We start from the raw sequence: 144,179 nt of genomic DNA, 5'->3' as shown, positions 1-144,179 counted from the left end.
GTCGTTTTTGTTGAATAAAACTCTTCTATGTTCACTAGCTCAGAGTCTCTCCGATGACCTTGTTCAAACTGCAGTACTATCTGCACGAATATCTGTTATTTACTTATCCATTGATTTATCTGTTTATTGTTTGTTTGTTCATTCATTTATTTATTTGGAACAGTAGTAATGCTTTATGTTTTGCCTTATACTGCTGTCAGAAAACAATACATTTCAAACGTATGCCAGTGATAATATTCTTGACTTATTCTGAAGTGGTTTGACTGGAGTGTTGCATGCAGTTCTGGCTGCCCAATTACGGGAGGGTGTGGAGGCTCTTGAGAGTGGGCAGGAGAAGTTCACCAGGATGCTGCCTGGATTAGAGAGCATTAGCTACAAGGAGGGGTTGGACAAGGCTGGGGTTGTCTTCTCTGGAGCATCGGAGCTGAGGGGAGACCTGATAGATGTTTAAAAGGTTATGGGAGGTTTAGGTGGTGTAGACAGTCTTTTCCTGCTGGGCCTGCGCACCTCCCATTGTCCTCCCAGCTAACAGGAGTCACCTGCCACTTGTTTCCAACACATCACCTGCAACCTATTTGAACCCAGCCCTCATCCACAGCCCTTGTTCACCCATTGAACCAGTTACTCCGAGCCTTTAGTTACCTTGTTTCCTTGCCATGCTGAGCGTCTCTTCTCTGTCGTTCGCTCACTGCTAAATATTCTCTGCTGCTCTGCATTTCGGCCAAGCCGCCCCTACATGTACTGACAGGACAGTTGAACCAATGATTGATCCAGCAGAGTTTGCTCACTTAAAGGAATTCGTCTGCCGACATGAGCACGCGATCCAGAAGCAGCAGGAAACCATTGACCATCTCTCAACCAATCCCCCAACTTGTCATGGTGACCCTGAGCGAGTTAACTTCCTCCCTTGCAGCCCCAGGTTCCAGCGCCCAAAAGCTTCCACGGATCCCCAGCTCGATACCACAACTTCCTGCCCCGGTGCATCTTGCATTTAGAGCCGCGGGCAGCTCTGTCATCTCCAGACCGAGCCAAGATGGCCTTCGTCACCTCTCTCTCCAACCTGGGCCGCCACCAACCAGGGTATAAAACCTCCACCCGCAATAAACGTGAGGAACTCACCGCTGAGATGCGCCAGGTTTTTGTCTGTCTGGGAAGTGGAAGGGAGCCAGTGGATCAGATACTTCACCTCTGTTAATGGTGGCGCTCGGTACTGGATTACGCGTGGAATTCAGGACCCTCACGGTGGAGTGTGGAAGCACTGCGAACCCATTACCATCACAAGCTCTCAGAGACTTGAAAGACCATCTGTCTACCCGGGAGACCCCAGCAAGAACCACTTCAGGCTGCAGGACCTTAATCATCAATATCTTCAGAACAAATGAAGCGAGGGAGAGTTCCCTTAACAGCCCCCCACCCCCCCGCCAAGAGTGCAGACGTCGATAGAGAAACAACTTGTGTGCTTCCTGTGGAGCAGCCAACCACCAAATGCCCTCTGCGTCCGGGAAAGCAGAACCAGCAGGTCGGGACAAGGGGCTGAGGGTAAACTCCCCTGGCCCTTTGTCCCGTCTCAATCTCTCTGCCTTCTTCCACACCCCGCTGGCTCTACACGCAAAGGCTGAGGCTCTCTCCATGCCGTCCCATCACACACTGCCAGGGACAGGGTCAGAGACAGGGTGAGGCTTCCTCCACACCGTCCCGTCACACACCCCCAGGGACAGGGTCAGACACAGGGTGAGGCTCCCCCCACACTGTCCCGTCACACACTCCCATGGACAGGGTCAGACGCAGGGTGAGGCTCCCTCTACACCGTCCCGTCAGACACTCCCAGGGACAGGGTCAGACACAGGGTAAGGCTCCCTCCACACCGTCCCGTCGCACACCCCCAGGGACAGGGTCAGACACAAGGTGAGGCTCCCTCCACACCGTCCCGTCAGACACTCCCAGGGACAGGGTCAGACACAGGGTAAGGCTCCCTCCACACTGTCCCATCACACACTCCCAGGGACAGGAGCATGAAATTCAATGTGTTAGATATTAGCTGAACATGAGTGATGAAAGTTCCTTTTCTGTCTGTAAGTTTGTGGCCTGTGCTTTATCACAGATACTGTCACTGAGGCCCAGGCAGTGTATGATTTCCTTTAGATGTGAACACTGGTGGCTATAATCAGTAAACCTGCAGGTGCGACTGAGAGCAAAGCTGTGGTTTGCAAGGAGGGCTGTCTATGTCCACAGCTTTGTTCTCAGTCATATGGAGGCTGGGTGGGGAGATGGCAGATGGAATTTAAACCTGACAAGTGTGATGGGATATCGAATAAAGGTGTGGTCCCAGGGAGTGTTAATGGACAGAGGAACCACAGATACATAGATCCAAGTCCAAAAATTCCTGAAAAGCACAGGTAGATAGGGAGCTGGACACAGTGGCCAGTGGGTTAGCCTCCACCTCTGCCACCGTGCGTGTATTTATTGAGAAAGGGAGGGAGGGAGGGAGAGAGAGAGGAAGAGGGGGAGAGGGGGTATTTCCACATTCTCTCTATGACCTCGATTTCCCCAGGAACTAGGCCATTCCACCCATCCAGTCTGTGCTGACCACTGCCCACTCATTTACTCTGATCCGATTTCATTCCGTCCCGCATTCCCATAAACCCCGCTCCCCACCCGCAGGTTCCACCTCTGAGCCACACACAGAATCGACAGCAACCTACCGGGACGTGGTAGGGGAATGTGAGACCCCGGTGGGGGGTGGTTACGGGGAGAGCGGGCAGTCTCGGCTCACACAGACACAAGCGGAGGCCCCGGGCTATCTCCCTCGCTGAAAGGTCCGACTCTGCTCTCCAGCGTCCGGAATCGTCCCGGAGTGAAGACTCCCCCTCCCCCTCCCAGTCTGGTCTCCCTGCCCCACTCGTGTCTCCTCTCCATGGGACAGTTCCCAGCCTTTCCTCCCCTCCTGACACGGGGACAGGACGGGGCTGCGCCCTGCAGCCGGATGCCTGTAAATATTTGTGACACCAGGTGCGTCTCTGTGGCAACAATGGACGGGTGCCAGGCAGCCTTGTTTTCCTGCCACAGGCAGAGATGGATCAGCAGGCCCTGTGCCTGAGGACACACACACACACATAAACAGAGAGAGAGAGAGACATAGACATAGATGCACATATAAACATACAGAGAGACACACACACATACCCACAGACATGTGCATGTGCTCACACACACACACATACACATATAAACACACAGACGTACACATATAAACATAGAGAGAGAGAGACACACACACCCAGGGATAGATCCGCTGTGAACACTCTGACACTGTTTCTGTGCATGATATCCAGCTTTCGAAGTGTATCAGCCATGACTCAGCAACCCTGTCTGAGCCTCCCTCTCTCTCTCTCTCTCTCTCTCTGGCTTTCACGCTCTCTCTTTCTCTCTACATGCCTCTCTCCTGACACACTTCCCCTCCCCCCTTCTCTCTCCCAACACCCCTCCTGCAACACCAACTCTCCCTCTCTCTATGGTCCTGTGTTCAAACCCTAACCCATAACAACAGGAATTCTGCAGATGCTGGAAATTCAAGCAACACACATCAAAGTTGCTGGTGAACGCAGCAGGCCAGGCAGCATCTGTAGGAAGCGGTGCAGTCGATGTTTCAGGCCGAGACCCTTCGCCAGGACTAACTGAAAGATCCCTTACTCACTCTTCCTTCAGTTAGTCCTGACGAAGGGTCTCGGCCTGAAACGTCGACTGCACCTCTTCCTACAGATGCTGCCTGGCCTGCTGCGTTCACCAGCAACGTTGAAGTGTGTTCCCTAACCTATAACACTGATCCCTCCCCTCAATGTGTGTGAGAAACATCCCACCCGTGCTCCCTCAGCAGAGAGGAACACCCGGTTTCTTAAATGTACAGAAGGGGGGTTATTCAGCTTGTCAGTTTTCTCTGCACTTATTAACCCCACATTCTCACTGTCTCTGTCCCCCCACCAGGTTCCATTCCCTCACACAATTAAGCCACCATCCTGAGTGTCTCTGGTATGTGGGAGAGATCCAGTGTCCTCAGGGCTCATAGTCAGACACACACACACACACACACACACACACACACACGCACACACACACACACACACACACACACACACACACACAATGGCAGAGGTGGGAATCGAACCCAGGTGTCTGAAGATGAGATGCAGAGGGCTTTAACTGCTGGGCCACGCATGCACACGTCTACATATTCCATATCCACTGGCCTTATCCTTAGAGAGAGGAGGAATTACGCAGCAAAGCGACAACCCTTTGTCCCATCTCATTCATGATGACTCACGTGCCTGTTTGGGCTCATCCCATTTGGATCATACCCTTCACACTCGGGTTTGGAGTGAAATGAGCAGTTCTGGAGGTGCATGGAGGCACGGGGCGGTTCACCAGGGTGCTGCCTGGATTAGAGAGTATGAGCTATGGGGGAGCAGTTCAACAATCTAGGCTTGTTTTCCCTGCACCGTCCGAGGCTGAAGGGAACTGACAGAGATTTATGAATTTCAGACAGGCGCACATTGGGTGCTTATTCAGTTCTTCCCCAGGGTGGGAATGTCATGTACTAGAGGGCGCATGGATTTAAGGTGGGAAGGGGAAAGTCTAGCGAGGCAGGTTTTTTTACACAGTGAGTGGTGGATACCTGGACCAAACAGGCTGACAGAAGAGATGGTTCAAAGTTCAAAGTAAATTTATTATCAAAGTAGGTATGTGTTATCATGTTCTACCTTGAGATTCAGTTTCTTAGAGTCATAGAGCCCAGAAACAGGCCACTCGGCCCATCTAGCCTGTACAGACCCCTTACTCCGCCTAGTCCTGTCGACCTGCGCCCGCACCCAGACCATAGCTTTCTTAACGATATACCTATCCAAGTTTCTCCTAACTGTTGAAATCAAACCTGAATTCACCACTTCCGCTGGCAGCTCGTTCCACACTCTCACCACCGTCTGAGTGAAGAAGTTGTTCCTCGTGTTTCACCTTTCACCCTTGACCCATGACCTGTAGTTGTAGTCCCAGTGGAAGAAGCCTGCTTGTATTTACCCACTCCATACCCCCTCATAATTTTGTGTACCTCTATCAAATCTCTTCTTCTCCTACGCTCCAGGGAATAAAGTCCTAACCTATTCAACCTTTCCTTATAACTCAGGTCCTCAAGACCTGGCAACATCATTGTAAGTTTTATCAGCACTCTTTCAATCTTATTGATATCTTTCCTGTAGCTAGGTGTCCAAATTAGACCTCACCAATTAGCTTTTATACAATTCCAACATAACATCCCAACTCCTGCACTTAATATGAAGGCAAATGTGCCAAAACCTCTGTTTACGATCCAATCTACCTGTGACGCAACTTTCAAGGAATTTTGGATCGGTATTCCCTGATCCCTCTGTTCTACCACACTCCTCAAGCCCTGTGTAAGACCTACTCTAGTTTGTCCTTCCAAAGTGCAACACCTCACACTTGTCTGCATTCAATTTCATCTGCCATTTTCAGCCCATTTTTCCAGTTGGTCCAGATCTTGCTGCAAACTTTGATAGTCTTTCTCGTTGTCCACTATGTCCCTAATCTTGGCCTTACCTGCAAACTTGCTGATCCAGTTTACCATATTATCTTTCAGATCATTGATACAGATGACAAAACAACAACTGACGTAGAACTGGTACCTGCGGCACACGTAGACATAGGCCTCCATTCAGAGAGGCAACCATCGACAACCAATCTCTGCCTTCTTCCGTCAAGATAATGTCGAATTCAATTTGCTATCTCATCCAAAACGCCAAGCAACTGAATCTTCTTGACCATCTGGGACCTAGTCAAAGGCCTTCCTAAAGTTCATGTAGACAACGTCTACTGCCTTACCTTCATCAACTCTCCTGGTAACTTCCCTGAAAAGACTGGTTAGACACAGCCTACCACACACAAAGTCATGTTGACTATCCCTAATCAGTCCTTGTCTATCCAAATCCAGTCCTTTAGCATACCTTCCAATAAATTACCCACAATTGATGTCAGGCTCACTGGCCTATAAACTTTGGCATTTTCTTAGAACCTTTCTTAAACAACAGAATAACATTAGCTATCCTCCAGCACTAACTGCCTGGCTAAGGTTGTTTTAATTACTTCTGCTAGGGCCCCTGCAATTTCTGCACTAGCCTCCCACGAAGTCCAAGGGAACCTCTTGTCAGGATCTGGATACTTATCCCACCTTAGTTTGCCTGAAGACAGCAAACACCTCCTCCTCTGTAATCTGTATGACCTCTCTGCCATTTTGCTTCACTTCTGTAGACTCCATGTCCATCTTCCTAGTAAAACAGATGCAAAAAATCCATGGATAGATGATTACTCTTTCAGCTCCATCCACTTTGATCTTCCAGAGGACCAATATTTTCCTCTTAACGTATCTGCAGATGCCCTTGGAGTTCTCCTTCACCTTGTCTGCTAGAGCAGCCTCATGTCTTCTTTCATCCATCCTCATTTCCTTTTAGATTAGATTATAGGACACTTTTATTGTCATTTAGTGATGCATGCATTAAGAAATGATACAATATTCCTCCAGTGTGATATCACAGAAACACAGGACGGACCAAGACTGAAAAACTAACAAAAACCACATAATTATAACATATAGTTACAACAGTTACAACCATAACTTGATGAAGAACAGACCATGGCACGGTAAAAAAGTTCAAAGTCTCTCGAAAGTCCCACATCTCACACAGACGGGAGAAGGAAGAAAAGTCTCCCTGCCATGCCCGACCACAGTCCGACTCTGAGTCGTCCGAAAACTTCGAGCTCTGATCAGCTCTCCGACACCGAGTACCGAGCACCATCTCTATCCGAGCGCTTCGACCTCAGCCTCGGTCGCCAGCAGCAGGCAAAGCCGGGGATTTTGGGGCCTTCCCTCTGGAGATTCTCAATCGCCCAGTAACAGTGGCAGTGAACTGGGCATTTCAGAAATTTCTCCAGATGTTCCTCTGCTTCTCATGTCTGTCTTCATCAAATCAGAGTTGTGCACGGCATCCTACTTACAAATAAGATATCATTTCACCAGAGAGGCTACATGCACTGCATTGCGCCGACATCTTCTCCTCCGTCCTCTTTTAAGTGTTCTCTTGCATTTCTTATACTCCATAAGTATTTCATTTGTTCTTGCCTACCTAAATCTGCTATGCACCTTCATCTTCAGAACCAGGGTTGCACAGATCTGTCATCCTTGCCTTTTGTTCTGACAGGAATGTACAAACTCTGTACTCTCAAAATTGCACTTTTGAAATTCCACTTACCAAGCACACCTTTGCCAGAAAACAACTTGTGCCAATGGACACCTGCCAGCTTCTCCCTGATACCATCAAAATGGGCCTTCCTCCAAATTAAAATCACATCCCAAGGGCCTGACCTATCCTTTTCCACAAGTACAAACAAGAGAAAATCTGCAGACGCTGGAAATCCAAGCAACACACACAAAACGCTGGAGGAATCAGCAGGCCAGGCAGCTGCTATGGGAAATAGTCTCCAGTCATGCTGAAGGGTCTCGGCCCGAAAGATAGACTGTACATTTTCCATAGATGCTGCCTGGCCTGCTAAGTTCCTCCAGCATTTTGTGTGCGTTGCTCTTCCATAATTACCTTGAAACTAATGACATTATGATCATGAGATGCAAGGTGTTTCTCTACATCAACCTCTGTCAGCTGTTCTGTCTCATTCCCTAATAGCAGATCTGGTATCGCAACTTTTCTAATTGGGACTTCTATATATTGATAAGGAAACTTACCTAGACACGTCTTTCCCATCCAGCCCGTTTACAGTATGGGAGCCCCAGTCAATATGTGGAAAGTTAAAATCACCTACCATTACAACCTTATGTTTCTTGCAACAGACTGTGATCTCTCGACAAGTTTGCTCCTCTAAATCCCACTGACTATTGGGTGGTCTATAATACAATCCCATTAATGTGGTCATCCCTTTCTAATTCCTCATTTCCACCTGTATACCCCCAGTAGAGCATTTACGGGGAATAATACAAATGAAGTCTACAAAAAAAGTACATAAACAAACTGACAAACAACCAACGTGCACAAGACAAACTGCACAAAAAAATACTGAGAACAGGAGTTGAAGTGAGGCTGTAGGTCATAGAGTGAGTGCAGAGTTGTGGTGCATGAGGTGAAGTTATCCACACCAGTTCCGATCAGCTTCCTGACTGCTGAAAGGTAATTAATGTTCCTGAGACTGGTGGAGTGGATCCTAAGGCTCCTGTACCTCCTGCCCTGTGGTAGTAGTGAGAAGAAAGTATGGGCTGGTTGGGTGGTGGGGGTGGGCTTCGATGATGGATCCTGCTTTCTTGTCTCGGTGCTCAATGTGAAGGTGCCCTGTGCTGTGGAAGGCTTTCCCGTGATGGACTGGGCTGCACCTACCACTTTCCGTGGTTTTTTCCATTCCTGGACATAAGCGTCACCGAACAAGTCATGATGCAACCAGTTAAAGTACTCTACCCAGTTTTCAATCTCCCTCCTACGTGCCGATTTGTCACCACCCTCGACTCAGTCAACAGCAGTGTGTGATCAGCAGACTTCATATGGCCTTGGCGCTGTGCTTAGCCTCACAGTTGTGGGCATAAAGTGACCAGAGCAGAGGGCTAAGCACACAGCCTTGTGGTGCACCCGTACTGAGGCAGATTGTGGAGGAGATAGAGATATAGAAACGTAGAAAATCTACAGCACAATACAGGCCTTTCAGCCCACAAAGCTGTGCCGAACATATCCTTACTTTAGAACTACCTTGGGTTGCCCATAGCCCTCTATTTTTCTAAGCTCCGTGTAGCCATCCAGGAGTCTCTTAAAAGACCCTGTCATTTCCACCTCCACCACCGCAGCCGGCAACCTGTCCCTCACACTCACCACTCTCTGAGTAAAAAACTTGCCCCTGACATCTCCTCTGTACCTACTTCCAATCACATTAAAACTATGCCCTCTCGTGCTAGCCATTTCAGCCCTGGGAAAAAGCCTCTGACTATCCACACAATCGATGCTTCTCATTATCTTGTTCACCTCTGTCAGGTCACCTCTCATCCTCTGTCGCTCCAAGGAGAAAAGGCTGAGTTCACTCAACCTATTCTCATAAGGCATCCTCCCCAATCCAGGTAAATCCTCTTCTGCACCTTTTCTATAGTTTCCACATCCTTCCTGTAGTGAGGCGACCAGAACTGAGCACAGTACTCCAAGTACCAGGGCCCTACATAGCTGTAACATTACCTCTCGGCTCCTAAACTCAATCCCATGGTTGATGAAGGCCAGTGCACCGTACGCCTCCTTAACCGCAGAGTCAACCTGCGCAGCCGCTTCGAGATGTTGCTGCCGGTCTGAACTGAGTGGGGCCTGCAGGTGAGGAAGTCAGGGATCCATTTGCACAGGAAGGTACTGAGACCCAGGAGCTCAGCGGCGAGTTTCCAGTGGGCAATGGGTGTTGAACTCCGAGTCAGTGAAGAACACCCTCATGTCCTGATGTTCTGGAGCTGAGTGAAGAGCCAATGGAATGGCACCTGCTGCCAGCCGATTGCGACTGTTGGCAAATTTGAGCAGATTCCTCAGGCAGGAGTTGGTATGCTTCCTGACCAGCCTCTCCAAGCTCTTCACTGCAGCTGGGCAATAGTCACTGAGGCAGGTTACCGTGCCCTTCTCAGGCTCTGGTATGATTGAAGCAGGTGGGTACCGCAGACTGCTGAAGTGAGAGGTTAAAGATGTCAGTAACACTACAGTTGATTGATTAGCACAGGTAAGAGAGAATCTGCAGATGCTGGAAATCCAAACAACACCAACAAAATTGTGGAGGAACCCAGTATGCCAGGAAACATCCATGGAAAAGAGTACAGTCGACATTTTGGATGAGGAAGGGTCTAGGCGGTCCTACACAGGCGGTCCATGGTTGTTCTGTTGACATTAGTGTTTTACACACACAAACACACACACACACACACACACTCACACACACACACTCACACACACACAGACACACACACACAGACACAGACACACACACAGACACACACACACTCACACACACACACTCACACACACACAGACACAGACACACACACAGACACACACACAGACACACACACACTCACACACATACACACACACACAGAGTCCATGGTTGTTCTGTTGTTGACATTAGTGTTTTACACACACACACACACACACACACACACACAGGCGGTCGGTCCATGGTTCGCTGTGGGTAACGCTGGTGGTTGGCAGATTCCCGAGCGCTGTTTTCTATTTTAATCCACACCACCATCTGGTGGACAGTTCCCGCATTAACTCCCCACCGCCTTCGAATTACCGTCAGTCAGCAACAATTTCCTCTTTCTCGCCAATTGGACCGGAACGTTGATCTTATCACAGCGGATTAACTCTCTCAGTGCCTCTCCCCAGCCACAGCCGGACACTGGGCAGCCTGTCCCTGTGTGAGAGGGGTTAACCCTCTCCCTGCCGCTGTTCCCCTTTACAGCCGGACTCTGAGCACTGACTCTGCTCGATATTCACATTTCCTAAGACTGAGCTGCCGCAGACACAGGGCAGAGGGGGTTTACTGAGTTATTCCCTGACAGCGAGGTGTCGTCTTACTGGAAAGAGTTGGCAGATTGGGCTCGTAATCAGTGGGGTTTAGGGGAAGAATCGGTGCTGTCATTGAAAAGGTATGAGATCCCGGGGTGGAGGAGAGAGGACATGCTGACACAGGGTGTTGAAAGTTTCCCGACTGGTTGCATCTTGGTGTAATATGGCAATTTGAATGCGCAGGAATGTAAAAAGCTTCAGAGAGTCGTGGTCATAGCCCAATACCTCCAGGCACAGTCCTCCGCACCATCGGTAGTACCTACAGGAGGCGCCGCCTCAACAAGCCAACACCCATCACCAAAGGTCCCCACCATCATCAGGCAGCAGGTACTGAAGTCAGCAGTCCCAGGCCACCAGGCTCGGGGACAGCAGCTTCCCTTCAACCGGCACGGTCCCAGTCACTCCCACAACAGGCTGAGCGCACCTCGCCTTCTTCTAAGAATTTGCAAAATCGTGTGTAAATTACGGTTAATATGTTTTTCCCGTGAGTGCCGTGTTTCTGTTGCCATCCGCCTGTGATGCTGCTGCAAGTATGTTTTACATTGAGCTGATGACAATAAACTCCCCTCCCCTGGCGGGGGGGGGGGCGGGTAAAGAGTTCTAAACCAGGGGAGGGCATGGTTATGGGATTGTCCCACACAGGGGCCCTTCGGCCCACAGTCCATGCTGATCCTCTTTCCCCTCATTTAGACCATGTCACCCCTATTGAAGTCCCTGCCTTAGTTATATCGGATGCTATCTCCTCCTCTGACAGCACGTCCCAGATATTAAAACACTTATAGCCCTCAGATCCCCCTTCAAACTCCTTCCATGACCCTTAAACTTACCCCTCTTGCTTTTGATACACCTCCCTCGGGGATGGAGACTCTATCTCTCTCTGCCTCTTAGACACTTCTGTCGGGACAACGCTCAGCTTTTGTCACACTGGGGAGAACAGTCCCACCCTCTCTAGTCCTCCCCGTAAATAAAGGTCTCCAATCCAAGGAAATTCCTTCATGGTTATGATTTCAGAAAAAAAAGATAATATAGCCCAAGTGCAAACACGAGGAAATCTGAAGATGCTGAAATTTCAAGCAACACACATCAAAGTTGCTGCTGAACGCAGCAGGCCAGCAGCATCTCTAGGAAGAGGTCCAGTCGCTCGGGGATCGTGTAACTATTTAGCATGTGGGAGTCTCGTTGTCGGAATTAACCAGACAAATCGCTCCACCAACTAAGACTCCCACATGCTAAATAGTTACACGACCCCCGAGCGACTGTACCTCTTTCTAGAGTTGCTGCCTGGCCTGCTGCGTTCACCAGCAACTTTGATGTAAATAGCCTAAGTGACTGCAGCGGCGTGACTGCAGATTGTCCTGGTCAAGCTTGTTCTTACACGGAGCGAACACAGGGGGCAGCACCGAGCGAACACAGGGGAGCAGCACCGAGCGAACACAGGGGGCAGGGGCAGCACCGAGCGAACACCAGAGAGCAGCACCGAGCGAACGCCGGGGAGCAGCACCGAGCGAACGCCGGGGAGCAGCACCGAGTGAACACAGGGGGAGGGGCAGCACCGAGCGAACGCCGGGGAGCAGCACCGAGTGAACACAGGGGGAGGGGCAGCACCGAGCGAACACAGGGGGAGGGGCAGCACCGAGCGAACACAGGAGAGTGGCACCGAGTGAACACAGGGGAGCGGCACCAAGCGAACACCAGAGGGCAGCACCGAGCGAACACCAGAGGGCAGCACCGACAGGCGAGGCCAGCCTCCAACCCAGTATGATTCTAAAACACCCAGCAAAGGCCTCTGCTCTCTACCCTGGGCAGTAGCAGAAGGCTGCTGCGTCCAAGGTCCATCTCCCACCCCGCATCCTCACCACATTCTACAGAGGTTGTATTGAGAGCATCCTGAGCAGCTGCATCACTGCCTGGTTTGGAAATTGCACCATCTCAGATTGCAAGACCCTGCAGCGGATAGTGAGGTCAGCTGAGAAGATCATCGGGGTCTCTCTTCCCACCATTACAGACATTTACACCACACGCTGCATCCGTAAAGCAAACAGCATTATGAAGGACCCCACGTACCCCTCATATAAACTCTTCTCCCTCCTGCCATCTGGAAAAAGGTACCGAAGCATTCGGGCTGTCACGACCAGACTGTGCAACAGTTTCTTCCCCCCAAGCCGTCAGACTCCTCAATACCCAGAGTCTAGACTAACATCTACATCATTTATTATTACATTGTAATTCAGACATCCCACCTCTCCCGGAAGTTCCGGGAATCTCCCGCATATTAACAGTGGCTCCCTGATGCCCACAAATTATATACAATATCACAGAAATCAATTGTTTTGAGAGTGAGCGCGCGAGTGAGAATGAGAGAGTTCCAAAAAAAGTCAGAGTGTTTCAAAAAAAGAAAATATAAAACGTACTTCACCCCAGGCTACACTAAAGTGTACCCCTGCCTAATAGGGGTCAAAATAATGACAGTGTTGCTCGCTGCACTATTTGCAACAGTGACTTTTCTATTGCCCATGGTGGGTTAAGACTGTAAAAGACATGTTGAGGTGAGTTTAACAGATGTCATTCGTTCATTGGCATAACTAACGCTATTTAAACTAGCTGGCTAGCTGCTAAGGAGCTACTCTATTGCAGACATCCCACCTCTCCCGGAAGTTCCGGGAGTCTCCCGCAAATTGATGGTGCTACCTCCCTGAAATGAGTTTCTGCCAGGTGGGATGTCTGTTGTAATTTGTCCTCTACTGTGCCTATTGTCTTGTTTATTAATTATTGTACTGCCCTACACTGTTTTGTGTAGCTTCCTGTGTAGGTCTGTAGTCTAGTGCAGTTTTTATGTTGGTTTTACATAGTCTAGGGTAGCCTTGTGCTGTCTCACATAGTCTAGTGTAGTTTTGTGTTGTTTCATGTAGCACCATGGTCCTGGAGGAACGTTGTTTCATTTTTACTGTGTACTGTACCAGCAGCTTATGGTCGAAATGACAATAAACTTGACCGGAAGGTGAGCCCACGGCCGAGGCCTAGGCCTCACACAGCCCAGGCAATGCGGATCCCCCACTGTGAACCTCACCAGTGAACCAGACATGCAGTATTCTACATTACCAATGTCCATCTGGCTCTTGTAATCCCAGTAAAATCATCCAAGACAATCACTCACTCCATTTGTTGGATCACAACACTTCAATGGTACACAATACAATCAGCTCCATCGCTATCAAGCAACTCGTGATAACCAGACATTGGGACTGTGATCCGTGTCACTGGACAGGCACTGAAACTAGCAAAAATAGACTTTATTCATGACTAAAATACTAAATGAAGAAACAGCACAAAAACGCAAAGGAATATAAAGCTGTTGACTGTCTGACCCTCTGTTCCCCTAATGAGGACTGGATCAGGGACTTCACCTCTTTCCTCCTGTTGTCAATCTGCTGTTTGATTGTTGACAAGATCTTAGATCACGCTGAGAAGGTGCACCAGAATCAGAGAGATCGGTGGCTGAGTGATGCCACCACACCAGACTCACACTCAACACCAGCAAGGCCAAGGAACTGACCGAGGACTCTGGAAGGGGAAGTCAGCAGAACACACGGCAAGCCTCCTCGTGGTGGCCAACTTCGTGTTTCCGCGGATCAGCATCTCGTTAGATCCGTGCTGGGCCCAGCTTATGATGGGAACACGAAGGCTGCTTCATTGAGAGTTTGAGGAGACTTGGTACGTCACCAAAGACTTTTACCGTGGAGGGCATCGTCTGGTTTGGAGGCTCCAAGGCACAGGACCAAAAGAGGCTGCCTCTGTAGCCAAAAAATAAAAGTGGAAAGCTTCTCCCCCTTCTCTTGACGCGTGTTCTGAAACCCCACCATGAGCTCCATTGGGCTTCCAGTCGGGCCAAAAGCATTGCCCAGTGCTTGCAGATAATCGACAGCTATGGCTATGGGACACTTTCACCTGACAGCTCTCACAACTTCGGCAGCCCGCCCATTCAAACTTTCTACCAATCTCTGTTGCTCTACGTCATCAGAGCACTGCCACTCATCCGGCAACTGAGAGGGCCTCTCCGCCCAAGTCTCATTTTCCTCCTCCCCTTTAGGGGTGGGAGTTATTCCAGAGAATAGGCGGAGCCTGCCCCATTGGTTCATTGTTCAAGATAATCACACAGCATCCAACGGAATCAATCCTGAACGTAGCCCCCACAATTGTAACTCATTAAGAGTAATTGTTAAGACCGCGTGGTATTACAGGAATGTTACTAGCGTAGTTAGAGCATTGGCTGTTTGGTAGGAGGCAGTGAGTGGGAATAAAAGGATCCTTTTCTGGTTGTCTGCCAGTGACGGGTGACATTCTGCGGGGGTTGGCATCCATTTAAAACGGAGATGTGGAGAAATTTCTTTGGCCAGAGGGGTAGTGTGGCGGCCAGGTCATTGGGTGTATTTAAGGCAGATATTGATAGGTCCTCGATTGGCCACAGCGTCGGAGGTTACAGGGAGAAGGCCAAGGAGTGGGGCTGAGGAGGGGTAACAAACGGATCAGCCACGATTGAATGGTGGAGCAGATTCGATGGACTGAATGGCCTAATTCTGCTCCTACGTCTTATTGCCTTGTGGTCTTAAATGTAGCTTCTTGTCAGAATTACATATTCTGGCAACTAGAGCTGAATCCTGATTTTGTTGATGAAAATATACCCTTGGAGACTGTTGTGTAAATTTTTGACGTCTGTTATTCCTCTTCCTCCTTCTGTCCTAGGTAGCATTAATCTAAGTGTGTTCGAGTGGGCATAGTGTGTTCTAAAACTTGTCATTTCAGTTATTTTTCTTCATAATATTTCCCAATCGGTTTCGGATTAAAGTACGATGCCAAAAGAATAGGTTAATATGGGCTATAATGAAAGTGTTTGTTGCCTTTGTTTGGAAGATTTTGTTAAGCCTTGAAGTAACTTCTGTCGAAAGTTTTCCTGTTATCACCTAATGATCCATTTCCTTCACTTGATGATAGCCCAGATACTTGCGTGTTTAATATTCATCCATCGGCTGTGCTGCATCTTGCTACTCTGCTTTCTGTTCTCCCAGCTCTATCACACCTCTCCTCATGTTGAACGTCATTACTGTCATTTTCTTTTCCTTTCGGACACTGGTCACCTCAGACTGGAGAACATCTGCAGATGATGGAAATCCAAAGCAACACACACAGAATGCTGGAGGAACCCAGCAGGCCAGGCAGCTCCGTTGGAAAAGAGGAGGCAGCTGGTGCTTCAGGCCGAGACTCTTCTTCAGACGCTGGTTGTTCGCCCTGTCGGTGTGGTGCTTTATTGATTCCATTATGGTTATTCAATTTATTGAGTATGACTGTAAGAAAATGAATCTCAGGGTTAGAGTCCAGGAAAGTACAGCACAGAAACAGGCCCTTTGGCCCATCTAGTCCATGCTGAAACCACTTAAGCTGCTGACTCCCATAGTCCTCCATACCTCTACCATCCATGTACCTCTCCAAACTTCGCTTCAGTGTTAAAATCGAGCTCGCGTGCACCACTTGTGCTGGCAGCTCGATCCACATTCTCACCACCCTCTGAGTGAAGGAGTTTCCACTCAGGTTCACCCTAAACTTTTCACCTTTCACCCTCAACCCATGACCCTCTGGTTGTAGTCTCACCCAACCTCAGTGATAAAAGCCTGCTTGCATTTACCCTATCTATACCCTTCATAATATAGTATACCTCTATCAAATCTCCCCTCAATCTTCTACTTTCCAAGGAATAAAGTCCAAACCTATTCAATCTTTCCCTATAACTCAGGTCATCCAGACCCGGCAACATCCTCGTAAATTTTCTGTGTACTCTTTCAACCTTGTTTACATCTTTTCTGTAGGTAGGTGACCAAAACTGTACACAATGCTCCAAATTAGGCCTTACCAATGACTTACACGACTTCCACATAACATCCCAACTCCAGTACACAGTACTTTGATTTATGAAAGCCAATGTGCCAAAAGCTTCCTTTACAACCCATTCTACCAGACACCACTTCCAACAAGTCATGGACCTGTATTCCCAGATCTCTTTGTTCTACCACAGTCCCGAGTGCCCTTCTGGTTCACTGTGTAAGGCCTACCCTAGTTGGTCCTATCGAAGTGCAACACCCTGCAGTTTTCTGCATTAAATCCCATCTGCCATTTTTCAGTCCATTTTTCCAGCTGATGCAGATTACTGATTGTGGACGATCAGCCATGATCACAGTGAATGGCGGTGGTGGCTCGAAGGGCCAAATGGCCTACTCCTGCACCTATTGTCTATTGTCTATTATCTCTCTGCAAGCTATGATAGCCTTCCTCGCTGTCCACTACACCCCCAATCTTGGTGTCATCCACAAATTTACTGATCCAGTTAACTACATTATCATCCAGAACACTGATAGAGATGACAAACAACAATGGGCCCAGCACTGGTCCCTGCAGCGCACCACTGGTCACAGGCCTCCAGTCAGAGGGGCAAACCTCTACTACCACTCTCTGGCTTCTCCCATAAAGCCAATGTCTAATCCAATTTACAACCTATGCTGAATGCCGAGCGACTAAACCCTCTTGACCAACCTCACATACGGTACCTTGTCAAATGCCTTGCTAAAGTCCATGTACACAACATCCACTGCTTTGCCTTCATCCGCTTTCCTGGTAACTTGCTCAGAAAGCTCTATAAGGTTGGTTAGACATCAGCTACCATGCACAACGCCACACCAATGATTCTTAATCAATCCATGTCTACCCAGGTACCTACTGTCTAAATCCAGACCCTTAGAATACCTTCCAATGACTTTTCCACAACTGGTGTCAGACTCACTGGATTGTAATTTTCTGGTTAATCCTTAGTGCAGCTCTTAGGGTCTGGGTGAACATCTTAACAGGCCCTGAGGATTTATCCACCCTGATTTGCCTCAGAACAGCAAACACTTTCTCCTCTGTAATCTGTACAGGGTCTATAAAGTTGATGGCACTTCTCCTCACTTCTGTAGAGTCTGTGCCTGTCTCCTGAGTAAATACAGATACAAAAAAATTAGTTAAGATCTCCCCCATCTCTTTTGTCTCCACGCATGGATCATCATTCAGATCTTCCTGGTTTCCTTCTTGCATTTCTTAAACTCCATAAGCCCCTCATTTGTTCCTACCTGCCTATACCTGCTATACACCTCCTTTTTTCTTAACCAGGGCCTCAATATCTAACATACAAACTTTGTCCTCTCAAAATTTCACTTCTTGAGGGCCTCCCACTTGCCCAGTACTCCTTTGCCAGAAAACAGCCCATCTTAATGCACACTTCCCAGATCAATTCTGGTAACATTAAAATTGGCCCTTTGCCAATTTAGAATTTCAACCATTGAAGCAGACCTATCTTTTTGCATTTTCACTTTGAAACGAATGGCATTGTGGTCACTGGACGCAAAGTGTTCCCCTACACAAACTTCTGTCACCTGCCCTGTCTCATTCCCTAATAAAAGTATCACACACTCTCTCATTGGGACTTCTACATACTGTGAAGGAAACTTTCCTGAACACTATCCCATCTAGTCCTTTTACAGTGTGGGAGTCCCAGTCAGTATTCAGGGAGTTAAAATCACTGACTACAATAACCTTATGTTTCCAGCTACAGTCTGCGATCTCTCTGCAAATTTGTTCCTCTAAGATCCCTCGGACTGTTGGGTGGTCTATAGTATAGCCCCATTAACACGGTGATACTTTTCTTATTTCTCAGTTCCACCCGTATAAACTCATTAGACAAGTTCTCCCGTCTATCCTGACAGAGCACTGCTGTGACATTTTCCCAGACTAGTAACGCCACCCACTCCCCCTTTAACCCCTCCCACTCTGTCACCTCTGAAACAATGGAATTCCGGAATACTGAGCTGCCAGTCCTGCCCCTCCTGTAACCAAGTCTCACCAATGGCTACAATATCACAATTCCACGTGTGGGTCGATACCCTGAGCTCAGCTGCCTTTCCCTACGATACTTCTGGCATGAAATATCCACATCTCAGGACACTAGTCGCACTATAATCCACCATTTGGTTCCTGACTTTGTCTTTGGACTTGCCAACATCTGTCTGCACTAACTGTTCTGGCACTCTGGTTCCTGTGTGCCCCTGCCTTTCAGCAAACCTGAGTGAAATACCTTTCTCAGGCTTCTCATCTCTCCAGTCTGCCGCTGCTCAAAGCTCCAAAGCTGCCGAGAGTCCCTGCTGTCTGCTCAATTGGCAAACCTGAGTGAATTGGTTGTAAACACGGGGAAATCTGCAGATGCTGGAATTTCAAGCAGCACACACAAAATGCTGGTGAACGCAGCAGGCCAGACAGCATCTATAGGAAGAGGTACAGTTGATGTTTCGGGCCGAGACCCTTCGTCAGCACTAACGGAAAAAAGAGCTAGTAAGAGATTAGAAAGTGGGAGGGGGAGGGGGAGGTCCAAAATGATAGGAGAAGACAGGAGGGGGAGGGATGGAGCCAAGAGCTGGACAGGTGATTGGCAAAGGGGATACAAGACTGGAGAAGAGGGAGGATCTTGGGACGGGAGGCCTAGGGAGAAAGAAAGGGGGAGGGGAGCCCAGAGGATGGAGAGCGGGCAAGGAGTTATTATGAGAGGGACAGAGAGAAGAAGAAAAATAAATAAATGAAATGAAATAAGTAAATAAGGGATGCAGTAATAAGGGGAGGAGGGGCATTAACGGAAGTTAGAGAAGTCAATGTTCATGCCATCAGGTTGGAGGCTACTTTGATGTGTGTTGCTTGAATTTCCAGCATCTGCAGAATTCCTGTTGTTTGCGTTTTTAAATTTCACATTATCTAAGTTTGTGATAATAAACTGGATTCTAAATGTGGGCGGTCATGCGCCGGTTGGGCCGAAGGGCCGACTTCGCTGCTCTGACGCCCCCGACAGCAGCCTCCTACGCACCTGGCCCGGACACACCCCCCGCTGGAAGCAGGAAGTGTCGCGGATTTTTCTGTCCCGGAACTGAGAGACGCTCCCTGCCGTGACAGCGGGAGTGCGAGTCCACCCAGCGAGAAGGGGCGGACATTTCCACCGTGAACTGTGCGGACAAACTGCAGAGCCGAGAACAGGAATCGCACAGCAAAGCAGAAGTAAGCATCTGTTAACACACCGATCTCTCTCGCTGTCTGGGACTTGCCAGATCAGTCTCAGATTCCCGGAACAGCGTCATTGCCAGAGTCAGGGGAGATTCCCAAGGTTACGGGGAGAGGGAAACAGTGGGAGGGGAGGAGGGGGAGGGGAGAGGGGGAAAGTGGGATGGGGAGAGGTAGCAGGGGGAGGGAGATGGAGAAAGGGGAGGGAGGACGAACGGGAGGAAGAGAGGGATTGGGATGGAGAGAGAAGGACAGACGGGAGAGAGAGGCAGAGTGAAGAAGGGGGATGGAGTGAGGGGGAGACAGGGAAAGGGGGGAGAGAGAGGAAAGAAACGTAGAAAATCTACAGCACAATACAGGCCCTTTGGCCCCCAAAGTTGTGCAGAACATGTCCCTACCTTAGAAATTACTCGGCTTACCTATAGCCCTCTATTTTTCTAAGCTCCATGTCCCTGTCCAAAAGTCTCTAAAAAGACCCTATCGTATCTGCCTCCACTACCATTGCCGGCAGCCCATTACAGGCACTCACCACTCTCTGAGTAAAAAACTTACCCCTGACATCTCCTCTGTACCTACTCCCCAGCACCTTAAAACTATGCCATCTCGTGGCAACCATTTCAGCTCTGGGAAAAAGCCTCTGACTATCCACATGATCAATGCCTCTCATCATCTTATACACCTCTATCAGGTCACCTCTCATCCTCCGTCGCTCCAAGGAGAAAAGGCTGAGTTCACTCAACCTATTCTCATGGCATGCTCCCCAATCCAGGCAACATCCTTGTAAATCTCCTCTGCACCCTTTCCATGGCTTCCACATCCTTCCTGTAGTAAGGCGATCAGAACTGAGCACAGTACTCCAAGTGGGGTCTGACAGGGTCCTATGTAACTGCAACATTACCTCTCGGCTCCTAAATTCAATTCCATGATTGATGAAGGCCAATGCACCGTACGCCTTCTTAACCACAGTTGTACAGTTGTTCTACGTGTATCTCCCTCAGTAAACAGTGTAATCATCTGATCTGTACCGAAAGTTTTCAGGACAAACTTTTCACAGAGTCTTGGTGCATGTGACAATAATAAGCTGGACGTCACCACTTTCAGGGAGCTGAGGACTCAGATCCTGGGTCCCTCTGTCCAGTACTCCTGTGGTGGAGCCACGAAGACAGGCCGCTCGGCCCAACTGCTCCATGCTGAGAGTCGAATCCTCCCTGCTACTCCCTGTCGCCTGTGTTTGGCCCATAACCCTCCTAGTCCTTCCCGGACGAAATTTCTCTTAACATTTACCACCTCAAACGCCGCCTCCAGTACAAATCCCCGGGAATGAACCTCCCCCCGGAATGTGATCACCTCTCTGCATCCTACCTGAATTGGACTTCCTCCGTGTACCCCACTGGTATCTGCCTGCGAGCCTGTACTGCTGTGGAGAGGTGTGCAGTGCTGAATCTGTGGAATGTGTTGCCACAAAGGGCAGTGGAGGCTGTCACCGGGTTTATGAAAGGCAGAGAGTGATAGGCCCTTGATTAGTTAAGGTCATGAAAGGTCATGGGGAGAGTGGGTATGAGAGTCAAAACAAACCTCTCATGTTCAAATGATGGGGTAGACTAGACTCGATGGGCAGAATGGCCCAAATCTGCTCCTATGCAGAACAGTTGCAGAGAAAGTGCAGTGCGCATCAACACTAAGGTGCAAGATCATAATGAGGTAGCACGTGAGGCCAAGAGTCAAAAGTCTATCTTATCGCGCTAGTGGGGTTGAAGCTGTGTTTGAACCTGGTGGTACGTACCCGGCTTTTTATCTTCAGCCAGGTGGAAAGAATCTCTGGGCTGAGTCCAGTTTGACACCATCTGGGAAGCCTCCAACCTGATGGCATGAATTTCACATTTTCACACCTACGGTGATGAAATGCTTTGAGAGGTTGGTCATGGCTAGAATGACCTACTACCTCAGCAAGGACCTGGACCCACTGCAATTTGCCGATCGCCATAGAAGGTCTACGGCAGACACAATCTCAATGATCACCTGACAATGCAAACACCTTGACTATAGATCTGCGTTTTACACTATCATTCCCACAGTCCTGATCGATAAGCTACAGAACCTGGGCCTCTGTGCCTTCCTCTGCAATTGGATCCTTGACTTCCAAACTGGAAGACTACAATATCTCCTTCTCGCTGACAATCAACACTGGTGCCCCTCAGGAGTGTGTGCTTAGCCCACTGCCCTACTCCCTCTGTACCCATGACTGTGTGGCTGGGCATAGCTCAAGTGCCACCTCTACGTTTGCTGATGATACCACATTGTTGGTAGAATCTCAGGTGGGGACAGGAGGGCGTAGAGGAGTGAGATATGCCAACTAGTGGAGTGGTGTCGCAGCAACAACCTGGCATTCAATGTCAGTAAGATGAAAGAGCTGATTGTGGATTTCAGGAAAGGTAAGATGAGGGAACACGAACCAATCCTCAGAGGGGGGGTCAGAAGTGGAGAGAGTGAGCAGTTTCAAATTCCTGGTGTCAAGCTCTCTGAGGATCTAACCTGGTCCCAACATACTGACGCAGCTATAAAGAAGGCAAATCAGTGGATATATTCCATTAGGAGTTTGAAGAGATTTGGTTTGTCGCCTGAAACACCCGAAAACTTCTATAGGTGTCCGATGGAGAGCATTCTGACAGGCTGCATCACTGTCTGGTATGGGGGGGGGGGGGGGGGATGGCTGGCTACTGTACAGAACCGAGAGAAGCTGCAGGAAGTTGTAAAATTAGTCAGCTCCATCTGGGGTTCAAGCCTCCATATCAAAGATACCTGCAAGGAGCAGTGTCTCAGAATGGCAGCATCTATTATTAAGGACCCCCATCACCCAGGACATGCCCTCTTCTCACTGTTACCATCAGGTAGGAGGTACAGGAGTCTGAAGGCACAAACTCAGCGATTCAGGAACAGCTTCCTCCCCTCTGCCATCCGATTCCTAAATGGACATTGACCTCCTGAACACTACTTCATATATGTGTATATATATAATTTCTGTTTTGCACTATTTTAAGTCTATTTAATAATTTAATATACATATATACTTAGTATAATTGATTTATTTATTTTTTCTATATTATTGAACTGCTGCTGCTAAGTTACAAATTTCACGACATATGCCGGTGATAATAAACCTGATTCTGATTCATGAAAACTTGTGTGGATGTCCGTGTGCCTACACAAACTTACTGTACATACCCAAATCAAAAGTTGTGGATGAACCAGAAGGTCCATCTGCTGAGGGCTGGATCTGTGACATTCAAGTCTGGTGACCCGGGTCTGTACAAGGAAACCAGGAATGACTTTTGTGGGATATTTGACTTGTATAAGCTATAAATAACAATAGTATATGTAGAAAAGATTTCCACCCATAGTAGTAGATACAGAAAAGATTTCCACCTACATATATTGTGGTCCCTCTTGCCCTGATGCTCCCCATAAATGGAGATTCCTCACATTCTCCACGCATCAGCAGGGGTGGTGCATGGCTTGAGATTCGTGCTGGGGCAGGCTCAGATCGAAATGGCATTGTCTGCTGGGGGGGGCTGTGGCCGGTGGGTTGGGATTGATGTGGGGGGGGGGTCAGTGAAATCATGGGCCACACACAACACTCATACCTTTCTTTGCATTTCAGCCACACAATGGTAAGACACTGCGGACTCGTAACAGCCAAGGACACCCCAGGTGAGCAGCCAGCCATGTTTAACACAGTTCCCTTTGACTAGGAGGGCATTTGGCCATTGAGTCCATGTTGGTTCACACAATCCCATTCCCTGACTGGAATCAGGAATGGGAATGGGAGAGGTCCATTTGGATTGTGTACAGTGGAGTGAATGGGAATGGTTGGGGTCTATTGGGATTGTGTACAGTGGAGTGAATGGGAATGGTTGGGGTCTATTGGGATTGTGTATGGTGAGAGTAAATGGGAAGGGATGGGGTCCATTGGGATTGTGTTTAGGGGGAGTGAATGGGAAGGGGTACGGTACATTGGGATTGTGTTTAGTGGGAGTGAATGGGAAGGGGTGGGTCTGTTGGGAGTGAATGGGAAGGGATGATCCATTGGGATTGTATATAGGCATCCGTTAGTCTCATGAGACCATGGATTTGCGTCTTGGAAGGTTTCCAGGGTGCAGGCCTGGGCAAGGTTGTATGGAAGACCAGCAGTTGCCCATGCTGCAAGTCTCCCCTCTCCACGCCACCGATGTTGTCCAAGGGAAGGGCACTAGGACCCATACAGCTTGGCACCGGTGTCGTTGCAGAACAATGTGTGGTTACGTGCCTTGCTCAAGGACACAACACGCTGCCTCGGCCAAGGCTCGAACTAGCGACCTTCAGATCACTAGACCAACGCCTTAACCACTTGGCCATGTGCCAACAACAGGGATAGTGTATGGTGGGAGTGAATGGGAAGGGATGGGGTCCATTGGGATTGTGTATGGTGGGAGTGAACGGGAAGGGATGGGGTCCATTGGGATTGTGTATGGTGGGAGTGAATGGGAAGGGGTGATCCATTGGGATTGTGTATGGTGGGAGTGAATGGGAAGGGATGATCCATTGGGATTGTGTATGGTGGGAGTGAATGGGAAGGGATGGGGTCCATTGGGATAGTGTATACTGGGAGTGAACGGGAAGGGGTGATACATTGGGATTGTGTATACTGGGAGTGAATGGGAAGGGATGATCCATTGGGATTGTGTATAGTGGGAGTGAATGGGAAGAGGTGATCCATTAGGATTGTGTATAGTGGGAGTGAATGGGAAGGGATGGGGTCCAATAGGATTGTGTATAGTGGGAGTGAATGGGAAGGGATGGGGTCCATTGGGATTGTGTATAGTGGGAGTGAATGGGAAGGGATGGGGTCCATTGGGATTGTGTATAGTGGGAGTGAATGGGAAGAGGTGATCCATTAGGATTGTGTATAGTGGGAGTGAATGGGAAGGGATGGGGTCCAATAGGATTGTGTATAGTGGGAGTGAACGGGAAGGGATGGGGTCCAATAGGATTGTGTATAGTGGGAGTGAATGGGAAGGGATGGGATCCAATAGGATTGTGTATAGTGGGAGTGAATGGGAAGGGGTGTGTCCATTGGGATTGCCAATGGCAGTTTCTACACCCTAGACCTCACCTTGTTATTCCCCCTCCCCGCGACCCAGTTCCTCTGACGAAGATCTCGGTGCGAGTGGAGGTGAAGGGGTTTGTGGCCGATGTGTCTGCAGACCTGGAGTACAGGAATGAGGAGGCTTCTCCGCTGGAGGCCCTGTTCACATTCCCCGTGGACAGCGATTCTGCCGTCTACAACTTCCAAGCCACAGTGGACGGGAAGACCATCGTGGCCGAGATAAAGGAGCGGGAACAGGTGGGAGTTGGGTGCGTGGGTGGGCAAGGGTACTGAGAGCTGTGGGCGGAGATCACATGGGAGGTCAGAGGTTGAGGGTCATGGGGAGGTTGGTGTTGTATCCCTGTACACTGAAGTTGATCCTGTGGATCCAGATTTGGTGGTGGAGGTTTCCAGATATCCGTGGGCACCCCGAATGGAAGATCCAGGGTCCTGCATCCAGGAAAGGTCCTGGAGTGGGAATCCCCTCCCGCATCCCAGGACAAGAGAGGGGAGATTTTGGGTTTGAGGTGTGTAGGAGTCAGACTTCCCCGGGGTGGGGATTGCGATTCCAGAGCGGTGATCTCTGGATTGTGCGGTGGGAGCTGATCTTTCAGTGTGGCTAAGAGGGGTGGGGTTCGGAAGTGGAGTGTGTATTTCGATGTGGGGTGGTGACGAGCTGGGGAATCTGTCCCATGTTAAAGTCTTTGAGCCAGAGCTGGGACCTTCGATCTTGTAGTAGTGATTCGGGACTTCAGATGAGATCCTGGGATCTCAGATAAATGTTACCGGACACAGGGATCTTCGGATCTGGGACCAGACTCCACGCTGGGGTGGGAGGAAGGAGGCAGATCTGGTAACCAACCTTCTCCTCTGCTCTCTGCCCCAAACCGCCCGCGCCCGTCTCCTCCAGGCTCAGGACGACTACGATGATGCCATCTCCTCTGGCCAGGAGGCCTTCCTGCTCGAGGAGGACAGCAGTAGCAGTGACATCTTCACCTGCAGGGTGGGCAACCTGCCCCCAGGCTGTGCGGCCACCGTCTCCTTCAGCCTGGCCCAGGAACTGCCCCTCGAGGCTGATGGTGCCGTCCGCTTCACCCTGCCCGCTGTCCTAAACCCCCGGTACTGCCCCGCAGGTAAGTTCCTGGTCCCAGAGAGAGGGTCACCCACCCATGCTGCCCTGCAGCAGGACAGGGTCATACGCAGGGTGAATCTCCCTCCACACCATCCTGACACACAGTCCCAGAGACAGGGTCAGACACAGGGTGAGGCTCCCTCCACACCGTCCCATCACACACTCCCAGGGACAAGGTCAGACACAGGGTGAGGCTCCCTCCACACCGTCCTATCACACACACTCCCAGGGACAGGGTCAGACACAGGGTGAGGCTCCCTCCACACTGTCTCATCACACACCCCCAGGGACAGGGTCAGACACAGGGTGAGGCTCCCTCCACACCGTCCCGTCACACGCTCCCAGGGACAGGGTCAGACACAGGGTGAGGCTCCCTCCACACCGTCCTATCACATACTCCCAGGGACAGGGTCAGACACAGGGCGAGGCTCCCTCCACACTGTCTCATCACACACCCCCAGGGACAGGGTCAGACACAGGGTGAGGCTCCCTCCACACCGTCCCGTCACACGCTCCCAGGGACAGGGTCAGACACAGGGTGAGGCTCCCTCCACACCGTCCTGTCACACACTCCCAGGGACAGAGTCAGAATCCCCCATGCCGTGCACATGAATCTAACCAAACCACCTCTAATTCCCCCAGGCACCCAGGGTCCCCATATACCTCAGGCCAGTGCCCCTGTGGACAAGCCACTCTACACTTTGGAGCTGGAGGCTCATTTCCACAGCCCACACGGGATCTCCCGGATCCGATCCAATTGCCAAATGACACCCGTGGAATTCCTCAATCCTGAAAAGACGTCAGCCAAGGTAAGGAAGGCTGTTTCACACCAATATTCATCAGTGGGATGGTGGTCTTGTGGAGGGCAAGTGTCCCTCAGTCCCTCTCCGGGGGGGGGGATATCTGTACACTGACCCGTGTCCCTCAGCCCCTCTCCCCCAGGGGGATATCTCTGCACTGACCGGTGTCCCTCAGTCCCTCTCCCTCAGGGGGATATCTGTACACTGACCCGTGTCCCTCAGTCCCTCTCCCCCAGGGGGATATCTCTACACTGACCGGTGTCCCTCAGTCCCTCTCCCTCAGGGGGATATCTGTACATTGACCGGTGTCCCTCAGTCCCTCTCCCTCAGGGGGAATATCTGTACACTGACCGGTGTCCCTCAGACCCTCTCCCCCAGGGGGATATCTCTACACTGACCGGTGTCCCTCAGTCCCTCTCCCCCAGGGGGATATCTCTACACTGACCGGAGTCTCTCAGTCCCTCTCCCTCAGGGGGAATATCTGTACACTGACCGGTGTCCCTCAGTCCCTCTCCCCGGGGGGATATCTGTACACTGACCGGTGTCGCTCAGTCCCTCTCCCCGGGGGGATATCTGTACACTGACCGGTGTCCCTCAGTCCCTCTCCCTCGGGGGGATATCTGTACACTGACCGGTGTCCCTCAGTCCCTCTCCCTCAAGGGGATATCTGTATACTGACCAGTGTCCCTCAGTCCCTCTCCCTCAGGGGGAATATCTGTACACTGACCGGTGTCCCTCAGTCCCTCTCCCCCAGGGGGATATCTGTACACTGACCGGAGTCTCTCAGTCCTTCTCCCTCAGGGGGAATATCTGTACACTGACCGGTGTCCCTCAGTCCCTCTCCCTCAGGGGGATATCTGTACACTGACCGGTGTCCCTCAGACCCTCTCCCTCGGGGGGATATCTGTACACTGACCGGTCTCCCTCAGTCCCCCTCCCTCAGGGGGATATCTGTACACTGACCGGTGTCTCTCAGTCCCTCTCCCTCAGGGGGAATATCTGGTGTCCCTCTTTCCTCCTCTTGTGTCCTGCGTTGTGACTGTGTGCTGTGACCCTCATTTCCAGCTCTCCCTGGTGAAGGGTCAGGGCTTCGACAGAGACCTCGAGCTCTTGATGTTCTCCGAGAAGATCGATGAACCCAGCGCCATCCTCGAGGCAGGACTGGGTTCTGCTGCTCCAGGTGGGGGCTCGTCTGAGAGGGTGAATGTGTCCCATTCTTGTGGGGAGGGGATGTTGGATGAGGGTTGTATGGGGGTGGGAGGGGAGTGGGAACGTGTGGGATGGGGTTGGAAGGCCGGGAGGGAAGTGAGAGGAGGGCAGGAGTGTTGTGGGATGGACTTTAGTATAGGGGAGGGGGTTTGGGAAGTTGGTCAAATGGGGGAGTAGGGGCAGTGGGATAGGTTGAGGTGGAGGGTGATGTTTTGTGAGTTTGGTCAGGTGGTGATGGGATGGTGCTCTGGAGTGAGGAGGGATTGGGATGGGGTGTGAGATGCAGGGTGCGGATGGGATGGTGCTCTGATGGGGTGAGGAGGGATTGGGATGGGGTGTGAGATGCAGGGTAGTGATGGGATGGTGCTCTGATGGGATTAGGAGGGATTGGGATGCGGTGTGAGATGCTGGGTGCGGATGGGATGGTGCTCTGATGGGGTGAGGAGGGATTGGGATGGTGTGTGAGATGCAGGGTGGTGATGGGATGGTGCTCTGATGGGATTAGGAGGGATTGGGATGGGCTGTGAGATGCAGGGTGCGGATGGGATGGTGCTCTGATGGGGTGAGGAGGCATTGGGATGGTGTGTGAGATGCTGGGTGGTGATGGGATGGTGCTCTGATGGGATTAGGAGGGATTGGGATGGGCTGTGAGATGCAGGGTGCGGATGGGATGGTGCTCTGATGGGGTGAGGAGGCATTGGGATGGTGTGTGAGATGCTGGGTGGTGATGGGATGGTGCTCTGATGGGATTAGGAGGGATTGGGATGGGGTGTGAGATGTAAGGTGGGTGATGGGATGGTGCTCTGAATGGGTGAGGAGGGATTGGGATGGGGTGTGAGATGCAGGCTGGGGATGGGATGGTGCTCTGATGGGATTAGGTGGGATGGGGATGGGGTGTGAGATGCTGGGTGCGGATGGGATGGTGCTCTGATGGGGTGAGGAGGGATTGGGATGGTGTGTGAGATGCTGGGTGGTGATGGGATGGTGCTCTGATGGGATTAGGAGGGATTGGGATGGGGTGTGAGATGCAGTGTGGGGATGGGATGGTGCTCTGATGGTGTGAGGAGTGATTGGGATGGGGTGTGAGATGCAGGGTGGGGATGGGATAGTGCTCAGATGGGATTAGGAGGGATTGGGAAGGTGTGTGAGATGCAGGGTGGGGATGGGATGGTGCTCTGATGGGGCGAGGAGGGATTGGGATGGGGTGTGATATGCAGGGTGGGGATGGGATGGTGCTCTGATGGGGCGAGGAGGGATTGGGATGGGGTGTGATATGCAGGTTGGGGATGGGATGGTGCTCTGATGGGGTGAGGACGGATTGGGATGGGGTGTGAGATGCAATGTGGGGATGGGGTGGTGCTCTGAAGGGGTGAGGAGGGATTGGGATGGGGTGTGAGATGCAATGTGGGGATGGGATGGTGCTCTGATGGGGTGAGGAGGGATTGGGATGGGGTGTGAGATGCAGGGTGGGGATGGGCTGGTGCTCTGAATTGGTGAGGAGGGATTGGGATGGGGTGTGAGATGTAAATTCGGTGATGGGATGGTGCTCTGAATGGGTGAGAAGGGATTGGGATGGGGTGTGAGATGCAGGGTGGGGATGGGATGGTGCTCTGATGGGATTAGGTGGGATGGGGATGGGGTGTGAGATGCTGGGTGGTGATGGGATGGTGCTCTGATGGGATTAGGAGGGATTGGGATAGGGCGTGAGATGCAGTGTGGGGATGGGATGGTGCTCTGAATGGGTGAGAAGGGATTGGGATGGGGTGTGAGATGCAGGCTGGGGATGGGATGGTGCTCTGATGGTGTGAGGAGTGATTGGGATGGGGTGTGAGATGCAGGGTGGGGATGGGATAGTGCTCAGATGGGATTAGGAGGGATTGGGAAGGTGTGTGAGATGCAGGGTGGGGATGGGATGGTGCTCTGATGGGGCGAGGAGGGATTGGGATGGGGCGTGAGATGCAAGGTGGGGATGGGGTGGTGCTCTGAAGGGGTGAGGAGGGATTGGGATGGGGTGTGAGATGCAATGTGGGGATGGGATGGTGCTCTGATGGGGTGAGGAGGAATTGGGATGGGGTGTGAGATGCAGGGTGGGGATGGGCTGGTGCTCTGAAATGGTGAGGAGGGATTGGGATGGGGTGTGAGATGTAAGGTGGGTGATGGGATGGTGCTCTGAATGGGTGAGAAGGGATTGGGATGGGGTGTGAGATGCAGGGTGGGGATGGGATGGTGCTGTGATGGGGTGAGGAGGGATTGGGATGGGGTGTGAGATGCAGGCTGGGGATGGGATGGTACTCTGATGGGATTAGGTGGGATGGGGATGGGGTGTGAGATGCTGGGTGGTGATGGGATGGTGCTCTGATGGGATTAGGAGGGATTGGGATGGGGCGTGAGATGTAGTGTGGGGATGGGATGGTGCTCTGAATGGGTGAGAAGGGATTGGGATGGGGTGTGAGATGCAGGCTGGGGATGGGATGGTGCTCTGATGGTGTGAGGAGTGATTGGGATGGGGTGTGAGATGCAGGGTGGGGATGGGATAGTGTTCAGATGGGATTAGGAGGGATTGGGAATGTGTGTGAGATGCAGGGTGGGGATGGGCTGGTGCTCTGAATTGGTGAGGAGGGATTGGGATGGGGTGTGAGATGTAAGGTGGGTGATAGGATGGTCCTCTGATAGGATTAGGAGGGATTGGGATGGGGTGTGAGATGCAGGGTGGGTGATGGGATGGTGCTCTGAATGGGTGAGAAGGGATTGGGATGGGGTGTGAGATGCAGGGTGGGGATGGGATGGTGCTGTGATGGGGTGAGGAGGGATTGGGATGGGGTGTGAGATGCAGGCTGGGGATGGGTTGGTGCTCTGATGGGATTAGGTGGGATTGGGATGGAGTGTGAGATGCAGGGTGGGGATGGGATGGTGCTGTGATGGGGTGAGGAGGGATTGGGATGGAGCGTGAGATGCAGAGTGGGGATGGGATGGTGCTCTGATGGGGTGAGGACGGATTGGGATGGGGTGTGAGATGCAGGGTGGGGATGGGAGGTGGGCCGGATGGCTCAACCCGGAAACGGGGGTGACGGGGGTGTCCTGAGCTCCTGGATGTCCAGCATGGAATGGGTCATTTGCGAAGTGTTCCCACCCCCTGACAGGCTTCTCTTTCCCTGACACAGGGACCCTGATGGCCGATCCGACTGTCATGGTGAATCTCTTCCCCCGATTTCCTGAAGATTCCCAGGGCGTGCCGGCAGGCGAGTTCATTTTCCTCATGGATCAGTCAGGCAGTATGGGAATGCTGATGTCCCACGGAAACGCCAGGCCCCGGATCCAGTGTGCCAAGGTAAATCCGGCCCGGGATGCTGAGGGAGCCGGAATCAGTATCGTGGGCCGATGGGAATCAGTAACGCGGGTCTGTTTTGATTTTCCAGCCGGGATGTGGAGTTGTGGGAATACCCAGGAGAGTCTTCAGGTCTCACAAGTTCTGTTCCCCTCCACAGGACACACTGCTCCTGCTCCTCAAGAGCCTTCCCATGGGATGCTTCTTCAACATTTACGGATTTGGGAGCCACTTCACCTCGTTCTTCCCGTAAGTGGGAATTCTGATCTGATGTCCAGGAACCTGAGGGCTAGAATTCCTGGGTAGATCTTGTCCCAGTCTTTTCACAGCTGTTTCAACGATCCATCCCAGCAGCCTGAACCACCTCACCTGCTCTGCGCTCTCGAATCACGCTGCCCTGTACTCCACCGACACCACCCACACTACCCTTCCACCCTTGTCCCCCCCACCATCCTCTCTGTCCTATCCCCCCTTCCCCCTTTCCCTCGCTGTCCCCTACATCTCCCTCCTCCACCTCTCCCTTTACCCCACGAACCCCGTCCCACCGCGCTCCCCTCCCCCATGCTGTCTGCCCCCTCCACCCGCTCTGTCCCCTCCCCTACATCAACCCCTCAGTGATATGAATTTTGTCACTATCCTGTCGGCCTGTGTCCTGACCTCTGGAATTTCACTCCTTCTGTCTCCCTTCTTCCTCCATACTCTATAAAATCAACTTCCTCCTCCCTTAAGGACATTAGACAGAGGAATAGGATACGCGGCCCCTCTCTCTCCTGCTCCCCGATTTGTTCTGTCAGCCCCACTTCTCCGCGCGAACCCCATCTCCTCTGCTCCCTCCCTATGTCTGCCTTGGACGTAGTTGTCATGTTGTCATCGGATTACCTCCCCCTCAACCTGTACAGGAAGAGTGTTGAGTACAATCAGACCTCCATGCAAGAAGCACTGTCTAAGCTGAAGGAGGTGAATGCGGATATGGGTGGGACAGAGATCTTGCAGCCCCTGTCAGCCATCTACACAACACCCTGCGTGCCGGGACACCCGCGACAGGTAAAGTGCATCGTCACCCCTCCCTGTGGGTCTGCCAAGAGAGGGAGAGACAGAAAGTGTGGAAGAGGGAGGGAGGGAGGGACTGAGATGGGTGGAGTGAAGGACTGAGAGTGTGAGACACGAGAGAATGTGAGAAGTGGCAGATGGGAGAGGAAGTGAGAGAGTGAGGGAAGGAAGATGGCTGAGAGGGAGGGAGAGAACAAGAGAGGGGATGAGAGAGAGGAACGGTGAAGAGAGAATGTGAGTGGAGAACGAGAGAGAGAGAAAGGGGGAAGAGAAAGAGTAGCGCAATTAGACAAACAGGTATAAGAGGGGCACAGAAATACAGAATCTGAGGGATGAGAAAGAGAGAGTGTGAGAAGAATGGAATGGAGAGGGGACAGATGAGAGAATTTAAACAAAGGGGGGTAATCAGAGACGGGGAGGAAAAAGAGTGAATGGGGAAGGAGAGAAGGTGGAGTAAGAGTAAGAGAGACAGAAAGGAAGGAATGTGACGGGGGTGTGTGGAGGAAATAATAAGAGGCGGGGGAATGACAGAAAGAGAGAGCGAGAAGCGGTGAGTGAGGGTAACACTGTAGGATTGGTGTGCTGACACTGGAGGGACTCAGAGGAGATTCACCAGGACCGTACCAGGGACAGAGCATCTCGGTGATGAGGAGAAAGTTTGGTCTGTCTCCCCAGAGTGAAGGAGGGTACAAGGGGACATGACTGAGGTTTATAAAATTATGAGGTGTATTTCCCCCACATCAGACGTAGGTAAAACTGGAGGCTGTTGATGTTGGGCAAGGGGTGGGGAAGAGATGTAGAAGGAATCTAAAGAGGACATTCTTCACAGAGAGGAGCAAGGCCCTGGGACAAAGGAGAGACTGCAGTTACTGATGGCATTTACAAAGTGTCCAGACGAGCACTTGTGTTGTCTAGGTACAGAAGGTGACAGGGTGGTTACTGGAAGATGTAAACCATATGGATGGGTGCTGTATGGTCAGTATGGATACGATGGGCGGAATGGCCTGGGTTTGTCCAGGATAACTCTAACTCTCTGCCTCTCTCCTAGATCTTTGTGTTCACAGACGGTGAGGTGTTCAACACCAAGCAGGTGCTGGCTGAGGTTCAGAAGAACAGCCCCAGCCACAGGTGAGGGGTGTAGGTGTAAGGTGGGGTTGCTGTCCCTGACACAACCCAGACAGACTCCCTCTACACCTCCTCCAAACCTCCCCTCCAACTTGTCACCACCTGCCCCTCCAATGAACCTGCCTGCCCCTCAAACTTGTTCCCATCTACCCCCAACTCGTCCCGACCTCACCCTCTTCCTCTCCCTCATCCCAACCTCACCCTCTCTCTCGTCCCCATCTCACCCTCTCCCACCCCTTGTCCCCAACTCACCCTCTCCATCATCCCCACCTCACCCTCCCACTCCCCCTCATCCCCACCACATCCTCTTCCTCCCGCTCATCCCCTCTTCCCCCTCTCTCTCCCCATCCCCTCCTCACCCTCTCCCTCCCCCTTGTCCCCACCTCACCCTCTCCATCCCAGTCCTCCACACCTCACCCACTCCCTCCCCCTCATCCCCAATTCACCCACTTCCTCCCCCTTGTCCCCACCTCAACTTCTCACTCCCCCCTCCCTACCCCTCATCCCCACCTCACCCTCTCCCTACCGCTCGTCCCCACCTCACCCTCTCCTTCACTCTCATCCCCACCTCACCTACCCACTCACCCTGGCCCCCTCCCCCATCCCCATGTCACCCTCTCCCACCCCTCCTCCCCACACACCCTCCCACTCTCCCTCGTCCCCACCTCCTCCCCACACATTCAGCTATCTCATCCCCCAATCGTCTCCTTGCCCCTCATTCTATGTCAGTCCTCCACCGCTCCTCTTCTCCCCACCCCTTTCTCCTCCGAAGATCCATCTCTTCCACCTTAACTTTTTCTACTGTTCTCACCAACTGCCTCCTCCCATCTCTTCCCAATTATCCCGCCCTATAATATTGGCTTATTCCTCTTCCACCCCCAATCTTCTGCAGGTTCCTTCCACTCTTTTCTCTTCCATCGTTTCTTTCTCTCCTTTCATTCCCCTGCTCCTCAATCCCATTCCCATTTGGAGCGAAATATCACCAGAGGTTTCTTCAGCCCCACTGTGAAGACAGCAACGTTGGGCAGGAGCAATGGCAGCATCATATCCCAGCATGCAACGCGGCAGAGAAACCCATCTATTACTGAAAGTAAACCATGGTGGTTCACCGCTCCCCATCCCGTTCTCCAGGTGCTTTTCCTTCGGGATTGGTGAGGGGGCCTCCACAGCGCTGATCAAAGGCATCGCCAAGGCGGCCAACGGGAGTTACGAATTCATCACCGGGGAAGACAGGATGGAGCCCAAGGTACTGAGACAGGGGCAGCGCTGGAATCCCTGACGTGCTGGGGAGGGATGTGCAGCGACTCTAGTGAGGGGGTGGGGAGGATGGGCATTTGGGTGTGGGGGAACCTTGTGGGGTTCACCTCCAGACAGATACACAGTCGCGAGCCAGTGTCTCTTAGTGGCCGATCTCAGAGTCCTGGGTTCAGTCCCAGCTGCCCCACTGAGTGAGTGTGTGTGAGAGAGAGACTGACCGAGAGTATTTGTCAGGGGTGATAGTGTGTGAGTGACAGAAAGTGTGTCAGGGAGAGATTGTGTGTGTGAGAAAGATAGGGACAGTGAAAATGTGTCTGTCTGAGAGAAAGAGTGTATGTCAGGGAGAGATTGTGCATGTAAGTGTGAAATAGAGAGTGTTAGGAGTGTCAGAGAGGATTGTGTGTGTGTGTGTGTGTGTGTGTGTGAGTGAGAGAGAGAGAGAGAGAGAGAGAGAAAGAGACTGTATCAGGGAGAGATTGTGTGTGTGTGTGTGAGAGAGAGAGAGAGAGAGAGAGAGAGAGAGACTGTATCAGGGAGAGATTGTGTGTGTGAGAGAGAGAGAGCGTGTCAGAGAACAAGAGACTGTGTGTGTGTCAGAGAGAGAGTGACTGTGTGTGTCAGAGAGACTGTGTGTGCCAGAGAGTGAGTGACTGTGTGTGTGCCAGAGAGACTGTGTGTGTCAGAGAGTGAGTGACTGTGTGTGTGTCAGAGAGACTGTGTGCGTCAGAGAGAGACTGTGTGTGTGTCAGAGAGAGAGTGACTGTGTGTGTCAGAGAGACTGTGTGTGCCAGAGAGTGAGTGACTGTGTGTGTGCCAGAGAGACTGTGTGTGTCAGAGAGTGAGTGACTGTGTGTGTGTCAGAGAGACTGTGTGTGTCAGAGAGAGACTGTGTGTGTGTCAGAGAGAGACTGTGTGTCAGAGAGAGAGTGACTGTGTGTGTCGGAGAGCGAGTGACTGTGTGTGTCAGAGAGAGAGTGACTGTGTGTGTGTCAGAGACTGACTGTGTGTCAGAGAGAGAGTGACTGTGTGTGTCAGAGAGAGAGTGACTGTGTGTGTGTCAGAGACTGACTGTGTGTCAGAGAGAGAGTGACTGTGTGTGTTGGAGAGCGAGTGACTATGTGTGTGTCAGGGAGCGAGTGACTGTGTGTGTGTGTGTGTCAGAGAGACTGTGTGTCAGGGAGCGAGTGACTATGTGTGTGTCAGGGAGCGAGTGATTGTGTGTGTGTGTGTGTGTCAGAGAGTGACTGTATATGTCAGAGAGTGACTGTGTGTGTCAGGGAGCGAGTGACTGTGTGTGTCAGAGAGAGAGTGACTGTGTGTGTGTCAAAGAGTGAGTGACTGTGTGTGTCAGGGAGCGAGTGACTGTGTGTGTCAGAGAGAGAGTGACTGTGTGTGTGTCAAAGAGTGAGTGACTGTGTGTGTCAGGGAGCGAGTGACTGTGTGTGTGTGTGTGTGTGTGTGTGTGTCAGAGAGTGACTGTGTGTCAGAGAGTGAGTGTGTGTGTCAGAGAGTGACTGTGTGTGTCAGGGAGTGAGTCTCTGTGTGTGTGTCGGAGAGCGGGTGACTGTGTGTGTGAGGTCTGCACGCTCCAGCTGTCACCCCATGGGATCCCCCCCCCCACTGAGGCTCTGGTTCCCTCCCATGTCCAAGAGATATCTGGGTCTCTCTCCAGGAGACGTGCATGTCACTGGGTTAGTGGGCTGTTGTGAATTGACCCTCCGGTGAGGGGTGGAATCTGAAAGTGCTATTGATGGGAATGTGTTGGTGGCTGGTGGGCGGTGGGGGAAGGATTTTTCAGTCAATCAGTGGTGTAAATGGAGGTCAGTACAGATTCAATGGGCTGATGGCCGATCTCTCTCGGGGGAGAGGGTGGGAGACATCTTGGCGATGGGGTGATCCTGGAGCCAGGCAGGGTCAGGTCTGAAGGAGGAGTCCCTGTGAGGGTGGGAGAGAGGTGTCCAAATCTAGTGGAGGAGGAATGAGGAAACCCGGACAGGGCAGGACTCTGGGACGAGTATTAGGAGTCAAGCCCCATGAACTGGACCCTGGCCGTGGGTGCAGTCTGAGAGAGAATGACGGGACGATGAGGGGAATCTTTGTCTGGGGCCTGAGGGGGGCCACTGAGATTGGATGGAGCCTTTGGAAAGGGCTGCATTGACCTCTCTGTCCCGACAGGTTCTCCGGACCCTGAAGTACGCCCTGCAACCCAGCGGGACCGGGCTGAGCCTCAGCTGGGACCTGCCCCCAGGGGTGGAGGCCGTACTGCTGTCACCCCTCCCCAGCACGCTCTTCAACCAGAAGAAAACCATCATCTACGCCCAGCTGAAGGGGCAGGTGAGGGAACCAGGGCTACTGGGGTGGGCACCAAGGCAAAAACAGGATCTCTTCCCCTCTGGAATATTTTGTTGCAAAGGGAGTTTCTCCATCTGCAGTCCCTGCTGAAAGGAAGCATCTCCCAGTCAGGGACCCCTGATAAAGAGGGTGTCTCTCTCAACGTGGAGACCTGTTGAAGAAGGGGTTTCTCTGTCCCATACCCAGTTGAAGGGGAAGCCTCTCTGTCAGGATCCGCTGTTAAAAGGGGAGTCTCCCTCTCCTTTAAGAAGCCCTGTTAAAGGGGGAACTCTCTCCTTCAGGGTCCCCTATTGTCGGAAATATCACTCTCCATCAGAGATCCCTGTTAAAGAGTGAGATCCCTCTCCATTGGATCCCCTGATTTTCCAATCGGGGACCCCTCTCTGTTTGGGACCCCTGTTACAGGGGTGGGAGGTTCAGCTGGCCAATGAACTTCACGCCGTTGGCTACTGACCCTGATATCCCTGACTGTTTTTCCTCTTTCACAGGTGGACCCCACACTGGGGTGTGGAGTGATGCTGAAATATTCACTGGGGGAGCAGCAGATACATGTTGTGAGCAGGTTCAGTTTGAAACCAGTCGAGTGCGGGAGGTAACTGTCCCCTAAACCCACCAACACGGCACCCTCCCCAGCAGTATGAAGAGCCTGGCTCCATCATACCCGTCCCTGTCCCCAATGAACGATCACCACAGCACCCCCCCCCTTAACTCCCTCTCCCTCCCACCTCCTGAATTGTCAAGCGATCCGTCCCCCATCTCCAGGGTCCAGTGAGAACCGAAGATTCCTGATGGATCCATCCCCGGTGACAGGAATCCCCCGACACAACATTCCCAAACAGCACAATTCCCTCTCACACACACACAGACAGACGCACGCACAGACAGACAGACAGACAGACACGCACGCACACACATACATACTGAAACACACACACACACACACACACACACACACACACACGTATACACACAGACACACACACAGACACATACACACACGCACACAGACACACACATAGACACATACACACTGAAACACACATACACGCGCGCACACACACGCACACACTGAAACACACATGGACACAGACACACACACACACACACACACACACACACACATACACACACAGACACATACACACTGAAACACACACACATACACACACACTGAAACACACACACACACACACACACACACACCCCAACCCCCCCTCACACACATTCCCCCACAAACACACAGACCCACACGCAAACCCAGACACACAGACCCAGATCCACTCACACAGAGACACACACACAGACTGGTGGATCTCAGCAGGCCAGGCAGCTCTGCATTGCATGTGTTCACCTGTGGACTGATTGTTCTTGCCAATAACACCCAGGCACCATCAATCTTCACCATTCCCCCATCTTTCCCCCTCTCTCCCTCTCCCTCCCACCTCCCCTTCTCCTCCTCTGCCCTCCCTTCCCTGATACTACCCTCCATGACACTGCCCCGACCTTCCCCGAAATCGCCCATTCTGAAACGCCCCCCACTCCGACATTTTCCCTCGGCATTTCCCCTCGACACTTTTCCCCACTGGCACTTCCCCCCTGACACCCCCCCCAACATGATCTCTGTGATGTATGCTGCCCCTCCCATCTCTGTCTCACCGCTTCCTCTGCCCCTCCCTGACACTCACCTTCCCTCTTGTCCTGCCCTCTCTCACACCCCGTTCCCCTGACCCTCCGCTCCAACTCTGTCCCACACACAACTCTGCCCCGTCCCACACTGCCCCACTCCCACCTTCCTCTCAACTTTCATCCCCTTTCCTCCTCCCCATTCACCCTGACCCCTACTGCCCTCCCTCTCTGCAGCTCCTCTGTCCACCGTCTGGCAGCCAAGGCTCTGCTGGGATCTCTGGAACTCGGGCCGGACCGCGACACGGAGCAGGTGAAGAGGCGTCTGGTTGAGATCAGTACCCAGGCCAACGTGGTCTGTTCGCGGACGGCCTTCATCGCCATCAACAAGGAGCTCGGCCAGGCCGTGCGGGGACCCCTTATCCGCAGGGACGTCCCCCTCTGTGTAGGTAGGTGCTGCTATTCGCCCTGGAAAACACCCCTCTATCCAAACCCCTTCTCTCCCCTCTCCCCCCCAGCTGACACCTCTACCCCTCCATCGCCACTGTCTCACTGTCTCTCTCCCTCTCTGGTGAGAGATCTCATTGTATCTTCTCTCTCTGTCCTTCAGGCACATGTCTGTTTCAGATGCCAGCGGTGCAGTCGATGCCAATGATGCAGTCAATGCCAATGGTATTACAGTCAGAAACAGGTGAATTGATCATGGGGAACAAGGACATGGCAGACCAATTGAATAACTACTTTGGTTCTGTCTTCACTAAGGAGGACATAAATAATCTTCTGGAAATAGTAGGGGACTGAGGGTCTAGTGAGATGGAGGAACTGAGGGAAATGCATGTTAGTAGGGAGGTGGTGTTAGGTAAATTGAAGGGATTAAAGGCAGATAAATCCCCAGGGCCAGATGATCTGCATCCCAGAGTGCTTAAGGAAGTAGCCCAAGATATAGTGGATGCATTAGTGATAATTTTTCAGAACTCTTTAGATTCTGGATTAGTTCCTGAGGATTGGAGGGTGGCTAATGTAACCCCGCTTTTTAAAAAAGGAGGGAGAGAGAAACCGGGGAATGATAGACTGGTTAGCCTAACCTCGGTGGTGGGGAAACTGCTGGAGTCAGTTATCAAGGATGTGATAACAGCACATTTGGAAAGCAGTGAAATGATCGGACAAAGTCAGCATGGATTTGTGAAAGGAAAATCATGTCTGACGAATCTCATAGAATTTTTTGAGGGTGTAGCTAGTAGAGTGGATAGGGGAGAACCAGTGGATGTGGTATATTTGGATTTTCAAAAGGCTTTTGACAAGTCCCACACAGGAGATTAGTGTGCAAACTTAAAGCACACGTTATTGGGGGTAAGATATTGATGTGGATAGAGAATTGGTTGGCAGACAGGAAGCAAAGAGTGAGAATTAACGGGACCTTTTCAGAATGGCAGGCAGTGACTAGTGGGGTACCGCAAGGCTCAGTGCTGGGACCCCAGTTGTTCACAATATATATTAATGACTTAGACGAGGGAATTAAATGCAGCATCTCCAAGTTTGCGGATGACACGAAGCTGGGCGACAGTGTTAGCTGTGAGGAGGATGCAGGGTGACTTGGATAGGTTAAGTGAGTGGGCAAATTCATGGCAGATGCAATTTAATGTGGATAAATGTGAGGTTATCCACTTTGGTGGCAAGAACAGGAAAACAGATTATTACCTGAATGGTGGCCGATTAGGAAAAGGGGAGGTGCAACGAGACCTGGGTGTCATTATACACCAGTCATTGAAAGTGGGCATGCAGGTACAGCAGGTGGTGAAAAAGGCGAATGGTATGCTGGCATTCATAGCAGGAGGATTCGAGTACAGGAGCAGGGAGGTACTACTGCAGTCGTACAAGGCCTTGGTGAGACCACACCTGGAGTATTGTGTGCAGTTTTGGTCCCCTAATCTGAGGAAAGACATTCTTGCCATAGAGGGAGTACAAAGAATGTTCACCAGATTGATTCCTTGGATGGCAGGACTTTCATATGATGAAAGACTAGATCGACTGGGCTTGTACTCGTTGGAATTTAGAAGATTGAGGGGGGATCTGATTGAAACGTATAAAATTCTAAAGGGATTGGACAGGCTAGATGCAGGAAAATTGTTCCTGATGTTGGGGAAGTCCAGAACGAGGGGTCACAGTTTGAGGATAAAGGGGAAGCCTTTTAGGACCGAGATGAGGAAAAACTTCTTCACACAGAGAGTGGTGAATCTGTGGAATTCTCTGCCACGGGAAACAGTTGAGGCCGGTTCATTGGCTATATTTAAGAGGGAGTTAGATATGGGCCCTGTGGCTAAAGGGATCGGGGGGTATGGAGAGGAGGCAGGTACAGGGTTCTGAGTTGGATGATCAGCCATGATCATTCTGAATGGTGGTGCAGGCTCGAAGGGCCAAGTGGCCTACTCTTGCACCTATTTTCTATGTTTCAATGCGAAGGATACAGTTGAAAGCATCGAAGAGCTCAGTGATGCCGCGAGCGATGGCCGTCAATTTTGCCCAGGTCCACAGACTATCTCCGGCAGCCTCCTCGAATGCAGGTGGGTGATCCAGCCTCCTCAGCACTCTCGCTGCCTCTCACCCCCTTCCACCCACTCTCTCTCACTCACCATCTGCCTCCCTCCCTCTCATATCTCCTCCCCCTCTCTAACGGCTCCCTCTCGCTCTCCCAGACTCTGCTGCCTCCCTCTGTCACTCTGAACCTTCTCCCCTCTCTCTCCCGTTCATATCACTCCACTCCCCCCTCTCTACTAAGGACGGCAACCTCTGGCTTGCTGCCTGTGCCACGTGCCAGTGAGGGTACAAATAGGATGATTCTGCAGATGGTTGAGGAATTGGTGCTGGGGGCACGGTTTCAGGTTTCTGCATCATTGGGATCTCCTCTGGAGCTGATATGACCTGCACAAAATGGGTCGGTGCACCTGAACCCAAGGGGCAGCAATATCCTTGCGGGCAAGTTTGCCAAAGCTGTTGGGGAAGGTTTAAACTAATTTAGCAGGGTTATAGGAACCAGAATAACAGGGCAGAGGATGGGCCAGTTGCTGGACTGTAGATACAACATGTAGTGAGACTGTGAGGAATGACAGAGAGATGATGGGGCAAAATTTTAGTCCACACATTCACCACTCTCTGCATAAAAAAACTTACCCCAGACATCTCCTCTGTACCTACTTCCAAGGACCTTAAAACTGTGCCCACTCGTGCTAGCCATTTCAGCCCTAGGATAAAGCCTCTAACTATCCACAGGATCAATGCCTCAAGATGTAGAATCATTGTAGACAGAGGTAAGAAACTGCAAGGACAAATAGACCCTGATGGAAGTTATATGCAGGCCTTCAATCAGTAGACAAGATGTGAGTACAAATGATCATGGGAGACAGAAAAGGCATGTCAAAAGGACAATGCTATGATAGTTATGTGACGTTTCAATATGCAGGTAGATCGGGAAAATCAGGTTGGTGCTAATTTTGGATCCCAAGAGAGAGATTTTGTAGAATGTCTATGAGATGGCTTTTTAGAGTGGCTTGGTTTTGAGCCCAGGGACATATAAGATTTCTGGATTCTGGATTGGATGATGTGTAATGAACCAGATTTGATTAGGGAGCTGAAGGGCAAGGAACCTTTAGGAGTCAGTGATCATAACATGATAGAATTCACCCTGTAGTCTGAAAGGGAGCAGCTAAAGTCAGTGTATCAGTATTACAGTTGAATAAAGGGAATTGCAGAGAGATGTAAGAGGAGCTAGCCAAATTTAATTGGAAGGGAACACTAGCAGGGCTGATGGCAGAACTGCAATTTCTGGAGTTTCTGGGAGTAATTTGAAAGATGCAGGATTGATACATCCCAAAGAAGAAGTAGTATTCTAACGGGAGGATGACAGAACCGTGCCGGCAAGCGAAGTCAAAGACAGCATCAAAGCAAAGTATTATAGTTGGGAGCTTAACATCCAAGGACATACAGTACGTATAATATAGCACTGCCCCCACAGACAGACACACACACACTCAGACACAAACACACACACATATTCAGATACACAGACACACTCGCAGACACTCAGACACACATAGACACACACACACACACAAACATATATCCAGCTACACAGACACAAGACACACACTCACAGGCAGACATGGACACAGATGCAGACACACTCACCGACAGACACGTACAGAGACACAGACACACAGACTCAGTCACAAACTCCCACACACTCATGCACACACTCAGATTCACATGCAGACACACACACACTCAATCATAGACAGATACACACAGCCACACACACAAGCACGTAACTGCAGATGCACGCCGACACATGTGCAGACATACACGCTCACAATCAGACATGCTCACACTCAGACACGTTTGTGCTCAGACGCACACAGACACACACTCACAGATACACATTCACCCAGACACACACACAGACACTCGGATACAAACAGACACACTCACTCAGATACAAACACACACATCAGAGACACATTCACAAACATACTGACAGGCAGACACTCTCAGACACACTCGGGTGCAAACTCAGGCACACACAAGTACACAGACACACACTGGTGCAGGCACACAAACACACATGCTCAGATGTGCACTCAGGTGTCACACACCTACACACACGCAGACACACACACTCAAACTCACACCCACCCAGACACTGAGACACACTCTGGGACACACAACCAGACACTGAGACACACGCATCTGGGTCACACACTGTGGTGTCACATGCAGACACACACTCACACTTAGACACACTTACAATTAGACACAGACTCACAGACAAATGAAGACTTGTGGACACATGCATACAAGCACACACATGCCGACACACACGGATGCACTCACAAGTACACAGACACACACACACAAGAACACAGACGCAGACATATTCAGACAAACAGCCACACACACACACACACACACACACACATTCAGACACACAGACCTACACACACACACTCAGACATGGACACACACACTCACAGACATGGACACACACACACAGAAGCACACATGCAGACGCACGTCAACACACACAGACACACTCGCAGGTACACAGATGCAGACATATTCAGACCCACAGCCACACACAGATACACAGACCCACACACTCACAAACAGTTGCAGGCACTCACAGACACACACACATACACAGACACACAAACACACACACACACACACACACACACACACACCTCTCCACCATCCCATTTCCTGTTTCCCCTCCCCCTTCCCCCTCCTCCTTCTGCACTCCAGTCCCACTCCCCCTCCTCTGCACTATCCCCCTTCTCCCTCCCCTGCCCCTCCCCCTGCACCTTCTGCCCCTCCCTCTCCCTCCTTCCCCTTCTTCTCTCCCCTCCCCCTCCTCTCTCCCCCTTCCCCTACACCCTCACCTCTCCACCCACACCACTGTCCCCATCTCCCACCCCTTCCCCTACACCAACCCTACCCCTCTCCCACCCTCTACCCACCACACCCCAACCCCCTCACACCTCGTCCTTCCCCTACCCCTACTCGGACGAGACCAATGGAAGGTCCAACGGTCAAGAAGGCGGTCTCTGCAAGCGTAGTGGAACGTGTAGAGCAGGACAAGACACAGAAGATGTCCTGGTCATCCACTGCGCCTAGTCCCATCTCCAGCCGTCTCGACTCTGTCTTGCCATTGGATCCAGATGGGAATTGGGAAGAGAGAGTGAGGCTGACGCTACACAACTCCCCTTCACTTAAATCCAAATCACGCGCGAGTCTCGACACCATCCGGTGTCGAGGTCCTCACCGACGCCAACGATGGACGAACAACAACAACCCCTACTCTCTCCCCTCCCCTCAACCCATGAATGCCTCTCCTTCCCCTCCCCCACCCCTCCCCCTCACCTCTCCCTACACCCTCCCCATCCCTTCCCCCTCCCCCAACCCCTTCCCTCCACTACACCCCTTCCCACTCCCCCTCCCCTCTTCCCACTCCCCTTCCCTCCCCCCTCCCCACTCCCCCTGCCCTCTCCCTCTTCCCTCTCCCACCCACTCCCCACTCCCCCTTCCCCCTTTCCACTCCCCTCTCCCCTTCCGTCCCCCCTCCCCACTCCCCCTCCCATCTCTCCACTCCCCTTCCCCCTCTCCACTCTCCCTTCCCCCTCCCCACTCCCCCTCCCATCTCTCCACTCCCCCTTCCATCTCCCCCTTCCAACCCCACTCCCCTCTCTCCTTCCCCAGCCCCTCCCCACTACCCCTTCTCCCTTATCCCCTCTCTCCTACTCCTTTACCCCCTTTCCCCTCCCTTCATTCCCCTCCTCCCCCTTTCCCTCACACCTCCCCCTCACCCTATCCCCAGCACCTCGTCATGTCTGAGTTAATGCCACTCTTTCTGGGTGATTCCTCGATGGAAGGTTGCCCAGACGAGTCCATCTGTGAGCCCCGTAAGTGGAAAGCTCTGTGTGTGTCTTCTGACCAACCGTATTGCCCCCCCCCCAGTATCCACGTGACTCTCGGTGTGCAGTGCTCCAACTAAATGGTGCAGGATACAGTCGCAAAGGTAACATACGTGCACAATCACAATCACGCACACTCACACACAAACACGCACACGCAAACATGATGCAGACCACAGACACACACAGTCAAAAACACACACACACACACACACACACACACACACACACACACACAGACATACAGACATACAGACACATGGGCAGACATGGACGCAAACACAGACACACTCACAGACACATACGGAGACACAAGTGCACAGAGAGACACACACACACACACACGTTCACAATCTCAGACACACAGGCACACACACACATTCAGATACACACAGACACTCTCAGACACAGACATACGCACACAGACAGACACAGACACACACACACATTAAGACACACACAGAGACTCTCAGACACAGACACACACACGCACACACATTCAGATACACACACACACTCTGATACACACGAACAAACACACTGACATGCAGACACTCACACACAGACATACATAAACTCATACATATACACAGACATGCAGATACACATTGATACCCACAATCCGACTCACTCAGACACACACACACACACACACACACACACACACGCTCACACATGTATTCAGACACATGGACACACATATATTCAGACACACATGTATACACACACACTCACAAATGCTCAGACACAGACACACACTCAAACACAGAGACACACAGAAACACACACACATACTCTGACACAAACACTCACTCAAACACAGAGACGCAAATACACAGAGACACAGACACACTCTCAGACACACTCACAAGCACCACTGTTGTCTCACACTCTCATGCAGACGGCACTGGATCATGGTGCTGACAACAATGAGCTGGAACTGCGTAAGACTGTAACAGAATAGAGTATCAAGTGAAATAGCTACAGAGAATTGCAGAGCGGGTGCAAGATCATAATGAGTTCAACCCGGGCCAGTGAGCTGAGCAGAGACACCCTTTCACTGACCTCTCTCCTTTGCTGAAGCATTTGAAAGTCTGTGCGACCGTGTCAGCAACACTGTGACTCCCCCTGCCCCAGAGGACTCTCCGGTGCTGAAGCTGATCGCGCTGCAGAACGCTGACGGGTCGTGGGCCCCGGACCCCAGCCTGGAGTCACTGCTGGGCCTGAAGCCCGGCCAGGTCAGAGGAGGCCTGCCCCTGAAGGTGAGCTCCAGTGTTGGGGGGTGGTACCCTGATTGCTCAGCGCGCTGGGGAGACCACAATGGGAGCGGGGCAGACAGCGATAGTCTCCTCATTGTGTCAGCAACAGTCCAGGGAAGGTTCAGTGGACTGGTCCCTGGATCTGCTGGGTTATCCTAGGAGGAGAGGTCAGACTACTGGGATTGTCTGTGTGGGAGAGGAAGAGGGGACGGGATTGCAACCTGTCCCGACCTGGGGGTGGGGTCCCATTGCGGGGGGTGTGGGGGTGGCTGATGGATTTACAGCCCGGGTTCACCATAAGGGGGAGGCCCATTTAAAATCGAGATGGGGTAGGGGGCGATTTCTCCTCTCGGAACCTCTCCCTGGTAAGGTAGAGGGAGCCGAGTCTGGGACTGTGTGATCGAGGGAGAGAGAGCCTGTACAAGTGAGGGAGGGTGAAAGCTCAAAGGGAGGGTGGGCAGCAAAATGGGGTGGGGGCCAGAGGGACAGACCAATCTTCCTGCTGTATTGTTTGTTCAGAGCAGCAAGGACCTGGTCCGCAGAATGGCGGTGAAGGGGGGAGGGGTTCTCTCCTTCTTCCCCTCCTGGCCACATACTCAGGACGTTTCCCAGCCAGCTGATCCCCATCAGCAGCTGGACAAGGCCAACAGCCGACCCAGAGGTGGGGCAGGGAGATTATGGGCCGAGGACACACAACTGAAACCAGCACAATGCAGTAGTCATTTGGGCCAAATAGCCTGATTCTGTGCTGTGCTCGACTCTGAGTAGGGCGTGGGGTCAGTGAGTGGGGTTTGTTGGTAGAACCCTGTCCCTGGGATTGTGTGACGGATGGTCTGGAGGGAGCCTCACCCTGTGTCTGACTCTGTCCCTGGGAGTGTGTGACGGGACGGCGTGGGGGGAGCCTCACCCTGTGTCTGACCCCATCCCCGGGAGTGTGTGACGGGACGGCGTGGGGGGAGCCTCACCCTGTGTCTGACCCCGTCCCCGGGAGTGTGTGACGGGACGGCGTGGAGGGAGCCTCACCCTGTGTCTGACCCCGTCCCTGGGAGTGTTGAGTTATTCATTGACTGCCACAGTTGGCCATTGAGCCCAAGTCTTTGACTATATTTAAAACAGACATTGACAGGTTTTTGATTAGTCAGGGTATAAAGGTTACATGGGGAAGTCAAGAGATTGGGTTTGAGGGGGGAAATAAATCAGTCATGATTGAGTGTCCGAGCAGTCTCAATGGCCTGGATGGGCTCATTCTGTTCCTGTGTCTTATGGTCTGACGGGTCTGTGACCGGCTCCTGCTCAGTGCCTGTCCCCTGTTCTCCCACTTTCAGGATATGGACCTCACTCTGTGGACCACCATCTTGGCCGTGATCTGGCTGAACGCCTTTGCTGCCAACTCCAAGGACGAGTGGGATCTGCTGGTGAAGAAGGCCCTGTCCTGGGTCAAGGCCCAAGCAGGTTAGGGCAGAGGGTGATGGCCGGAGCGCCAAGTTAAACAGCTCAGGGGTTCGGGCGGATCTGTGCAGGGAGAAGGGTGGGCGGTTTCGGGTGGAGACTCTGTGTCGGGGATGAGAGCGGAGAAGGGTAGAGGCTGGTAGTGAAAGGAGAGGGGCAGGGGTGAGGCAGGATAGGGTAGGTTGAGGGATGGAACCAGGGTGGGAGGGGGTGATGGTGCTGTCATTCTCGATGGAGAACCTCTCCCTGGTTAGGTGGTGGGAGAGAGGAAAGGAACTCGAGGGGAGTGAGTGGATCCCGGAGACGGACATGGAGGATTGTGAGAGCTGTGAGACCCATGTTCACGTGCTGGGGCATTTTTGTGATCAAGATGGAGGGGTTCAGATAGAGTGAATGCATGCAGGCCTTTTCACCTCTGACTGGGTGAGAGTGGAACTCGAGGTGATAGGTTTCGGGTGAAAGGTGAATCTGAAGGGGTCTTCACTCAAAGGGTGGAACGAGATGCCAGTGGAAGTGGTGGATGTGGGTTCATTAATAACAGGGAACACGAGAGCACAGCACCGTCCCTTCAGCACACCATGTTGTGCCCAGCTTTGTAGATCATTTACAGGTCGGGACAGAGAAATGGCAGATGCAGTTTAATTCGAGTGTCAGAGAGGTCAAACATAGGGGGCGAGTGCACTGTTAGTCGCAGGGCCGAAACAACAGCATCGACGTAGGGAGGGATACTGGGCTCCAAGTTCACAGCTCACTGACAGTGACCAGGCAGATAGATAGCGTAGGAAGGAATGCTTGCTTTCATCGCTCAGGGGGTAGAGTGGAAGAGTCAGGATGTCGTGTTGCTCCTATATGAAGATTTGGTGAGGCCACACTTGGGATATTGTGTGCAGATCTGGTCACACAGATGACAGAAAGGATCGACAGGCTTCGGAGAGGGTGCAGAAGAGATTCACCAGGATGCTGCCCAGTTGAGAGGGGATGTGCTACAAGGAGAGGTTGGACAGGCTTGGGTTGTTTCCCCTGAAGGCTGCGGGGACACTTGATAAAGTTTATAAAGCTACGAGTGGAACAGGTCAGATAGACGATACTTTCTTCACCCAGAGTAGACATTTTTTTTGGCGCAGATTGGTGATATCGGCTCAGGAGGATATCTGTACACTGACCGGTGTCCTTCAGTCCCTCTCCCTCAGGGGGATATCTGTCCACTGACCAGTGTCCCTCAGTCCCTCTCCCTCAGGGGGATATCTGTACACTGACCGGTGTCCCTCAGACCCCCTCCATCGGGGGGATATCTGTACACTGACCAGTGTCCCTCAGTCCCTCTCCCCCGGGGGGATATTTGTACACTGACCGGTGTCCCTCAGTCCCTCTCCCTCAGGGGGATATCTGTACACTGACCGGTGCCCCTCAGACCCTCTCCCTCAGGGGGGATATCTGTACACTGACCAGTGTCCCTCAGTCCCTCTCCCTCAGGGGGATATCTGTGCAGTGACAGGTGTCCCTCAGACCCTCTCCCTCAGGGGGATATCTGTACACTGACCGGTGTCCCTCAGTCCCTCTCCCTCAGGGGGATATCTGTACACTGACCTGTGTCCCTCAGTCCCTCTCCCTCAGGGTGATATCTGTACACTGACCGGTGTCCCTCAGTCCCTCTCCCCCGGGGGGATATCTGTACACTGGCCAGTGTCCCTCAGTCCCGTCCTTTTCCTTGTTCTATCCCATCACACTGATTTCCCTGCCCTGGACTAACAGTTATTTTAACACTTGCCCCCTCTCCCACCACCCCCTCCCCCAGGTGCGGATCTCGTGGAGTGTGTGAAAGCAGGAAACCGGCTTCTGAAAACCTCTGTTCTACCTGAGACACTCGGACTGTGAGGGAATTCTTGATGAATCTGTGTATCCGACACGCTGTTGTCTCTGCCTGTGTCCCTGCCACTGTGAGCTGTCACCACAGTGGCCGCCTTCTCTGAACTGTAGCTTGCTCAAAGTCAAAGTAATTTTACTGCTCTCCGTATTCTACCTGGAGATTTGCTTCCTGCAGCATTTGCAGGATAGTTAACAAATTCACTAGAATTTATGAAAAATTATACATAAACAAAGACGACAAAGAGCCAACACGTAAAAAAAGACAAATTGTGCTGCGAAAAATAAATACATTTGAGAACATGTGTTGTAGAATTCTTGAAAGTGAGACGACAGGTTATGGACTCGGTTCATGTTGGGGTGAGTGAAGTTGTCCACACTGGTTCAGGAGACTGATGGTTGAGGGGTGATAACTGTTGCTGATCCTGGTGGTGTGGGACCTGTGGCTCACGTACTTCCCGCCTGATGGAAGTAGTGGGAAGAGACCACAACCTGGATGATGGGGGTACTTGCTGAATGATGCTGCTTCCTTGTGCCAGCGCTCCTTGTCGATGTGCTCAATGGTGGGGAGGGCTTTGCCTGTGAGGTGTTCCGGTGACGTGGATGGCAACCCTCGGTCCCCCTGCACCTCAGACACTTTGTGTTAACAACTGTGGCAGGCAATGCCACATGTGACCCTCTGTCCCAAATAAATCCGAGTGCCCCTCACTGTGACCACGTACCACACAGAAATGAGTGGCTGGATCCATCCAGTCTGTGCTGTCTCACAAAGCAAACCCATTTCCCTTGTAACCTCTTCCGTTGTACCCACTCCCCCCAGATTCTATCACTCACCCACACAGCAGGGTGGGGACAACTCACAGCATTAAACCGCCGGCTCTCAAATCTGTCTGTCGGTCACTCTCTTTCTCTCACTCACAGTGGCAGAGGTGGGGATCAAAGTCACATTTCTAGAGCTGTCAGGCAGTGCCTCTAACCACAGGAACACCACCACAAGTTCGGCTGTCTGACACCACTGGCTGAGTCGAGAAGGCGGTTGAGCTGTATCGAGTACAGGCACATCAGACCACTGTGGTCATAGTACAGACACCGGCCGCCCGCCCTCTTCGGATAATCCCGTTCAGTAACCCCCCGACCCCCGTGGGACCGTGTGACGGGACGGTGTGGAGGGAGCCTCACCCTGTGTCTAACCCTGTCCCTGGGAGTGTGTGACGGGACGGTGTGGAGGGAGCCTCACCCTGTGTCTGACCCTGTCCCTGGGAGTGTGTGACGGGACAGTGTGGAGGGATCCTCACCCTGTGTCTGACCCTGTCCCTGGGAGTGTGTGACGGGACAGTGTGGAGGGAGCCTCACCCTACGTCTGACCCTGTCCCTGGGAGTGTGTGACGGGACAGTGTGGAGGGAGTCTCACCCTATCCCTGGGGGTGTGTGACGGGATGGTATGGGGGGAGTCTCACCCTGTGTCTGACCCTGTCCCTGGGAGTGTGTGACGGACAGTGTGGAGGGAGCCTCACCCTGTCCCTGGGAGTGTGTGACGGGACAGTGGGGAGAGATTCTCTGTGTCTGACCCTGTCCCTGGGTGTGTGTGACAGGACGGCGGGGAGAGATTCTCTGTGTCTGACCCTGTCCCTGGGAGTGTGTGACGGACGGTGTGGAGGGAGCCTCACCCTGTCCCTGGGTGTGTGTGACGGGACAGTGAGGAGAGATTCTCTGTGTCTGACCCTGTCCCTGGGAGTGTGTGACGGGACAGTGGGGAGAGATTCTCTGTGTCTGACCCTGTCCCTGGGAGTGTGTGACGGACGGTGTGGAGGGAGCCTCACCCTGTCCCTGGGAGTGTGTGACGGACGGTGTGGAGGGAGCCTCACCCTGTCCCTGGGAGTGTGTGACGGGATGGCGGGGAGAGATTCTCTGTGTCTGACCCTGTCCCTGGGAGTGTGTGACGGACGGTGTGGAGGGAGCCTCACCCTGTCCCTGGGAATGTGTGACGGGACAGTGGGGAGAGATTCTCTGTGTCTGACCCTGCCCCTGGGAGTGTGTGACGGGACAGTGGGGAGAGATTCTCTGCGTCTGACCCTGCCCCCAGGTGTGCCTGGAACCGGCGGCAGACTGCATTGAGCTGCTGTGTGTAATCCACGCTGCATTGCCGACACTACATCCCTGGGCACTTGGATCCGGCTGACACTGTGGTCGGTGTGCGGCTCCGCTCAGAGGAAGGAGGGGGTGTCTCGCAGCCGCTCTCCGTGCGTCAGATCCCAGGACACGTCAGACGTCCAGTGACTGGGACGTGGTTCCCGCGGGGGCAGCCTCCGGATTAGCGATGCTGTTATATTTATCGACTTCCACAGCTGTGCTGACGGAACGGGCGAGAAAACAAGGCCCATCTGCAATGGAAGTTGCTGGGACGCGGGTAAGGCTGCGGTTTAACCTTGTGAGAAGGTCTGCCAGTGGCAAGCACGTGGTTCACCTGCTCTGGGGTATCAGGAGGTGGAGGTGGAGGAAGGGGTGTGGGAGCGGGGTTATCGTCAATGGCGATACAGTCAGTGACACAGGGCGCTGGGGGAGAGGGGTCACTGAGGGACAGTGTGAGGGAGCTGGGTTATCGTCAGTGGGGATACAGTCAGTGACACGGGGCGCTGGGGCAGAGGGGTCACAGAGGGACGGTGTGAGGGAGCTGGGTTAATGTCAGTGGGGATACAGTCAGTGACACAGGGTGCTGGGGGAGAGGGGTCACCGGGGGACGGTGTGAGGGAGCTGGGTTATCGTCAGTGGGGATACAGTCAGTGACACAGGGTGCTGGGGGAGAGGGGTCACGGAGGGACAGTGTGAAGGAGCTGGGTTATCGTCAGTGGGGATACAGTCAGTGACACACGGTGCTGGGGGAGAGGGGTCACAGAGGAATGGTGTGAGGGAGCTGGGTTATCGTCAGTGAGGATACAGTCAGTGACACAGGGCGCTGGGGGAGAGGGGTCACTGAGGGACTGTGTGAGGGAGCTGGGTTATCGTCAGTGAGGATACAGTCAGTGACACAGGGTGCTGGGGGAGAGGGGTCACTGAGGGATGGTGTGAGGGAGCTGGATTATCGTCAGTGATGATACAGTCAGTGACACAGGGTGCTGGGGGAGAGGGGTCACTGAGGGACTGTGTGAGGGAGCTGGGTTATCGTCAGTGGGGATACAGTCAGTGACACAGGGTGCTGGGGGAGAGGGGTCACTGAGGGACGGTGTGTGGGAGCTGGGTTATTGTCAGTGGGGATACAGTCAGTGACACAGTGTGCTGGGGCAGAGGGGTCACTGAGGGACGGTGTGAGGGAGCTGGGTTATCGTCAGTGGGGATACAGTCAGTGACACAGGGCGCTGGGGGAGAGGGTTCACCGAGGGACGGTGTGAGGGAGCTGGGTGTTACGGTCCCGATCGTTAATTCCCTATTTTCTCTAATTTCCTTTGATTCTGCCGTGGTTCCGACCGTTAATTTCCCATTTGCTCCTAATTCTCTTTGATGACGGCACACCCGGTTGCCATCAGGACCTGCAGCATAAGAACCCCGGCATTACAACCACTAGTTGCCAGATCGTTGGTTTTGCCTGTGTGGTAATTAACGTTTCCCAGCCGCTTACTGTGGGCTCTCCGCGTGTTCTCAGTTTTGCTCCAGTTCCGAGGTTTACCTGTGAAACTCCGTCTCTCCGTGTCAAGATCCCTCCTGTTTGCTGTTCAACGCTCACGCCCGCGTCAGCATCCTAACTCAATCTCCGTGCCTGTGTCCTGCGTTTGGGTTCGCCTCATTCATTGCATCATGGGGTTATCGTTGGTGGGGATACAATCAGTGATACAGGGCGCTGGGGGAGAGGGGTCTCTCAGGGACCGTGTGAGGGAGGTGGGTTATTGTCAGTGACACAGGGCGCTGGGGGAGAGGGGTCACTGAGGGGTGGTGCGAGGGAGCTGGGTTATCATCAGTGGGGATACGGTCAGTGACACAGGGCGCTGGGGGAGAGGGGTCACAGAGGGACGGTGTGAGGGAGCTGGGTTATTATCAGTGACACAGGGCGCTGGGGGAGAGGGGTCACTGAGTGATGGTGTTAGGGAGCTGGGAGAGCGGTTATTATCAATGGGGGACCTAGGGCACTAGGACAGGTGGATTGCTGAGGGACGATGAGAGGGAATGAGGTTAATGTCAGTGGGAAAACTGCTGTGACAGGGCGCTGGAGGAAGGGGATTGCCGAGAGGTGGCGTGAGGGAGATCGGTTCATTGAGCAATATAACAGAGAAAGGCCCTTCAGCCCACCAATTCCATGCTGACCCAGATCGTCCCAATTTCAGCCCGTATCCTCAAAGCCCTGCCCTCTACAAATCTGTCCAAGTGCTGTTTAATTATATCTTTGTACCTGCCTCAACCACTTCTTCTGGCAGACTGATCACCCTCTGCTTGTCCAAGTTCCATCGGGTCCTTTTTAAATCATTCTCCTGTCCATAAAGACCATAAGACATAGGAGCAGAATTAGGCCATTTGATGCCCTGATCGTTCGGGAAATGGATCGACTTCCACTTTAAATACACGCCTGGACTTGGCCTCCACCACAGTCTGTGGCAGAGCATCCCACAGATTCGCTCCTCTCTGGCTAAAAAAAGTGCCCCTTACCTCTGTTCTGAAAGACAGACCCTCAATTTTGAGGCTGTTCCCTCGGGTTCTGGATACCTCTACCATAGGAAACAGACTCTCCATAGCCACTCTGTCCAGTCCTTTCATCATCTGGTACGTGTCAATGATATCCCCCCCCCCTCCACCCACCCCGCATTCTTCTAAACTCCAGTGAGTATGGGCCCAAAGCTGCCAAATGCCCCTCGTATGTTAACTCCTTCATTCCCGGAATCATCCTCGCGCACCTCCTCTGGACTCTCTCCACCTAAGTCTCTGCCCGCTAGCTTTGGACTCCCTGCCTGTTACTGGCCACCTTATCCGCGCCCCCTTAGAACTTCAAGCTTTTCTATAAGGTCGTCCCTCATTCTACGTTCCGAGGAATAACGACCGATCCGTCAGGCCCTCTCGTCCTGGCAACAGTCTCCTCAATGTTTTCTGTACTCTTTCTAGTTTAATCACATCTCTCCCAGACACGGTGACCAAAACTGTACCAAATTTTCCAAGTGCAGCCTGACCAACAACTACAACTGTCCCAGTTCCTCTGTTCAGTGCCCTGATTTTTAAATTTGTTTTTGTACTACTTATTTAATTTAACCATTTATTGTAATTCACCATTCTGTTTCTACACTACCATTGTACCGCCGCTGCAAAGTTAACAGCTTTCACGACTCGTGCCGGTGGTATTAAACCTGATTCCGATGAAAGCTGGCGTGCTGAATGCCTTCACCACCCTGGTTACCTGTGACAAGCTCCAGATTTTTTTGCCATTCAAACGTGGATATGCATACTACCAAACGGAACGGCATTCCTCTGGGCCAAAGTGCACAATGCGGTGTATATAACTCACACACAACACATAAGGTAACATTACCAGAAATAAATTAACTAATAGCAAGGTGCATTTACGACACAAGTGAAAAAGTAAACCGTATAACGCTACTGGGGCTGCGTATGTGATGAGACCTGAATGGTGGCAGGGAGTTCAGTCAACCTGTGTAGCACCTTTGAGTGTCCTATGGACTCGGACCCCAAGATCCTTCTGATCCTCCACACTGCCAAGTGTCTTACCATTAATGCTATATTCTACCATCATATTTGGCCTAACAAAATGAACCACCTCACACTTATCTGGGTTGAATTCCATCTGCCACTTCTCAGCCCAGTTTTGTATCCTATCAACGTTCCGGTGTAACCTCTGACAGCCCTCCACACTATCCACAACACCCCTAACCTTTGTGTCATCAGTAGATTTACTAACCCATCCCTCCACTTCCTCATCCAGGTCATTTATAAAAATCACAAAGAGTCGGGGTCCCAGAACAGATTCCTGAGGCGACACCACTGGTCACCGACCTCCATGCAGAATATGACCTGTCTACAACCACTCTTTGCCTTCTGTGGCCAAGCCAGTTCTGGATCCACAAAACAATGCCCCCTTGGATCCCACACCTCCTTACTTTGCTGGTGACTCCTGGTGTTCTGCAGGGGTTGGTTTTGGAACCACTTCTTTTTAGTTTTATGTCAATGATTTGGGTGATGGAATTGATGGCTTTGTGGACAAGTTTGTGAGTGATACAAAGACAGGTGGAGAGGCAGGTAGTGTTGAGGAAGCAGGGAGTCGACAGAAGAACTGAGACAGATTTGGAGTATGGGCAAAGAAGTGGCAGATGGAATATCGTGTAGAGAAGTGTTTGGTCATTCACTTTTGTAGAAAGAACAAAAGCATAAACTATTTTCTAAAAGGACAGAAAGTTCCAAATCTCAGGTGCAAATGCACTTGGCAGTCCTTAAGGTGGGGGGGGGTTATATGGGAGGCGGGGTTTGAGGGTCGGCACAACATTGTGGGCAGAAGGGCCTGTACTGTGCTGTACTATTCTATGTTCTAAAGGCACTTGCCAGTCCTTCTACAGGATTCTCTAAGGTTAACTTGCAGGTTGATTTGATTGGTGAGGAAGGGAACTGCAATCTTGTCATTCATTTCGACAGCACTAGAATATAAAAACACGGATGAAATGTTAAGGCTTTATTAGGTGCTGGTGAGGCCTCACTTGGAGTATTGCGAACAGGTTTGAGTCCCTTATCTAAGAAAGGATGCGTTGACATTGGAGAGGGATTGGAAGAGGTTCACAAGAATGATTCCGAAAATGAAAGGGTTATTTTATGTGGTGGAAATGGTTAAAGCTGGTGTATGCTGGGATACTTGACCATTCTGGAGCAGCTGGACTTAAGGGTGCTGATGCAAGTCGAGAACAACCTGGGATGATTAGCGCAGCGCCAGGAATTAAAATGAACAGCATATTAAACCCCTGGAACCAGGAGGGAGGTTGCGTCCGGGGGTGAGTTATGAGTCCTTATGACAGGAAAACAGAGATTCGCTCTCAGAAGTAAATCATGAGCCCTGATAACAGGGAACAAAGAGGACTGTTAGACTCACACTGAGAGATAATTGACGTGTCTTTTAAACGATTGATCATGTACTGACCGTGGGATGCTTAACAAAGTTATGTGAAGTTGTTTGTCTTGCAGTATAAATATGATCTATGTATAACCTAAAAATCAGAGTTCTGGTGGCGGTGGAGACTCTCCACGGTATCATGATCATAAACTCTTAAAACGAATAAAAATAAGGGACTGATTTAGCTGAAGGGGTGGGGTGGGGGAGTGGCGTCCGCATTAAAATAAGGGCCTGCCCGAGTTGAAGGGGGTGGGGAGATTTCCAGGTTCGTAGATGGAGATTCAGTGAGCGCTCATCGTATACATAGTGCGTATAACGAGACTTTGTGCTGTTTTAACTGAAATTAAAATCCTAAACAGGAAAAATGGGAACTGCCGGCAGCCGATCACCCCGCAGCGCGGATCCTGCCAGTAAACTGAGGAGGTCCGGAGGTAAAACGAGGGCTTTCAATACTCAACTGCAGGTAGGAAAAAAGACCGCCAAAACTACTAAACAGGTAAGAGGGCACCGCCAGCAGTTAGGAGACCTCCTGGTTCCGCCTGGACCCCGGCCGATACGGTAATTAGAGAGACCGGGGATGATGGTTATGCGGTAACGTTCAGTAGTGATTTGTATGAGCGATCACATGGGGATCGGCCATATGGGGGAAGTTTTCATTTGAGTCTAATCCAACACTGGGAGGACGCCACCCGAAATGGGGACGGCGACCCCAATTGAGATGTTGATTACATGTTAAAGTGTTTTAAACGATGGAAGGAGGTGGCTAAAAGACGCCAACATCCAAAGAAACAGGAGAGTAAGCAGCCTGAAACAGAGAACACTGGGGCTGAAACGAAAGCTGCCCCGGGGACTTAATCCCCGACCCCTCGTACCGGCCAGTGCCCCATCGGCACCCAATAGTGAAACAGACGATTTAATGATGACGGCCGCATTGGGACTACCGGCTCCCCCTCCATACAACTCCCCTATGTCAAAGGTTCAGGCACCGGCGCGAAGGACCTCCACCCTAGCCAGTCCACGGTCGATCGCCTGCTTCAGGGACCACGCAGGCGTTGCTAAGTATACTCGGCAGTGTCGACCACTAGGGGTTGCTTAAGTTAGCCCTACCTATTAGTGGCCGTCGCCTCCGGGAGCCCTATTCGACCCAAAAGAACGTATGGAGCCAGTCAGCTCGTCCAGGGTCAGAGGCTGATCCAGACTCACCCGCTTGCCGTCGTCTAAGACCTGCGTGATAGACGACTGGAAGTTGCAGGAAGCCGTGGCCTTTTCGTCGTACAAACCGGCACAGAAGGACGTGCAGATCCTCAATATGTCCGTCTGCGAGGACGCGACTGGGCCGTCCTCTTCCTTAAGGCTCTGGATCACAGAGCTCCCCCTGTGCACCTTCTGGAAGAAGAAGCGTCAGCACGTCTCATCCTGCTCCACGGTTTGGACCCTTGATCGGAAGATGATCTTGGAGGATTCGGCGGCGAAGTATCGGGCTTATCGGCCCTTCACCTCTCGCAAATCTTCCCTGACATCCACCACACCCCCTTGGACTGCAGAAGGAGAAGCTGCTGCAACGGAGTTCCCTTTGCTCCCGCCTCGCTTTCTGGAAATCCTTGCGAATGAAGAATCTCTTCATGTTCTCCTTGGTGGCTTCCCACCAGAGAACCGAGGAATCAAAGAAGGCTTTCAAGGTTCTCCAACCTGTGTACTCCTTGTCGAGTTCCCTAATATTCTCTCTGGACGGCAGCTTACCGTTCAGCTTCCTGCCTTCCTAAGTGACAGGTGGCTCGCAGAAGACTGTGGTCAGAGAGGAACAGCGGCTTGACGTCGGTGGACCTGACCATGAGGGACTCTGAGAGGAAGGGGAAATCGATCCGGGAGTGGGCTGAGCCGTCCGATCGTGTCCGGGTGGCTTTGTGGCTGTGTTCCACCTGTGGGGGTGCCAAAGGCGTCTCGCAGCTGGGCTGTCTTCACCGTTCCCATCAGGAGTCTGGGGGTACCGTCCAGCCGCATCAATGGCGCAGTTGATGTCTCCGGCTGGGACGTCAGCAGCAGCGGGGCGAGCCGTGAGCCCTCCCCACAGTCGCAGTTTCCGTTTCACCTTGGCAGTGCAGTCAGCTCTAGCCAGTTGTTCCCGCACGCCTCGGCCCCTCTGAACCAGATCCCCAACACCTTCAACCCCTCACGGTGACGGGGACAGTGGATCCGTCAGCCCTCTTATGCCTTGATCAGAGCTCCCGATCACGGTCCCGCCACTGGCAGGTTTGATTTGTTTCTCGCCTGGCCTGGGTGTCCGTTCTGACACGCGATGGCCGGGCCGAAGAAGAGAACCCGGACAGTGATCACGAAGAACGGAGGGAGCCAAGCCTCAGGAAATGAAGCGGTAGGAGACAATGAATCACCATCTGCCGGCAGTCCACCAGCGGAGCGCCTGTCCGAACATGCGAGCGTTTCCGCTTCCATGGCGCTTTTTCTCCAAAAATACTTCATTCAGAAATATTACAAAATAAAGTTGTTTACTTAAAAAAACGTTCGTTGACTCTGAGTCCTTATTCAATAAATAGTTATTTACAATAAAATTATGCGTTGACTCTCAGTCCATATTCAAATGAAAGATGTTTACTATAAATCGTTCGTTTACTCTCAAACCTTAGTCAAGAATTATGATTATTTACAATAAAATTATTAACAATAAAAACAGGCGTTGGGTCTAATTCCTTTCCCAAAGTTACAATTCCAGCCTCTCCTGGGGCACCATGTTGATTCATCTGTCCACACCGCTAATGAGGGGTATACTCCCCCCCCCATTCCCACTCCCGCGGGTGACGAACCTTAAACTGTTCTCCTTCCCCACCGGGCCTTCGCGGTGGCCGCACCAAGCTTGAGCGCATCCCTCAGCTCGGAATCCTGCAGGCGAGAGTGTGCCAGTCGGCAGCATTCAGTCACGGACATCTCCATGTGCTGGCAGACCAGCAAGTTTCGGGCCGACCAAAGAGCGTCTTTCACCGAATTGATGATCTGCCAGCAGCACCGGATGTGTCCCCGGGAACAGCCCGTAGATGACGGTGTCCTCGGTAACGCAGCTGCTGGGCATGAATGTTAACACCGCCCCTCCCTTCCATTCTCCTGCACACCTTCTTCGCGAACCCACAAGGTGAGCCACCGACTGCAGCCCATCACAGTCCTCCCGTGGGCAACGGGGTGTGGAGGCGCCGTTCCGGGCGTACAGGAGCGATCTGACTGGGAGGGCCCCTCTCACCGCCAGCCAGGCGAGGTCATGGTGCCTGTTGGTGAGGTGTGGCGATGAGGCAATTTGCCAGACATACTGGACAGTCTGCTGAGGGAGCCACCTGCGCCAAGTACAGCAGCCCTAATGACCAGGTTCTTGCCCGTTATGGATAAGGAGCGCCCTCCCCACAGTCCCAGTTTCTGTTTCACCCTGGCAGTCCGCTCCTGCCGGTTCTCGTTGCACGCCTCGGCGCCCCCCCCCCCGCCCCCCGAACCAGATCCCCAACACCCTCATGTGGTCAGACCTGATACTGAAGGCGACACTGGATCGGTCGGGCCAGTTTTTTTTATATTTCAAAATGTACTTTATTCAAAAATAAAATTATATACAATAAACCATTCAATAACTTTTCATCCTTTACATACGTTTCCATTATAGTCTGTACATATCCATACTTATGGCCACTCACGTGGCACTCCAGTTGTTCACCTCACCACATCATTGTTGAGCTCCGTGTGCGTCCCCGGGAACAGCCCGTAGATCAGAGAGTCCTCTGTTACGCAGCTGCTGGGCATGAAACGTGACACTAGCCCGTCCATTCTCCTCCACACCCTCTCTGCGAACTGGCAGTGTGCAAAGAGGTGGGTCACAGACTCCTCCTCAATGCAGTCCTCCCGGGGGCAGTTGGGTGCGGAGACGACGTTCCGGGCGTACAGGAGGGATCTGACTGGGAGGGCCCCTCTCACCGCCAGCCAGGCGAGGTCTTGGTGCCTATTGGTGAGATCTGGCGATGAGGCATTTTGCCAGATGAACTGGACGGTCTGCTCAGGGAACCACCCCACTGTGTCCATCACGTCCTTCTCCTGCAGTGCCTGCAGGACATTACGTGCCGACCATTGCCTGATGGCCCTGTGGTCAAAGGCGTTCTGCTGGAAAAACTTTTCTACGTAGGACAGGTATGCCGGCAGCGACCAGCTGACTGGGGCGTTGCGCGGGAGTGGGGCCAGACCCATCCTTCGTAGCCAGGGCGACAAGTAGAACCTGGGCACATAGTGGTACTTGGTGCCCACATATCTGAGTTCTACACACAACCTGATGCAGCCACACACGAAGCTGGCCATCAGGGTGAGGGCGACATTGGGGACGTTCTTGCCCCCGTTGTCCAGGGACTTGTGCATGACAGTCCGTCTCACCCGCTCCATCTTGGATCCCCAGACGAATCTGAAGACAGCTCGGGTGATTTCCGAGCTGTAGGAGCGGGGGACGGGCCACACCTGCGCCAAGTACAGCAGCCCTGAGAGCACCTCACACCTGATGACCAGGTTCTTGCCCGTTATCGACAGGGAGCACCCTCTCCAGAGTCCCAGTTTCCGTTTCACCTTGGCAGTCCGCTCCTGCCAGTTCTTGTTGCACGCCTCGGCCCCTCCGAGCCAGATCCCCAACACCCTCACGTGGTCAGACCTGACGGTGAAGGAGACGCTGGATCGGTCGGGCCAGTTGCCGAAGAGCATGGCTTCGCTCTTCGTGCGGTTGACCCTGGACCCCGACGCTAGCTCGAACTGTTCGCAGATGCCAATCAACCTGCGAACTGACCTCGGATCAGAGCAGAAGACGGTGACGGCGTCCATGTACAGGGAGGTTTTCACTTGGGTCCCTCCACTGCCTGGCAGCGTCACCCCTCTGACGCCCTCATCCCTCCTGATCGCTTCGGCAAAAGGTTCTTTTTTTTTCCAAAAATACTTTATTCAGAATTATTACAAAATAAAGTTATTTACATATAAGAAAAACACATTCGTTGACTCTGAGTCCTTATTCAATAAAGTTATTTACAATAAAATTATGCGTTGACTCTCTGTTCATACACAAATGAAAGATGTTTACAATAAACCATTCATTTACTCTCAACCCTTGGTCAAGAGTTAAGACTTATTAACAATAAAATTATCAACAATAAAGGCAGGCATTGGCTCTAATGCTTTTTCCAAATTACCAGTTCCACCCACTCCTGGGGCACCATGTTGATTATCTGTCCGCCAGAGAAAGCAGGATCTCCCAATGGCCACACATTTTAATTCCACATCCCATTCCCATTCTGATATATCTATCCACAGCCTCCTCTACTGTAAATATGAAGCCACACTCAGGTTGGAGGAACAACACCTTATATTCCGTCTGGGTAGCCTCCAACCTGATGGCATGAACATTGACTTCTCTAACTTCTGCGGATGCCCCACCTCCCCCCCGTACGCCATCCGTTATTTATTTATATACACACATTCTTTCTCTCTCTCTCCTTTTGCTCCCTTTGTCCTTCTGACTATACCCCTTGCCCATCCTCTGGGTTTTCCCCCCTCCCTCTTTCCTTCTCCCTGGGCCTCCTGTCCCATGATCCTCTCATATCCCTTTTGCCAACCAACTGTCCAGCTCTTAGCTCCATCCCTCCCCCTCCTGGCTCCACCTATTATTTTGGATCTCCCCCTCCCCCTGTGAGGCAACTTTCTGGGATCTGTGGGCATGTACCCCTAGATCCTTCTGCTCCTCCACACTACCAAGTATCCCGCCATTTACTTTGTACTCTGCCTTGGAGTTTATCCTTCCAAAGTGTACCACCTCACACTTCTCCGGGTTGAACTCCATCTGCCACTTCTCAGCCCACTTCTGCATCATATCAATGTCTCTCTGCAATCTTCGATAATCTTCTACACTATCTACACCACCACCAACCTTTGTGTCATCTGCAAACTTGCCAACCCACCCTTCTACCCCCACATCCAGGTCGTTAATAAAAATCATGAAAAGTCGAGGTCCCAGAACAGATCCTTGTGGGACACCACCAGTCACAGTCTTCCAATCTGAATGTACTCCCTCCACCACGACCCTCTGCCTTCTGCAGGCAAGCCAATTCTGAATCCACCTGGCCAAACTTCCCTGGATCCCATGCCTTCTGACTTTCTGAATAAGCCTACCGTGTACAACCTTGTCAAATGCCTTACTAAAATCGATATAGATCACATCCGCTGCACTACCCTCATCTATATGCCTGGTCACCTCCTCAAAGAACTCTATCAGGCTTGTTAGACACGATCTGCCCTTCACAAAGCCATGCTGACTGTCCCTGATCAGACCATGATTCTCTAAATGCCCATAGATTCTATCTCTAAGAAGCTTTTCCAACAGCTTTCCCACCACAGACGTAAGGCTCACTGGTCTATAATTACCTGGACTATCCCTACTACCTTTTTTGAACAAGGGGACAACATTCGCCTCCCTCCAATTCTCCGGTACCATTCCTGTGGACAACGAGGACATAAAGATCCTAGCCAAAGGCTCAGCAATTTCTTCCCTCACCTCGTGGAGCAGCCTGGGGAATATTCCATCAGGCCCCGGGGACTTATCCGTCGTAATGTATTTTAACAACTCCACACCTCCTGTCCCTTAATATCAACATGCTCCCGAACATCAACCTCACTCATATTGTCCTCACCGTCATCAAGCTCCCTCTCATTGGTGAATACCGAAGAGAAGTATTCATTGAGGACCTCGCTCACTTCCACAGCCTCCAGGAACAGCTTCTCACCTTTATCTCTAATTGGTCCTACCTTCACTCCTGTCATCCTTTTTTTCTTCACATAATTGAAGAATGCCTTGGGGTTTTCCTTTACCCTACTCACCAAGGCCTTCTCATGCCCCCTTCTTGCTCTCCTCAGCCCCTTCTTGAGCTCCTTTCTTACTTCCTTATATTCCTCAATAGACCCATCTGATCCTTGCTTCCTAAACCTCATGTATGCTGCCTTCTTCCACCTGACTAGATTTTCTACCTCACTTGTCACTCATGGTTCCTTCACCTTACCATTCTTTGTCTTCCTCACCGGGACAAATTTATCCCTAACATCCTGCAAGAGATCTCTAAACATCGACCACGTGTCCATAGTACATTTCCCTGCAAAAACATCATCCCAATTCACACCCGCAAGTTCTAGCGTTATAGCCTCATAATTTGCCCTTCCCCAATTAAAAGTTTTCCTGTCCTCTCTGATTCTATCCTTTTCCATGATAATGCTAAAGGCCAAGGAGTTACTTGAAGGTGTGCGAGTGATTGAAGGAGCAGCGAGAACGAGTCTGAACCAATAAAAGAAGCAATTCCCAAATCAAAATCCAGGGAGGTAGAGGAGCATACAGAGCAGGCTGAACCGAAGAGAGGGTGGCTTACAACAAATACTGAGAGCTCCACAGGGGGAAGAACTGGTCCAACGAGAAACCGAAGACATTGCCATTGTGTAGACTGTTCTAAGTCAGGGGCTCCCAACCTTTCTTATGCTATGGAGGCTTCCCATTGAGAGGTCCGTGGACCCCAGGTTGGGAACTGCTGTTCTAAGTGAAGACTTGACATCTACCTTTGCAGAAGTTAATGCTAATACCAACACCACCCTACCTCTGTGTCCCACAGTTTTATATACCTTAGTCACCTTCCCTCTTAGGTCCTAAATCCCCCACCATCAGGTTCAAGAACAACTACTTTCCTTAAAATATTCAGTTATCGACCCAACTAGTTAAAACCCTAATCACTTTGGTTTAGCAACACTATGAGCACTTTGCTCTCAATCTGAGCTTTATTTTGTTCTAGTTGTGCTTCCTTGTAAAAAACTGTATGATTGATGTTTTTCTTGTGAATACAGCTCATCTGATGCCCCGTGTCTGTGATGCTGCAGCAAGCGTTTCATTGCTCCTGTGTTCATACATGTACTTGTGTGTGTGAGACAGTGAGCTCGACTTTGACTTTGATGCTCTATCTGAATGTTCTGGGCATACGCAGGATGTTCTGCTATGGTGGAATGCAGCCCTGCCCTCTCGTTCCAGGTGGAGAAAGTCCTGAGTAGGGGCCCCATTTAGCAGAGATCCATTAGGCAATGGTTGGCCAGAATGTGTTTGCAGTCCTGAGAAGAGGAAGGTAATGTTCCAGCTGGGATGTAGCCTGAATGGTGGTGAAGCAGCTGATCTTTGTGCCAATTCTTCACTCTTACTCAAGAATTGATTTTTTTTTATTGACTCTCGTCTTATTTCTTCAGTAGTTAAATATGAATATGACTCTATAACCATTTTGGACCATGCTCCACTTAAGCTTTCTATTAAATTATTGGCCAATGCTCATAACAATAGACAATGGCTTTTTAATTCGCTGTTGCTTCAGGACTTGGATTTTGTTAACTTCATGAATGAACAAATTGATCTTTTTTTCACAATTAACGGTACAGAGGGTATATCCGTGAACACCTTTTGGGATTCCTTCGAAGGTTATATTCGTGGCCAGATTATTTCGTACTCTGCTGCTTTGAGGAAAAGGTTGAAGAAGGAAGAGCTTGCTCTTGTGGACAAAATTAAGGAAATAGATAAGAAATATGCTACAGCTCCTTCTGAGAAGCTGTATGAACAAAGAACTGAACTTCAAATGGAACACAGTTTATTACTTTCGTCCTCTATTGCAAACCAATTAATGAAGACAAGAAGTGAATTTTATATACGTAGTGACAAAGTTGGTAAACTGTTGGCTAATCAGTTGAAGACTAACTCTATTAAACTTCAAATTAATCAGATTTATAATCAAAAAGATCAACTGACGTTTGATCAAGCTGAGATTAATCAATCCCTCTTTGATTTTTATTCCTCTTTATATCAATCAGAATCTGCACGAGATTCTAAACATATGTGTGACTTTTTAGATAACCTAGACTTCCCTAAGATATCACAGGATATATGTTCTATGTTAGAAACTTTCTTCACTACTGATAAGATTAAGAATGCTACTTTTTCTATGAACTCGGGGATAGCTCCTGTCCCTGACGGGTTTACCCTAGAATTTTTAAAATCTTTTGCACCCTCATTAGTCCCCTGGTTATCCAGGGTTCTGGAGGCCTCATTAAAACTTGGTAAACTACCAGAATCCTTTTATAGAGCATTGATCTCTTTAATATTAAAGAAGGATAAAGACCCCGCTCAATGCGCATCCTATAGACCAATATCCTTGTTAAATGTTGACTCCAAGATTTTTTCTAAATTATTAACAAATAGACTAGAAAAAAGCACTTCTTTATATTATTTCGGAAGATCAAACGGGTTTTATTAAGAATCGCTATTCTTTTTATAATATTCGTACATTGTCTATATCCCGTCACAAACGGATCCTGAATGTGTCATTTCTCTAGACGCTGAAAAAGCCTTTGACAGGGTTGAAAGGCCCTACTTATTTAAGGTGCTTGAAATGTTTAACTTCAGCCGGAAATTTATAACCTGGATTAAATTGTTATACCATTCTCCATCTGCAGGCATTCTGACCTCTGCAAGGGACTGGCAGCTGTTGGTGGACCTCGAAGGGCAGCTGAAGTTCCCCAACCATATCGCAGCCACCACCCTGCGACCTGACGTTGTCCTAGTGTCTGAGTCGACTAAGCAAGTGGTGCTGTTGGAGCTGACAGTCCCATGGGAAGATAGCTTAGAAGAGGCCTTTGAAAGGAAGCTCTCCAAGTACACAGGACTGGTCAGCAACTGTCAGCAGGCTGGATGGAGAGCGAGGTGTCTCCCAGTGGAGGCTGGTTGTAGGGGATTCGTAGCCCATTCTTTAGTTAGAGCCTTCAGCATTTTGGGCATCGAGGGAGAGAGGAAGAGAAGAGCCATCCGCAGTACCACGGATACGGCAGAGAGGGCCTCAAGATGGCTGTGGCTCAAAAGAGGGGAGCCATGGAGTCATAAGTAGCTAGCCATCTGGACACAAGCTGGGGTCTGATCAGCCCCGGCTGGGTCACCTGGAGGAGGTTGTATGATGTTGAAAGACCCGAAACACCCGATGATTCCAGGAACATCACTGAAGATGTGTCCAGAAGCATCAATAGATGTATGTACACAGCTATGGCGTCAGTTCATACTAATACTCAAAACTCACCTTTTTTCCCTCTATTTCGAGGTACCAGACAAGGGTGTCCTCTTAGCCCTTTGTTAGCTGATACAGCATAAGAACCACTAGCAATTGCTATTCGAGAATCTCCTAACATTATTGATATAACTCGTGGGTTAAAGTCTCATAAAGTATCACTTTACACTGATGATATATTTCCAATCCTCAAAAATCTATCCCAGCAGCTCTAGATTTATTAGCCCAATTTAGTCTTTTTTCAGGATACAAATTAAATCTTACTAAGAGTGAATTTTTCCCTATTAATAAGCAAGTTCCCTTATATCAGAACCTGCCATTTAGATTGGTTAATAATCATTTTTCATATCTTGGGATTAAAATTACCTGTAAACATAAGGATTTATTTAAGGCTAATTATTTACCCTCAATTGACAATATCACACAACTTTCCTTTAAATGGTCTCCACTTTATTTAACTTTGACTGGTCGTATTAATGCTGTTAAGATGTTTATTGTGCCAAAATTTTTATATATATTTCAGGCATTACCAATTTTTGTTCCAAAATCCTTTTTTGATAAAGTAGACTCTAAAATCTCTTCATTTATTTGGCAAAATAAAAACCCGAGGTTGGGTAGAATACATCTACAGAAAGCTAAGAGAGATGGAGGCTTGGCATTACCTAACCTTAGATTTTATTACTGGGCAATTAATATTCGACGCATGAAATTTTGGTTACTTGACCAAGATACATTATCCATTCCTAAATGGGTAGTATTGGAATTACATTCTGTTCAAGGCTATGCACTTGGCTCTATATTAGGATCTTCTCTTCCCCCTGATTTGAAACGGTATAAGCAGGTTTGCAACCCGATAGTTAAACATACCTTACGTATCTGGTTTCAATTCCGAAAATTTTTTGATCTTAATCAATTTGTGCTAGCGATTCCTATTATTGGCAATATATTTTTTCTCCCCTCCTCTACGGACCGTGCCTTTCAAGTTTGGAAGACTAATGGTATATCACGGTTTTCTGACTTATTTTCAGATGGCTCCCTTACATCTTTTGAACAGTTATCTAATAAATACAATTTACCAAGAACATATTTTTTTTTAGATATTTGCAAGTTAGAAATTTCCTAAATACCATACTCTCTTCCTTTCCGGCCTTACCCCCACCCCCCACAAAATATTTTAGAGGCTATCATCAACCTTAACCCGTTTCAGAAAGGTGTAACGGCTACTATTTATAATACTATCATGAAATTTAGGAAAGCTCCATTCGACAAGATTAGGACTGACTGGGAAAGGGAATTTGGTCTTACTAACCCGGCTGAGGACTGGACCTATATTTTACAACTTGTTAACACCTCCTCTATCTGTTCCAAACACTCTTTAATTCAATTTAAAGTTGTCCATAGAGCACATATCTCTAAAGATAAATTAGCTCGTTATTACCCTCATATTAACCCTCTTTGTGATAGATGTCATGGGGAGATAGCCTCCTTGACCCACATGTTTTGGTCTTGTCCTACTTTGGAAACATTTTGGAAAGACATTTTTAATATTATCTCAAAGGTTCTGAATAGTGATATTTCTCCCCATCCTATTACTGCTATCTTTGGATTACCTAAAACTTCTAATAATTTACCTCCTTCAGCGCGTAGAATGACTGCATTTCTTACTTTAATGGTGAAAAGATGTATTCTACAACATTGGAAGGAGATTAATGCCCCAACTACGTTTTTTTGGTTCTCTCAAACGATACTGTGTCTAAATTTGGAAAAAATCAGAAGTAATCTTTATGATACTTCAGTTAAATTTGAACAGACCTGGAGATCATTTATTCCATATTTTCATTTAATGTAACTATTTTTTTCTCTCTGACCATGTATACATTCCCTTCGTGGATTTTATCTGCCGGGTTTGAGGACGCGATTGTTTAATTGTTTAAAGTCCAGTATATACCCAGTTAGCCTATTGCTTTGCTTTGTTAGGTTAGTTGCACGGTAGGTTTTCTTTCTGTTTTTTTTTGTTCTATTGGTATATATGAAAAATTAGTATGCAATTATATTACCTTGTTATTCTATAATTAACATACGTTGTTTGTATTGTTTTCTTTTGTATTAATATTACTTTTATATTTATATTCTAACAATGTATTGGTTGCTATATGTTTTACTCTTTGTGTACTAATTCAATAAATAGATTTAAAAAGAAAGAGAGATCTTTGTGCCTCTTCCTCATCCCGGGCCTTTCCGATGTTATCATCTCTCCCGGCCACCTGTGCGTAGGAGCCCGCCCGTTTCGGTCAGGCCCTGTACAGGTGGTCCGCCTGCCCGCAGAGGTGGCAGGACTTGGCCTCCGTGTCCCTCCACCTTGCAGTTTCTGCACAGCACAGCCTTACACTGGGCTGCGATGTGCTCCGCCTTACCGCAGTTCCGGCACACCTTGGGTTGCCCGGCATAAACCAGGAAGCCCCGGTTCCCTCCTGTTGCGAACACTGAGGATGGATGGATGACACAGCCGCTGGTGTCCACCCTCAGCTTCACCCTGACCTGCCCTTTACTTGTCCATACTCCCAGACTGTCGTTGACGTTCTCACACTTGCCCACTCTCTCCACATATGCGCTGGGAATGTGAGGATGCCAACGACCGGTACATAGGGGTTGAACATTTGTACCAGAACCGTTCTCTCTTGCTGCGTTACGTCGGCGTAGAGGGGCTGCGCTTTTAGTAGCGACAGCGGCGCCTCGCTCCCCTTCTCACTGAAGCAGTCACGTAACTTCTGCCACCCTGGGGCATGCCCGAAGGTGACGTCGTAGTAACCGGCGAAATCCCGGACGCTGTAAAGATCGTCCACCTTGAAGCCACGGCAATCCAGTAGCACCTTGCGAATGAAGGTCTCCCTACTGAAACCGTTGCCTTCTTTCAAATCTCGAACGCTCAGTCTGACCGTCTTCTTGACCCCAGCCCCACGAATCGAAGCGCTGGTCTCTCCAGCCTTCCTCTTCTCTGATGCGTTCGTCTCTCCAGCCATCCTTCCCTCCATCGCCGCTGCACAGGGGGAAAGGGCCAGATTTCGGAGCCAATGCCCTCCACACTCCACCCCGTGTCAGCCCGAGGCCGCTCCCCTGCCAACGCTCTCTGTGTGCTGAAATGACCACCGGCGATCAGAGCGTTCCGGTAAAGAACGCTTGATCTTAGCTCTTCATCACCGTCTCTCCCCTGCCAGGTTAGCTCCTGGAAGTTTTCCTCTCGGCGCCGGACATCACGTGTCAGAACGGATATCCAGAAAAAAACTACCCAGAGCGATGTGACAGGGAACCAGTCTTCATCATCAGGGACAACCACCCCCGCCCCCCGCCTTAGATTACATCTACACATGTTGGGAGACCGCCGGACGTGGAGCGAGAGTCCGAAGGGCAGCGACGGTCGGTGGAAGTCGCAGCTGAACGATCGACTTATCGGTGAGTTCCAACTTTGCGCAACAGTCTGTTTAATAAGATTGGGCCCTTGTTTTTATTTCGTTTCTTTACTGACCATATAGTCTTGGCGGAAAAGGATCTTGGCGATTGTAGGGATGACTTGCAGTGGACTGAAAAGCTTGAGAATGTAGGTATTAAGAAAGAGGATGTGCTGGAGCTTTAGGAAAGCATCAAGTTGGATAAGTCACCGGGACCAGACGGGATGTACCCCAGGCTACTGTGGGAAGCAAGTGAGGAGATTGCTGAACCTCTGGCAATTATCTTTGCATCATCAATGAGGACAGGAGAGGCTCCGGAGGATTGGAGAGTAGCGGATGTTATTCCCTTATTCAAGAAAGGGAGTAGAGATATCCCAGGAAATTATAGGCCAGTGAGTCTTACTTCAGTGGTTGGTAAGTTGATGGAGAAGAGCCTGAGAGGCAGGATTTGTGAACATTTGGAGAGGCATAATATGGTTAGAAATAGTCAGCATGGCTTTGTCAAAGGCAGGTCGTGCCCTACATCCTGACTGAATTTTTTGAGGATGTGACTAAGCACATTGAAGAAGGTAGAGCCATAGTTGTAGTGTACATGGATCTTAGCAAGCCATTTGATAAGATACCCCATGCAAGGCTTATTGAGAAAGTAAGGAGGCATGGGATCCAAGGGGACGTTGCTTTGTGGATCCAGAACCGGCTTTCCCACAGAAGGCAAAGACTGGTTGTAGATGGGTCATATTCTGCATGAAGGCCGGTGACCAGCGGTGTGCCTCAGGGATCTGTTCTGGGACCCCTACTCTTTGTGATTTTTTATAAATGACCTGGATGAGGAAGTGGAGGGGTGGGTTAGTAAATTTGCTGATGACATAAAGGTTGGGTGTGTTGTGGACAGTGTGGATGGCTGTCAGAGGTTAAAGTGGGACATTGATAGGATGCAAAACTGGGCTGAGAAACGGCAGATGGCGTTCAACCCAGATAAGTGTGAGCTGGTTCATTTTGGTAGGTCAAATATGTTGGCAGAAAATAGTATTAATGATGACTCTTGGCGGTGTGGAGGATCAGAGGGGTCTTTGGGTCTGAGTCCATAGGACACTCAAAGCTGCTACGCAGGTTGACTCTATGGTTACGAACGCATACAGTGCATTGGCCTTCATCAATTGTGGGATTGAGTTTAAGAGCCGAGATGTAATGTTGCAGCTCCTTAGGACCCTGGTCAGACCCCACTTGGAGTACTGCGCTCAATTCTGGTCGCCTCACTATAGGAAGGATGTGGAAACCATAGAAAGGGTGCAGAGGAGATTTACAAGGATGTTGCCTGGATTGGAGGGCATGCCTTGTGAGAATAGATTGAGTGAATTCAGCCCTTTCTCCTTGGAGCGACGGAGGATGAGAGGTGGCTGATAGAGGTGTACAAGATAATCAGAAGCATTGATTGTGTGGATAGTCAGAGGCTTTTCCCCAGGGCTGAACTGGTTAGCACGAGAGGACATAGTTTTAAGGTGCTTGGAAGTAGGTACAGAGGAGATGTCAGGGGTAAGTTTTTCTATGCAGAGAGTGGTGAGTGCATGGAATGGGCTGCCAGCGGTGGTGGTGGAAGCGGAAACAAAACGGTCTCTTAAGAGACTCCTGGGTAGGAACATGGAGCTTAGAAAAATAGAGGGCTATGGGTAACCCTAGGTAATTTCTAAGGTAGGGACATGTTCAGCACAGCTTTGTGGGCCAAAGGGCCTGTATTGTGCTGTAGATTTTCTTTGTTTCTATGTGTCAATGTTCCCACCGCTATCTCTCCCTCCCTCAACCATACAGGTAAAATATCATCAACACGTTATCTACTGGGGAGGCAAAAGAACTGATGCAACATTACAGTGGTTTGCAAGCTTTAAATATATTTAATACGTTTTGGAAAGAGATACATTTACAAAAAGTAGGAAGTTAAGGACTAAAATTTCCACACAGTAGATTAGTAAGTTATAAAATGATTTCTTCTCAAATTTAAGCGGCGTCGTATCACGTCCAAGACGGAAGAGGCTGGAGCGTAAGTGGACAGGGGCATCAGTGCACTGTAGAGGCGTTGAATCTCCTAGAAACGGCTGAAGCGGTTTTTCTGCAGATCATTGCCAACGTGGACTGTTACCGCCTGCAAGATGAAAAGTGAAAGTTTACTTTGAACTTGGAACTTTGAAAAATTTTCTATCAAAGTATGTACAGTACTGTGCCAAATTCTTAGGAACAGACACACACACACACAAACATATATATAAATAGCGTGCCAAAGACTTTTGCACAGTGCTGTAGTGATTTTATGGATTACACTGTACTGCTGCAAAAAAAAAAAATACAAATTTCATTACGTATGTGAGTGATGATCAACCTGATTCTGATGTGGGTCTCTATTGTGGACTGGGAGAGGGGGGATCATGGTTGGGAATAGGGGAAGGGAGAGGCAGTGAGTGGGAAGCACCAGAGAGACACATCTGTAATGACCAATAAACCAATTGTTTGGAATCAAATGGCCTTGCCTGGTGTCTCAGGGCTGGGTGTGTCTGCAACCATGCCATCCAAGTGCACTGGCACTCCTCCTCTGCCACCTGTCCCACACCGCTCCCGCGATGTTCCACCTTCGCCATTCCCAACATTCTTTGCTCCTGCCAGATTTACAAGCTCGCTCTCCGCTCCATGTTGACAAATACAGCGCTGTGTGCAAAAGTCTCAGGCACCCCAGCTAGATAGATATGTAACGCTCGGCTCGATCAACTCACGTCCGTCTAGGGGAACTGCCGTAGGCCCTACCAAACTGTGTACTCACGTTTGCGTAGACGCTACGTAATGCACCCCGATACAAGCCCACACTGTAAAATATCAGACAATACACAATGTACAGTTAAGTTACACTTTATAACTCTTTTTGGTGGTGTGGTTAGTGGACACAAAAAAAAAAAACAAAGGTGCCACTCAGTAAATTTGTCAGTTTTGTGCACCAAATTAAGTCGTTGGAGCTCACACGTCCCCGATCCGTCCACAAACGACCTCCGAACCGTCGAATTCCGGTATCCGCCATCCCGGAACCGCCGACCGCTCCCGCACTCGTCCGTCCTCTTCACTCGCCTTGAGCAGGTACACAAATTGGGTGTGACATATATATGTGAATAGGGCTTCTCATAATGTCAGGCACTGAACCAAGATGAAAGAAATAATGAATTCCCAAGCTCCACAGAAATATAGTGATAGTTACGACATGAACAAGATTATAGCCTATCACTACACTTCAGTGTATAACTGGTACAATAAAACATATAATACTTAATTTAATAATATGACAAAGTATTACTAATTATCATAAAATATAATTATCAAGCAAGTAAAGTAACGTTGTTTGCTTATAAGCCATAGGGTTGTTAGTGAGAAAAATTTACTTTTGTATTGGCGACCACCACAGATGTAGGCTTACTTCTGCGGCTGATTCAGAGCAGACAGCAGGGCCCGCAGTGCTGAGCAGTGTTCCTAAGCAGGTATAAAAATAACAGAAATAAAGCAAATAAGTTTTTTATACTTTCAGCCACCTAAACTGGAACCAAGTAATCAAGTATGAAACAAGAACGCCTGAAGAACGATTGGTAAAGCCACAAATATCGGTGAATATTAGTATTAAAAGCGGTAGGTTGGCAACTCTGCCTCGTACCGTTTCTCTCGCAGAAATGATTGGACAGGAAGTGTACCTGTGTGTGTGGATATTCACAATATCCTCACACATCGGGTATTACATGTTTAGACCAATACAGATCCTGTTTAGTCTTTAAGTATGTAAAAAGTGAAAGAAGCTTGAATCTTTACAGAAATTATAATTGTATCTGTACAAATAGAAAATACCGTATTTTGTAAGTGAGAAATGTTAACAGGGGAGGAGAGCAGCCATTTGGGAGATTTGGAAATGTATTTCCTCTCGTTCATTGCTCACTAGTCTTTTTCCTATCAACACAAAGAGAAAAAGAGCCTCTTTCCAATCAACTATAGCAGCCGCTGTTAAATTCCCCGCTTGTATATTTTGACATGTTTTACAGAGGTGCCGGAGTGGCACTCTGGTTAGATCCGGCAGCACTGCACCCCTGGCTGAGGGGTAATAACTGTTCCTGACCCTGGTGGTGTGGGTCCTGAGGCTCCTGTACGTCCTTCCTGATGGCTGAGGGTTAATAACTGTTCCTGAACCTGGTGGTGTGGGTCCTGAGGCGCCTGTACGTCCTTCCTGATGGCTGAGGGTTAATAACTGTTCCTGAACCTGGTGGTGTGGGTCCTGAGGCTCCTGTACGTCCTTCCTGACGGTTGTGGGGTAATAAATGATCTGAACCTGGTGGTGTGAGTCCTGAGGCTCCTGAACCTTCACCTTGATGGTTGAGTGGTAATAACTGTTCCTGAACCTGGTGGTGTGGGACCAGAGGCTCCTGAACCTTCACCCTGATGGTTGTGGGGTACTAACTGTTCCTGAACCTGGTGGTGTGGGACCTGAGGCTCCTGAACCTTCACCCTGATGGTTCAGTGGTAATAACTGTTCCTGAACCTGGTGGCACTGAAGGCATTACGCTGACTGTGGTGCTTTACAGACACTTAGATAGGCTGACGGATGATGGAAAATGGCAGGCTGTGCGGGAGGGGAGGATTAGGTTGATTGATTCATTGATTGAGAGATGGCACAGAATTGACCCTTCCGGCCCTTCGAGCCTCACCGCCCAGCAATCTCCCGATTTAACACCAGCCTAATCACAGGGCAATTTACAATGACCAATTAAACTACTGACCGGTACGTCTTTGGACAGTGGGAGGAAACCGGAGCACCCAGAGGAAACCCCAGAAAAAACTTCTGGCGTTCACCTTTTTTTTTTTACCTGCCATGACTGTTGAGGTCCCTTTGTCTAATCCTGGGTTTTGTGGAACAGGTAGAGCCACGGATGTGCAAAGCTGGGGGCTCGGAGGACACGCACAGCTTCCCTCTGCTCCTGTCCTCGGTCACCCTCTCGGGATAGGCAGACGTGTTGGGAAACCTCTCGGCAACTTGATTCTGCTGGTGCTCGGGCGGGTTCCTGCAGTCGCGTTCCACGGCACTGTCCCGTAACCAGCTCCTGCAGCAGATCCTGTCTGGGGTATGAACTGAATACTTTAGCTAACGAAAAACATTCAAGATTGTTTAGTGTCATTTTCAGTACACAAGTGTCAAGGAGAACGAAATAATCGTAACTCTGGATGGGATGCAGGAGATAAATAAAGCACACCAAGCCAAACACAAGAAGATCTGCAGATGCTGGAAATCCAAGGCAACACACACAAAGTGCCAGAAAAACCCAGTAGGTCAGGCAGCATTTACGGAAACGTGTAAACAGTCGAGGCTTTAGGCTGAGGCCCTTCATCAGGACTGGAAAGGAAGGGAGGAGACGTTGAGGGTGGGGGAGGAGAGGAAGAAGTACGAGGTGGTAGGTGATAGGTGAGACCGGAAGAGGGGGTGGGGTGAAGTAAAGAGCTGGGAAGTCGATTGGTGGAGGTGATGAAGGGCTGGGGAAGGGGGAATCTGATAGGAGAGAACAGAAGGCCATGGAAGAAGGGGACGATGGTGGAGCACCAGAGGGAGGTGATGGACAGGTAAGGAGATAAGGTGAGAGAGAGAAATGAGAATGGGGAATGGTGAAGAAGAAAACTAGAAGTTCGACAAATCGATGCTTAACTCACTACTAAGATAAACTCCATAAGATAAAGAACACAATAATAATAATAATAAAAACACAATAAATATAAATACATAAGATAGCTTATATACATGGATTGACTGTACGTGCATAAAGTGACTCTAGGCACAGGAGTGTCTCAAAATCACGATCAGCTTTAATACCATCAGTATACCCCATGAAATATGTCGTTGTGCGGCAGCAGTACCTTGCAATAGAAAATAAAAGCTGTAAATTACAGTAAATATATAAAAAATTAAACAATTAAACAAGTCGTGCAAAAAGACAAAAAGAAAATAGTGAGTTAGTGTTCACAGGTTCGATGTCCATTCAGAAATCTGATGATGGGGGAGAGGCTGTTCCTGAATCACTCAGTGTCTGTACAGAAGGTGACTCTGACAGGAAATGATCAGGTGGTGGTGGTTGGGGTGTGGGTTAGTGTTGGGCAAAGTCACTGTTTCTGAGTCTGGTGGTCCAGGCGTGGATGCTATGCAGCCTCCTCCCCGATGGGAGAGGGACAAACAGTCCGTGAGCAGGGTGGGTGGGATCCTCCCTGACGTTACTGGCCCTTTCCCGGCCCTTGATGGTGGGTAAGCTCCTGGATTGGCTTCACTCACCCCCCGGTGGCTCGTGGGTGTGGACCCACTTCTGGGGATCCTGCGTTCTGATGTTTGATGTTCTGAGCGTTACTCGTTTGTTGTTTCTGTTGTTTGCGTGACTTTGCACGTCTGATGGTCTTGTTTCGTGGGTTGTTTTCTTTAAGTGGGTTCTCTGACATTTCTTTGTTTTGTGGCTGCCTGCAAGAAGATGAGCCTCGAGGCTGTGCACCGTAAGCATACTTTGATAATTACTGTACTTTTACTTTGAACTTGGAATACATCCTTGATGGCTGGTAGTCTGGTGCTGGTGACGCGTTGGGCACTTAATTGTTTCCTGAAACACTTAATTCAACAACTAATAATTCAGTTTTGCTCAGCCCACAAGGCTGTAATAAAATCTAGCACACATTCAGCAATCCCCCGATTTAATCCCAGCCCAATCACAGGACAGTTTTACAACCACCAATCAACCTACCAAGCCGTAGGTCTTTGGGCTGTGGGAGGAAACCAGAGCACCTGGAGGAAACCCTCGCGGTCATGGGGAGAACATACAAATTCTTTACGGGCAACGGCTGAAATTGAACTGGGGTCGCCGGTACTGTAAAGTATTGCGCTAACCACTACGCTACGGTGTTGCCCCACGGAATCCTCATGCAAATCTAGCAGAGTTTGAGCAGTTTTGTAAAGAAGGAAGGGAAAGGGGAAAAATTGCAGTGTCCAGATGTGGAAAGCTGATGGAGACCTGTCCACACAGACTCAAGGCTACAATTGCTGCCAAAGGTGCATCTATTAACTAGTGACTTGAAGGGGAAAAATACTTATGTAGTCAATTGTTTTGTGTTTAATAATTGTGATTAATTTAGAGCACTTTGTAGAGATCTGTTTTCACTTGGTCACAAAAGAGGTTTTCTCTGTTGATCAGTGTCAAAACAGCCAAATTAAATCCACTATGATTCAGTGTTGTAAAACAACAAAACATGAAAACCTCCAAGGAGGACGAATGCTTTTTTAGAGGCACTGTACACACAATCGCTGACAAGCAACCAATGTGCAACAGAAGACAAACTGTGAAAATACAAAGACTAAACAAGTAATACTGAGAACACAAACTGTGGAGTCCCTGCAAGTGAGGAAACCCAGATTTCGAGTTTAGAAGGCTAAAAGATTGTATTTCACTTACTGTAACCCCAGCAGTTGCAACAGGAATTACGCTGATCCCGAGGTGCATTTGAAATCTCCTCAGTGACATTAGCGTGCCCTGCAGCATCAGTCTGTCCGGAACAATTCACATTGCTTGCCAGGCCCACTTGGCTGCGGTTGCGTTTCAGGACCTGAGACAACTTCTTGATGGCCTTCGAGGTGGCATGCGGGTTGCCCGTTGCGCTCAGCGTCTCTCTTGCGGCCTTTTGCCCCTCTTGGGGGAATGCCTGGGCCTCGAGGCCACCTTGGCTCCTGGGCTGACTCTGGACCTCAGGAAGGAATTGCCTCGAGCTCCCATTCTGCTCTGTGCTTTCGGCTGGCAGCGTGCTGCATGCGTCCGCTGGTTCGGTTTCCTCCCCAACAACTGTGCTCTTCTGGTCAAGCTCCTCGAAGATCTCCGACTGGGTATTCTGAAGAAAACAGAAATATAGATGAAAGGTTTGGAACACAGAATGTTGCAGGCCATTCAGCCCACGATGTTGTGCTGACCTCATAACCTATTCGTAGATAGACCATAAATCTTAGCAACAGAATTAGGCCACTTGGCCCTCCGAGTCTGCTCCACCATTCCTTCATGGCTGATTTATTGTCCATCTCAACCCCAGCCTTCTGCCTTCTCCCTGTAACCTCTGACACCCTTACTAATCAAGAGCCTCTTAACCTTCATTTTAAGTACACCTCCACAGCCGTCTGTGGCGATGAATTCCACAGATTCACCACCCTCTGGCTAAAGAAATTCCTCCTCATCTCCGTTCTAAAGGGACGTCCTTCTATTCCATCATGGCTGATTTATAACCTCAACCACATTCTCCTGCCTTCTTGCCATAACCTTTGATGCCCTGACTAATCAAGAGCCTATCAAACTCTGGTTTTAAATATCCCCAATGACTTGGCCTCCACAGCCGCCTGTGGCGATGAATTCCAGATTCACCACCCTCTGGCTGAAGAAATTCTTCCCCATCTCTATTCTAAAGTGACAAACCTCATTTCTGAGGCTGCACTGTCTGGTACTCCACTCTCCCACTTTCAGAAACATCCTCTCCACGTCCGCTCTGTCTAGACATTTCAGTCTAACCTGACTGAGATATTTTAAAGAAAAGGCACGGTGTTGGATCAGTTTAATGTTCTCAGAAAATAATTGCAAGGGACCCATTAGTATCTGTTCAAAACTCGGACAGTTTCTTTCAGGATGGGCAAAGCAGTAACTGCATTTGCCACCTGGAAACATGAGGGGAAACATTTTCACTCAGAGGGTGGGGACAGCTTGGAACAAGCTGCCAGCATAAGTGGTGCGTGCGAGCTCGGTTTCCACGTTTAAGAGAAGTTTGGATAGGTACACGGATGGTAGGGGATATGGATGGCAATGGTCCCGGTGCAGGTTGATGGGAATAGATGGTTTAAAATGGCTCGGCATGGACTAGATGGGCTGAAGGGCCTGCTTCTCTGCTGTATTTTTCTACGACTCTCCGACGCCGCAGGAATCTTCTACCTTGTGGGAATGGAGTTTTCCCAACTGCTTTCACTCCCACCACCCCCCCACCTGAGCATGGGGTTAAAAACCCAGAGCTGCAGAAACCCCAACAGAAGCTCCATCCCTGGCAGAGGAAGGATATGCCAAGAAGATGGGCCACACCTGGGAACAGGTTGAAAGACTCCCAGGATGGAGGACTCTGGCTAGCTGCTGTTAAAGGCCTGTGCCCCAGATGGCGTTGGTGATTCTGTAAGTTGGTGTTTGCTCCCCACACTGCATTCTCGATCCAGCCAAGCCACTACAATCAGGGGGCCAGTTCAGGCCGAGGAGTGATGGGACCACTGAACAGACTCTCTATACGCTGACTGGCCTGATCTCAAATAATAACAAGGCAGCCCACAGAGAAGTGGTCATCACCCCGACACAGTGGTGTCAAGAAAACAACCTCTCCCTCAATGTCGCAAAAACAAAGGAGCTGGTTGTGGACTACAGGAGGAATGGAGACATCAATGGATCTGGGGGTGAGAGGGTGAACAGCTCAAGTTCCTCGGTATACACGTCACCGAGGATCTCACGTGGTCTGTACATATCAGCTGTGTGGTGAAAAAAGCACAGCAGCGCCTCTTTCACCTCAGACGGTTGAAGAAATTCGGCATGAGTCCCCAGATCCTAAGAACTTTCTACAGGGGCACAACTGAGAGCATCCTGACTGGCTGCATCACTGCCTGGTATGGGAACTGTACCTCCCTCAATCGCAAGACCCTGCGGAGAGTGGTGTGGACAGCCCAGCACATCTGTAGTTGTGAACTTCCCATGATTCAGGACATTTACAAGGACAGGTGTGTACAAAGGGGCTGCAGGATCATTGGGGACCCAAGTCACCCCAACCACAAACTGTTCCAGTTGCTACCATCCGGGAAATGGTACCGCAGCATTAAAGCCAGGACCAACAGGCTCCAGGACAGCTTCTTCCAGCAGGCCATCAGACTGATTAATTCACGCTGACACAACTGTATTTCTGAGCTATATTGACTGTACTGTTGTATAACTTACTGGACATACTATTTATTACAAATTACTACAATTTACACATTGCACATTCAGACGGAGATGTAACATAAAGATTTTTACTCCTCGTGTATGTGAAGGATGTAAGAAATAATATTCAATTCAATCAAATTCAATTCGGCCTCTCACTGGGTCAGTGAGACGGGCTGGCAGCTGCTCCTGCCACACCTGTTCGCTCCCCTGTCGTAGTTTTTCCCGTGACCCTGTCCCGTGCACTATTTCTGTTCATTTCCATCTTACAGACCGTTCTCAGGAACTGAACCCTGTCTTAACCCTGAGAGAGCCTGTAAATGCATGGAATCCTATAAGGGTCATAGAATGCATCCAGTCATTGGGGGGTGAATCTGTGAAATTTGTTACCACAAGACGGCTGCGGAGGCCAGGTCATTGGGTATATTTAAACCGAAGGTTGGCAGGTTCTTGATTAGTCAGGGCGTCAAATGATATGGGGAGAAGGCAGGAGAACAGGGTTGAGAGAGATAGTAAATCAGCCACGATGGAATGGCAGAGCAGACTCAATGGGCCAAATGGCCTAATTTTGCTCCTATGTCTTATGGTCTTACAGAGGCCAAAAAATTCATGAAGTCTGCTCCAGTTTCTAGTATTTTCTAAAATTTTGTCATTTTAAAATGAATTTTATAAGCTCAATGGTAGAGTATTTGACTGCAGATTAGCAGCCAAAGAGTCATTTAGTTCATAAATAGGCCTTTCAGCACATCCAGGCCGTGCCAATTTATTAATCTGCCGAGTGCTGTCATCCAGCACCTGGACTGTAGCCATTCCTACCCTCCCATCTATGGACCCATCCAAACTTCTCTTCAATATTGCAATCTAACTACAATGTACCACTTCCGCTGGCAGCTCATTCCACACTCGTACCACTCTAGGAGTGAAGAAGATTCCCCTCAGGTTCCCCTTGAACACTCACCTTTCACCCTTAACCTATGACCTCCAGTTCAGTGCCACCCAACCTCAGTGGGAAAAGCCTGCCTGCCTTTACACTATGGATACTTCTCATCATTTTGTATACCTCAATCAAGTCTCCCCTCCACCTCCTACGCCCCGGGGAATGAAGTCCCAAACAATTCAGCCTTTTCCTATAACTCAGGTCCTCAAGTCCCTGTAATCGTGGTTGGCATTAGGGCAAAGGGACCGATAGCTCTGTGACTATGACTTGGGCTTCCTGTTGACACAGGCCTTGGTCAATTCAAATTCTCAACTTGCCTATGTGTGATTTAGAACATAGATCATCGAACACCACAGCACAGTGCATTCCTTTTCACCCACCATGTTGTACCAACTTTTAACCTACTTTAAGATCAATCTAACCTTTCTCTCCTACTTAACCCTCTATTTTTCCATCATCATGTGCCCATCTAAGCATTTCCTGAACGCCCCTAATGTATCTGCCTTTAGCACCACCCATGACAGGGTGTCCATGCACCCACTGCTCTCTGCCTCTATCATCCCCTCTATATTTCCCTCCCATCGCCTCGAAATTATGTTTCCTGGCATTTGCCATTTCTGCCTGGGAAGAAAACTCTGGCTGTCCAATTAATCTGTCTTATACACTTCCATCAAGTCACCCCTCATCCTTCTTTGCTCCAAAGAGAAAAGCCTCAGCTGGCTAAACCTATCTTCACGAGACATGCCCTCCAGTTCAGGCAGCATCCTGGTAAATCTCCTCTGCACCTTACCTAAAGCTTCCACATCCTTCCTGTAATGAGGTGACTAGAACTGAACACAATACTCCCAAGCGTAGTCTAACTAGGGTTTTGTTAGAGCTGCAACATTACCAGTAGAGGTGGAGATTGTGACTCCTGCCCATTTTCATCTCCCGCCTCCTGCTGCGCCAGGTCTTTGGCCTCTTTCACAGCTTGGGGCTCCAGTGGGACCAGATCTTGTACCTGCTGCTGATCCCCGTCTTCGGCCTCTTGTTTATCCAGGACTTGGGCCTGCTGTTGTAACTTTTGCACATTGGCCTCCGGTTGGTTCACTGCCTCACTCACAGCATTTCCCTCTTGCTCTTGTGCTTCAGCAGGGATCTCTGATGGAACCTCTGTCTGCTGCTGCTTCTGGCCTGGTTCTTTCTGCTCTGCTTGGGATTGGTTCTGGAGCAGCGAGCAGTGTTCTGTGCCATCGGCCTCCTGTTCAGAAACCAGCTCTGGCTCAACATCTGCTCTTCCTGGAGACAACTCACAGCTGTGGCCCACATTCTTCTCCTCCCAGCCGCCTGCTCGCTGGCTTGGGCTGGAGACAATTCCTAGCACTTGGCTGGTCTGAAGGATACAGAAGAAAAAAAACTTTGAAAACAGCTGGCATTTTAAAACACTCAGTAAAAAACAATCTTGGCAGTCAGTGTCAGATGAACTTCCTGAACTTGTGACGCTCAGAATACCATTCAGTTTCGCCTCAAAGACTCAGAGAGGCGTGCAGGAGGATCCTTGACAATGACACCAGTGACAAGAACACGATGTATTCAAAGATTTATTTCCATGATATTATAGAATAACATGACACTAATAATGCCATTCCTGATACCGGAACAGGTCAGTGAGCAGCTGGCCCAGGGAGAGGGGACCATTTAATGTGGTGAGATGTGAGAAGCCCCAGTGCTACTGCCCTTTCAGACAGGTGATGAAGGCAGATTTATTAGAGGCAATCAAATACTGGAGGGTGGGTCAAGAGAAACTGCTTTCAGCCGCAGGAGGGTCAATAACTGGAGGAAAGAGATTGAAGATAATTCTTAAGCTGCCATAAATCTCTTCACTTTGGCTACTGAGATTCCAGTTCCTCGATTTCCGCTCAGGCCTCTTGTTCAGTCTGGAATCAGCCTAGGCCTGGGTCAGAGGGGCAATGAAGTAATTTCTTTTTAACATAGACAGTTGTGATTTAGAATTCACTGTAGCCTGGCCTACTGAGTTCCTCCAGCATTTTGTGTGCGTTATTTTAGATATTTCCCTGAAGGGTAAACGCCACAGGGGAGCTGGACTATAATGTGTGGTTAAAGGTGTAGCTGGGTGGTGGGGTGGAGATACATCTCTACCAAAGGAGATGTAAGGTGATCCTTCCTTCCACTAGTCTGCAGGTCACCCTTGGGCAAGGAATAGCACCTGCTTAGCCCTCCCGATCAGCGTCACATGAAACCACGGAAGCAGGTGGTGGTTGGTTGTACAAACAGCCAGTGCATATCACAAGTCCTGGTTATACGACCACTGATGCCAGGCAGACAGTCTCTGAACAGTATTGATAATGGCTAGGGTCACCCGTCTTGTAAAGACACTGGCCCAGAAGAGGTTTGCCATTTCCCACAGTGCCAAAGACCATGATTGCCCACATCATACGGCATGACACATAATGATGATGGTGAAAGGAGTAAGAAAGTAAAATATCCTTTAAACAGAGAGATAGAGATAGAGAGAGAGAGAGAGAGAGAGAGAGAGAGAGAGAGATAGAGATAGAGAGATAGAGATAGAGAGAGAGAGAGATAGAGAGAGATAGAGAGAGAGAGAGATAGAGAGAGAGAGAGAGAGAGAGAGATAGAGAGAGATAGAGAGAGATAGAGAGAGAGAGAGAGAGAGAGAGAGAGAGAGAGATAGAGATAGAGATAGAGATAGAGATAGAGAGAGAGAGAGAGAGAGAGAGAGAGAGAGAGAGAGAGAGAGAGCAACATCACAGAATGTTACTGTACCGGGAGAGCTGGGGAGGGGGGGGGGCAGGGTCCACAGAAAGTTAGCTGTGAGTAATGTAGATAATGGCAAAGGCAAATGGAATTCAACACACAAAATACTGGAGGAACTCAGCAAGTCAGTCAGCATCTATGGAAATGAATAAACAGTTGACGTTTCCGGGCCAAGACCCTACATCAGGACTGGAAAGGGAAGGGGGAAGAAGCCAGAATAAAAAAGGTGGGGAGAAGGGAAGGAGGACATGCTGGAAGATTATGTGTGGAGCTAGGTGGGTGGGGGAGCAGGATGAAGTAAGAAGCTGGAAGGTGATAGATGTAAAAGGTAAAAGGGCTGGAGAAGAAGGAATCTGATACGAGAGGACAGTGGACCACAGGAGAAAGGGAAGAAGGAGAAGTACCAGGGGAGGTGATAGGGAGATGTGGAAAAGAGGCCAGAATGGGGAATTGGAAGCAGGAGGGAAAAAATTACTGGTAGTTGGAAAAATAGAAGTTCATGCCATCAATGAAAAGCAAGGTTTTGGGGCAGATTTCACTACTACAGCAGACAGGTAAGAAAGGTCCCAGTGGTACAGGGGAGACAGTAGGCTAGGAAGATGAGAAGAAAGTTCTTTAGCCAGAGAGTGGTGAATCTGTGGCATTTATTGCCACAGTCAGCTGTGAAGGCCGAGTATTTTTGTATATTTAAGGCAGAGGTCAGTCAGGGCATGAGGGGATAAAGGGAGAAGGCAGGAGATTGGGGCTGAGAGGGAAAATGAATCAGCCATGATGAAATGCAGAGCGGACTAATGGCCTAATTCTGCTCCCATATCTTGTGGTTTTATGATATTGGGAACCCCTGACCTAAACCCTTCCAGCTTCTAACTTTATCCATCTTCCCCCTTACCTGGTCTCACCTATCACCTGCCAGCTTCTACTCCTTCCCTCCACGCTCCCACCACTTCCCAGTCTTATTCTGGCTTCTTCCCAGTTCCTTTCCAGTCCTGATGAGGGGGTCTCAGTTTCAAACATCGACTCTTTATTCCTCACCAGAGTTGCTGCCTGACCTGCTGAGTTCCTCCAGCACTTGGTGTGTGTGTGTTGTGGGTTGGAAGCAAAATATGCCTGACCCTGATGGACTGCCAAAGGCTGAGGGAGACACAATCTCCACCTACTGGCTGTTTATTAAAATGTAAACCAATACAGGAAAAAAAGAATTGTAGTCAGCATAGAGCAGACATGATTACATCGCACGGCAGGGCAGGCTTCTGACAACCAAGTCCAGCTCCTGGCCTTCACGTCTGGCTGAGCTACTAAGACTGCTGGAACCGTTTCTACTGACAGGAGAAGGCACCTAGGTGGGTTACTGATGCCTTAAAACCAGTCGCTTTGGGCTGATGCCAAACTGTCGATCTCTGCCATTCCTTTGCATTCATCAGCTGCATGGAGAGAGCTAGCCTGCTGTGTGGGCAACAACTTGCTCTCCGTGTTGTACTTCCCTGGCTTGCACATCATGTAGACAGCTAGGACACAACATCCATGGTCCATTCTGACCAATGCAGAACCTCCAGGTCTAGCTCATTAACAGACTCCTTCAGCGGACTGGAGGACAGTCTCCATGTGAAAGACCGGAAGAACTGAAGACATTGGAGTAGAGTTAGGCCTTTCAGCCTATCGAGTCTGCTCCGCTGTTTCATCATGGCTGATCTATTTCCCTCTCAAACCCATTTTCCCTTTACCCTCTGACGCCTTATCTAATCATTTGGTGATGTGTTGCCTGAGCTGCCTATTCAAACATCCAATATCAGTCCATCCTTTCTGAGATAAGGGGCCCAAAAATGCACACAAGACTCCAGGTGAGGCCTCACTGCTGCCTTATAAAGCCTCAGCATTACATCCTTACATGCAGAAAGACTGGAATCCTCTCTCTCTCGCTCACGCTGACACCAAGCTGTCTGGCCAGGGCAAACATCTGCCAACAGGTTTGGTTGCTAACTTGAAAGCCAGCTCACGTTCCCAACCTCCAAACCAAGGCCCCGCTTGGGCTGAAGGCTAAAGCAGTGAAAAGACCCGTTGGCGTGACCCTCAAACGTTCCTTCAAAGATATCCCTGCAGCTGAGGACAGGAGTCCTTTAATAGAACATACAACAGTATAGTACAGGAACAGGCCCTTCGGCCCTCAATGTTGTGCCAGACCAATTAAATTAGTAATCAAATAGCTAACTAAGCTCATCTCTCCTGCCTACACAATGTCCATATCCTCCCATCTTCCTCACATTCATGTGCCTATCTAAACGTCTCTTAAAAATCTCTAATGTATCTATCTCAGCCACCACCGCAGGCACCCACCACTCTCTGTGTAAAAGATCCGCTCTCACATCTCTGAAATTACCCTCACTCACCTCCTCCTCTCCTTGGACTCCCGCTCTGGTTCTCTGCCTGCTCTGGATCTTCTCATCTCGAGTTGCCGACAGGACATCGACTTCATCACTCCTTCACTCCTCCACTGAATGCACTGCCCTCTACTCTCCCCGCACCAATCCCAACCTGACCATCAAACTGCCTCCAAAGCCAGTATATCCTTCCTCAAGTATGGAGACCAGAACTGCATGTAGTACTCCAGGTGCAGCCTCACCAGTACCCTGTACAGTTGCAGCATAACCTTGCTGCTCTTCAACTCAGTCCCTCTGGTAATGAAGGCCAATACTGTATTCCATTTGCATTCGTGATAGCCTGCTGCACCTGCAAACCAACCTTTTGTGATTCATGCACAAGTACTCCCAAGTCCCTCAGCACAGCAGTATGCTGGAAATTTTTACTGTTTAAATAATAATCTGCTCTTCCATTTTTCCTTCCAAAGTGGATGACATCGCATTTACCAACATTGTACTCCATCTGCCAGAGCCTTGCCCACTCACTTAACCTATCTATACGTATCTCTCTGTATCTTCTGCACAATTTACTTTTCCACTCAATTTGGTATCATCAGCAAACTTAAGCGATACACTACACCCGGTTCCCTCTTCGAGATGGTTAATATATATCGTGAACAGTTGCAGGCCCAGCACCGACCCGTATGGCACCACCGCTCACTACTGATTGCCAACCAGAGTAACACCCATGTATCCCAACTCTGCTTTCTTTCAGTTGACCAATCCTGTATCCATGCTAATACATCACTCCAACTCTTTGCATCCTTATCTTATGGATAAGTCTTTTATGCAGCACCTTATCAAACACATCCAGAAATCCAAGTAAATAACGTCCATCTGTTCCCCTCTATCCACTGCACTTGTTATATCCTCAAAGAACTCCAGTAACTTTGTCAAACAGGATCTGCCCTTGCTGAATCCATGCTGCATCTGCCTGATGGATCCATTTCTTGCCAGATGCCTCGCTATTTCTTCTTTAATGATAGCTTCAAGCATTTTCCCAACTACAGATGTTAAACTAACTGACCTGTAGTTACCTGCTTTTGCCTACATCATTTTTCGAACAGTGGCGTGACATTTGCCGTCTTCTAATCCACCAGAACCTGCCCACAGTCCAGAGAATTTTAGTTTATTTTCTTTCCTTATTCCCTTTCTTTATTAATTGCTTGATGGGTCTTTGTTGTTTTTTGAAATTTTCCCAGTCTTCCAGTTTCCCACTACTCTTGGAGGCTTTCTATTCACACGCTTTTAGTTTGACACCTTCTTTAATTTCCTTAGTTATCCAAGACTGGTTCTCCCCACCCCTATTGTCCTTGCTTTTAACTAGAATATACTTTTGTTGAGCACCGTGAAAAATCTCTTTGAAAGTCTTCCACTGCTCCACCATATAGCCTGTATTCCCAGACTACTTTTGCACCCTCCATTTGTATGGGAAACCGAGTCATACTGTGATCACTCTTTCCGAGAGGATCCCTAACTACAAGATCACTAATTTTACCTTTCTCATTGCACAGGACCAGATCTAAGATAACAGATTCTCTTGTAGGTTAAGTAACACGCTGTTCAAGAAAGCCATCATTACGCGTTCTATGAAGTCCTCCACAAGACTGTCTTGACCAACTTGATTCACCCAATCTATGTGCAAGTTAGTCTCCATGATAACTGCCGTTCCATTCTCACGTGCCTGAGATATTTCTGTTTACTGCCTGTGCCACTGTAATGTTATTATTTGGTGGCCGATCGACAACTCCCACCAGTGATTTTTTTTCCCTTACTGTTCCTAATCTCTACCTAGATGGACTCAACATTCTGCTCCTTAGATCTTATATCGTCTCTCACTGTCGCCCTAATCTCATCCTTAGAGCGCTACCCCACCTCCCTTACCTTCCTGCCTATCATACCGTATAACCTGATATCCTTGGATATTTAATTCCCAATCTTGACTTAGCTGAGATGTCGCTTTGAGCTGAGCTGTAAATCATCTACAAGATGTCAGCTCAGCTGAAATCATCTACATCTCGTAGATTAAATCATTCGTCCCACCTAAGGTGACTTAGCACGTCAACCAAGAGAAACTCTTACAGGAGTGGAGGATGATGACGTCTGCAGTCCTTCTGGTGACTTTGGCTTCACCAAGATCAACAGGGTCGGATTCTCCTGCAACTGGGACTCTTCTTGCAGGTTCTCTTCAGGGAACGCCCGTTCTTTGAGGAGCATTTCCTTCTGCTCCTGACTCTGCTGAATTTCCCCGTGCATCTGCCTGGAGAGATAGCGAGATTTTCAATACCAAGCCATTGCACCAATATTAACAATGCCCTCTCCCACCCCTTCAATGTTCCAACCTCATGCCCAGTAGGGCCAGCACGCTCGGCTGTTCCAGAGGGAGCAGTACCGGGGGCAAGAATCACCGGCGAGTCTAACATTGAGGGGGGTGGGGTGCTCTTTGACATAGGAATGGGAAGTGTACCTGACCTTGCACTCAACGTCAGTAAGACCAAAGAACTGATTGCAGACCTCAAAGGGTAAGATGAGGGAACACACATCAGTCCTCACAGAGGGATCAGAAGTGGAGAGAGGGAGCAATTTCATGTTCCTGGGTGTCAACATCTCTGAGGATATCGATGCAGTTACAAAGAAGGCACAACATCGGCTATATATCATGAGGAAGCTGAGGTGATTTAGTATGTCTGCAAAACACACTTGCAAATCTCTACAGATGTACCATGGAGAGCATTCTAATCGGCTGCATCACCATCTGGTATGGTGGTGGGGGTGGGCACTGCACAGGACCGAAAGGAGCTACAGAAAGTTGTGAACTCAGTCAGCTCCATCATGAGCACTAACCTCCCCAGCATCCAGGGCATCTTTAAGGAGCGATGCCTCAAAAAGACGGCCTCCACCATCAAGGACCCCCATCGCCCAGGGCATGCCCTCTTCTCACTACAACCGTCAGGGAGAAGGTACAGGAGCCTGAAGGCACAAACTCAACAACTCAGGAACAGCTCCTTCCCCTCAGCCATCAGGTTTCTGAATGGACAATGAAACCATGAACACGAGCTTGCTACTTTTCTCCCCCTCTTTTTGCACTACTTCATTAATTTAACTATTATATATATATATACAGTCATTCACAGTTGTGATTATTATGTATTACATTGTACTGCTACCACGTAACAACAAGTTTCACGACGTACCCCAGTGATATGAAACCAAGTTCTGATTCTGTTCCATATCACCAGTGATGAATCACCACGCTTGATCAGAATCAGGTTTCACATCATTGACGTATATCAGGAAAGTTGTTGTGAAACTTGCGACATAAAAACACTGTAAGTTGCAATAGGAAACATACTAAAAATTAAACTAAATGAGTAGTGCAAAAAGACTGCAAGAAACAGTGAGGTGGTGTTCCTGGGCTCAACGTCCATTCTGAAATCCGGTGGCACAGGGGAAGAAGCTGTTCCTGAATCGTTGACTGTGGGTCTTCAGGCTCCTGTACCTCCTCCCTGATGGTAGCAATGAGAAGAGGACATGTCCTGGATGGTGGGGGTCCTTAATGATGGTAAGAATATATAGCTGTAGAGGGACAGAACTTAGAACCTGACAGCACAGTACAGGCCCTTCACCCCACGATGTGGTGCTAATCTTTAACCTACTTTAAGGTCAATTTAACCTTTCCCTTCCACAGAGCCCTCCATTCTTCTATCATCCATGTGCCTATCTAACAGTCTCTTTAATGTCCCTAATGTATCTGCCTCTACCACCACCCCTGGCAGGGTGTTCCATGCACTCACTACTCTCTGTGTAAAGAATTTACCTCTGACATCCCCCCTATACTTTCCTCCAATTACCTTAAAATGATGCCCCCCCCTCCCCATTAGCCACCTCCAACCTGGGAAAAAGTCTCTGACTGCCCATTTGATCTATGCCTTTTTCATCTCCTTCATCAAGCCACCTCTCACCCTCCTTTGCTCCAAAAAGAAAAGCCCTAACTCGTTCACCCATTCCCATAAAGACATGCTCTCTGATCTGGGCAGCATCCTGGTAAATCTCTGCACCTTTCCAATCATGAGGCAACCAGAACGCGACGCAATTGTGTTGTGGGTGGTGGGGAAGTGATGTGGGATTAGAAAGAGGGTGAAAGGATTGGGGAGGGATTATAGAGGGGTAGTAGAGAATGTGGTTAAGACCATAAGATGCAGATCAGAATTAGGCCATTTGGCCCATCAAGTCTGCTCTGCCATTTCATCATGGCTGATCCATTTTCCCTCTCAGCCACAATCTCCTACCTTCTCCCCTTATCGCTTCATGCCCTGACCAATCAAGAATCTATCAGCATCTGCTTTAAATATACCCAATGACTTGGCCTCCACAGCCGTCTGTGGAGCAAATTCCACGGATTCACCACTCTCTGGCTAAAGAAATTCCTCCTCTCCTCCTTTCTAAGAGGACACTCCTCCGCCTCTGTTCTGAGGCTGTGTTCCCTGGTCCAAGACTCTCCCTCCATAGGAAGCATCTCCCACATCCACTCTTTCGAGGCCTTTCACCGCTTGACAGGTGATGGGACACTGGGTGGCTGTGGGACACTGGAGAGGGAGGGAGGGAGGGGGCAGGACTGGGAGGGGCAGTGTAAACCTGCCTGACATGTTCTTCCCGAGCCTTGGAGTCAACTGTTTCCAAGAACTTCTCGTATTTCTCTGAAGTGGAGCTCGGGTAGATCCTTTTGAAGTTCCCCATGTTTTCGTCTTCGTACTTCTCCACCTGTTCCACCCAGGTAGCCTGGTTGTTTCGTGTCTCGTCAGCTCTAATATGAAAGCAAAGAGGAGGTGTCAGTTATTCCTTTTGAAAATCGATCTCTTGCCATAAGACCAGAAAACGCAGGAGCAAAATGAGGCCATTCAGCCCATCGAGCCTGCTCCAGAATTCCATCACGGCTGAGATATTTTCTTTCTCCAGCCTTCTCTCCATAACCTTTGACCCCCCCTTACTAAACAAGAACCTATCAACCTCCACTTACCCAATGACGTGGCCTCCACAGCCATATTTTGCAATTATTTCCACAGATTCACCACCCCCGACTGTAGAAATCCCTCCTTGTCTCTGTTCGAAAGGGACATTCTTGTATTCTCAGGCTGTGTCCTCTGGTTTTAGATTCCCGTACAGAAAGAAGCCGCCTTTCTACATCCACTCTGCCTAGGCCTTTCAATATTTGATAGATTTCAATGTGATCCTCCCACATTTTTCTAAACTCCAACAAGTACAGGCCCAGGGCCATCAAACGCTCCTCAAAACTTAACCCTTTCATTCCCAGGATCATTCTTTTGAACCTCCTCTGGACTTTCTCCAATGCCAGCCCATCTTTTTTTGATGTTAAAGGGCTGAAATGGCTAGCACGAGAGGGCACAGTTTTAAGGTGCTTGGAAGTAGATACAGAGGAGATGTCGGGGTAAGTTTTTTTACACAGAGAGTGGTGAGTGCGTGGAATGGGCTGCCGGCAACGGTGGTGGAGGCGGAAATGATAGGGTCTTTTAAAAGACTCCTGGATAGGTACATGGAGCTCAGAAAAATGGAGGGCTATGGGTAATCCGAGGTTCGGCACAGCTCTGTGAGCCAAAGGGCCTGTATTGAGCTGTACTTTTCTATGTTTCTATCATTATGTGCTGGGTCATATGACATCATCATTATGTGCCGTGCTGTATGACATGGGCGATCTTGGTCCCATGGCCATGATTGGGCCATGGCCCCATGGGAAGCAGGGATTTAGATTCTTAGACCACTGGGATCTGTTTTGGGGCAAGGATGAATTGTACAAAAGGGACGGGTTGCACCTTAAGAGGCGGGGGACCAGCATTCTGGCAGGCAGGTTTGCCACTGCTACACTGGTGTGTTTAAACTAAATAGTGGGGGGGGGGGGGGGAAGAGAGGAAATATAAGGATGGAATTAAAGAGAAAGAGAGAATAAGGAAAGTTAAGAAAGACAACAGAATTACAGGGCAGAAAGCTCAGGAAGGGATCGGAGAGTATGGCCAAGTGCAATAGGAATCGATGTGAAAGGTGAGGGGAGTACTCTAATGGATTAAAAGTATTATATATCAATGCACGGAGTATAAGAAATAAAGTGGATGAGCTTGAGGCTCAGTTGGAAATTGGCAAGTATGATGTTGTAGGAATAACAGAGACATAGCTGCAAAAGGACCAGGGCTGGGAAATAAATATTCAAGGGTATACGTCCTATCAAAAGAACAGACAGGTGGGCAGAGGGGGTGGGGTGGCTCTGTTGGTGAGGAATGAAATTCAGTCCCTTGCAAGGGGCGACACAGAATCAGGAGATGTAGAGTCAGTATGGATAGAACTGAGAAATTGTAAGGGCAAAAAGACCTTAATGGGAGTTATCTACAGGGCCCCAAACAGTAGCCTGGATATAGGGTGCAAGTTGAATCAAGAGTTAAAATTGGCATGTCACAAAGGTAATGCTACAGTTGTCATGGGGGAGTCAAGGGATATGGGGAGAAGGCAGGAACAGGGTACTGATTGTGAATGATCAGCCATGATCACAGTGAATGGTGGTGCTGGCTTGAAGGGCTGAATGGCCTACTCCTGCACCTATTGTCTATTGTCTATTGATTGCTCTTGGCAAAGTTATCTACAGAAGTGGTCTGCCATTGCCTTCTTCTGGGCCAGTGTCTTTAAAAGACGGGTGAACCTAGTCATTATCAATACTCTTCAGAGATTGTCTGCCTGGCGTCAGTGGTCACATACCCAGGACTTGCGATCTGCACCGGCTGCTCATACGACTATCCACCACCTACTCCCTGATCAGGGGGCTAACCAGGTGCTACATCTTGTCCAAGGGTGACCTGCAGGCTAGGGGGGGGGGAAGGGGCACCTTACACCTCCTTTGGTAGAAACGTATCTCCGCCCGCTACCCAGAACTGCTCACAATGCTCCAAGTGCGGTCTGACCAGTGCCTTATAAAGCCTCAGCATTACTTCCTTGGTGATATGTTCTAGTCCTCTCGAGCGCAGTCTAGTCCACAGTCCTCACTCCACCTCTGCCTGCCTGCTGAATCCACCTCCTTTCCCCTTTGTTGCAGCTCTAAGCAGCAGGAGAAACTTCTGACACAAGAAAGTCTGCAGTTACTGGAAATCCAAAATGCTGGAGGAACTCAGCAGGTCAGGCAGCATCTGTGGAAGGGAATAGACAGTCGACATTTCGGGCTGAGACCATTCATCTGGACTGGAAAGGAAGGGGAAGATGCCTGAATAAGAAGGTGAGGGGAGGAGAAGGAGGATAGCTGGGAGGTGATAGGTGAAGCCAGGTGGGTGGGAAAGGTCAAGGGCAGGAGAGGAAAGAATCTGATAGGAGAGCAGAGTGGACAACAGGAGAAAGGGAAGGAGCAGGGGACACAGAAGGATGTAATAAGCATGTGAGAAGAAAAGAATGGAGGAAGGAATAGTGAAGAATGGGGGGGGGGGGGGGTTGAAATTTGTTTTCCAGAAGGAGAAATCGATATTCATACTGTCACGCTGGAGGCTACCCAGACACAATATAAGGTGTTACTCCTCCACCCTGAGGGTGGACTCACCTTGGCACGAGGAGGCCGTGGACCGACACGTGGGAATGGGAATCAGAATTAAAATCTTTGGCCACCAGAATGTCACGCTGGTGGCGGATGGCACAGAGGCGCTCGGCAGCTATGCCTGAGCAGTGGGAAAATGTGGAACTTTAAAATGTGCAGGGAATAGCAGCAATACTTTGGAGGGGAAGCTTTTATAAAAGGATAGGAGAGGCTAACATTAAGATCGAGGATCAACTTTATGCACCAGATAAGTTTGCACGTATTTGGAATTCACTGCGTGGTGTTGGTCAGGGCATGACAGGCGACAAAATCCAACAATGTACAACATTATACAGAATAAAGAAAAGAGATTCCGCAGGTGCTGGAAATCCAAAGTAACAGACACAAAATGCTGGAGGAACTCAGCAGGTCAGGCCGTATCTATGGAAAGGAATAAACAGTCAATGTTTCTGGCCAAGACCCTCCATTAAAGAATAAGGAAGTAGACAAAGGTAAGCCAGAGGTTAAAGTTTAGATATGGAATATAATGTGCATAAATATATAAATACCAATATGGATTTACAAAGTAGACAGCGTATCAAAATGTGGTTTATAGTGTTTACAGTTCAGTGCAGTGACAGGGTAATAGTTAGAGGGGGTTGGGGGTCGGTGGGGGAGTAACTAGGATGGTTGATCAGATGAACTGCCTGAGGGGAAAAAATCTTTTGAGATGGCATGAGGTCTCTTGTTTTCAGAAACCCAAGGTGCTTTCCCGAAGGGAGCTTTTGGAAAAGTGAGTTTGCAGAGTGGGTACAGTCTTCAATGATTTTCCTGCCCACTTCTTTATTCTGAATGCATACATCGGCTTCCCCTTCTGGGGAAATAGTCCTTCCCCCTTCCCTCTGCTTCTGTTTCCCACTCTCGCCTCTTACCTCTTCTCACCTGCCGATCACCTTCCCCTGGTCCTCCTTCCCTTTCTCCCACGGTCCACTCTCCTCTCCTATCAGATTACTTCCTCTCCAACCCTTCACCTTTCCCACCCACCTGGCTTTACCTATCACCTTCTAGCTATCTTCCTTCCCCTCCCTCCCCACATCTTTTTATTCCTTTCCAGTCCTGAAGAAGGGTCTTGGCCCAAAATGGCGACTGTTTGTTCATTTCCGTAAGAGGAGCAGAATTAGGCCATCTGGCCCATCGAAGCTGCTTTGCCATTTGATCACGACTGATCCCTTCCCATCTCAGCCTCAATCTCCTGCCTTCTCCCCATAACCCCTCATGCCCTGACTAATCAAGGATCTATCAACCTCTGCCTTAATTATACCCGATGACTTGGCCTCCACTCCCATCTGTGGCGATGAATTCCACAGATTCACCACCCTCTGGCGAAAGAAATTTCTCGTCATCTCTGTTCTAAATGGGTGCTGCCTGGCCTGCTGAGTTCCCCCAGCACTTTGTGTGTGCAGCTGAATTTGACAGCAGGAATATTCATTAATTATCGTTGCCCAACGTGGCACTCTTCAGTCTTTCAGTCACCTGTACTCCCGCGACCACCAGATCTTAGGCAGCTGTTCCTTCTTTCGCGGCCTCTCTTCCTCCATGTCTTTCTGCCGGCCACAAGCTGCAAGGTTAATCATGCAGAGTGTATCATAAAGAAGATCCTCCTTCACCTCTTGATCAAGATTGGAGTCCATCACAGAGCTCAGGGAATGCTTAACCTGCAACATTAATAATTAAAAATTAATAGTGTTGGCCAAAAAGAACAACAGTCTACAAATCAGTGAATTCAAATGAATCAAGGGCAGTGGAAGTAGGCAAACAAACTGTCTTTGTTCTTGCCACATGCTGAAAGGAGGTGGAGGTGGCCATTTTGTGAGACTGTCCTTGCACACCCTCCATTTTGTGAACTCTTCGATTCTAGCTCTGGGATTATCTAATCGGAGCAATTGAATGTGGACGCAAGGAGTTTCAGCTAACGACCAGCTAACCCGGGACCACTCTCAGACAAGCAGCTATTTATAATGTAAAGTGGCAGACTTGGAGAAGAAATCTACAACCTCATTAGGCTCAGTGCCTGAGTCAGCTACCTTAACTGGTTTGAACCAGGCCGAGTTGAAAAAAACAAAGGCACGGTTCTGGGGGCAAAGACCATTGAACAATGCTGGCTGGAGCCCTGGACCAGAGCCATTAAGAAGGTGACCCAGGTAGGGTGCCACTTCTCAGCCCAGTTTTGCGTCCTATCAATGTCCCGCTGTAACCTCTGACAGCCCTCCACACTATCCACAACACCTCCAACCTTTGTGTCATCAGCAGATTTACTAACCCATCCCTCCACTTCCTCATCCAGGTCAATTGATGGCCACTGAGAGGTCGCGTTTTTCTCTGGTGGATGGACCGTAGGTGCTCGTTGAAGCAGTTTCCCAAACTGGGCCGGGTCTCTCCGATATACAGGAAGCCATACCAGGAGCACTGGATACAACAGATGACCCCAACAGACTCACAGGTGAAATGTTGCCTCACTTGGAAGGACCGTTTGGGCCCCGAATGGTAGTGAGGAAGGAGATCCAAGTGCAGGTGTGGAGGTTCTCCTGGTGGCCACCAATTTTAATTCTACTTCCTATTCCCATTCCATGTCAGTCCATGTCCACCTCTACTGCCACGATGAGGCCACACTCAGGTTGGAGGAACAACTCCTTATTCCGCCTGGGTAGCCTCCAACCTGATGACACAATTTCTCCTGCTTCCGGTAATGACCCCACCCCCCCCCACTTCACTATTCCCCACTCCCATTTTGCTCCCTCACCTTATCTCCTTACCTGCCCATCACTTCCCTCTGGTGCTCTTCCCCCTTCCCTTTCTTCCATGGCCTTCTGTCCTCTCCTATCAGATTCCCCCTTCCCCAGCCCTTTATCTCTTTCACCAACTTCTCAGATCTTTACCTCCCTACTCTCCATCTCCTGGTTTCACCTATCACCAACAACCTTGTTGTGTGTGTGTGTGTGTGTGTGTGTGTGTGTGTGTGTGTGTGTGTGTGTGTGTGTTGCTTTGGATTGCCAGCCTCTGCAGATTTTCTCTTGTTTTTAATCACCCTCTGGTGTCTTCCTCTCTGGAACCATTTTAATGTGGATTTAACTATGGACAAATGCCAGGTCTTTGTCTATGGGAACTATCATAAACGACCATGGTCCTCCACCCATCTACAGATGCATATCTTCCATTGTGTCATAGTCTAAGAGCACTAAAAGACAGAAGTAGGCCATTTGGCCCACCTAGTCCATGCCAAAATATTATTCTGCCAATTCCTATCAATCTGCACCTGTATCATAGACCTCGATACCCCTCCCATCCACATACTTATCTAAACTTTTCTTAAATGTCGCATCCACCACTTCTGCTGGCACACTCCCACCACTCTCTCAGTGAAGAAGATCCCTTTCATGTTCCCCTTAAACATTTCACCTTTCTCAATTAACCCACGACCTCTAGTTCTAGTCTCACCCATCCTCAGCGGCAAAAGCATGCTTCCATTTACTCTATGTTCCTCATGGTTTCGTACACCTTTATCAAATCTCCCTTGATTCCCTGTGCTCTAGAGAATAACTTTCCCTGTAACTCAGGCCCTTGAGACCCAGCAACATCCTTGTGAATATTCTCTGCTATCTTTCAAATCATTGATATCTTTCCTGTAGTTAGGTGACCAGAATACTCCAAAGTAGGCCTCACCAATATTTTCAAGAGCTTCAATCTAACAACTCAGCTTCTGTACTCAACAATTTGATTAACGAAGACCAATGTGCCAAAATCTCTCTTTATGAACCCCCATCTATCTGTTTCCACAGGGAGCAGATTTTGGGATAACAGTCAGAAAGTTGGTTTAACTTTTTTTTACCTTAAGGCTGTGATTGTCAAACTGTTTCTGCACTGTGTTCTGCTCTTCTACTCAAAGTCAAGTTCAAAGTAAATTTATTATCAAAGTACATATGACCATAGGCATATGTTGATTCACTAAGATTCACTTACTTGAGGACATTCACAGTATTTAAAAGGAATCAAACAAAACATCCAGAATAAATAAAGAAACAATAAATATCAAGAATATGAGATGAAGAGTCCTTCAAAGTGAGTCCATAGGCTGTGGGAGCAGTTCAATGCTGAGGTGAGTGAAGTTAAGCAAAGATATCCTCTTTGGACCAAGACCCTGTACCTTCTTCCTGATGGTTGAGTGGGATAATAACTGTTCCTGAACAGTTCCATTGAACTGTTGCTGCTAAGTTAACAAATTTCATGACACATACCGGTGATAATAAACCTGATTCTAATTCTGATCATATATGCCAATCTGCAACTGTGCCACAAGTTCATCGACCTTATTCTGTACTCTGCACACATCCAAATATAACACCTTTTCGATAACAATAATAATGGAAAAGCGGAAAAAAAACACAATAATAATGGGAAAAAACAGTAAATATAAATACATTAGATAGCTTATATGCATAGCTTGATTGTATGTCCATAAAGTGACACTGGGCACAGGAGTTTCTGTACATAAGGTGACTCTGACAGGAAATGATAAAGTAGTGGTGGTTGCGGGTATGTGGAGGGGTGGGTTAGCGGGTAGGGATGTTGATCAGCCTCAGTACTTGGGGACTTACTGACTGCCCATTACAGCGCTGGTGTTCAGGACAACAGTGAAGGTCCTCCATCTCTGGTGGTGTTCAGAGATTCCTTGATCATGCCCGTAGCTTCCTCTCGGTTTTCACTACTGTCGGACATGTAAGTCCCAGGTGGAGACTCAGGAACACCGCCACACTCAGATGTAGGCGGATTCTTCATTGCAGTTTGCGTAACGGTTTTGTTTTAGTGGTCAGTGCTGTTAGTGCTGAGTTCAGCCCTCGAACCTGGAGGACCGGTACACTGCTCTTAGTCTGGCCTCTACCCTTTGACCTGTTTGTCATGGGTGACCCTACCAAGAGCCAAAGCCTAAAGCCCCGGCTCCAGCGTGCAGACCTCTCCGGGTCATTGAGGCGCGCAAGCCTCCAAACCCTACAACACGGTTGTGGTCCTCTTGGAGGACTGCTAGGGGAAAGTAACAGTTTTTGAGCCTGCTGGTCCTGGTGTGGATGCTACAGAGCCTCCTCCCTGATGGGAGTGGGGACAAACAGTGAGCAGGGTTGGTGGGATCCTTCACGATATTACTGGCTATCCCATCATGATGTTACATTTGCATGTTTTATGCGGTCACCTAAATTACCTGCTTAATCTTTATGTATCCCAGAGGCGCGCGTACCTTCATCAGCCAGGGTTTCAAGGTGTGGTCCAGCAGGATGTCAAAGCCAAGGAGCTGAAAGCAAGCACTCCCAGACACGTGATTTGGGAAGCAGGTGAAGTAGGTGTTCCTCAGGGCCGGATACACAGACAGAATGGTTTTGATGATCACGTCTTCAATACTGCTCCACAGCACCTCCAGGTCATAGGCATTGCTCTCCATGTACTGGTTAAAGAAAGACAGCTTTCTGCAAGGAACAACATTTTACACAGCCGTCAGTTCTAATCTATCGCAGGCCACCGTTCATCCATCGGATGGCATTGCCGAGTGACTTCGCTGATCAAGTACTCTGCCCCACCATTTGTGTTATTGTGTGACAGGTCAATAGCACTGCAAGCCACAAGATAGACTGCGTATCCATTGAAGGAAATATCAGCTCTCTTGATTAATTTCCCCCCTTTTTGACAGGATTTATTGGAAGTGATTTCTTGCCGATTCATAGTTGCCTTTGAAAAGGTTGACTGCACCCTGAACGCACGATATTCCATCTTGTGAAGTTGCCTGGTGGTTTACATTCACAGTCAGAAAGCACTACAGTAAACAAACAGGCTCTTTGGCCCATCTAGTCCATGCTGAATCATTAATCTGTCTGGTCCCATTGACCGGCACCCAGTCTGTAGCCCTACCATCCATGTACAAATTTATCTTAAATGTTGAAATCGCACCTCCATCTATCTCTTCTGCTGGCAGCTTGCTCCATACTCTCACTACCCTCTGAGTGAAGAAGTTTCCCTTCATGTTCCCCTTAAACTTCTCACCTTTCACCCTTAACCCACGAGCTCTAGTTCTAGTCTCACCCTCCCAAGCTCCGTGTAACAAGCCTGACGTAACGAATCAGTGTTTCTAGAGTCGTTGTCATAGAAAAGTACAGCACAGGAACAGGCCTTTTGGCCCATCTAGTCCATGCCAAAACCTGCTAAACTGCCCACACCCATTGACCTGCACCAGGATCATAGTCCTCCATCCTATCCAAACTTCGCTGAAATGTTGAAACCGAGCACGCATGCAGCACTTGTGTTGCCAGCTCATTCCACACTGGTCACCACCATCTGAGTGAAGATGTTTCTCCTCATGTTTCCCTTAAACTTTTCACCTTTCACCCTAACCCATGATCCCTGGTTGTGGTCACACTCAACCTCAGTGGAAAAAGGCTGCTTGCATTTACCCTATCTCTACCCCTCATAATCTTCAATATTTCTGTCAAATCTCCTCTCAACCTTCTACATTCTAAGGAAGAAAGTCCTAACCTATTCAATCTTTCCTTATAACTCAGGGCCTCCAGACCCAGCTATATTTTTGTAAATTTTTCCTCTACTCTTTCAACCTTATTTACTATACATCTTTCCTGTAGGTAGGTGACCAGAACTGCATACGATTCTCCAAATTAGGCCTCACCAATGTCTTATACAACTTCAACATAACATCCCATCTCTTGTACTCAATATATTGATTTATGAAAGCCGATGTGACAACAGCTTTCTTTCTACCTGTGACACTACTTTCAACGAATTTTGGACCTCTAATCCCAGATCCCTTTGTTCTACCGCACTCCTCAGTGCCCTACCATTCACTGTGTAAGACCTTCCCCGGCTGGTCCTACCTAAGTGTAACACCTCGCACTTGTCTGCATTGACTTCCAGCTGCCATTTTTCCAGCTGATCCAGATCCCTCTGCAAGCCATGACCGCCTTCCTCACTGTCCACTATATCCTCAAACGTGGTGTCATCTGCAAATTTACTGATCCAGTTAACTACATTATCATCCAGAACACTGATAGAGATGACAAACAACAATGGGCCCAGCACTGGTCCCTGCAGCACACCACTGGTCACAGGCCTCCAGTCAGAGGGGCAAACCTCTACTACCACTCTCTGGCTTCTCCCACAAAGCCAATGTCTAATCCAATTTACAACCTATGCTGAATGCCGAGCGACTGAACCCTCTTGACCAACCTCACATACGGTACCTTGTCAAATGCCTTGCTAAAGTCCATGTAGACAACATCCACTGCTTTGCCTTCATCCGCTTTCCTGGTAACTTGCTCAAAAAACTCTCCAGGATTGGTTAGACATGACTTACCATGCACAAAGCCATGCTGACTATCCTGAATCAGTCCCATGTCTATCCAAATACTCATATATCCAGGAAGGGGTGCAGTCGAAACATCGACTGCACCTCTTCCTAGAGATGCTGCCTGGCCTGCTGCGTTCACCAGCAACTTTGATGTGTGTTGCTTGAATTTCCAGCACCTGCAGAATTCCTGTTGTTTACTCATATATCCAGTCCCTCAGAATACTTTCCAATAACTGTCCCACTACTGATGTCAGACGGAGCAGTCTGTAATTTCCTGGTTTATGTTTAGAACCTTTATTGTCACTAAGAATTATTTAAATATCTCTGCTAGGGCCCCTGCAGTTTCTGCACTAGCCTCCCCCAGGGTCTGAGGGAACAACTTGTCAGGCCCTGGGGATTTACCCACCCTGATTTTCCTCAGGACAGCAAGCACCTCCTTCTCTGTAATCTGCATAGGGTCCATGAACTTACGGCCCATTGCAAACAATGGTAAGGCCACAGCAGTGTTGTAGGCCTCAAATATGAAGAGGAAATGGGAGATTTCCCTCACTAAAGAGCTTTTTAGCAACAGCTCAATAGTTGCCATGTCTTACAGACCTTTATTCCAGATTTATCCGATCACTTATGTAAATTTGTCTGCCTTCATGGGATTTAGCTCACATTTCTTTTTTCTAGATCCATGGTTCTTGCTGGACACGAAATACCAGATTGGGACAATCTCAACTAGCCGGACATCCTAACAGATATTCTAATCCAGGTACATTCACTGTGGCAAGGGACATATAATTGACTCCTGCTCATTATTGTCATTATTTATTGATCATATATTTAGTTTGATCATTAATAATGACTCCTGTCTGCAGATTTGAATGAGAGAGTGTTTAGCATTGTCTTTCCACTCACTTTTATCTGTTATTTCAGTCACGGTCCAGTCAGTTGATTCCTCATTTCTGTTCATTTCCTTTTCCCCGTGTTTTACTTGGCTCCTTGACTAAGGCACCTGATTCTCATCCGAACTGGAAACATAATAACTCCGGCTTACATCTACTTGGGACTGGACCGTCACCTCAGCCAGTGCGGCGAAGCACGTTCCGGGCCGCTGAGAATACTGGACTCTAAGTTGCTTCGGTGCCTGGGGTTGCTTTGGGAACTCTGTCGTCTCGTGTCCAGCTGAGTATTGCCGGCCATTTGCCGCTACTTCGAGTCAAGATACGAACGGACTGTCGTTGTTTGGTTTTGTAGTTTCGTGTCCAGCTGAGTATTGCCGGCCGTTTGCTGCTACTCCGAATCAAGATACAAATAGTCTGTCGTTGTTTGGTTTTGTTGTTCTGCGTCCAAGTCCGGGCTCCGTATCCGAGTCCGAGTCCAAGTCCGGGCTCCGTGTCCGAGTCTGAGTCCGGGCTCCGTGTCCGAGTCTGAGTCCGGGCTCCGTGTCCGAGTCTGAGTCCGGGCTCCGTGTCCGAGTCTGAGTCCGGGCTCCGTGTCCGAGTCTGAGTCCGGGCTCCGTGTCCGAGTCTGAGTCCGGGCTCCGTGTCCGAGTCTGAGTCCGGGCTCCGTGTCCGAGTCTGAGTCCGGGCTCCGTGTCCGAGTCTGAGTCCGGGCTCCGTGTCCGAGTCCAGGCTCCATGTCTGAGTCCGAGTCCAGGCTCGGTGTCCAAGCTCCATAACCAAGCTCTGGGTCCGGACTACTCCGGTTTGTTGTCCATGTAAGCATCTAATCCTCACTCTCCGACCTTCCTCGCAACTATTAATAAACACACTTCTGTTAATGCTACCTCCGTGTCGGTGTTCTGCACTTGGGTCCACTTCCAGTCGTCCATTGCAACAATTTCAGCTTCACTCCGTTCCCTAAGGTTGTTATAGCTGTGGGGTGGTAATGGGGACCAGCTCCCGCTGCCTATTAAATGCTCCCAGTGGCGTGTGCCTCAATATTGCCTCTGACAACCAAGTCACAGCTCCTGGCCTTCACGTGTGGCTTAGCTACTAAGCCCGGATATGGAGAGCAAGCTGTTGCCCATGTAGCAAGCTCCCCATCTCCACGCAGTTGATGAACCCAAAGGAACGGCAGAGAGCAACACAGCCTGGTACCAGCAGCATCGCAGGAGTTGCCAGTCAGTGTTGAACTCAACGTGGGACTGCCGCAGACGTTCTCCCTCAGGGTTTACTCCTGAAGCCTTCCCTATGAGTGGGTGTAGTCGCAGGGCAATGGGAGGTTTGAGATCAGAGTTTTCCTTCTCCTAGATGAGGGGCCAGCCATGGTTGATGAGTCCCATCTGCCTGAAGCGACTGGATTTAAGATGCCATTAACTCACCTTTGCCCCTTCTCCTGTCAGTAGAAATGATTCTGCCCAGCTTAGTGGCTAAGCCACATGTGAAGGCCAGGAGCTAGACTTGGTTGTCAGAAGTTATTGGAGGGGATGGTACAGGATTCTAGGACAAGAGGGCATGACTTCAGGATTGAAGGACGTCCATTTAGAACTGAGATGCAGAGAAATTACTTTAGTCAGAGGGTGGTAAATCTGTGGAATTTGTTGCCATGAGCAGCTGTGGGGGCCAAGTCATTGAGTTCATTTAAGGCAGAGATAGATAGGTTCTTGATTAGCCAGAGTATGGGGTGAAAGCAGGGGAGTGGGAATGACTGAAAGAATTGGATCAGCCCATGATTAAATGGCAGAGCAGACTCAATGGGCCAAATGGCCCACTTCTGCCCCTATATCTGATGGTCTTATAGCATGCCATTGGGAGCATTCCGCCAGTTATGACAACCTGAAGTAGTGGCAACAGAGTTAAGGGCTTCACTGAGCTGCTGCTGTGTGCTCCCCTTCCTTCTACAATGTGCCTGCTCGCTAAGGTTGTTGCATGAATGAAGCCAGCGGAGAAAATTACTGGTAGATACAAAGCAGCTTCTTTATTTGACAAAGCAAGGTAGAGAAGGCATTTTATGGAGACACTTCTGGTCAAAAGGTCTGGCCGGCCTGACGTGGGGCTCAATATTTTATGTGCCAAACGGCAAAGGGCAACTCCATACTTACAACGCATGGACAATGCTTTCTTTGAAACTACATTCGACCTTCACACCTCCTGATTCACAGCCACACCACACACATCCAAATGAATTTTAATCACCATTGTCAGCTGGGATTCATGGCTTTTAGGAACCCATTGTTCAGAGCTGGCCACATGTTCAGACTTGTTCACGTGTTGGCATGTGGTTAAAGCGTCCCTCTAGTGATCTGAAAGTCGCTAGTTCGAGCCTTGGCCGAGGCAGCGTGTTGTGTCCTTGAGCAAGGTACTTAACCACACATTGCTCTGCATTAACACCACTGCCAAGCTGTATGGGTCCTAATGCCCTTCCCTCGGACAACATCGGTGAGACAGAGGGGAGACATGCAGCATGGGCAACTGCTGGTCTTCCATACAACCTTGCCCAGACCTGCGCCCTGGAAAGCTTCCAAGGGGAACCTTTCATGGTCTCACAAGACTAACGGATGCCTACATATAAAGTTCAGATCTGCACTCCAAATAAAATCCACAACACACATTCAGATATGAAGACTGGTAGCCAAATTCAATTGCTAAATGTCTATGTCCTAACCCCAAAAATCACTCCAACACTGACCTTCTATAATGTGCCTGCTTGTGGTGAAAGGTGCACCCTGCTGCATATGGTCTCACCTTTTGCTGCCTTTCTTTTCATCTGGGACAACGTTCATCATACGCTTGTTGATGGCGTAATTGGTGAGGTGCTTGCGGACGTCATCCTGTGAGAGGCAGAAGATAAAGATGTTGGTTTCTCAGTCAGAGACATTGCCCTCAGTTATCGTGTCACACTAACGCCACCCCAACCAGAAGCTGCTCAAATGCTATTTTCCTCATTCCTCTCGGCTTCACTTTTCCTGCGGTGATGAAGAGCAGTCGGCAGGTGGCAAGAAGGTGAAACTGAACGAAGCCTTGCATCTTAAAGCAGTTTTTGCAGCCCCAAAACATCGCCAAGTCAAAGGATCGCTCATCTGAAGCGCAGTGCATAAGGATGGGTGCTGTCAGTCAGAGCAAGGATGCGAGGCTGAGGCTTTATAACTCAGACCAAACTTTGGAGTATTGTGAGCAGTTCTGAGCCCCTTATCTAAGAATTGGTGAGCTGGCATTGGAGAGGGTCTGCGGGAGGTTCACGAGAATGAAAGGGTTGTCATTTGAGGAGCATTGCTCCCTCTGGGCCTGTACTATCTGAAGTTTACAAGGATGATGGGGGATCTCAACAAAAACCATCAAATATTGAAAATCAACGTGGAGAGGATGTTTCCTGTAGTGGGAGGGGGGACGGCTGTCTCTAAGAGCAGAGGGCAAAGCCTCAGAATAGAAGAACTTCCCTTTAGGGCAGAGGTGAGGAATTTCTTTAGCCAGAGGATGGTGAATCTGTGGAATTTGTTGCCACGGACGGCTGTGGAGGACAAGTCATTGAGTGTATTTAAAGCAGAGGTTGATAGGTTCTTGTTTAGTCAGGGCATCAAAGGTTAACAGGAGAAGGCAGGAGAAAACAGTCGAGAGGGATAATAAATCAGCCATCCTGAGCACAATCCTCCCCACTTTCGAGGACATCTTCAAAAGGCAACATCCATTTTGAGGGAGCCTTGCCACCCAGGTAAAGCCTCTTTTCATTTCTACCGTCAGGGAGCAGACACACACTCAACAATTCAGGAACAAATTAGATTTCAGAATGAACAATGAACCCATGTACAGTACCTCAATAACATTTGTCTCTTGGTCTTGTTTTGCACAACTTATTTAATTTTTAAAATGTTTCTTTTTGTAATTTATAACTTTCATTATTACGTACTGCAATGTACTGCTGCCACATAACCTCAAATTTCATGGCAAATGACAATGATAGTAAACTTGATTCTGATTCCAATTCTGGTTATGAAATATGGGCTGAGTTTTTCTTTTCGGAGTAGTCCACGTCACAAGATTGTAAGTTGTAGGAGCAGGATTGGGCCATTTGACCCATCCAGTCTTGTCTGACATTTCGTCATGGCTGATCTATTTTCCTCTCAGCCCCAATCTCCGTATCCATTTATGCCCTGACTAATCAAGAACCTAACAAGCTCTGCCTTAAGTATACCCGACGACTTGGCCTTCGCAGCATGTGGTAACGAATTCTACAAATTAAAGAAATTCCTCCTCATCTCTGTTCTGAATCGACGTCCCTCTACTCTGAGGCTGTGTCCTCTGGTCTTGGCCTCCCCCACTATAGGAAACATCCTCTCCACATCCACTCTGTCAATGCTTTTCAACATTCGATAGGCTTTGATGAGATTTCACACCCTCCCTCAACACCTCATTCTTTTAAATTCCAGTCAGTTAAGGCCCAGAGCCATCAAATGCTCCTCATATAATAAGCCTTTCAATCCTGGAATCATTTTTGTCAACCTCCTTTCAACCCTCTCCAGTGTCACCATATCCTTTCTGGGGCCCAGAACAGCTCACAATACCCCAAGGGAGGGAGGCCTCGCCAGTGCCTTCTAAAGCCTCAAGGAGGAGAAACCCTGCAGATGCTGGAAATCTGAGCAACACACACACAATACTGGAGGAACTCAGCAGGCCAAGCAGCATCTATGGGAAAGAGCAAAAGGTTGACGTTTCAGACCAAGACCCTTCATCAGGACAGATGAGAAGTTAGAGGGGGGAGGGGGTGAAGTAAAGAACTGGGAAGTCAATTGGTGAAAGAGATAAAAGGCTGGAGAAGGGGGAATCTGATAGGAGAGGACAGAAGACTTTGGAAGAAAGGGAAGGGGAGGGAGCACCAGTAGGAGGTGATTGGCAGGTAAGGAGATGAGGTGAAAGAGAGAAACGGGAATGGGAATGGGAATGGGAATGGTAAAGTTGGGGGCAATTACCAGAGGTTAGAGAAATCAACATTCATGCCATTAGGTTGGAGGCTACCCAGACGGAATACAAGATGCTGCTCCTCCAACCTGAGTGTGGCCTCATCGTGGCAGTCGAGGACTAACATGTCAGAATGGGAATGGGAAGTAGACTTGAAATGGGTTTTTCTGACAGACGGAGCATAGGTGCTCTGCAAGGCGGTCTCCCAATCTGCGTCGGGTCTCACTGACATACAGGAGGTCACACCAAGAGCATCAGATACAGTAGATGAACCCCAACAGACTCACAGATGAAGTGTTGCCTCCTGAATGGCAGTGAGGGAAGAGGTGTAGTGTCAGGTGCAATGCTTGTTCCACCCGCTTGCCCTGCACCTCCTCTCTCACTTCCATTCAGGGCCCCAAATACTCCATAGATGCTCCTGGGCCTGCTGAGCTCTTCCAGCATTCTGTGAGTGTTCCATATAAAACATTATATCCTTGTTTTATGTTCTATTCCTCTCAAAATGAATGCTCACACCTTCCTTATCACTGACTTAACCAACAAATTAACCTTTATGGAATCCTGCTTGAAGACTCCCAAGTCCCTTTGCACCTCCGATCTTTGAGTTTTCTCTCCAGTCATACAATTGTCTATGCTTTTAAGTTTTCTACCGAAGTACACTTCCCAACACTGTTTTCCATATGCCACCTCTTTGCATATTCTCCTACACTGTCTAAATCCTCCTGCACCTCTCTGCTTCCTTGATACTACCTGCCCCTCCCACCGATCTTCGGATCATTCGCTAATTTAGCCTCGAAGCCATCAACTCCATCATCGAAATCCTTGATATATAATGTAAAAAGAAGTGGTTCCAACATAACATCCCAACTTCTGTACTCAATACCTTGACTTATGAAAGCCAGTGTGCCAAAAGCTCTCTTTACGACCCTACCTACCTGTGATTTCTTTTTCAAGAAGTTACGGATCCCTCTGTTTGAACGCATTTCTCAGTCCTAACGTTCACGGCGTTAATTTCTCTGTACTACCATAAAATCATATGTCACAAGAGCAGAATTAGGCCATTTGGCTCATCGTCAGCTCCGCCATTCAATCATGGCTGATTCTTTTCCTCCCCTCCTCAACCCCACCACCCAGCCTTCTCCCCATAACTTTGGTGCCACAGTCATTGAAGAACTAATCAATTTCTGCCTTAAATACACCCAACGACCTGTCCTCTACAGCTGCCTGTGGTAACAAATTCCACAAATTCATCACCCTTTGACTGAAGAACTTTCTCTGCATCTCTGTTTTAAGCGGATGCCCTTCTACCTTGAGGTTCTGCCCTCTTGTCCTAGACTCCCCCACCATGGGAAACATTCTTTCCACGTCTACTCTGCCTAGGACTTTCAATATTCGAAAGGTTTCAATCAGATCCCCTCTCATCCTTCTCAATTCCAGCGAGTACAGGCCCAGATACATCAGATGTTCCTCATATGATAACCCTTTCATTCCCAGACTCATCCTTGTGTACCTCCTCTCAACCCTCTCCAATGCCAGCACATCTTTTCTTAGATAAGGAGCCCAAAACAGTTCACAGTGCTTAAGGTGAGGCCTCAGCAGTGCCTTATAAAGCCTCAGCATCCTGTCCCTGCTCTTGTGTTCTAGACCTCTTGAAATGAATGCTAACATTGCATTTGCCTTCCTCACCACTGACTCAACCTGCAAGTTACCCTTTAGGGTGTTCTGTACAAGGACTCCCAAATCCCTTTGCATCACAAATTTTAGAATTTTTCTTCCCATTTAGAAAATAATCTGAACATTTATCTCTACTACCAAAATGCATTAACTATGCATTTTCCAACATTGTATTTCATTTGCCACTTTCTTGCCCATTCTCCTAATCTATCTGTCCTTCTGCATCCCACCTGCTTCTTCCACACTACCTGCCCCTCCACCAATCTCCGTATCATCTGCAAACTTGCCATCTATTTCACCATCTAAGACATTTATATACAGCATAAAAAGAAGTGGTCCAACACCAACCCCTGTGGAACACCACTACTCACTGGCAGCCATCCAGAAGGGGATCCTTTTATTCCCACTTGCTGCCTCTGACTAATTAGCCAATGCTCTAACCATGTTAATAACTTCCCAGTAATACCATGGGCTCCTAACTTGGTAAGCAACCTCATGTGTGGCACCTCCTGAAAGCCCAAATATACAACGTCCACTGCGTCCCCTTTATCTATCCTACTTGTAATCTCCTCAAAGAATTCCAACAGGTTCGTCAGACAGTATTTTCCCTTAAGAAAACCGTGTTGACTTTGTCCTATCTTGTCCTGTGTCACCAAGTACTCTATAGCCTCATCCTTAACAATCATCTCCCACATCTTCCCAACCACTGAGGTCAGGCTGACTGGTCTATAATTTCCTTTCTGCTGCCTCCCTCCTTTCTTAAAGAGTGAAGTGACATTTGGAATTTTCATGCCAGCGTCCAATGATTTTTGAAAGATCATTACAAATGCCTCAACACTCTCTACCACTACCTCTTTCAAAACCCCAGTTTGCAGTTCATCTGGTCCAGGTGAAAAAAGTACCTTTTGGTCTTTCAGCTTTTTGAGCACCTTCAACCTTGTAATAGAAACTGCACTCACTTCTCTTCCCTCACACTCTTCAAATCTGGCACACTGCTAGTGTCTTCCACAGTGAGGACTGGTGCAAAATACTCATTTAGTTCATTTGCCACCTCTTGTCCCCTGTTATTATTTCTCTGGGCTCAGTTTCTAGCGGTCCTATATCCACTCTCATTTCTCTTTTTTTTTTATATACTTGAAAATGCTTTTTCTATCAACTTTGATATTATTTGCTAGCTTGCTTTCATATTTCATCTTTTCCCTCCTAATGATTCTTTTAGTTGCTCTCTCTAGGGTTATAAAAGCTTCCCAACCTTCTATCTTCCCACTAGTTTTTGCTCTGTTGTATACCCTCTCTTTTGCTTTTACATTAGTTTTGACTTCCCTTGTCAGCTACGGTTGTAGCATTTTGCCATCCGAGTATTTCTTTGTTTTTGGAATACATTTATCCTGCACCTTCCCCATTTTTTCCCCAGAAACTTGTGCCATTGCTGCTCTGCTGTCTTCCCTGCCAGCATCTCCTCCCAATTTACTTTGGCCAATTCCTCTCTCATACCTTTACTTTACTTTCCTTTCAAATTTCCTTTTCTCCACTGAAATATCGCTACATCAGACTCTACTTTCTCCCTATCTGAATCATATTGTGTTCACTGACTCCTAAGGGTTCCTTTACCTTCAGCTTCCTAATCGCCTCCAGTTCATTACATAACACCCAATCCAGTGTAGGTGATCCCCCAGCAGGCTCAATGACAAACTGCTCTAAAAAGCCATCTCTTAGGCATTCAACAAACTCACTCTCTTGAAATCCATTACCAACCTAATTTTCCCAATCGAGCTGCATGATAAAATCTCCCATGACTACCATAACGTTACCCTTTTGAAACACCTTTTTCCTTTTCCTGTCGTAATCTGTGCTCCATGTCTCAGCTACTGTTGGAAGGACTGTATATAACTGCCACTACCCTTGCAGTTTCTTATCTGAACTCACAAGGATTCAACATCTTCTGATTCTATGCCACACCCTTCTGCTGATTTGATGCTATTCTTTACCAGCAGAGCTACACCACCCCCTCTGCCTACCTTCCTATCCCTCCGATACAACACGTAACCTCATGTGAATATGATTTTGATATCAACATTTAAGAGAAGTTTGGATGGGAGGGGTATGGAGAGCTATGGTCCGGGTTCAGGTTGATGGGATTTGGCAGATTAAATGGTTTGGCACCAACTAGACGGGCCAAAAAGCCGGTTTCTGTGTTGTACTTTTCTATGACTCTATTGCTTTTTCTTGAAATCAAGGCAGGTTAACTCCGGGCAAGATGCAGGGCCAATAACCCTGGCTAGATATATCCTTGAGTGTTATATCACACAACCTCCCATTTTCAATCTGTTTTACGATGGAATCATCAATTTTCCTCAATATTTAGGAGGATTACCAGGATGCTGCCTGGATTGGATTATGAGGATAGAAACACAGAAAACCCACAGCACAACACAGGCCTTCAGCCCACAAAGCTGTGCCAAACATGTCCTTACCTTAGAATTACCTAGGCTTATCCATAGCCCTCTATTTTTCCAAGCTCCATGTATCCATCCAGGAGTCTCTTAAAACAGTGGTCCCCAACCACCAGGCCGCGGAAAGGTACCAGGCCGCAAAGCATGTGCTACTGGGCCGCGAGGAAATGATATGATTTGGCGATATGAAACGATATGAATCAGCTGCACCTTTCCTCATTCCCTGCCACACACTGTCGAACTTGAACACCGCCAACCCCCCCTTCCCACCCCACCGTTGGCCGGTCCGCAAGAATATTGTCAATCTTAAACCGGTCCGCGGGGCAAAAAAGGTGGGGACCCCTGTCATTTCTGCCTCCACCACCACCGCCGGCAGCCCATTCCACTCACTCACCACTCTCCGAGTAAATAAATTACTCCTGACATCTCCCCTGTACCTACTTCCAAGCACATTAAAGCTATGCCCTCTCGTGCTAGCCATTTCAGCCCTGGGAAAAAGCCTCTGACTATCCACACAATCAATAAGGTCACCTCTCATTCTCCGTCGCTCCAAGGAGAAAAGGCCGAGTTCACCTATGGCATGCTCCCCAACATCCTTGTAGATCTCCTCTGCACCCTTTCTATAGTTTCGACATCCTTCCTGTAGTGAGGCGATCAGAACTGAGCACAGTACTCCAAGTGGGTTCTGACCAGGGTCTTATATAGCTGTAATATTACCTCTCGGCTCCTAAGCTCAATTCCACGATTGATGAAGGCCGATACACCGTCTGCCTTCTTAACCACAGAGTCAACCTGCGCAGCTGCTTTGAGCGTCCTATGGCTTTGGACCCCAAGATCCCTCTGATTCTCCACACTGCCAAGAGTCTAACCATTAGCTATATTCTGCCATCATATTTGACCTACCAAAATGAACCACTTCACACTTATCTGGGTTGAACTCCATCTGCCACTTCTCAGCCCAGTTTTGATGTTTTGATGTACATGTGACAAACTTATCTTATAAAATCTTCAAAGTTCAAATTTCAAAGTAAATTGATTATCGAAGTACGACTATATCACCATATACTAGCCTGAGATTCATTTTCGTGCAGGCGTTCACAGCACCCACTGGCGTCCCACAGGAATCAGTGTTGGGAGTGGGGAGTAACTGCTTCTTTCTGTATTGTCTATGAAGACAGAATTGTTGGTTTTGTGGCCGACTGTCAGATGATATGAAGATAGGTGGAGGGGCTGGTAGTGTTGAAGAAGCAGGGAGCCTGCAGAAGGACTTGGACAGATAAGGAGAATACGCAAAGTGGCAGACGCAGAACCGAGTATAACAGTTACAGTGTCGGGAAGTTTATGGTCATACACTTTGGCAGAAGGAACAAAAGGGTAGGCTATTTTCTAAGCAGGTGGAAAATCCAAAAATCTGAGTTGCAAGGGATGAGAGAGCCTTCATGCAGGATTCCCTAAAGGTTAATTTGCAGGTTGAGTCTGTGGTGATGATGGTAAATACATGTTAGCATTCATCTCGGGAGGACTAGAATATAAAAACAAGGAGTTAATGTTGAGGCTTTATAAAGCACTGGTGAGGCCTCACTTGGAGTTTCGTGAGTCCTTATCTAAGAAAGGATGAGCGGACATTGGAGAGGGTTCAGAGGCGGTTCACCAGAATGACTACAGGAGGAGCGCTTGATGGTTCTGGGCCTGTACGCATGAGAATTTAGAAGACTGAGAGGCGATCTCATTGAAACCTATTGAATATTGAAAGGCATAGGCAGATTGGATGTGAAGAGGATGTTTCCTATGGTGGGGGATTCCAGCACCAGAGGGCACAGCCTTAGAATAGAAGGACGTTCATTTAGAATGGAGATGAAGAGAATTTCTTTATCCAGAGGGTTGTGAATCTGTGGAATTAACTGTGCAGATGGAGGGCTGTGGAGGCCAGGTCATTGGGTATACTGAAGGCAGAGGTGACAGATTGTTCATTACTCAGGGTGTGAAAGGTTACCAGGAGAAGGCAGGAGATTGGGGTTGAGAGGGAAAGTGGATCAGCTATGATGAAATGGTGACAGACTCGATGAGCTGAACGGCCCATTCTGCTCCTATCTCATATGGTCTTATACAATAGAACTGACGAAAAACAACACACAGACACGGCCAAATAACCTGTACAAAAGAAGACAAACTGCACAAGTACATAAAGACAGACAGAAGCATTGAGGACATGAGTTGTAGAGCCCTTGAAAGTTAGTCCATAGGTTGTGGAACCAGCTCAGTGTTGAACTGAGTGAAGTTATCCACACTGGTTCAGGAGCCTGATGGTTGTAGGGTGATAACAGTTCCAGAAACTTACGGTGACAGATCTACGGCTCTTGTGCCTTCTTCTTGATGAGAAGAGAGCATGGTCTGAATGGTGGGTGTCCCTGATGATAGTTACTGCTTTCTTATGGCAGCGCTCATTGTAGACGTGCTCAATGGTGAGAAGGGCTTTTCCTGACCTTGTCTTGTAAGATTTGCAAACTAGACTCGTTAGGAGATGCTTCTGTAACCACACCAACCTCCCACTCCCCGCCCCCCCAGACAGAGTAGTCAGCTATTGGCTAGGGTTGGGAACGTAACAGCAAGATCCCACCCACCCGAGTCCATTACTTCCATACAACAGTGAGTTAGGCAAGAATTAACCTCTTATAAAAGTAGGATCGTACTTTCAGAGAATTAACTGTATGTCTTAAAGATAAGTCAATGTGTCACTTACTAAATTCTTTTCGGTCGGTTCGGAATACTTTTTAGTGGCAAAGCAGACCAGGCCCTCATTGTAGAGGTATATCCGCAGAGGGTCACAGGAAGTAACCAAGATGTAGAGCCTGAGGTTAAACTTGAAACCATCCAAAGTGAAGGGCTGCACAAGTAGAGGGAGAGTTAACACACTGTGAGGTTCAAAGGTTTCACTTATTATCAAAGTATGTATGCAGTGAACAACTCTGAGATTCATCTTCTCCAGATAGCCACGGAACAAAGGAAAAAACATGGAGGTCGTTGAAAGAGAAACATCAAACCCATGCACCCCCCCCCGTAGAAAATACAGCAACACAATCATCAACCCCCCCAAATCCCCCTTCCCCTGCACAAAACACAGAACATCAACCCCCAAATCCCCCCACCCTCTGCCCACTCAAATAAAAAAACAGGAAAGAATGGGGAAAAACCCAGAATATAAAATCCATCAGACTGAAAAAGACCAGAGTACAAGAACCCAGTAGTCCGGTCCGTGAACACAGAACCTCGGTAACATCCTTTGACATTGTCAAAAGAGAAAGAGACACTGTAGAGGCCTACCCTCTGGCCACCTGAGCCGCCACACAGCGATAGGCTGCCACAGGCTCCTTCCCTGGTGGCAGAGGGATCCCATCAGTGATCAGAACGCAGGCATCCGGTGCTGAACCCTCGGTCGCCATCTGCATTGGCAACTAATTTTTGAAATGTGTGTCTGCATTCCAGATGAAGGGTCTTGGGCTGAAACGTCGACTCTTTTTTCCTCTGCATTGGTGCTGCCTGACCTGCTAACTTCCCCCACCATTTTGGATATGTTATTCTGGATTTTCAGCACCTGCAGAAACTCTTGTGTTTATCTGCATCTGGTCCTTTCCTTCGGACTTACCCCTACTCCAGCCCTCGACGCAGAAATCCTCAAAATTCCCTCTGATCAATCCCACTCCAATGCATAATCAGTTTAGCATGTGAAGTTGGCTCGACAATTACAAAAGGGATTTGCTAATGGAAATTCCTGCCCACCCTATCCCTCAAGTCCTTATTCCATTCGTGAATTATGCCCCCCACTATCCCACTCAACCCACACAACTTCAAATCCCCCGATTTCCTTCTTACCCAAATTTCCACCATTCCCACCAGCCTATCATTCACAGTGACTGAATGCTGTGCATACCCGGTCCAAACACAAAATTACCACCAGGGCAGTAATAAAATTTCCATTATCTTGGTTGAGTAACGGGGTGGGATAGGTCTCCACCAAAGGAGATGTAAGGTCTGCAGGTCACCCTTGGGCAAGGTGCATCACCTGCTTAGCTCCTGGATCAGGTTCACGTGAAGCCGTGGAAGCAGGGGGTGGATGGTCGTATGAGCAGCCGGTGCAGTTCACAAGTCCTGGTTATGCGACCACTGGTGCCAGGCAGACAATCTCTGAAGAGTATTGATAATGGCTGGGGGTCACCCACCCCTACCCAGAACAGGGCGATGGCACACCACTTCTGTGGAAAAATTGGCCAAGAACAACCATGGTCGTGGAAGGACTGCAATGTTCTGACAAGAACTGTCCTTTGTTATTCAAATAACAAGCCATGGGTAACAAAGGACATTGAGGACATCCTGAACGCTAAAAAGAGGGTATTTAGAGATGGATATAGGGAGGAGCTGAGGGTAATACAGAGGGACCTGAAAGCTAGGATCAGGGAGGCTAAAGACAGGTATAGGAGGAAGCTCCAGCAGAACAACATGAGAGAGGTCTGGAGTGGGATGAGGACCATCACTGGGTTCCGGCAAACTAGCAATAGAGGAGCTGAAGGCAGTGTGGACAGGGCCAATGAACTTAACCTGTTCTTTAACAGATTTGACATTGTGGCCCCTGCCCATCCCCTACGAGTCACTTGTTGTCGGCCCCCAACCAACACATATTCCACTCTCCCCTCCTACCCCTCCTCACAGCCCCCCACCCTGCTCTCATGACGATACCCCTTCCCCACACGAAACCACCACGGTGGGCTTCACAGCTGAACAGGTGAGAAGACAGCTGAAACGTCTCAACCCAAGCAAGGCTGCAGGACCGGATGGTGTCAGTACCAGGGTGCTCAAAGCCTGTGCCCCTCAGCTATGTGGAGTACTTCGCCATGTCTTCAACCTGAGCCTGAGGCTCCAGAGGGTTCCCTCGTCCCTGTGCTGAAGACGCCGTGCCCTAGTGGCCTCAATGTTTATAGATCGGTGGCATTGACCTCCCACATCATGAAGACCCTGGAGAAACTTGTTCTGGAGCTGCTCCGGCCTATGGTCAGGCCACACTTAGATCCCCTCCAGTTCGCCTACCAGCCCCGACTAGGAGTTGAGGATGCCATCGTCTACCTGCTGAACCGTGTCTACGCCTACCTGGACAAGCCAGCAAGCACTGTGAGGGTCATGCTTTTTGACTTCTCCAGTGCGTTCAACACCATCCGCCCTACTCTGCTGGGGGAGAAGCTGACAGCAATGCAGGTGGATGTTTTCCTGGTGTCATGGATTCTTGACTACCTGACTGGCAGACCACAGTACATGTGCTTGCAACACTGTGTGTCCGACACAGTGATCAGCAGCACTGGGCCTCCACAGAGGACTGTCTTGTCTCCCTTTCTCTTCACCATTTACACCTTGGACTTCAACTAATGCACAGAGTCTTGTCATCTTCAGAAGTTTTCTGATGACTCTGCCATAGTTGGATGCATCAGCAAGGGAGATGAGGCTGAGTACAGGGCTACAGTAGGAAACTGTGTCACATGGTGTGACCAGAATTATCTGCAGCTTAATGTGAAAAAGACTAAGGAGTTGGTGGTAGACCTGAGGAGAGCTAAGGTACTGGTGACCCCTGTTTCCATCCAGGGAGTCAGGGTGGACATGGTGGAGGATTACAAACACCTGGGGATACGAATTGACAATAAACCGGACTGGTCAAAGAACACTGAGGCTGTCTACAGGAAGGGTCAGAGCCGTCTCTATTTCCTGAGGAGATTGAGGTCCTTTAACATCTGTCGGACGATGCTGAGGATGTTCTACGAGTCTGTGGTGGTCAGTGCGATCATGTTTGCTGTTGTGTGCTGGGGCAGCAGGCTGAGGATAGCAGACACCAACAGAATCAACAAACTCATTCGTAAGGCCAGTGATGTTGTGGGGATGGAACTGGACTCTCTGACGGTGGTGTCTGAAAAGAGGATGCTGTCCAAGTTGCATCCCATCTTGGACAATGTCTCCCATCCACTACATACTGTACTGGTTGGGCACAGGAGTACATTCAGCCAGAGACTCATTCCTCCGAGATGCAACACAGAGCGTCATAAGAAGTCATTCCTGCCTGTGGCCATCAAACTTTACAACTCCTCCCTTGGAGGGTCAGACACCCTGAGCCAATAGGCTGGTTCTGGACTTATTTACTGGCATAATTTAGATATTACTATTTAATTATTTATGGTGCAACTGTAACGAAAACCAATTTCCCCCGGGATCAATAAAGTATGACTATGACTATCGTCCACGTCATATGATGCAGAACATAACGAATAAAGCAAAGTCTATTTTAGGATCCACCTCTATGACAGCCTATACTCAGCAGGAAAGGGTGCAGTAAATCATAAACACAAGAGGTTCAGCAGATGCTGGAAATTCAGACACACACACAATGCTGGAGCAACTCAGCAGGTCAGGCAGCATCGAAGGAAAGGAATAAATAGTTGATGTTTTGAGCTGAGGCCCTTCACCAGGACAGGAAAGGAAGGGGGCAAGAAGCCAGAATAAGAAGGTGGGTTGGGAGGGGGGAGGAGAACGTGGCAGGTGCTAGGTGAAGCCAGGTGAGGTGGGGGGGGGGGGGAAGGTAGGTGGGTGTGGATGATCAGAGGCCAAAAGGAGTTGGGTGCAAAATGGAAAGGGCTGAAGGAGGAATATAATAAGAGAGGAGAGTGGTCTATGTTCAAAGTTCAAAGTAAATTTTATTATCAAAGTACGTGTACGTCACCATGTACAACCCTGAGATTAATTTTCAGCAAATCTATCGAAGAGTAACTATAACAGGATCAGTGAAAGGTCAACTAGAGTGCAGAAGACAACAAACTGTGGAAATGCAAATATAAATCAATAGCAATAAATAATGAGAAGATGAAATAACAAGATAACAACTCCCGTTGGTTACGGAAGAAAGGGAAGGAGAAGGGGCTCCAGAGGGAGAGGAGGAGAACAGAAGGGGTGCAAGGGGAACCTGCCACAAGCTCGATTGGTGAAACCAGGTGAGGAGAAAGGTGGGTGGGGATGGGGGGGTAGGGGAGGGGGCAGGGGATGAAGTAAGAAGCTGGGAGGTGATAGGTGGAAGAGGCAAGGGGCTGAAGGAGGAATCTGATAGGAGGGGACAGTGGACCGTGGGAGAGAGGGAAGGAGGAGGAGAAGAGAAGGGGCAAGAGGGAAACCAAAATGCAGATAAAGAGTTAACGTTCTAGGCAAAGAGTCAAGAATGCAGTAAAGTACCTTCGGAATGTAGACCTGGCAGATCACGTCCTTCCCGGACTGCATATCTCTGATGTCCTGGGTCAAAAAGATGCTGCGCCAGTCATATTCAGGATTTGGCTTGCAGATGAAGGTCTTGGGTTTCTCAGCTTCATAGTAGGCCGCAAAATCAAGATATCTGCAGCGAGAAGCACTCTTTAGTACTGAGAGAAGAAGGTCATAAGGTCTTTAAGTTCAAGGTTGAGCTCAAGTTTAATTCTCATCTGGCCGTACACATGTATGCTGCTAAATGAAGCAGCATTTCTCTGGGGCCAAAGTTGCAAAGCACAAGCACACAAAGACACAAACAGTACATACAGTTATGATAGGACATACAGTCACCAAAAATTATCGCACAGGCCTGAAGTTTGATGGGGTGCTTGGGATGTTGACCTGGAGCCAGGAATAAGCATGCAGCAGTTCCTCAGCTTGCCCCAGTTCAGCAGGCGAGGGCAAATGAGCTTGTCTCGTGCTGGGTCCGCCGCAAGCAATCAAGCTTGTATTCCATGGAGTGGACACTAGAGGACAGCACCGACAGGAGCAACCAGCCACCCCAGACCAGCACGGATTCCAGCACACCCGCTGCACCCCTGTTCTCTTCCACACTACTCAACTCCAGCCATCACTACTGTCTACTGTGGTTTACGTTTCTGTAAACCCTCCATCAACCAGATTTGCTGATTTCACTGTTAAAAGTTCAGATTCATAGATACGTCACAGGTACGTCAAAACATACAGTGAAATGTGTCATTTGCATTGACAAAACAAAGGATGAGCAGGGACAAATATCAACACACATTCTGGCAAAAATGGGTGAGATTTGACAGGTTAAACTCTCCTTTAAGATCATCTTTAAACAAACCGGCTTTGGGGCATAAAACAATGATAAACATCATGCCAACTCTATGCGTTGATTATACAACCTTATTTTTTTACAGACCACAATTCAGATCAGATCAGGTTCATTTACTTATCGGAGGTGCACCGAAACAGACAGTGAAACATGCCACTTTGTTAACAGACAACACAACCAAAGTGTGCTGGGGGGCAGCATGTTCCGGTGACAACCTGGCGTGCCCACCATGTTCAGCAGAGCAACACAAGCAACAAAACACGGCAAATTTGGAGTATCCTGCACAGTTTCGGTCGCCTACAAACGTACAGGAAAGTCGTAAGTAAGGTTGAAACAATACAGAGAAAATTTACAAGGATGCTGCCGGGTCTGGGAGATAGATTGGAGGAGTTACAAGGAACGGCTCAATAGGTCAGGAATTTATTCCTTGGAATGCGGAAGAATGAGAGGTACACAAAATTATGAGGGGTAGAGATAGGGTAAAAGCAAGCTGGCTTTTTCTACTGAGGTTAGGAGGGAGTGCAACCAGAGGTCACAGGTTAAAGGTAAAAGCTGAAAAGTTTAACAGGAACCTGAAGGGAAGCCTCTTCACCCAGAGGGTGGTGAGAGTGTGGAACGAGCTGCCAGCGCAAGTGGTGCCTGCAAGCTCGATTTCAATGTTTAAGAGAAGTTTGGATAGGTACATGGATGGTAGGAAGTATGAAGAGCTGTCGTCCCGGTGCAGCCAATGAGACTAGGCTGTTTAAATGGTTCAGCATGGACTAGATGGGCCAAAGAGCCTGTTTCTGTGCTGTACTTTCCTATGACTCTGAAAGCTCCCCTTCCACTCTGCCACTCACCCATCCACTCATACATTCAGACAGGCCTCCAGTCCTTAGCCCCGAAACCTTATGTTTCTATCCTGCACCCCAGATAAAACAACCCTCTAGAAATCGTGGACGCATTGGTAATTATCTTCCAATGTTCTATAGATTCAGGATCAGTTCCTGAGGGCTGGAGGGTAGCTAATGTTATCCCACTTTTTAAGAAAGGAGGGAGAGAGAAAACAGGGAATTATAGACCAGTTAGCCTGACATCAGTACCGGGGAAGATGCTGGAGTCAATTATAACGGATGAAATGGTGGCACATTTGGATAGCAGAAACAGATCAGTCCAAGTCAGCATGGATTAATGAAGGGGAAATCATGCTTGACTATTCTTCTGGAATTTTTTGAGGATGTAACTATGAAAATGGACAAGGGAGAGCCAGTGGATGTAGTGTACCTGTACTTACAGAAAGCCTTTGATAAGGTCCCACATAGGAGATTAGTGGGCAAAATTAGAGCACATGGTATTGGGGGTAGGGAACTGACAGGGATAGAAGATTGGTTGGCAGACAGGAAACAAAGAGTAGGGATTAATGGGTCCCTTTCAGAATGGCAGGCGGTGACTAGTGGAGTACTGCAAGGCTCGGTGCTGGGATCGCAGCTATTTACAATATACATTAATGATTTAGATGAAGGGATTAAAAGTAATGTTAGCAAATTTGCAGATGACACGAAGCTGGGTGGCAGTGTGAAATGTGTGTAGGATGTTGAGATAATGCAGGATGGACAGGTTGGTTGAGCGGGCAGATGCAGTTTAATGTGGATAAATGTGAGGTTATCCACTTTGGTGGCAAGAACAGGAAGGCAGATTACTATTTGAATGGTGTCAAGTTAGGAAAAGGGGAAGTATAACAAGATCTAGGTGTCCTTGTTCATTAGTCACTGAAAGTAAGCAAGCAGTGAAGAAAGCTAATGGCATGTTGGCCTTCATAACAAGGGGAGTTGAGTATAGGAGCAAAGAAGTCCTTCTGCAGTTGTACAGGGCCCTGGTGAGACCACACCTGGAGTATTGTGTACAGTTTTGGTCTCCAAATTTGAGGAAGTACATCCTTGCTATTGAGGGAATGCAGCGGAGGTTCACGAGGTTAATTCCTGGGATGCTGGGACTGTCATATGTTGAAAGATTAGAGCGACTGGGCTTGTATACACTGGAATTTAAAAGGAGAGGGGATCTGATTGAAACATTTCAGATTATTAAGGGATTGGACATGCTAGAGGCAGGAAACATGTTTCCGATGTTGGGGCAGTCCAGAACCAGGGGCCACAATTTGAGAATAAGGGGTAGGCCATTTAGAACGGAGTTGACGAAGAACTTTTTCACCCAGAGAGTTGTGAATCTGTGGACTGCTCTGCCTCAAAAGGCAGTGGAGGCCAATTCTCTGGATGCTTTCAAGAAAGAGCTAGATAGATCTCTTAATGATAGCTGAGTCAAGGGATATGGGGAGAAGGCAGGAATGGGGTACTGATTGTGGATGATCAGCCATGATCACAGTGAATGGCGGTGCTGGCTCGAAGGGCCGAATAGCCTACTCCTGCACCTATTGTCCATTGTCTATAACCCAAACTTGTCCAACCTTTACAAACTTTCCTCATCCTCCTGCACTCCAGATAAAATAACCCAATTGCAGAGGAGAAGATGACGGCACGACACAGCGCGCAGCGGCCACTCCGGTGATGAATATCTGTTATCTGTCAAGTAGGGTGCTGTGCACAATTCTGATTTGATGGAGGCAGACGTGAGAGCACGGAGGAACATCTGGTGAAACTTCTGAAATGCCTGTTTCGCTGCCTCTGCTGCTGTGTGATGCGAAATCTCCGGAGGGGAAGGCCCCGAATCCTCAGCTTTGCTCGTTGCTCGTCGGCCGGGGCGGGGTTGAAGCGCTCGGCAGAGATGGTGCTCGGTGTCAGAGGGCTGGTCAGAGGCTCGAAGTTTTCGGACGGACTCAGAGTCGGCTGTGGTCGGGTGCTTCCAGGATGCTGCATCGGCAAGTTTGCAACACTGGAGGCTCATGGTAGGGAGAGTCTCTCCCTTCTACTGTCTGCGTGAGATGTTGGGGCTATCGGGACTTTGAGACTTTTTTTTAACCATGCCCATGGTCTGCTCTTTATCAAATTACGGTATTCCTTTGCAGTGTTGTAACTATATGTTATAATTATGTGGTTTGTGTCCCTTTTAGTCTTGGTCTGTCCTGTGTTTCCGTGATATTATACTGGAGGAACATTGAATCATTTCTTAATGCATGCATTTCTAAATGACAATAAACATGGACTGAATGTCCTCATAATCTAATCTTGTCCAACGTTTTTAAACTTCCCTCGGCCTCCTGCACTCCCAAGAAAAAAATCCCAATCTTGTCCAACCTCAATGTAGAGACAAAAGAGATTTATACTCTCTCAGTCAGGCAGCATCCTGGCCAACCTTTTCTGCATCCTCTCTCAAGTGAGTCTCAGACCAAAGGGCACAGCCTCAAAACAGACAGACGTCCATTTTCAACGGATACGAGAAAGAATTTCTCAGCTAGTCTTGTAGGGATTCCCATTCTGTGGTCGATGGATCCCTTGGTTAACGGTAGGGGTCAATGGCATAAAACAGGTTGGTAACTCCTGAGCTACAGCTAGAGTGGTGAATCAGCGGAGTTTGTTGCCATAGACAGCTGTGGAGGCCAAGCCCCTGTCTATGGTCTAGTTACCCGTCCTCAAAATCCAATCAAATGTCCCCACGCCTGTGTAAGTCAGTCCCTGGACCACTTTCTCCCCTGGAGGACAATCGTGGGAGAGTTCAAGACCTCAAAGTACAAGGACGTCCCCTTAGAACAGAGATGAGGAGGAATTTCTTTAGCCAGAAGGTGGTGAACATGTGGAATTCATTGCCACAGATGACTGTGGAGGACAAACCACTGGTGGAGGCTGATAAGTTCTTGATTAGTCAGAGTGTCAAAGGTTATAGGGAGAAGGCTGGAGAGTGGGTTTGGGAGGGATAATAGATCAGCCATGATGGAATGCGGAGCAGACTCGATGAGCCAAATGGCCTAATTCTGCACCTGTGTCTTATGGTCCTGCAGTCTTAGCCTCCATATCCTTCCTGCAATAGGGTGACCAGACTGCAACAATACTCCAAATGGAGGCTGACTGAAGCTTTATACAGCTGTGAAATGTCGTCTTTACTCGGGTACTGAGTGTACAACCAAGAAGGCAAAGACTTCTCTACACCCTCTTGACCACCCTACCTATCTGCATGGCCATTTGCAGGGAGTTATGAACTTGGACCCCTAGCTTTCCTTTCTACATCAAAGATCCATTCCCTCTGTACCTTGTTCAGCTCTCCTTCACTCACTGCTTTTAGTCAGGAGACATGGCTGAAATATATTTGCTGCTGATTGCAGAGACTTATTTTAAATTAACTCTCTTTTGTTGCTGTCAATTTAACTGGAGGCCACAAGTCCGACCGGGCCATCTCTTTGCCTAACAAGTCCCACCAGGCCATCCCTTTGCCCAACAAGTCCCACCACGCCATCTCTTTGCCCAACAAGTCCCACCACGCCATCTCTTTGCCCAACAAGTCCCACCAGGCCATCCCTTTGCCTAACAAGTCCCACCAGGCCATCTCTTTGCCTAACAAGACCCACCACGCCATCTCTTTGCCCAACAAGTCCCACCACGCCATCTCTTTGCCCAACAAGTCCCACCACGCCATCCCTTTGCCTAACGTCCCACCACGCCATCTCTTTGCCTAACAAGTCCCACCACGCCATCTCTTTGCCTAACAAATCCCACTACACCATCTCTTTGCCTAACAAGTCCCACCATGCCATCTCTTTGCCTAACAAGTCCCACCTTGCCTAACAAGTCCCACCTTGCCAAACAAGTCCCACCTTGCCAAACAAGTCCCACCTTGCCATCTCTTTTCCTAATTTGTTGACTACTGAATGAGCACTTGCCTTTGACACCATAATTTTTTTTAAAAGTTGAGGGATGCAGTCATTATAACAACCATGTGGGGTACTTTTGCCTTTGGGCAATGATGGGAGATTGGTCAGCTATATCTTATATGCTGCATCCACATCACTGGAGAGCTGTATGATACAGATGTGAGAGGGGAGGGGAGGCGGCAGTGGAGGGAGGAGTGGGAGACAGGACTCAGAGGGGGGAGTGGGAGGGGTGTTGGGGAGAGTGAAAGGGGGGATTAGGAGGTGTGTGTTGGAGGGCATGCATGGGGGATTGGGAGTGGGGGAATGCAAGAGCAGAGTGGCAGGGGTGTGGGGGGAGTATTGGGAGAGAGAGTGGGTATGAGTGGGAAGAGGAAGCAACAGAGGAAGTGACAGGGAGAGTGGGAGGGGGTGAGGGTGGGTACATGGGAGGAGAGACTGGTAATGGTCATTTAATATCTCTTTCCATTAGGTGTTAACTTAATAGACCCTTGCAACTTGGGTGTATGTTCAACAAGGATTGCTAAGATGAGATATGTTGAGGTTTTTTTTAAAACGTATCTCAACTTCAGACCAATGTGCATTAATGGAAGAATTTATAGAGAGTCCATACCAGGCAAAATCCTCCCCACCATTGAGTACACTTAACTGCCACAAGAAAACAGCATCCAACATCCACACCCAGGCTCTCAGCTCATTGGACAAAGAGGTCCAAGCAGACTGGGGTCCCACACCATCAGGTTCAGGAACAGTAATTACCCCTCAACCATTAGCATGGATACCTTCACTCACCTCCACCCTCAACTCATTCTACAACTCTATGGACTCTTTTTCAAGAACTCTGCAACTTGGCACAATCCGTCTTCTTTTGCGCACTGGTTGTTTGTCAGCCTTTGTTATTTATAGTCTTTCACAAATTCTATCGTACTTGCAAGAAAACAAATTTCAAGGTCATATCATATATGTACCTTGATAATAAATTTACTTTGAACTTTAACCTTTGATGTAATAGAGATGGGAAAGTGGTGCTAAGTGTCATTGACGCAGTTCAAAGTACATTTACTATCAAAGTAGGTATACGACATCCAATCCTGGGAATCGTCTCCCTACAGGCAGCCACAGAACAATGAAACATAAAAGAACCCATTAAAAAAGTGAAGACTACCGGACACCCAATGGGCAGAAACAAAATTAAATCGTGCCAACAATAAAAGTAAGCAAATAACTTTCAGAACTGAAGTTGACAGAAGTGAGTGCACTGACACGAAGCCAGTCGTCACTGCAGCCAGTCCAGGAGCCTGTTCGTTGCAGGCCACGGCCTCAGTTCAGCGCACTGCTCAGTAAACCTTGCCAAGCAGCGAGCTGAATACCAGCCCATTCGTCACCTCCTGACCTTTTCAATCTGGCCTGGCACTTAAATCGTCCAAATCTCATGTCGTTCCTCACTCTTGGGACCCGGGCTCTGCTGGTTCGATGCACTCTCGGCTCTGTGCCTGAGACCACATATCACTGTATGTTTCGATGTACTGTACATGTGTCAAGTAAGGCTAATCTTTAATCTTTTCATAACCTATACACACACACACACACACTTTATGGTTCAGAGAGACCATACAGATTTTGGTTCACAACGTTGTCGCTGCTTCTACTGTTTGCATGATTTGTGCTTTTTCCCTTTCTCCGCGCATCAGGTGTTGGCCTTTAGTTTTAATTGGGTTCTTTTGGATTTCTTCCTTTGCAACTGCTGACAAGCAAGGAGATCTCAGGGTTGTATAACTTACACATTCTTTGATAATAAATGTACTTTGAAAGTTCGAAACACACACACGCATGAACAGAGCCCCACTCCATTTCGAGGTGGTCTTTAAACTTACTCAGATGGTAAACGCCAGCTTTTTGAGAAGATGTTGTAATCTTCTGGGTATTGCCTTAGCATGCGATTTAAGTTCATGACCAGCAAATCCTTCATACAGATTTCGTGCATCCCAAGGAAATAATTCATTTTCTGTGTGAGGAGAAGAATTATCAATCCATGCAGACGGTATACCAGTATGACGTGGCATATGTTCAGTGACCATTTTACTAGGTGCTCCTGCTCCTTAATATAAAATATCTCATCAGCCAACCATGTGGCAGAAACTCAATGCATAAAAACATGCAGACATGGTCAAGAAGTTCAGTCATTGTTCAGACCAAACATCAGAATAGAGGGGGAAGAATTTGTGATCTAAGTGACTTTGACCGTGGAATGATTGCCAGTGACAGACGGTGGTTTGAGTATGTCAGAAACTGCTGACCTCCTGCAGTTTTCATGCACATACCAAGAATCAGTGAAAAGCTTGTCTTGCCTACTGTTCACACAGATCAGTACAATGAGGCAGAACAGGGTAAAATAATCAAAGTACAGAATAAAGTGTAAAAGCTGCCCAGAAAATGCAGCACAGGTAAATGACAAAATGCAAGATCATAATGAGGTAGAGTACTGTGCAAAAGTCTTAGGAGCACATCTAAAGATCAAGGGTGCACAGTACTGTAGTGATTTTATGTACTGCTGCCACAAAAAAAAAATCTAATTTCATGACATGTGTGAGTGATGATAAATCTGATTTTGATACGGGTGTCTATTGCGGACTGAGTGGGAAGTGGGGCAGGGAGAGGGGAATGAATCATGGTTGGGAAAAGGGAAAGGGAGGGGGAGGCACCAGAGAGACATCCTGTAATGATTAATAAACCAATTTTTGGAATCAAGTGACCTTGCCTCAGGTGTCTCAGGGCTGGGTGTGTCTGCACCCCCCCACTCCCGGCACTCCTTCTCTGCCACCTGTCCCACACCCCTCCTGGGGTGCTCCACCCTCGCCATTCCCAAAATCCTTTGTTCCCACCGGAGTTACAAACTCGCTCTCTGCTCCACGATGACAAATACAGTTCTGGGTGCAAAAGTCTTAGGCACATCATAACCATTATGTCGTATGACGTGGGCAATCATGGTCTCCTGACCATGATTGTTCTCAGCAAATGTTATCTACAGAAGTGGTCTGCCATCGCCTTCTTCTGGGTATTGTCTTTACAAGATGGTAGGGATGGATTCTCAATATTCCTGGATTTCAGCGCTTTAAAAGGGACAGAGAGGGGGGAAAGGGGAGGAGGGGTGGCAGTACTGGTCAGCGATACTACTACAGCTACAGAAAGGGTGTGTAATGTAGCAGAATCCTCTTTTGAGTCAGTATGGGTGGAAGTCAGGAACAGGAAGGGAGTAGTTACTCTATTGGGAGTATTCTATAGGCACCCTGGTATCAGCAGAAATACCGAGGAGCAGATTGGGAGGCAGATTTTGGAAAGGCGCAATAATAACAGGGTTGTTGTCATGGGTGACTTTAACTTCCCTAATATTGATTGGCACCTGATTAGTTCCAATGGTTTAGACGGGGCAGAGTTTGTTAAGTATGTCCAGCATGGATTCCCGTCACAATATGTTGACAGGCCGACTAGGGGGAATGCCATACTAGATCTAGTATGAGGTAACGAACCAGGTCAGGTCACAGATCTCTCAGTGGGTGAGCATCTGGAGGACAGTGACCACCGCTCCCTGGCCTTTGACATTATCATGGAAAAGGATAGAATCAGAGAGGACAGGAAAAATTTTAATTGGGGAAGGGCAAATTATGAGGCTATAAGGCTAGAACTTGCGGGTGTGAATTGGGATCATGATTTTGCAGGGAAATGTATTATGGACATGTGGTCGATGTTTAGGGATCTCTTGCTGGATGTTAGGGATAAATTTGTCCCGGTGAGGAAGATAAAGAATGATCGGCTGAAGGAACCATGGGTGACAAGTGAGGTGGAAAACCTAGTCAGGTGGAAGAAGGCAGCATACATGGTCTAGGAAGCAAGGATCAGATGGGTCTATTGAGGAATATAGGGTAGCAAGAAAGGAGCTTAAGAAGGGGCTGAGGAGAGCAAGAAGGGAGCATGAGAAGGCTTTGGCAAGTAGGGTAAAGGAAAACCCAGGCATTCTTCAATTATGTGAAGAACAAAATGATGACAGGAATGAAGGTAGGATCGATTAGAGATAAAGGTGGGAAGATGTGCCTGGAGGTTGTGGAAGTGAGCGAGGTCCTCAATGAATACTTCTCTTCGGTATTCACCAATGAGAGGGAACTTGATGAAGGTGGGGACAATATGAGTTGCCTCACAGGTAGATAGGGTAGTTAAGAAAGCTTATGGGGTGTTAGCTTCCATAAGTCGAGGGACAGAGTTTAAGAGTTGCGAGGTAATGATGCAGCTCTATAAAACTGGTTAGGTCACACTTGGAGTACCATGTCCAGTTCTGGTCGCCTCACTTGAGGAAGGATGTGGAAGCATTGGAAAGGGTACAGAGGAGATTTAACAGGATGGGGCCTGGTTTAGAGAGCATGGATTATGATCAGAGATTAAGGGAGATAGGGCTTTACTCTTTGGAGAGGAGGATGATGACAGGAGACATGATAGAAGTATACAAGGTATTAAGAGGAATAGATAGAGTGGACAGCCAGCGCCTCTTCCCCAGGGCACCACTGCTCAGTACAAGAGGACATGGTTTTAAGGTAAGGGGTGTGAAGTTCAAGGGGGACATTAGAGGAAGGTTTTTTATTCAGAGGGTGGTTGGTGCGTGGAATGCACTGCTTGAATCAGTAGTGAAGGCAGATACACTGGTGAAATTTAAGAGACTGCTAGACAGGTATATGGAGGAATTTAAGGTAGTGGGGTTATATGGGAGGAAGGGTTTAAGGGTCGGCACAACATTGTGGGCCGAAGGGCCTGTACAGTGCTGTATTATTCTATGTTCTATGGTTAACCCCCTCCCCACCAAACCCTTGTCGATACTCTTCAGAGATTGTCTGCCTGGCGTCAGTGGTTATATCACCAGGACTTCTGATCTGCACTGGCTGCTCATACGGCCATCCGCCAGCCGCCCCCATGGCTTCACGTGACCCTGATCAGTGGGGTGGCGGGGGGTCTAACCAGGTGCTACACCTTGCCCAAGGCTGACATGCAGGCTAGTGGAGGGAAGGAATGCCTTGTAACTACAGCATCAACATCATGAAATTTAAAAGCTGAGTGGAGTTTCACAATGGTGCAGGTTCTGGGGGTGAGGGTGGAATGGGAGCTTCTCATTGGCTCTTCCGTGGGTCAATTACCTGGTACCGCTTTAGTGACATGGCTTTATCCCATGACACGAAATTGTCCGACCAGTACAATGTCCATTGCTCCTCTTCGCCGACCTCTTTCAACCCAAAGATTGTGGCTGCACGGTGAACTGCGAAAGAAACAATGCCAGTTCAGTCTGTGATTGTAGACTGGAGACCAATAGATTGCCGCCATCGCAGGAGGAAGGAAGGAAGGTGGCGGACTGGAGAATGGAGAAACACCGGAGCAACAAATGCAGGAATGGGGAGGGTCTTCATAAACACGAGAGGCTCTGCAGAAGCTGGAAACCCAGAACAACACATGCAAACTGTCGGAGGAACACAGCAGGTCAGGCAGCATCTAAAGTATTGAATACATAGTCGATGTTTCAAGCCGAGAACCCTTTTCAGTCCTCATGTAGGGTGCAGGTGAATCCGAGAGATTCTTACTCTCCAGACACTATTTTTCAGATTTCCTGCAAACTGCAAACTCACATTTCAAGGACATTTTACAACTCAAGTTCCCTGCTTTTCTTTAATACACAACTTGCATTCTTTTGCACATTGGTTGTTTGGCAATCTGTGTTTACGTGGAGTTTTTATTGTAAATTCCATTGTAGAAAGCACGGCAGCGCCTCTACTTCCTTGAGAGCCTGTGGAGAGTCAGCGTGACCTCTAAAACTTTGACAAACTTCTATAGATGTGTGGTGGAGAGTATATTGACAGGCTGCTCCACAGCCTGGTAGGGAAACACCAATGCCCTTGAATGGAAAATCCTACAAAAAGTAGTGGATGCTGCCCACTCCATCACAGGTAAAGCACATCTACATGAAACATTGTCACAGGAAATTAGCATCCACCATCCGACTCCCTCCCTCATTGCTGCCAACAGGAAGGAGGTACAGAAGCCTCAGGACCCATACCACCAGGTTCAGGAACAGTTATTACCCCTCAACCATCAGGAAGGAGGTACAGGAGCCTCAGGACCCACACCACCAGGTTCAGGAACAGTTATTACCCCTCAACCATCAGGAAGGAGGTACAGAAGCCTCAGGACTCACACCACCAGGTTCAGGAACAGTTATTACCCCTCAACCATCAGGAAGGTGATACAGGCTCTTGAACCAAAGGGGTTAACTTCACTCAACTTCACTTGCTCCATCACTGAAATATTCCCGCAACTTGTGGACTCACTTTTAAGGACTCTTCATCTCACGTTCTCGATATTTATTGCTTATTTATTGTTTCTTTCTTTTCGGATTTGCACAGCTTGTTGCCTTTTGCACTCTGGCTGACCCCCAAGTTGTCGCGGTCTTTCACTGATTCGGTTAAGGTTTTTATTCCATAGATTTATTGAAAATGAATCTCAGGGTTGTAAATGGAAATGCATACCTACTTTGATAATAAATTTTACTTTGACTTTGTTGACACCATGATTGATTAACTAATCACCTACTTAATGTGAACATTTTGAATAGAGTCAGGCAGATTGACAGAATCACATAATTACAATGGTAGCACGTCCCAACTAGCAGAACCCTTTCTGTTACAGGGCTGACGCATGGCACCCTGAATATACAACTAAACAGAGGTTTAAGTGATGAAACAGATCTGTCCTGAACTGGGCCTTAAGAGGCAGGGATATATCTTTCACAAGGTGCCGATACCTATCTGATGCCTTCCCCCTGTGTAGTTTCAGCTGGGCAGAGTCAGAATGTCCCACACATAATGGTCGGTTTCACCAATCACAAAGTATTAGTAAGTCCTAATGAAGGGTCTCGGCCTGAAACTTACTTTACCTTCTGCAATGAAGGTCCTCCGTCTCTGACGATCTTCAGGACTCCCTTCATCACGTCGGTGGCTTCTCTCTGTTTTCACTACTGTCAGCCATGCAAGCCCCGGGTGGAGACTCAGGAGTATCGTCAGCACTCAGACGTAGAAGGAATCTTCACTACTGTTTCCGTAACAATTCTGAGCTGAACCCCTGAATCCGGAGGACTGCTGGACCACTCTTAGTTTCACCTCTACCCTTTGACCTGTTCAGCGTAGGCGATCCTACCAACAGCCAAAGCACAAAGCCCCGACCCCAGCCAGCATAGCTCTCTGGGTCATTGAGGCATGCAAGCCTTCAAACCACAACAAGGCTGTGGACCTCTTGGAGGTCAGCCCGTAATGTTGGCTCTTTATCCAGCTCTCTAATCTCCTGAGTTGCTCCATTTTGCTTGTGTTACTCTGGATTTCCAGCATTTGTCAGTTGGAAATTAAGCTGCTTCATCATTATGTGCCGTGTCATATGACGTCACCATTATGCACCGTGTCGTGTGATGTGGGCAATCACAGTCTTTGCATGACCATGATTGTTCTTGGCAAAATTTTCTACAGAAGTGGTTTGTCACTGCCGCCTTCTGGCCAGTGTCTTTACAAGACGTGTGACCCCCAGCCATTTTCAATACTCTTCAGAGATTGTCTGACTGGCGTCAGTGGTGGCATAACCTGGACTTGTGATCTGCACCGGCTGCTCATACAACCATCCACCACCTGCTCCCTTAGCTTCACATAACCCAGATTGGGGGGCTAGGCAGGTGGCAGGTACTACACCTTGCCCAAGGGTGACCTGCAGGCTGGCGGAGGGAAAGAACGCTTCACACCTCCTTTGGTAGAGACGTGTCTCCACCCCGCCAGCCAAGGAGTGCACTGGATTTGTTTTTAACACAATCCTGTCAATCATACACTCCATACACAGTGCTGGATTCCAAGTGAACCGTGGGGCAGCCCGGTAGCGTAGCGGTCCACACAACGCTTTACTGTACTGGCAACCCGGGTTCAATTCCCGCCACTGCTGAATAGACTCCTGAAGCTCTTCTATCCCTGAGGTTGAATTATTGTTTATGGAGCAAATTAACTCTCCTCACAATTAAAAACCAGAAACACACCAGAGATTAAACACAAGAGGTTCAACAGATACTATAAATTCAGAGTAGCCACACACAATATATTCCATCTTGGCTCCCCCCCTACGAGTTCTCTTCTATTCACCCATCTATCACCTTCCCTGAACACCTCAATCCTCCCCTCTCCTCACACACTACCAACCCCCTCCCCCACTCCAATCCCAGCTCTCATCCGTGCCAGGTCTTCATAATTCCTTCCAACCTCCCTCTCTGAGGCAGACCGTTCTGTCCTCGGTCCCCCCGCACCCACACCTCAGTGAGTTCCGCGCCCACCATGATGCCGAGCTCTTCCTCCACCATCTCCGTCTCCGAGCCTATTTCTTAGGCAAGGACGCCCCGCCCCACCCCACACCAGTGACCCCTTCTCCCATCTTTAACCCTACTCCTCTTCCTGGACACCCCACCCTGGTCTTTTGCCTGCTCTGGACCTTTTCACTGCCAACTGCCGATGGGACATCAACCGTCTCGACTTCAACATTCCTATCCATTTCCAACCTCACTCCTTCTCAACACTCCGCTCTGCACTGCCTCCGCACTAATCCTAATCTCACCATCAAACCTGCAGATTAGGGAGGTGCTGTAGTAGTCTGGCGAACTGACCTCTACCTTGCTGAGCCCCAGCGCCAGCTCTCAGACACCTCCTCTTACTTACCCCTGGAACAGGACCCCACTAAGGAGCACCAGGCCATTGTCCTCCACACCATCACCAACCATATTGACTCTGGGGATCTCCAACCCACCACCACCAACCTCATTGTTCCCTCAACCTGCACCTCCCATTTCTACCTCCTACCCAAGATCCACAAACCTACTTGTCCAGGTAAACCCATCACTCGCTCTTGATCTTTTCAATGACTTCAAGTTCCCTAGCCCTGGTCGTCTCATTTTCACTACAGATGTCCAGTCCCTACACACCTGCAGCCCCCATCAGCCTTAAAGCTCTCTGCTTCTTTCTGGACACCAGACCCAACCTGTTCCCCTCCAACACCACTCTCCTCCCTCTGGCAGAACTGTTCCTCACCCTCAACAAATTCTCCTCTGGTTCCTCCCACTTCCTTCAAACTAAAAGGTGAAGCCACGAGCACTTGCGGGGGTCCCAGCTATGCCTGCTTTTTCATCGGCTACGTGGAACAGTCTATGTTCCAAACCCGCACTGGTATCATGCCCCAACTCTTCCTACACTACATCAATAACTGCATTAGTGCTGCTTCCTGCACCAGTGCTGAACTTGTCCACTTCATCAACTTTGCCTACAACTTCCACGCTGCCCTCAAATTTACCTGGTCCATTTCCAACACTTCCCTTCTCTTTCTTGATCTCTCTGTCTCTATCTCTGCAGTAAGTTTATCTACTGATATCTTTTATAAACCTACTCATTTTCACAGCTACCTGAAATATACCTCTTCCCAGTCTGTCACTTGTAAAAATGACATCCCCTTCTCTCAGTTCCTCTGGCTCTGCCGTATCAGCTCTCAGAATGAGGCTTTTCATTCCAGAACAAAGGAGATGTCCTCCTTCTTCAACGAAAGGAGCTTCCCTTCCTCCAACATCAAAGCTGCCCTCACCTCTCTTCCATTTCACGAATGCCGGCTCTCACCCCATCCTCATGCCGCCCCTGCAGGGAGAGATTTCCTCTTGTCCTCACCTACCACCCCACCAGCCTCCGCGTCCAGCACATAATTCTCTGCAACTTCCGCCATCTCCAACGGGATCCCACCACCAAGCACATCTTTCCCTTCTCCCCACTTTCTACTTTCAGCAGGGATCGAATCCTACACAACCCTCTTGTCCATTTGTCCCTCCCCACTGATCTCCCTCCTGGCACTTACAAGTGCCACACTTGCCCCCACACTCTCCATCACTACCATTCAGGGCCCAAACAGTCCTTCCAGGTGAGGCGACACTTCACCTGTGAGTCTGTTGGGGTCGACTACCTGTTGCTCCGGGTGCGGCCTCCTGTATATCGGTGAGACCCAATGTGGACTGGGAGACCGCTTCGCCGAGCAATAAACACTCCATCTGGATCTCCCGGTGGCGAGCAATTTCAATTCTATTTCCCATTTCCATTCAGACATGTCAGTCACGGCCTTCTCTACTGCCACAATGTGGCCACATTCAGGTTGGAGGAGCAACACCTTATATTCCCTCTGGGTAGCCTCCAACCTGATAGAATGAGCATTGATTTCTCCAACTTCTGCGAATTTCCCGCCCCCCAACACCCTTCCCCTTCACCGTTTCCCATCCCCATTTCTCTCTCTCACCTCATCTCCTTACCTCCCTCAGATGCTCCTCTCCTTTCCCTTTCTTCCATGGCCTTCTGTCCTCTCCTATCAGATTCCCCCTTCTCCAGCCCTTTATCTCTTTCACCAATCGACCTCCCAGCTCTTTACTTCACCCCCACCCCTTCTATCACCTATCACCTGCCACCTTGTACTTCTTCTTCTCCTCCCCTCACCTCTGACTTCTCATCTCATTTCCAGTCCTGATGAAGGCCCTCGGCCCGAAACGTCGACTGTTTTAGTTGTTCCTCTCCGTGGCTCATGGCGCATTGGGTGGTAACCTTGCCGTTTCGTTCACATCTGTCTGTTTTTTACCAGGCCGAGTCGCCAGCTTGACGCTCAACCCAGCACGGATGGAAGGCGTGCAAGGAGCCGGCCGGAACTCGAACCGCCACTCGGCTCGAAGTCTGGTGCGGATGCCACCACACCACCGGCCGGCAGAGATGCTGCCTGATATGCTGAGTTCCTCTAGCATTTAGTGAATGCCGCAGAGATTACTATGGCCAGACTTTGTACTCCTCACGCTGAAATGGCTCCCTTCCCTGGCACTGTGGCAACGTTTTCAGATGTTTACAGTAAAATCTGTCCTTTATTTATAGAATAACCTTGTTTACTCCTCCGTTGCTCAATGCAACAGCTTCCCCAATCTCTCTCCCTGCAGCTGAAGCCCTCGAACAAATCTCCTGTGCACCAACTCTGGGGTCTTGGCATTCATCTCCTAGTGCAGGCTCAGGAGAGGAGGCAAGAACGTTGGTGAATGAGGATGATGCAACCTTCCAACCCATCTTCTGGGGCAAATTCTGTGAAGTTCTTGCCCCTGTTTCCTTCTCCAGCCGGGGAAGATCTGTCTCAGCTTGTCCTCCTTCCCCCCACCTCCCCCTCCTTCTTATCCTGGCCTCTTCTCCCTTCCTTTCCAGTCCTGACAAAGGGTCTCGGCCGGAAGTGGCAACTCTTTATTTCCCAACATAGATGCTCCCATCGTTCCCCCGGATGAATCACCCAATTGAGCATGGGGACAGGTTTATTTGTTCAGCCTAAACAGCTGTGAGCCACGGAATACACACTGAGCTCCCTACACACATGAACACAAAATTTCCCGTTATAATGGGTGCTGCGGTCCCCCGCTAACTTTAACACAAGAGATCCTGCTGATGCTGGAAATCCAGAGCAGCGCACACAAACTCCTGGAGGAGCTCAGCAGGTCAGGCAGCATCTGTGGAGAGGATTGAACAGTCGACGTTTTGGGCCGAGGCCCCTTCATCAGGTCTGGAAAGGAAAGTGGCGGGGTAAGGTGGTGTGGAGGGGAAAGAGTACAAGCTGGAAGGTGATAGGTGAAGCCAGGTGTGTGTGTGTGTGGGGGGGGGGGCGGAGGATGAAATAAAGAGCTGGGAGGTGATAGATGGGAAAGGTAAAGGGCTGAAGAAGAAGGAAACTGATAGGAGAGGAGAGACAGCCATGGGAGAAAAAGAAGGAAGAGGGAAACCAGGGGAAGGTGATAGGCAGGTGAAGTGGAGAAAAGATGCCAGAGTGAAGAATTGAAGAAGAGGTAAGGGGGAGGGGAAAAATTACTGGAAGTTAGAGAAAACTAACTTCAGAGGCGCGGGGGAGATCTGATAGAGATGTGTAAGATTATGAGAGGCATGGAGAGTGTAGACAGACGGTATCTTCTTCCCAGGGTTGAAACGTCTAATACCAAAGGGCATGCACTTAAAGTAAGAGTGGGTAGCTTCAAAGGGGATGTGAGGGCAAGTTTATTTTTCCCCACACAGAAGGTGGTGGGTCCCTGGAATGCACTGCCTCGGGTGGTGGTAGAGGCAGAAACGTTAGGGATTTTTTTGGAGATGTTTAGATAGGCCCCTGACTGCGAGGAAAATAGAGGGATATGGACATTGGGTGGGCAGAGGAGACTGGCTTAATTGACCATTTCATTGGATCAGCACAACGCTGAGGGCCAAAAGGGCTTTAACAGTCTAAATGAAGCCTATGAACTAGGCCTAAAAGCAACATTTACTCCCCAAATTCAGCCTAATAACTAGGCCTAAGAATACGAATTGGCTCCATAAAGTTAGAGCACTGAGAATAGGAATACTCCCTGTTAACTTAATCCAGACTGGGTCACCTGTGCACCCTGATACGAAAGAGATCACCAGAAACTGCACAAAGTAGGGATGGCCTATCTCTTCTTTGAACTCACGTACTGTTCTATATTCTAAGTTCCAGGTCGATGCTGGAGGCTTCCCAGATGGGATACAAAGTGCTTGCTTGTCCTCTATCCTGAAGGTGGCCTCGCCGAGGCTGTAGATCCTCAACACCAGGCAATTATCTCCGCAGGTTTTGCGACAGCTCAGTATACACTTGGGTGGAGACACGTCTCTACCAAAGGAGGTGGAAGGCGTTCCTTCCCTTCGCTAGCCTGCAGGTCACTCTTGGGCAAGGTGTAACACCTGTTTAGCAGCACCCAAGCCTCGAATCAGGGTCAGGTGAAGCCATGGGAACAGGCATGAGCAGCCGGCCTATATCACAAGCTATGCGGCCGCTAACAGTCTCTGAAGGGTATTGATAATGGCTGGGATTTCACCCATCTTGTTAAGACGCTGCCCCGAAGGTGATGGCAAACCACTTCTGTAGAGAAACTTGCCAAGGACAGTCATGGCCACGGTAAGACCGTGATCACCCACATCATCCAGGAAGGGCACGTAACGAATGAACAAACGGACGTATACAACCAGAAATAGGATGCAGGTTACACGCGGAGTTGAAGGGAACTGCACATACTCACCACTGGATTGCTTGCAGTTGGAAAGATTAATCCATATTCATCTGAAATAAAAGATACAGAGAGACAGACACATCCACAAGAACACTGCCTCAAAGCAGAAAGGCAACAGTAGTTACTTAAACCTCATATCTTTCCTCATAAAATACCCCACATTTTTCCCACCGACAATGGCCAATGGCCTCCATACGATCAGTGTGGATCAGTGGAGTTAGCATGAAGAGCAAATAACTTCAGCAACTGACTGCAGCCGCCAATCTGAGTACGGACTGTACAGTAAACTCAAAGTGCAGCCCCAAACAATGGGTTCCTAAGAAGCATGAAGCACAGCTAAACGGAAAACAAGACAGGGCTGATGTGTATTCGTTACCTGGAAGTCAGTAACGTGGGTGTGAAGAGGGAGGGATGAAAGTTGTGTGTAGTTGAAAAGAATCACTATAAGGGCATTAGAACTAAATAAATTGTTCTGTTACCTTTCATCTTTAACATAGGTGCTGTAATGTGAGATCAGAGTCTCTCTCTCTCTCTCTTTCCCTGCCTCTCCCTCACTCCCTCTCTCCCCGTCTCTCTCCGTTTCCCTCCCCCTCTGCCTTTCTCCTTCTCTCCCTCACTCCCTCCCTCCCCGTCTCTCTCCGTTTCCCTCTCCCCTCTCTCTGCCTTTCTCCTTCTCTCCCTCATTCCCTCTCTCCCTCTCTCCCACACTCCCTCTCCCCATTCCTATCCCTTTCTCCCTCTCTCTCACTCATTCCCTCTCTTTCTTCCTCTCCCTCTCTCCCCCCCCCAAGGGTAATCATCCTCCCACCAAGGTAGAGTAGTGGTCAGCACAGCACATTACAGTGCCGCCGCCAGCGGGTTCAATTCCCGCCGCTGCCGTAAGGAGATGTACCGTCCCCTCCCCATGGACGTGCGGGTGTCCCTCCGGTTCCCTCCCACACTCCCAAAGACCTACCGCTGGGTAGGTGGGTGTTTCTGTGATGGGGCCAGGGTTAAATCCAGAGGGTTGCAGGGCAGCGCGGCTCAGTGGGGTCGGAACGGCCCATTCCCCACTGTATTTCAATGAATAGAGAAATAGCGGGTAAAAAAGGGCAATTTCTTGCTGCAAGGGGCAATTCTCTCTTAGGCGGGGGGATGGAGGGAGGAGGGAGGAGGGGAGGGAAGTTGAAAGGAGGAGGGGGAGGCAGGGAGAGGGATATAGAGGGGGAGGAAGCGAGCGAGAGGGATATAAAAAGAGAGGGAGAGGGGGAAAGAGGGGGAGAGAAGAGGTGGAAGGAGGGAGGGGGGAGAGACGGGGTGAGAGGGGGATGAGGGGGGTGAGAGAGGGGTGTGTGAGAGAGGGGGAGAGAGGGAGATGGAGAGGGAGGGAGCGAGAGAGAGGGACGGCGAGAGGGAAGGAGGGGGGAGGAAGGGGAGGGGGAAGAAGGGGAAGAGGGGGAAGAGGGGGAAGAGGGGGAAGAGGGGGGAGAAGGAGAGAGGGGGATATAAAGAGGGAGGGGGAGGGAGGGGGAGGGGGAGGGGGGAGGGGGGAGGAGGGGGAGGAGGAGGGGGAGGGGGAGGAGGAGGGGGAGGAGGAGGAGGAGGAGGAGGAGGAGGAGGAGGAGGAGGAGGAGGAGGAGAAGGAGAAGGAGAAGGAGAAGGAGAAGGAGAAGGAGAGAGGGGGATATAAAGAGGGAGGGGAGGGGGGAGGGAAGAGAGGGGGGGGAGGGAAGAGAGGGGGGAGACACAGATACAGGGGAGGGGGAGGGGGGAGAGGGGGAGGGGGAGAGAGGGGGGGGAGAGAGAGGGGGGGAGAGAGGGGGGGAGAGAGGGGGGAGAGAGGGGGGGGAGAGAGAGGGGTACGGGGTGGGGAAAGGGGGGTGAGAAAGGGGAGGGGGAGAGTGGGGGTGAGAAAGGGGAGGGGGAGAGGAGAGTGGAGAGGGGGGTGAGAGAGGTGGGGAGTGAGTGGGAGAAGCAGGGAGGGAGTGAGTGGGAGAAGGAGGGAGGGAGAGAGGGGGAGAGAGATACAAGGGAGGGGAGGGGGAGAGGAGAGGATGGGAAAGTGGGGGAGAGGGTGAGAGGAGAGGAGAGAGGGTGAGAGGAGAGGAGGGAGGGGGGAGAGGGAGAGGGGGAGAGGGAGAGGGGGAGAGGGAGAGGGGGGAGAGGAGAGGGGGGAGAGGGAGAGGGGGAGAGGAGGGGGGAGAGGAAGAGGGGGAGAGGAAGAGGGGGAGAGGAAGAGGGGGAGAGGAAGGGGAGGGGGAGGGGAGGGGAGGGGATGGAGAGTGGGGGAGAAGAGAGGATGGGAAAGTGGGGGAGAGGGTGAGAGGAGAGGAGAGAGGGTGGGAGGAGAGGAGAGGAGGGAGGGTGGGAGGAGAGGAGAGGTGAGGACAGAGGGTGAGAGGTGAGGGGGAGAGGGAGAGGGGGGAGAGGGAGAGGGGGAGAGGGAGAGGGGGAGAGGGAGAGAGGGAGAGGGAGAGGGGGAGAGGGAGGGGGGAGAGGAAGAGGGGGAGAGGAAGAGGGGGAGAGGAAGAGGGGGAGAGGAAGGGGAGGGGGAGGGGAGGGGAGGGGATGGGAGAGTGGGGGAGAAGAGAGGATGGAAAGTGGGGGAGAGGGTGAGAGGAGAGGAGAGAGGGTGGGAGGAGAGGAGAGGAGGGAGGGTGGGAGGAGAGGAGAGGTGAGGACAGAGGGTGAGAGGAGAGGGGGAGAGGGAGAGGGGGGAGAGGGAGAGGGGGGAGAGGGAGAGGGGGGTGAGGGAGAGGGAGAGGGGGAGAGGGAGAGGGGGAGAGGGAGAGGGAGAGGGGGAGAGGGAGAGGGGGGAGAAGGGGGTAGAGGGAGAAGGGGGAAAGGGGGGGTGAGAAAGGGGAGGGGGAGAGGAGAGGGGGTGAGAGAGGTGGCGAGTGAGTGGGAGAAGGAGGGAGGGAGAGGGGGAGAGAGAGATACAAGGGAGGGGAGGGGGAGGGAAAGAGAGAGAGAGTGAGAGAGAGGGAGAGAGAGAATGGGGGAGGGAGGGAGGGAGGGAGAGAGAGAGAGATCTGAAAAGAACGACACATGAACACCCACTGGCTAATAACACCCTGCAATTTGTATTAACCTAAGCAAATGTCTAGCTCGAGACTTTCTCAGCATTTAACATCACAAAGAAGCCATTTTAAATTTAACATACAAAAAAGACCCCATACACTGGCATTCATAGCAAGAGGATTCGAGTACAGGAGCAGGGAGGTACTACTGCAGTCATACAAGGCCTTGGTGAGACCACAGCTGGAGTACTGTGTGCAGTTTTGGTCCCCTAATCTGAGGAAAGACATTCTTGCCACAGAGGGAGTACAAAGAATGTTCACCAGATTGATTCCTTGGATGGCAGGACTTTCATATGATGAAAGACTAGATCGACTAGGCTTATACTTCCTGGAATTTAGAAGATTGAGGGGGGATCTGATTGAAACGTATAAAATTCTAAAGGGATTGGACAGGCTAGATGCAGGAAAATTGTTCCTGATGTTGGGGAAGTCCAGAACGAGGGGTCACAGTTTGAGGATAAAGGGGAAGCCTTTTAGGACCGAGATGAAGAAAAACTTTTTCACACAGTGAGTGGTGAATCTGTGGAATTCTCTGCCACAGGAAACAGCTGAGGCCAGTTCATTGGCTATATTTAAGAGGGAGTTAGATATGGCCCTTGTGGCTAAAGGGATCGGGGGTATGGAGAGAAGGCAGGTACAGGGTTCTGAGTTGGATGATCAGCCATGATCATACTGAATGGTGGTGCAGGCTCGAAGGGCCGAATGGCCTACTCCTGCACCTATTTTCTATGTTTCTATGTAAAACATAAAGGATTTTTCTCCTCATGTATGTGAAGGATGTAAGAAATAAAGTCAATTCTTTATCATTTTTGAATGTTTTTCATATGTTGAGTCCTGACAAACACACCACAGCAAGTTCCTAGTACAGGAAAACGTAATATTTAATCCCTGATCCTTTATTTTCCCTCTCAACGCCAGTCTCCAGCTTTCTCCCCATAACCTCTGAAGCTCTGACTCAACAAGGCGGCACCAACCCCGCTTTGGCCTCGTCCGCCACCTTGTGACAACGCTTTCCACAGACTCGGCGCCCTCTGGCCGAGCAGGGCCCTCCGCAGGCAGCACTGCAGTACATAAGCGAGCCCTTCGGCCCATCTAGTCCATGGTGGAAATGTTTTCCTTCATCTCTACTCCCAAGGGTCGACCGTCTATTCTGAGGCTAAATGTAAGAACTCGACTTGGATGGTGAGCGGACCGACCCACAAACACCCTCCCTCCCGCCCACAACACTACCGGCGACGGACGGACGCACCCCACCCACACAATACCGGATTGCCTGCCATTTATTTGGTCGTTACCTCTCCCGTCTCATCATCTCGGCCCGGGCTTTACGGGCTCGGCAGAGAATTCCGGTGTCGGGTGCGTCTTGCAGGGTCTCGCAGTCATCTTCCCCGTGGCTGGCAGTCGCAGCCCCCGAGCTCCCTTCTGGAAGAGCCTCCTTTGAGGAGCCTCGGGACAGCTCGTTCAGGGAGCGTCTCATTCTGCCAGAAGATCAGAGCGAGAGAAATCTCCCCGTCAGACCCGAGTTTTCCGATCGATCTCTCTCCCTCTGGAGAAAAGACTGAGAGAGAGAGAGAGCCCTGACAGGATTCCTGACCAGACACCCCCAGTCACGCCGACACAACTGGGAACTGATGTCCAGCAGTTTGACAGTTGACCCCACGGGAATGGTGGGTTGGAATGGCGGTGGGTCTAGAAGTGTCGGTGGTTCTTTGCAGCTTACGTTTGAAGTGCAGCCACTATTGTGATGTGAGAACACCGACATCCTCACCCAGGAGATAGAACGTAGAATAGTACAGCACAGTACAGGCCCTTCAGCCCACAATGTTGTGCCGACCCTCAAACCCTGCCTCCTATATAAGCCCCCACCTTAAATTCCTCCATATACCTGTCTAGCGGTCTCTTAAACTTCACTAGTGTATCTGCCTCCACCACTGACTCAGGCAGTGCATTCCACGCACCAACCACTCTCTGAGTAAAGAACCTTCCTCTAATATCCCCCTTGAACTTCCCACCCCTTACCTTAAAGCCATGTCCTCTTGTATTGAGCAGTGGTGCCCTAGGGAAGAGGCGCTGGCTATCCACTCTATCTATTCCTCTTACTATCTTGTACACCTCTATCATGTCTCCGCTCATCCTCCTTCTCTCCAAAGAGTAAAGCCCGAGCTCCCTTCATCTCTGATCATAATGCATACTCTCTAAACCAGGCAGCATCCTGGTAAATCTCCTCTGACATGGCCTCTTCTCATTGCTACCATCCAGAAGCCTGAAGGCTCACACTCAGCGATTCAGGAACAGCTTCTTTCCCTCTGCCATCAGATTTCTGAACAGACCATCAACCCATGAACACTACCTCACCGTTTTTGCACTCTTTCTGCATTACATATTTAATTTATTTAAAATAAATACTATAAACAATTAAATTTACAGGTCAACTTATATGAAGAGTACTGTGCAAATGTCTTATGTATATATATATATATATATATATATATATATATATTAGTGTCCAAGACGTCTGAAGTGTACTGTCGTCATTTTATGTATTACACTGTACTGCTGCCACAAAAAAAAAACAAATTTCATGACATATGGGAGTGATGATAAACCTGATTCTGATACGGGTGTCTCCTGTGGACTGAGAGTGGGAAGGGGGGACCGGGAGAGGGGAATCATGATTGGGGGAGAGGGGAGGGAGTGGGAAACACCAGAGGGACATTCTGTAATGATCAATAAACCAATTGTTTGGGATCAAATGACCAGTGGCGGCACCGTAGATTTTTTCTTGCTGGTGCTACGGAGGGGCAAAATGATTCAGTGATGGTGCTGAGGGATGCACTGTACGGTAACAGGTATTCGCAAGGCCAGACGCGTGGCGTTAAAAAGTCAGTTTCAAGCATTATGTGCCGACTACAAATGCCTCCGTTGATCCACAAGCAACAGCAATTGATAGATCTAATATAGAAGTGAACTGTTACAGTGTCAACGGCATCGGAGACAAGCGGGGCTACACGGAGCATAAACAAAACAAACAAACAGAGCATCCGAGCAACAGCGGACAACATGAATCACGCACCGATCCCGCAATCAGTGTCAAATGCGTGTTTTTCAACTGAAAAACACAACACCAACCCACTGCTATTCGCATTACATAGACAGCAATGCCAAAAGATACACCGTTATTAAAGTCAAATCAGGCAAACAACAGATGCAAGGCTTTACCAGGCGTACTCTGACCATGCAATACCTCAATTAATTCGGCTATTGAATTTAAACAAAAATCAACAGAATCACCGCTTGGACGTCTAAACAAAACCAGTAGGCTTAATAGCAGTAAACGTAATATTTTAGGATCTGCAGGAAACATAAGGACTATGGGGTATCCACCACAAAATAATAACAATAATCAGCATTAGTCTTGGCCCAAATTTTTAAAAAATCAACTGCACTCACCATGAATGTTTTCAG

General features: G+C 49.3%; 2 protein-coding genes and 1 long non-coding RNA gene across 6 annotated transcripts; 2 read left to right on the top strand and 1 right to left on the bottom strand.

Annotated features, from left to right (window-relative positions):
• The first annotated feature begins 19,543 nt into the window (after positions 1-19,543).
• Positions 19,544-50,096, top strand: LOC140203989 (von Willebrand factor A domain-containing protein 5A-like). Its single transcript, XM_072270207.1, has 18 exons — positions 19,544-19,760; positions 23,422-23,471; positions 24,941-25,143; positions 25,796-26,018; positions 26,660-26,826; positions 27,883-27,997; positions 31,188-31,354; positions 31,512-31,600; positions 32,251-32,395; positions 33,450-33,529; positions 34,658-34,772; positions 36,959-37,117; positions 37,624-37,727; positions 38,996-39,207; positions 39,369-39,449; positions 46,306-46,484; positions 47,807-47,933; positions 49,726-50,096. The coding sequence occupies exons 2-18, from the start codon at positions 23,429-23,431 to the stop codon at positions 49,803-49,805; spliced, it is 2,289 nt and encodes a 762-aa protein (XP_072126308.1). The 5' UTR covers positions 19,544-19,760; positions 23,422-23,428; the 3' UTR covers positions 49,806-50,096.
• Positions 50,097-52,146: 2,050 nt separating this feature from the next.
• On the top strand, positions 52,147-69,074 carry LOC140204507 (uncharacterized). The gene is made up of 3 exons (XR_011887656.1): positions 52,147-52,200; positions 57,240-57,343; positions 66,418-69,074. It is a non-coding gene; the product is annotated as an uncharacterized lncRNA (long non-coding RNA).
• Positions 69,075-72,343: 3,269 nt separating this feature from the next.
• On the bottom strand, positions 72,344-142,189 carry LOC140203988 (tubulin polyglutamylase TTLL6-like). 4 transcript variants are annotated; one of them, XM_072270204.1, is made up of 16 exons: positions 142,011-142,189; positions 137,665-137,703; positions 129,668-129,786; positions 126,365-126,495; positions 118,828-118,984; positions 114,314-114,457; positions 105,239-105,324; positions 99,417-99,678; positions 95,699-95,880; positions 91,243-91,411; positions 88,690-88,863; positions 82,308-82,790; positions 77,953-78,382; positions 75,343-75,592; positions 73,879-73,966; positions 72,344-73,636 (listed from the first exon to the last, which is right to left on the bottom strand). In XM_072270204.1, the coding sequence occupies exons 1-15, from the start codon at positions 142,024-142,026 to the stop codon at positions 73,927-73,929; spliced, it is 2,682 nt and encodes an 893-aa protein (XP_072126305.1). In that variant the 5' UTR covers positions 142,027-142,189; the 3' UTR covers positions 72,344-73,636; positions 73,879-73,926. The 4 variants fall into 4 exon arrangements, with proteins under 4 accessions (XP_072126305.1, XP_072126304.1, XP_072126307.1 ...); XM_072270203.1 differs by having other exon boundaries at positions 72,344-73,966; XM_072270206.1 differs by having other exon boundaries at positions 72,344-73,966; positions 82,419-82,790.
• Positions 142,190-144,179: the final 1,990 nt, after the last annotated feature.

The sequence above is a fragment of the Mobula birostris genome, chromosome 10, assembly GCF_030028105.1.
Source record: "Mobula birostris isolate sMobBir1 chromosome 10, sMobBir1.hap1, whole genome shotgun sequence".
Lineage (NCBI taxonomy): Eukaryota > Metazoa > Chordata > Chondrichthyes > Myliobatiformes > Myliobatidae > Mobula > Mobula birostris.
This window is presented reverse-complemented; position numbering and strand designations above follow the sequence as displayed.

Coding starts and splice junctions, on each gene's coding strand:
- LOC140203989 (XM_072270207.1), top strand. CDS start 23,429: ATGGTAAGACACTGCGGACTCGTAACAGCCAAGGACACCCCAG. Junction 31,601..32,250: donor CACTTCACCTCGTTCTTCCC/GTAAGTGGGAAT, acceptor CAACCTGTACAG/GAAGAGTGTTGAGTACAATC. Junction 39,208..39,368: donor GGACGTCCCCCTCTGTGTAG/GTAGGTGCTGCT, acceptor TCTGTCCTTCAG/GCACATGTCTGTTTCAGATG.
- LOC140203988 (XM_072270203.1), bottom strand. Junction 118,985..126,364: donor AGCTGGCGTTTACCATCTGA/GTAAGTTTAAAG, acceptor TTCTCGCTGCAG/ATATCTTGATTTTGCGGCCT. Junction 105,325..114,313: donor AACCGACCGAAAAGAATTTA/GTAAGTGACACA, acceptor TGCCTCTCACAG/GATGACGTCCGCAAGCACCT.